We start from the raw sequence: 124,173 nt of genomic DNA on the forward strand, positions 1-124,173 counted from the left end.
TCCATATTTTCTTTGAATTATGTATTAGAAGTCCTCCAGGACAATGGTAAACACCTTCAGCAACTACCCATTTTCCTATTTTATGCCTTGCTTTATGTTGATAATCAGAAAACTATTGAATAAATTTACTTCTGTCTTCTGAATAATTTTAACACACACATGTAAGACCTTTTGTTTCCTTTAAGGTGACATTTTGCTGTACTGAGCCAAATGAGTTTCATAAGCTTTTCTAGATACTGGGGATATGAAGACAAAAATGAAAGCACCTATTGTAAAGGACCTTACATTATGTAGAAGATAACATAAACTAATGCAATTATATATAAAACAAATATTTACCATTTTAATACACATAATTTTAGAGGGGAGGCACTAATACTAAGAATGACCTCATGTAGGAGTTGTTGTTTGAGATGAATTTTGAAGAAAACCAAGGATTCTAAAAGACAGAGGAGAGGAAGGAGTGAATTCCAGGCATAGCAGATAGCCCATGCAAAGTCTTGGAGGTAGAAGATAGGATGTAATGTGTGAGAACAGCAAGGAGGCTAATTTGGTTGTACCAAAGAGTGTGAAAAGAGAGTATGCATAAAGGGAAGTAATGTATGGTCACAAATAAATAATATATAATGATATTGCCGATTTCATTTTTGTGATATTTAGTCTTCACCATATTCAGTGAATTCTTTCTCTTTTCATAAAGAAAACATGGGTGGTATATAGGGGAGGATCCTCTGTAGTCCACAAGCCTTTGCCTTCTTTTATTTCTTAATATTGAACTATGCATTCTAGTATTTCTTTTTTTTTCCTCTCTTACAATAGGTCTAACTGTGTTTTGAAGTCACTGGATATTAATGTATGTATTGATTTAGGTTTGTTCATTTTATAGAGTAATTCATAGAAATCCCTACCTCTGTATCTTCTGCAACAGATGTTGGAACACAATCTGCAATGATCTTTTCAGCAGTCTTTTTTTTTTTTGCTTAAGTTCAGTGTGATTGTTGCAAGTCAAGGTGATCGAGTTTCCATGAAACGACATTTCTTCTTGTCCTTTGGCACCCCTTAAAAATAATTTTGTCAATTCCTTTTGCAACCAGAGGCTCAAAGTCTATTTTCACAAGACTCTTCTCATTGGTGGAGATTGATTTCTCTATGCTCCATGTCTACATGAAGGGTGACATTGTCAAAAGCTTATCTGAGCTCAAGAGTCTTAGATCTCACACAAGAGAAATCCTTTGAAGTCTTTAATGTGGCAAGCTGGAGATAGGACATGATAAAAATGCCAGCTCTCATACATACTGGCTTCTTCCCAGAATATTTTTCTCCTTTTGGTGACCTCTCTTTGAATCTGGAACCATGTGCTTCTTTCTCAAACCTGGAAGCCAGATGACCATGATTTCTCTTCTCTCAAGCTCTCTCATCTTCACCAATGAGGAGAATCTTACGCAAGTAGGCTTTGAGCCCCTAGTTATATTCATTTGCCTCTCTAAGAAGAATCATTCTTCCATGTCTTTAACTGACACTAAAATGTCTTCAAGTTCTATTTATGAGAAGAATGTCAATACTGATATGATTGAGTTCCTCTAATAGTATGTTAACTCATTGATCATCAGATAAAAATTTTACATTTAGAGTGAAGACTTTTAAACAATTTTTAGATAGCCTCAAAACTTTGTGATTCTTGCCATTTCAACCTTATGCTACAATTACTGACATGGAAGGGAGTCACTTTCTATTTTTCTGTTGTTTTGTGGACAGCAAATAGTCTGTTGCTGAAACCATGATATGCTTTTCTAACTATCTAGAAACTTCCAGAGGTATATACACCCCTTTGCCATTGCCCCTGAAGGTCCAAGGTTAACTTCATCATGATGAGCAAACATGATGTAAATAAGTCAGACTTGTAGAGGGCATACAATTATATATTTAAGTAATCTTATAGTGAAATTGAAAGGGAGCCTGGCATAATGGATAGAGAGATTTAGCCTCAGAGTTAGGAGACTTGGGTGCAAGTCCTGCATTTTTCATATACTGGCTATGTGACCTTGGGCAAGTTCTTCAGCTTTTCTCTTTGCCAACTACGAGGCGGATAATGGTTTGCCAAAATGAATTGGCAGAGGGAGTCTTCATGCAGGGAGCTCATGAACTGATGAAATTAGGTCCAGGAAAATAATTTATGTAGCTAAAACACCCCACAGCTAAGCATGTTATAATGAAAGGAGTATTGGAAAGACTGCAAGAGGACATCAGGAAACTTTGGTTCTAATCTTAGCTTTGTCACTAACTAGATAGAGTTAGCTTCTCAGGATCTCAGCTCCTAGCTCTTCATCTGTGAAAACGGGCCAAAGGACTAGACCAGATAATTCTCTGTTTTCCCTCTAGTGCTTAATCAAATAATTCTAGGAACCTACAGATCACCTTACTTCCTTCATCTGGAAAAATGAAAATTATAATTTTTAGCTAGCCCATCTCACATGGTGGTTGTGAGCTGAAATGAGAAGTAGTTGATCTGAAAAGGTTTTGAAACAAGCATTTCAAATGCAAATTATGTTTGGATTTTAGAAGCTTCTGGTTGTGAAGTTGTGGAGCACACAATTTCTCTTATCTGTGGGGTTTAGATGCAGATGAGTTATGCCTGTGTTGATTTTTTAGAGTGTTCACTATTCTTTTGATCCATTAGGGACAAAATAGTGAAGTCAAACCCAAAGGCACAGAGCTATTTAGCAGGGAGCATATGGGAGAACACCTGTATACTTGAACTATTAGCAAGGTGGTTAATTACATGTTGAGGACTCAACTCATCATTAAAAGAAAATAATGATTTCTAAACCATGAAATATTGAGTAGTATTTAGGAACAGGGTTTACCAATAAATAGAGTCCTATTCAACAAATTTAATTCACTTAAATTCACCAAACATGTACTAATTAATTGATTGTAAGAAACTGTGCTAGTTCTAAGGGATACGAAGATGTGATAAACCACAAAGACCTAGCTATACGTATAAATTATTAAGGCACAGGGTAGAATGAGGTAAATGCAAAAGAAATACCCAGACTACTACCATGAAAGAAATATGATCCCCCCCCACCCCAGCCCTGAAAGGGGGATACAACACGTACCTATGACTAGAGCAATAAGTGGTATTGAGGGGAAGCTTATTCCTAAGGAAAAAGGGTGGGGCCCAAACTATGAGCATAAAGCAAAAAGCTGGGCCAGGGTAGGGAGTAGATTCATGTGGTAAGTTGGGAGCAAGACGCTAGAGACCGGAGTCTGGTTTTAAGACCAGGAAGGTCTGTGCAAAGTTGAGAGGGACACCGTCAGAATTGCTGATGAAAGTATTATTTGGCCACCTCCTATGAATTCTGTCTTTGAATCATAGCCGTGAGTGTTCCCAATCCCTCTTTTGTCTTGAAGTACAGTTTTAAGGAGCATGCTTCTTAGTGTTCTGGGACACCCCTTTGTCCCATTCAACTGATAAAACTATGAGCGTATAAAGTTTTCAGCAAGGAGAAGGAAACCTACAAGAGGAGATGCCTATGCTGGATCTTAAAAGAAGGAGAGATGAGGCGACTAGGTGGCACAATGGATAGAGCTCTGGCCTTGGAGTCAGGAGGACCTCAGAGATTTGACACTTACTAGCTGTGTGACCCTGGGAAAGTCACTTAACCTCAATTGCCTCAAAAAAAAAAGAATAAGGGAGAGATTCAGAAAAGGGGAAATTAGTTATGGATTGTAGATTAAGAAGGTTCTATCTGAGAATGGGATTTAGATTTCTGGAGAATGGTGTAAATGACATTCCTGACCAGGAGTGGAGTACATTTAACAGAGGCTGGTGAAATAAATTTGCCTGATGTCTTGCAAACCCAATAGAAAGGATTTTAAAAATAGAATCAATGGGGAATAATAAAAAAAAAACCTCTGTGTGTGTGTGTGTGTGTGTGTGTGTGTGTGTGTGTGTTGTGTGTGTGTGTGTATACTAAAAATAATTATAATATAGGAAGATTACACAGAAATATGTAGGATGCAAAATTCTTCCCCCTACCTAAAAAAGAGGGTAAAAAAAAGCCCAAAAGAAACAAGAATTATCTACAAAGGTCCAACTTTTAGGTATTAATCAAGATAAAGTTGAGATACTAACACAAAGATGCAAATTTGACTTCATAGCTATAACTAAGATTTGGTGGAATGAGATCATTAACTAGACTATATACTTTATATACTATGTATTTTATTCAAAAGAAACAGGATACATAAAAGAGGATGAGAATCTGTAACATAGTATATTAAAAACATGGTCATAAGAAAATCAAGGAAGCAGAAAAGAGGAAGAATGGTGGAGAGTGTTTTGATGAAGATCAAGAGAGAGAAATAGAAGTTATTTTGTCATGGAGTATATTATAGAACACCTTGGCAGAAAGAAGAAAATAGGTGAGTAGTTTAGGAAACATCTAAAGCCTGGCACAGAGTTATGATAGAGTAATGATGGGAGATTTCAGTTATCCAGACATCTTCTAGAATATTCTTTCTTATCAAAAGTAGAGCAACTTATGAGTTCTCGGCTTGCCCCAGTGATAATTTCATCCTTAAAAAATTGCAGGAATGAGCCAGGGAAAATTCTTTTCTGAATATAATTCTATTAAAGAGGAATTGTTTCTGGAGTAGAGATGATGGGAAGCTGCTGAGGAAGTGATTGTTTCTTCTTAGAGTTTGTGATACAGAAGGGTATAGCCAGGTATCATTTGACATGCACCCTAGATTTTAGGAAAGCAGATTTCAAAATGTTTATATAAAAGATCCCAGGATTAAAATTCCACAGTCAGTCCAGGAGAAATGAGATACTCTCAGATATGAAATTCTGATTATCCCAGAAACAACAGAGCTAACTGGGAGTTGGTTTCTTAAGATATGTAAGGAGATAGCAAGAGAGATGCTAGTAACCTCTGAGGAATTCAAGTCACCTAGTTGAGGTTGGCTACATGCTTAGGTTCTGAAAGAACTGCAAACATGATTGACAAACCAGTATCAGTGATAGCTGAAAAATCATGAGGAATGGAAGAGGCACAACAGAACTAGAAAAAAGGCAAGTGTTATCGTTGTTTCCAAGAAAAGGGAGGAGAATGCCATCTGTAAACCATGTCAGTAAACTTGAGTTTGATTTTTGGGGAGATTCTAGAATAGATCATGAAGGATATGGTTAGGCAATCTCTAAAAAGGGAAGCAGTAATTTCTTTTTTTTATTTCTTTTTTTTTTTGGCAAGTGACTTGCCCAGGGTCACACAGCTAGTGCTTGTCAAGTGTTTGGTCTGAGGCCAGATCTGAACTCAGGTACTCCTGACTTCAGGGCCAGTGCTCTATCCACTGCGCCACCTAGCTGCCCAAGGAAAGCACTAATTTCAAAGAACTACTTTGACTTCTTCAAGAATATATCATGCCAGACTAAGCTGATTTCCCTTTTTTGGGAATAGTGTTTTTAAACCAATAGATCAGGGGAGTTTGATAAAGACAGTTTGCCTAAGTTTTAGAAAACATTTGATAAAGTATTTTATATTATTCATATGGAAAATATGGAGAAGTATGGACTAGATGATAATGTGGTTAGATAAATGTGGAACTGGTTGAATAACCAGACCCAGAGAGTCATTGCTAATGGATCAGTGTCTACTTGGCAAAAGGTCTCTAGTGGAGTATTCCAGGGATTCAAGTTTGGGTCTCATGATTATATAATATGTGCATATTATATAACACATTAGCATATATGTATATAAATATACACATACGTTATCATTAACTTGGATAATGGTATAAATGATATGGTTATCTAATTTGTAGGTGACATAAAACTGTGAGGGATAGATAAAATACTGAAGGATAATTAGGCAAAATCTCATTAGAATGAATTCATTAGGGCAGCTCGGTGACACAATGGATAGAATGCTGAACCCGGAGTCAGGAAGACCTGAGTTCAGATGCAGCCATAGATACTTACCAACTATGTGACCCTGGGCAAATAAATTAACCTTAATTAGCTTTAGGTTTCTCATCTGTAAAATGGGCATGATAATAGAATTTACTTCCTAGAATTGTTGTGAGGATAAAATCAGATGATATTGGTAAACTTAAGGCAAAATCATAGTGATGATAATGGATAAATGTAAAGTCTTACACTTGGGTTAAAAAATTAACTTCACAAATTAAAAATGGGGAAGGCATGGTTATCTAGTAGTTTGTCTGAAAAAAAAAACCTTTGTGTTTCAGTATATTAAAGTGAATGAGGAAAAGAAAACATTTATGAAGTGCTTACTATGTGCAAAGCATAAAGCTAAGTTCTGGGAATACAAATAGAAAGCAAGACAGTCCCTCCTCTTAAGGAGTTGGCATTCCAATAGGGGAAGACAGCACAATTAGAAGTTTCAGCAGCAAGTCAAATGGAAAGGCATCATAGTCCTTAGAGTGCAGTGGTAAACAAGATCTTTAATGTTATCTCTATTGATAAAACTATATCCATTTTTGGTGTTGAACCAGTTGACAATGCCACGGACTTTTGTGGCAGAACTTTCTTTTCTTAGTATTTACTACTACTGATGAGGCAGGGACTGCAATACCTGCAGAAGCATTTGCCAGTTCATATATCCCCAAGGGTTGATGTCACGACAGCTGCTAGGGTTAGCATAGAAACAGACCTGGAGATTTGTGGCACTGCTGTCTCCATGGATAATGGGCTCAGGGTCTTGCACTGTCTCCATTGGAATCTTAGAGGAGGTGGTGGTTGAGATGTTCACGGGTGTTTGACTTGTCTCTTCTAATACATGGCACTTGTTTCCCTCTCGGTGTTCCTTGCTGTTTCAGCTAAGCTGGCTTGTCTATTTTGGTGGTAACAGTTGGTTAGCAGTTGATTGGAGATGGCTTGCCCCTTCTCCACAAGGGTGGCTTCCTTGGAATGCTGCCTGTGGGAGCTGTCCAGCAGCAGAGCCAGTGGTCTGGGGTACATTTCTTTTCCCGGAGTTCTTGGGCATACTGCAAACCCAAATATGAGTCAGCAGTATGATGAGGCATCTGAAGCAACTGTTGAGATCTTGGGTTGCATAGAGGCATAGTTTCAATGGAATAGGGAGGTCACAGTCCTGATGTATTCTGCTCCAGTCAGACCACATCTGGAGTATTATATTCAGTTCTGGGTGCCATAATTTAGGAAGGACATTGACAAATATGAGAGCATGCAAAAGAGGATCATTTGGATGATAAAGGGACTTCAGTCTATGTTATATAAGGATCAATTGAAAGAATTGGGCAAATTTTACTTGGAGAAGAGAAGGCTGAGGAGAAAGGATACAATGGATTCATTAAAAAATGTGAAGGCCTATTATAAAGGGAGTAGACTTGTTATGTTTGGCCCAATAGGGTCAAAATAGGAACACCAAGTGGGAGTTAGAAGAAAGCAAATTTAGGTTTGATATTAGAAAAAAAACATGTTTTAATTACTTATAGTTGCTAAAAATGAAATGGGCTGCTTTGGAAGGTAATGGACTCTCTATCATTTGAGATCTTCAAAAAGAAATTCTATTATCACTGGCAAGATAATTTATAGTGGGATTTCTTTTCAAGTATATGTTGGACTGCATGGCCATTGAGATCTCTTCTGATTCTAAAATTCCATGAAAAATAGTAAACTTAGGATTGGAATGCTAGTGAGGGTAGGAAGCATAAATATCTAGCAGTATCTGAGGAATTCTTTAGCTGTATCTGACCATTTCTGAGTTGTGGCAGAAGAAGATGGTAGGAGGTACCTATGTATCACCATGGTTAGTTTGGGAATGGCAGAATGAGAAAGCAGGGATTCAAGGGCGGAGGACATTTTATGGAAATGGCTGACTGTTGGGTCAAAAATGAGCAGGGTGAGTATTGAGGTCAGAAAAGGGTTTATAGTTTAGAAGAGTAGGGAATAATTCAGGAAACAAATATCACAGTAAGGGTGCAAAGTTAGTTTTGGAAAGAGGGTTGTGGTATTGGAAGTCTAAAAGGACTAAAGTTTTGGTTAGAAAGAAGCATTTCGTAATTGAAGATACTGAAAGAGGCATTTCAAGTAAAGGTCATGTCAGGAAGGTAGCTAAAATACAATGGAGATGGAATTCACAGGAGTCAAAAAATTCAGGGAATTGAAAGGGTTTTAGAGGGGTTATAATTGGAGATATCATTAATGTCTCTGAGAATGATGTCAGGGAAAAATATGGAGAAACCCAGTACTGACATCACTGAGTAATGTGGAGAGCAATTGGGAGGTCAGTAGATGAGGGAAGGAAGGATGGTGTTAACTTTAAAAAAATACTAAAGTGATGGAGGAAGTTTAAAGCTCTGGAAGAATCAGAGGGAAATAAAGGTCCAGACCCTGTGAACTGGAGCACTCAGGAAAAAGAGAGATTAAATGTTGCAGGGAATTTGGCATTCTGGTAGAAAGCCAAGTTTCAATTAATGTGAAGAGGTAGGATGAGTGTAAGAGGAAGAGAATGATGGGGAATTTTCTAGTAAAGAGATTGGGTTTCCAAAGGGCACAATGAAATGAGCAGGCAAAAGAGGAGGGACTTGTGGAAGAGTACAGACCTGAGGTGTATAGGAGTGGAGAGAAGACAGAAAATGCCCCATGTTTCAATTATAGAGATTAGGACATGGGGAAGTAAATTGGGAGGTTCCCAATTAGGGGAGTATGGAGTCAGCAGAAATGGATTAGATTATATTTAAGTGACCCCAATGTGCACTGAGAATCTCAAGTGTGGAAGCAGTGTATCTCTTCCCCCTGCCCCTGAAGTTTCATGCCTAAAAGGGACTATGGGATAGACAAAAGAGCCCATATCTTGGAAATGAGAGTTGAATGTGAATCTTGGCTTCTTTACTTATTAGCTAGTATGACCATGGGCATGTCACTTGACCTTTCTGTACCTCGATTTCGCATGAGAATACAGTTAAATTCATGAGCAGTTATTGACCAACAAAAGAGACACAGTTAGAGTAGGCTCAATAAATCAACTGGCAAATTTTCATCTAGCAGCCATCATGAGCTCAATTCTGTGCTGAACTGCTGTGGGGTGGCAGAGGGAAGTACAGAAGATCTACAAGACATAGGAGCATAGATCCAGAGTTGGAAGGGACCTTAGAGCCTTCTAGTCTAACTATTTCATTTTTAAGATGTGGAAATTGAGACCCTCAAAGTTTCTAACCTCAGGGAACTTTCAATCTAGTTGGATACACAATGAGGCCAACAAAACTTCATTCTAATGGATGGAACTTCTAATTTGTGTGAACCAGGCTCTAAATGCCCTAGAACTTCAAAGAAAGGGGAACTCATCGTGATCTAGAACAGTTGAAGAAGGCTTTATGGATGAGCTGAGCTTTGAAGGATATCTAGGGACTCTGCTTTTAAAATTGAACTTGCTTTGAAGATTTCTCTACGTTCATTACAAAAAGCACAGGATTACACAGAAAGTTAGGATGAGAATGATCAGAATTGTGCAGAAGAGCCAATGGACTTCAATGACCAGTAGATGGCAGAGTGACCTTAGATATTCCTCCCTCTGTGTAGTGGGGCCCCAACAGGTACCATTCTAAGTGCTCCTATTAAATGTCTTGAAGTCTTGTTGGCAGAAGGGTGTTTATTCCTGTACTGATCATCCTACACTGGAATTACCCCACACTGTCTCCTGAGCTGGTATCTCTGCCCTCTTCTTTACACTTAGTCCTTTTCCCCATTTATCTCAAAGTACTGCCCCCCGTCCCCCCGCCTCAGGATCAAAGGATTTAGAGCTGCAGGAGACCTTAGTGTTTATGTAGTTCAACCCCTCGATTTTCAGATATGAGAGTTGAGAAGATAAATGACTTGTCCAGGGTCATACAGGTAAATAAGTAGCAAAGGTGTGTTCGAATCTAGTGCTTCTGATTCCAGAACCTGTAGTCTTTTCATCAGACCATCCTCCTGTCCACTCAGCCTCTTGCTTGGGAGCTCCCCGCACTTTCCAGGCCAATTCCGGACCTAAAAGCTTCCGCTTTCTTCGTTTCCTAGCTGTCAAGAGGAGCGTGGCAGGTTTTGGGGTGCCAGAGGGTCGCGAGGAGAGGGGCGCCCTTCCACTTCTTCCGCTCCTCTACTTCAACGGGAAGTGGTAGGAGTGGGAGATTGAGCAGGTAGAGAGACTCCCTTTGGGACCAGCTGAGTATCTCCCAAAGAGGAGCCCTGCCCCAGCTCTTTCCTCTCTGGGCTTTTAACTCCAAGGCGGGACAAAAATTCTCCCGGGAGACAGGGCTGAAATTTCCTCCTAGTCTAAAATGCCCTGAGGAAGAAATGGTTCAGCTCCCGGAGGAGCAAAGAAAGACATCTCCCCTCCCCTGGATCCTGGCCCCCAATCTTTCCTTTCTCCCCCCCCACCCCCGCCTGGGAGTACTTTGGGGGCTTCAGCCCTGGGAGGAGACTAGGGGAGGAAACGCCTTCTCTGCCCCCCTCCCAAGCCCGGGCATCTCTCTCCCTCTCCCTCGTCCCCCCATTTCCTCTTCCTCTCTTTCCTTGCCTCCGCCTTCTATCCTCTTTCTCTCCCCCTCCCTCTTTCTCCCCCCTGCCTCTCCCCAGTCGACAGTCAGCTATGAAATATGTATCAAGTTAGTAAGTAGCAGCAGCAATTCCTGCCAGGGGCAGATGGATCGCTTTCATTTTGCGGAATGATTGCTGACACCCGACAGGATTTCCCTGGTTGCAGGAGCAGCAGCGGAGAGCCGAGCTCGACCTCTTTCTTGGGCGTGGAGAAGAGGCTGGAGGCTGCGGGCATGGACGGCAGAGGAGCGGGAGCTCCTGACTCCTTTTAAGACTCCCAACCCCCCACGCGGTTTCCAGGAACCCAGCCCTAAATAGACAAGGGCAGGTGGCCCGAGTGACCCGGCGGCACCCCGCCTCCGACCTCCCAACCTCTCCTTCTTGCTCTGCCTGCCGCCCCACTCTTCTTTTCCTTTTTATTATTTATTTTTGTTGTGCGTGAATTCTTTCCAGTGCGATGCTAGTGGCTCCCCGAACGAAGATTTTGACTGGGGATGTAGAAACAACAGTGGCATAATATGGGTGGGAATCACTCCCACAAAACTCCTGTGTTTGATGAAAATGAGGATGGTAAGTGAGGAACTGTCCGTGGTTCCATTGTCTCGCTGCCTTCTTTGCCTCTTGTCCACCGCTGAGGCGCTCTCTGCTCATTGCCAGGTGGGCTCTGATTGAGGGCTCAGAGGTTCACTTTCTACTCAAGAGGTCAGAATTTTGAGGCTGAAAGGGCTACTGTAGGCTTTAGCCGGGAAGGCCAGAGTGTGAGACTCCTGATAGGTTCAGGGTCTAATGAGTGTTTCTGTGCTGGGTGTGTGTCTCTGGATGCAGCTATGTTTTAAGCCTTCATTTGGCAATCTATACAGGAGTAGCTTAAATAGAAAAGAAAACCTTCTTCTGCTATGTTTCTTGAGAGGTGATTGAGGACAAAGCAAAACTCAGCCAACTGGACCTGTATTGGGGCCAGAAGCCAAACATCCTGCTGCAGTGTCAGGGGCACTAAACTGGGAAGTGGGTTCTAGCCCTAGCTTTCTTGCCAACTACCTGGGGTCTTTGGGCTGAGCCATTTCTTTTCTCAGGACCTCAGTTTCCCAACATGAAGCCAATTAAAATGATCAAACTGACTGACTAATGGCTAACATTACAGTGTGAAATTAAAAAAAAATGCATGGGCAGGCTTTTCCACATGTCAAAGGTGGGGATTGAAGTAAATGGAAACCATTTATTTCTTTACAATGGTCTAAAAACTCTAACTTTTTTTTATCCTAACCACTTTCTTTGGTGCTAGAAAGAACAGATATTTTGTTTTGGCAGCTTTAAATTTGTTTTCCTGTTTGTCTGCATTATAGCTTTTCCATAGATTGATGGGATATTTGAAGTTGTCTTCATCTTCCAAGCAAACTTTCCTTGGTTGAATATACTATTTTGAGCATGAAGGGACTTGCTGCCTAGATACAAGACACTTTGCGTGCTGGCAGGTCACAGGTGTGATAGCACATAGAGTAATGGAGCACAGAGAGGGTGACGGTTCCCTGGTTAAGGATGTTGTTTGCTTTTAAATCTTAAACTTCTACATGCACGTGGGGGGTGTGAAGCATATGGCTTAAGACAGCACACTTTAATGGCAAATCCTCCTCCTCTTATGCCTATTGTGTGCACAATTCCATACTGAAAGACGATATATTTTACATACAAGGAAACCATGTTTGACTAAGAAAACTTAAGTGAGCTTTTTTTGGGGGAGGGAAGTAGAGTAATTAGAAATAATTTAATGAAAATCACAGGCAAATTAAGAATTCTTATCAGCTGAACTTAAGCAGACTGGGATAATGAAATTTCAGAGGGAGAAAATAAGTTGTTTTGGTCATTGTGTTTTTTGCATTTATAACAAGATTCTTAGCCTTTCTGTGTCATGGACCCCTTTGGCAGTCTGATGAATCCTATGGATCCCTTCTCAGAATGACGTTTTTAAATGCATAAACTAAAACACATAGAATTATAAAGGAAGTCCAGTTACTTTGAAATACAATTATATAAAGAAGGTCACAGACCCTAGGTTAAGAGCCCATAATTCTTATTTTACTAAGATTGTTGTTCTTAAATTTTTTGGTAAAACCTGAATCTGATTCAGTTCAAATCAGTTTAATCAGTCTGTATTAAGTATCTACTCCATGTAAAACATTATGTTAGGACCTGGGATACAGAGTAGCCTCTTTCCTAAAAGTGTTTTCCTTTCTACAGAGATTTCCACCCCCAAACAGTGCTGATTAGCAACTCCTCAGTACTTTCTAGCCTTAAGGAGTTTCCTAGAGGCCCTGAGAGGTTCGGTAATATTTGGTTGGTCACCTAGTTAGTGTGTATCAAAGACAGGACTGGAACCTAAGTCTCTGTCTCCAAATTCAGTCCTCAATTCCCTTTTCCAGGCTGCACTTCGTGTAATATAAATTAAATCAGAAGATACTTAGCCTGGATTATGTAGCACAAATGATTGTATTCCTCAGTCTGGTCAAAGAAGGCTGCTTAGGGTTGAAAAACTCTAGCTAATTTCCTAAGAGTAAAAAAAAATTCTTTGTAATGGAACACTGTTATCCTTTAGATACAGGAATAAGAATTGTACCTGTGATTGCATTAATATAGGGAACTTGCTTATATTAACTCCTTCTACCAGCACAGGTCTTCACCTTCTTCAATTTAGAGTCTTAGAGGTTTATTTAGATTCCAGGCTATTGAGATGGTAAATGATTTGCTCAGGCACACTAATAGAGGCAGGTCTTGAATCCACGTCTTCCTGGTTTCAAGATCAGCATTTTATCCATTGCACCATGCTGTCTCTCATCTTTCAGGAAGGCAGTGCTAAATATATAATAGCCATTTGTTGCCAAACTATTTCTTTGTCAAACCAAGTGTTCTTTTAAAAAATTCTTTTGTGACTCATTCTAAAAGCTGTGTAAGTTACTTGTGGTGGTTGAGGTTGACTATCTATTCAGTGGCTTGTAAAATACAAAGCTAGAGCACTCTTCCTCCAGCAGAATTCCAGCTCCTTGTAATTCCTCACTGCTCAAATATTAGCTTCCTCCACCCTCCATTCTACCAGAAACATCAGGTTTTTCATTTACTTTCCTGTCAGTGGTAAGCACATAGGACACTAGAGTCTATTACTATCGCTTCCCTCATGCATTTTCACTATAAGTGGTATGAAATGCAGTTGAAAAGGAGTAAGAAGAAGTACATAGAGGCCAAGGATGGCTTCATTTATATGTAAGGGAGGGAAAGTAAAGTGAGCTTGTAAAATTGGTTTATGTTTTTCTGATCCATTCTGTAATGTATCAGAATTAGGACAAAAGCTGTCCATTATAGTAGGTTGGGCAGTACCTGATCTGTCAAAATCTTGTGTAAGTTTAAAACCTAGGGGTTGCACTTAATGTATGACTCTTATTATTTTGAATCTGATGTTATTGTAGGAAAATACTAAGACTTCTTAGCCATGGGTTGCTCTTTGCTTTAAGTCTTGAAGGCTGCAAGAATAAACAAATTTACTTATTAAAGAGATTGTCATCATTCTAGGGTGAATATTCAAATGCCAGGATGATTTTTATTCCTGGAGATATTTTGATATTTCAAAAGGGGTATTATTTCCATTAATGTGGAAACTGTCATTGTTGACAAAGGTTTATAGCCCTTTACAGCCTTAGAAGACAGCTTTGTGAATTGGCTAGGGACAAAAGCATTTATCACTTAGTGACCCTCCTGGTGAGGAGCCTCTCTGTGGTGAGTTAGGCTGTTCCTCAGATGACAGACTTATCGCCAATCACCAGGCCCATTCTAGAAATCTTTTCAGTTCTGTAGGGTCTTCCAGAGCTTGTGTTCCATTGACATAGCCACCAAAACCATGCAATGAGGAGGGATAGGAACAAGATGGTGGTGGAAGACACTTGTAGATATAGAATAGTAATTATCTGATGGAAGCAAATCAATCAACAAGCATTTATTAAATGCCTATTATGTGCTAAGCTTTGGGAATAGAAAGAATAAAACCAACTAAAACCTCATTACTGCTGTATTACATAATGCATAGTAGATGAATGAATTCTTGATGACAACACTTTAAAATGCCACTATAATTGTATAAAGAGGTAGAACTCATGCCTTGATATATGGACAATGATTTGCTACATAGGAAGTTGACTGAATCTCTCAGCTACTCATGGAAATCAGTCTCCTCATGATTTTCTAGCCTTACTTCTTCCATAAATCTGCTTTTAACTAAGAGATTGAATAAGGCAAGTGACATTGGTGAGCATAGAGAAAGGATGACCATTCGTCCTTGCTTCTAGGGACTGGAAATTTGAAAAGTTGAAAGTATTATTACTAAATACACTCAAAATAATTTCAGTTGTGCTGATCTAAAAAATATTTGCACTAATATGTCACTGTAGAAGTGAATTGATAAAGTAGTGTTTTAGGTAATAGTATAGACCTAGGTTTATATATGTGGATATTCATTGTTGAACTTGCAAAAATGTAGATATTTCTTATTAAGTAAACTTTTATGTACAGGGAATTATGCTAGATGTTTGGGGAGAGTAAAAGATAAGAAAATATGCTGCTTATCCTCATATAAATTATTATTTTGATTATTAGTTATGCTGATTATAGCTAACATTCATTTTGCATTTATGATTAATGAAGTATATACACTGTCTGTTTTGATCCTCAAAATAACCCTATATAAAAGTAGTACAGATGAGAAAACAGAGGCTTAGAGAGGATAAGTGACTTGTTTATTGTCATGAAGCTAGTCAGTATCAGAGTCAGTATTTGAACCTGGGTCTAATTAATTCAAATGGAGTTCCTTTTCTACTTTAACATACCTCCCTAATTATAGCAGGAGTATATAATATACATATAATTAACTACAATACAAAATAAGATACAAATATATTAAGGTGTAAAATAAGTGCTTTTTGATGTATGGGTAGTCTAGGAAGAGTATGATTACCTATTGGAAGGATTCAGGAAAACTTAATGGAGGAGGTCACATTTCACTTGGACGTTAATGAACCTTTGTTCTCGAAGAGGACCATGCCATCAGGGAGGTGATGCCATGACATGCAGTCGAATTTGATTTGAGGAAGGGAGGGCCATGTAATGTCACCAGCCTCACTTTCTCCTCCAGAGCCATCTGGGTCCAGTGGCAAGATACACATTGGGATGACTGGAGATGGCCCAGGATGCAGTGGAAGACCTTGGCCTTTTTAAGCTAAGCTCTCTCATTTTAAGCTAAGTTCTCACATTGAGGTATGGGACTTCAATAAGAAGAGGGAGATGGAAAGATGTGGTAGGAAAGGAAATGGGATTAGTGAAGCCAGAAGTAAGAAATCATAGGACCTCTAAGATTTGAGTTCAGATTGACTGGAGGCCACTGGGTGAGCACTGGCCTAGACTTTCTCATGAAATTTCTTAGGGAGAGATAGAAAAGACGTGGTGGTAGCTTGATGGAGCAGGCTGAGGCAAGACATTTTTAGGACTGAGAAGATCTGAGCATGTTTGTAGAAAGATGGAAAGTTGCCAGTGAAGGGGTACAGATGGAAGATGCAATATTTTCTTTTACTCACTATATGTTATGGTAATATATGGGCAGCTAGGTGGCACAGTGAATAGAGCACCATGCCTTGGGTCAGGATGACTTGTCTTTGTAAATTCAAATCCTGCCTTGGACACTTACTAGCTGTGTGATCCTAGGCAAGTCACTTGACCCTGTGTGCTTCAGTTCCTCATCTGTAAAATGATTCTGGACAAGAAAATGACAACCCACTCCAATATCTTTGCCAAGAAAACCCCAAATGGGGTCACAAAGAATCAGGCCTAACTGATAAACAACTGAACAACAACATGGTCATGTATGATACTGTGTTGTTCTTAAAGCTGCCATATCAGTGTCTTTCCCTTCTGGATAATAATATGTAGACTTGATCTTACTGGATGCTTGCTGTGGTTTTTAATTTTTACATTTTCAATAGATTTCCTTATTTGCCAGCTACACAATAATAACATCCTTAGAAATGTATCCTGTGCCCTGAACTCAAACTCCTCTCCCCTTGTCTATGGTAGATTCTTTGGAGTAATGACTCAACCGGATTTATTGCATAGACATTCATTGTGGGTTAATGGCATAATTACCAACCTGGACTTCACACATACACACACACACACACACACACACACACACACACACACACACATACACACACACACAATCAGTGAAGATGAGGATGTCTGGAGACTGAATATCTTCAGCATTGGTGGGTTTAGTTTCTTTCTTTTACTAATAAAATGGCCATTTCTCTGATGTGTGAAATGAAATGCCCATGGTAATTTATTAAGGAGGAGGAATGAACCTATGATTTCATGATTATAGAGAATTTTCGGTGAGAAAAGTCCCCTTACAATGCAAGTCACTACCTTCCCTGAAATGAAAAACATTCAAAAGTGATCTGAGACACTAAAGCTTCAGAGACTTGCCCAAGGTCACACAGCCAGAATATTTAAGATGTAGACCTCAAACCCTGTACTCTTGTCTTCGGGTCAGGTCTCTATTCACTGTGCCATGTGGCTGCCCTTTTAATATATGAAATAAACATGAGCCTTCTCTGTGTAAAGCACTGTGAGGAGATGGGGATGGGGGAAGAGAATCAGAGATCCTTCCCTCAAAGAGCTTGCAGTCTGGTAGAGGGAGGATAAGATGTATGCACAGGTAGAACTAATACAGATTTGAATATTATAAGTGTGCAAGAAGAACACCTAGTGCGTTGAGATTAAATGAAGTAGAGAACACTTCCAATTAGAAGATATCAAGGAAGGTTTCATGGAAGCTCTGACATTTCCACTTCCCAGAGAATGATGAAGAAGATGGCCAGAGAGTTTTCTATAGAAAAACTAGCATATTGTGGACAAAATAAAGCCTTTCAGTCATGCAAAAATAAATCATGATTTTTTTTGTAGGGTAGAAAATGTCTTGCTCTTTTGTTCTGAGCCTTGATAGAAGAGTAGAATGCAGCAGGCAGAAATGCAAATCTAAGCTTGCAACATTTGCACCGACCCTATAGTTGCACTTACAACTATAAGTTGTAATCTTCTCAAGCCACAGGATAGTAATGGAAAGAAGAAGGGATTTGGAGTCTAAAGACTATACTGTGCAAACAACATTGACCCTGGAGTCATGACACTTGGGTTAAATTCAACCTCTGATGTTTACTACTTCTGTGCCTTTGGGGAAACCACTTAATCTTCCTGGTCCTCAGTTTGCTTATCTGTAAAATGAAGGGCTTGGATTAGATGGCCTCTGAGGTCCCTTTTAGCTCTAGATGGAGGATTCCATGAACTCTGGCTCTAATAATTCCTACCTATATACTTTTGGTGATACATTTAGCTTCTCTCTGTCTCAGTTTCCTTGTGTATCAAATAAGGTGGTTGGATTGGATGAAGTATAAAGTACCTTCTCATTCCCAATGTTTTAATCATTCTAGATAACTTCTCCATTTTATATTCTCCTGATTGATAAGTACAAAACATAAAAGAATCTTATTTCATTATTCATGTGGTGGTTTTTTCAAAATATGATTTTTATGAAAACAGAAACCTAAGTGAAGTATGAATCTAGTCCTTTGGGGTCTGTTCCTTCTTTGTAGGCTCATTTTGATGAGTTTTATGCCTCTGGCATCTAAATTATTTTTTATTTTTAAAAGCCAGATGAAGACTAATCACAATTTTGAAATTTGTGTCTGGGATTATCTCATATTGTAAGTCCTCAGGAGATCAGCAGATGTGTAAAATTTGGTAAGCACTGACGGGATGCCTGTGGAAGCTATCAGAACTCATTAGAGAAACTCCACAACTCAATACAGAGAATGGGAAGTGAGAGGTAATGGCGGGCTGCTTACTTAGTGTTGGTCCCGTACTTGGCATTCAAGGATTTGGGGTCAAATCCTGCTTGTGCTACTTATTGGTTATATGACTTTGGGCAATTCACTCTACCCCCTCACCCCAAATTTTTATTTCCCCATCTATAAGATGGGGATACTAATTCTAAACACTCTTTACCTCATAGGGTTGCTATGAAGAATGAATTTTGTAAACTGAAAAGCACTATGCAAACGTGAAATTCACAAACATCCTGCCATCCTTGGCTCATGGAAGGAAATTTGGAACTTCATACACATGATCACTCATTTAATTTTATTAAGTAAATTAATCATCAATCAAATAAATATGTACTGAGTACCTTCTCCTTTCCCAGCTCAGTGTGGGATTCAGAAATGTTCAACATTGCCTTCAAGGACTTGAAATTCTCATTGATAATACAGAAGTACCAACTATAGCTGACATTTATATGGCACTTTACAATTTGCAAAATGCTTTACATATGGTATCGCCTTTAATTTTCACACTAGCTTTGTGACATAGGACTATTATCTTCATTTTACGGACGAGGAAACTAAGGCTGAGAGAAGTTAAATGACTTGTCCAGGGATATGTAGCTAGCAAATGTGTAAGGCAGGATTCAAACTGAGGTCTTTCTGACTCAATTTCTTGACACCACATAGTTGACAAGGCTAACCACCTGAAAAAAAAAAGACAACAAATTTTGTTTTGCTTTTGTAGACTCGTGATTTCAGCAATACAGAAAATTCTCAGTAGTTACCTAGAAAGTAGGCTTCCTATCTGAGGGAATTCACCAGGACCCTGAGAGGTGAAGTAGTCTGGCCAAGGTCATTTAGGAAGTTGATACTGTCTAAAGGACTTCAGCCTAGTTTTTTGTTTGTTTGTTTGTTTGTTTGACAGGCAATTGGGGTTAAGTGACTTGCCCAGGGTCACACAGCTAGTAAGTGTCAAGTGTCTGGTCTGAGACCAGATTTGAATTCAGGTCCACTGTGCCACCTAGCTGCCCATAGTTTTTGTGTTTTTTTTTTTAACTACAAAGTCCTTCATCCACTCGGCCAAATAAGGTATTACTTGTCTATTACTGACTCTGGGCCTAGAGAAGGAGCAGATCCTTAGGGGCTCGAGTAATTGGGGAAGATGATTTAGGTTGGGTGGGACTTGAGCTTTGCCTTAAAAGGTGAATAGAATTTGGATGGGTAGAGGAAGCAGTGAAGCTGATTCAGATGGCTGGAGTAACAGAAGCAGGCATTGAGATTTTTTTTTTTATCTTTCCAGGGGTGTGTGTGTGTGTGTGTGTGTGTGTGTGTGTGTGTGTGTGTGTGTGTGTGTGTAATTTGTAGAATTAGAGAATTAAAAAGCAGAATTTGAGGTCTGTAAGTCCCCACAAGCATATTGATTTAAAGATGATGAGTTATGAAAATTGACTGCTTCTCAAATAATTTGTTAGTAAAATATACCAGTCATTTCTTTATTGAGAGTCCAGAGAACAATCAGACTCAAAAGCTGGGTTTGGGTTCCTGCTGAGCATCCTGTTTTCATCTGCCAACATGATCAGAAGCGTGGGCCTCCCGATGTGCCTTTGATAGGCAGCTGTCTTCAATTACTCATGGGATTCCCTTAATGTCCCTTAATGATAAAAATCTCACCTGTAGTTGGATGAGGTTACATACTTAAAGAACAACCACTGAATAGCATCAGGGCCATGAGTGGTAGTGCCCCTATTTGGCACAGGAAAGAATGGAGGCTCCCAGTGACTTCAAGCCACACAACTAGAAAATGCCAAAAGCCAACCTTAAACACAATTCTCTTGACCCTAAACCAGGGGTTTAGGAACAAACCCAGGAGAGTCAATTGTTAAATTTTCAGTATGAGCACCTACACGTTGGAAATTGGCCAATACTACAAATCAGGACTTGGTTTACTATTTTGTTAGTTATCTAGAAAATGATGGGGGAAAATGTAACAATGTAAATTAAACTGAAAAGTATTTCATAGATACATCTCCTTCCTCCCTCAGAAAGCTGATTGTTAAACATTTACCAGAATACTCTCTTTCTTGATACTCTCTTCTCTCTAGGTTTTCAGGTTACCACTCTCTCATGATTCTCCTCCTAACTATATGAGCACTCCTTAGTCTTCTTTGCTGGGTCCTCAATCAGATCATACCCTCTAACCATAGGTGTACCCCAGAGTTCTGTCCTGTCCTCTTCTCCTCTATATTATTTCACTTGAAGATCTAATTAGCTCCATCTCTCAGCTCTAGGCATTTTATTTGGTTATCCTCCATTCCTAGAATGTGCTCCCTCCTCATCTCCACCTACTGTCTCTTCCCTGGCTTGCTTGAAGTCCTAACAAAAATTCCATCTTCTATTGGAAGCTTTTCCCAACACCCCCCCAATTAATTCTAGTGTCTTCCCTCTCTTAATTACTTCCTGTTTATCCTGTATATATTTTATATGCATATTATATGTTATAATTTGTATATATTTGTGTGTATGTATGTATATATATATATATACATACACATGTAGTCTCCTCCCCCCCCCACCTCCATGAGATTGTTAGCTCCTTGAGGTGAGGGACCACCTCCTGCCTCTTTTTCTATCTCTAGCACTTAGCACAGTGCCTGGCAAATAGTAGGCACTTAATAAGTGGTTACTGACCGACTGACTGATTGACACCTCTGCTCCAAACCCATGGCTCTTCCACTATAACTCATTGCTTATTATTGGATTTTGTTTCCCAGCATCTCTTTAGTTACCCAGAGTTAGTATGTAATCATCCTGTTAGCTCTAGGAAATTATGTTTGAGAGGCTGTCTGGACACTCCAGATCGTTGAAGAACTCTACCACAGATAAAAAGGAAAACAAAACAAAAGCAAATATTTTTAAAAGGCAGGAGACAATTTGTCTTAATTTTTAGAGTTTTCTGTTGGTTCCATTGTGTGGCTCCAAGGTCTCAAATATAATACTGTGGCCTTCCTACCAATCAGTAAACATTTATCAAGTATCTATTGTATACCAGACACTATGCAAGGTGCTAGGGATGCAAAGACAAAAAATGAAATGATCTCTACTTTCAAGGAGCTTCTATTCTATTTGTGGAAACAACACGTCACAAACAGCCCTTTTCTTATGAATATCAGCTCAGTGTAGTCATTTCAAATCTTGACCAGTAAAATAAACAAAGTACAAGCCTTGCATAATAGTATGTTTTAAGAGTAGTGTGAACATTGATGCTTTAAAAAATCAGTTTAGATTTTCTGAATTCATCCAAGTTACTTCTGCATATATACTGATTTTTTGATTCATTTATAGCGGACTATGGAGAAAGACATTATAGTACAATAGATAGAAAGATGGCCTGTGAATCAGGAAGACCTGGGAGCTAAACCTGCCAGGAATACTGAGTAGTATGATCTTAGGAAAATCCCCTAACTTTATAAGCATGTCAGACAACTAGGACTTGAATAAGTGATGAATGGTTTATTACCATATTTGGTGGAGGGAATTCCTACCAATCTGATGAAATAAATGATAGATTCTTACTGAACTTAGCAGTTTGCAAAGTCCTTTCATCTAAGTCATGATGTTATGAGTAAAATGTAATAATAATAATAGTAACAGCTAACATTCATATAGTATCTGCTATGTGCCAGGTATTATGTTAAGTGTTTTACAAATGTTATCTTATTTGATCTACACAACAACCTGGGGAGGGAGGAGCTATTACTTATCACCATTATGCAGGTGATGAAACTGAGGCAAACAGAAGAAGAGATTTGCCCAAAGTCACACAGCTTGTAAGTATTTGAGGGCAGATTTGAACTCAGGTCTTTAACTACAGGCCCAGGGTTCTGTCCACTACTTTATAAGACTTCAAAGTTTATAAAGCAATTTCCTCCTAACAATGCAGTGAGGTAGAAGCATAAATATGAGAGGCAGTGTGGCCTAGTGGATAGAGGGTCAGGAAGCCCTGGGTTCAAGGCTCGCTTCTGACACATATAAAATACACTGGTCCTCTTACCCTGGCCAAGTCATTCAGCATCTCAAAGTCTCTACATTGCATGGCTTGTCTTGTCTAGAGTTAATAGAAGTGGCTTCTTGCCACTTCTGCACCAGTGAAATTAGAGGTCTGGAAAAAAGGACAAGGTATATTACACACACACACACACACACACACACACACACACACACACATATGTATGTGTGTATACATACATACATATGTGTGTGTATATGTGTGTGTGTGTGTGTGTGTGTGTGTGTGTGTGTGTATTTTAAGCAATTGGGGTTAAGTGACTTGCCCAGGGTCACACAGCTAGTAAGTGTGAAGTGTTTCGTCTGAGGATGGATTTAAACTCAGGTCTTCCTGACTTCAGGGCCGGTGCTCTATCTACTGTGCCACCTAGCTGCCCCTGTGTGTGTGTGTGTGTGTGTGTGTGTGTGTGTGTGTGTGTGTGTGTGTGGCTGTGTGTACCTGACCTATGAGTGCATTAGTAGCAGCCCCTAGGTAGGAATTCTTCCACCAGTTCAGATCTGTCCCCGCTCTGTAAGTTATCAGTTTTAGAAACTGCCTGGGACAGTAAGAGGTTAAATTATTTGCCCAGAATTACACAAAAAGTAAACCCAAATTTTCAGTCCTGAGGCTTCTTATCCTACCCTACCATACCCTACCCTACCCCATCCTATCCTATCCTGTCGTGTCCCGTCCTGTCCCATCCCATCCCTCTCTGTCCTGTCCTATGTTATCCTATCTTATCCTATCCTAGGCAAGTAAGTGGTAGATCGAATAGAATTCTGAATTTGAGCTTAGGAAACCTGAGTTTGAATCCTGCCCTGGATATTAATAGTAGTGCATGCCAGGTCACTTAACTGTTTAACCTCAGTTTCCTCATTTGTAAAATGAACATAATACAGACTCTGTATCACAGGACTACTGGGAAGCTCAAATGAGATAAACAAGTGTAAACAGCTTTGCAAACCTTAAAAAATGAGCAATGATTATGATCTATCTAAATTTACATAAGTAGATGCCTAGCAGAATGCTGAGAATGTCATAGGACTCCCAGTTTTGCCTGGTAGTCAGGATAAGCACTTTCTACTCCTCATCTACCACTTACCAATCCCAAGTCATACAGGTAAGTCACGATTTCTGTCGGCCTCAATCTCCTCATCTGTTTAAAAGGGTGGGCCAGTGCTTAGTCTTGAAAGTTCCTTCTAATTCTGAGATTCTGTAAAATCCAGAGAGCACTCATTCAAACCTCAGAGAACACAGTCTCTTAGAGACGACTATCGGTGAAGGTGTCTTTTCTCCATGTCCTCAAATCTACATTCATCAGGAGAAGTCCTATGCCCTGTTTCCTGGGATGTCCTTTTGTGTGGGATCTAGGGATGACAGTCGCTGTTTGTGAGTCAGGACTAGACTCTGGCACCTGGGCTCTCGTAGCTTGCAGGGGCTCTTTGCCTCCCGGTCCTTTCTGATGCAAATTCTTCTTGAACACCCTTTTCAAGGAGGAAGTAGCTGGGCTGACTCATCTACTGCCATAACCCTGTATGTAAGGAATAGAATGGACATAATGCCTCACATTGCTGTATTAAACTCTAAAATTGCTTTCTCATAGTATTATAGAAAGATGAGTTTTATCTTACAGTATTCTTTTCCATCAAAATAATATTTTTGTTCCAGCTCAACTGTGGTGACCATATCAGTGAGGCAGAATTCCCATTGGATTTGGGAGTCAAAAGAACTGTTTTTTAATCCTTACTTTGTCATTGCTTGAGTGATTTAACCTTTCTGTGCCTCAGTTTCCTTATCTGTTAAAGCAGGGAATGATATTAGACAGAAGGTTTTAACCTAGTGTCAGTGAACTTAAAAAATATGTACATGTATATATTGTATATGTGTGTGTGTATGTATGTATATATATATATATATATATATACATGTATAACTTTATTTCAATATAATTGGTTTCCTTTGTGGTCTTCTATATTTTACTTATTGTATTTAAAAACATTATTCTGAAAAGGAGTCCATAGGCTTCACCAGTGGGCCAAAGGGGTCTATGACACAAAGAAGGTTAAGAAGCCTTTTGAATGGAAGAAACTTCACAGAGAGTTTGGATTCAGTCAAAGGGCCACACTTGAGGACCTAGAGAGCCACATGTGGCCTTGAGGTCACAGGTTCCCCACCCTTAAACTAGACAATGTCTAAGGCCCCCTCCAGCTCTGTTGCCTATGACCTTTTGTATGCTAGAAAAGTAGGAGCCTATTAGGTTTGGCTCTATACTGTTTCATCCCCAAAGTTAGTCCCTCACTGGTCCTCTGCTTATATTTAATTTAATATAAAACAAAGCAAAGACTTGTAAGCAAATCAGGTGAGGATCTGTAATTAACATGTAATATAGTCATGAACATTAATTCAAAGGATCACAAAATGGCAGAGTAGGAAGGGATCTTAAATATCATTTAGTTCAACCCAATCATTTATATTATATTTGTTTTATTATGTTGTGTTGCATGTTATATATTATATGTTATGTTATATTATGTATATGATATTATGTTATGTTCTATTATATCATTCCTAATTTTAGAGATGAGGAAACTGAAGTCCAAAGAGTAGCAGTGCTTTTTTTCTGAAATCTTTGAGCAAAGAGATTCTGTGACTCCCTCCTTCCCTTTGACCATAGGACTGATTCTGAACATGGAAGAGTGTATAGAGTGCTAGGTTTGGAGTTAAGACCACCTGAGTTCAAATCCTCTTTCAGATTTCGCTCTCAGATACTAGCTGTCTGATGCAGGACAAACCATTGTACCTCTCTGAGTCTCAGTTTCCTCATCTATAAAATGAGGATGATAATAGCTATGGTTTTAAGGAGAGATAGCTCCACCTAGTACATTGAACCTGTTGTTTGGGAGGATTCACACACGAATTGGCAGTACCCAAGATTCTATATTAGGAACATGACAGAAAAAGTTTGTATACTTAGTGGTATATAAACATTTCTATCTTTAAAGGCATGTTCTTACAGCTTTATATATATATATATATATATATATATATATATATATATATATATATATATATATATATATATACATACAGCTACATATATATACACATACAGCTATATATATACATATGTATCTATCATATATATCTATATCTACTATATATACAGTATATATATGCATATATGTGTGTGTGTGTGTATGTATATGTATACATGTATATACAGATGATAGAAACACACGACTAATATATTTATTTATTTGGGCTATACTATGCTCCTCAATACATATACCCCTACAAGATAGTAGGAATCTGATTTCCCAAACCATTTAGGAATAGAGATTCCATTTTTAATGAATTTTGCTTATATGATCTATTTATTCCTCTACTTATGCCCATCTTTAAAACCCATAATGTAAAACTTGCCTTTTTGTTGGCATGTATCTTATCTCCAAATGGCTTATCAGCTGCCTTGACCATGGAGAGTACTCAGTCGGACCACTGGACACTCATCTATAATCTTAATTTATTCTCAAGCTAGGTGTTGTAGTGGATAGAGTGCTAGATCTGGAGTCAGGAAAATCTGAGTTTAGAGACTTTTTAAGACACCCGCTAGATGTGTGACCTTGGGTAAATCACTTAATCTCTCTGTGCCTCAGTTTCCTAATTTGTAAAATGAAGATAATAATAGCATCCACTTCCCATGGTTGTTATGAGATTAAAGTGAGGTATTTGTAATGCTTTGCAAACCTTAAAGCACTATGCAAATGCCAACTTATTAATTGTACCAAGTAGTGAGTTTGTTCTTCACATACCCAGAGAGGCCTGCTTGGATTTAGTCAAGAGGTTAGCAAAGACCAAAAGAAGAAATGATGAACATCACCCTACAAATTTGTCTGCAATGGCCTATTCTTCCATTTTGCATGGTCACTCATTATTCATTTGAATCCTCGAAAGTATAATTTTGTTTTTTATTCTCTAGACTTTTTTTTGCAAATACTATTTTGATGCAATGATGCCTTGTAATGAATACTGAGAGTATTTAATCTTTGTTAAATAAAGAAACCATTAGTTTGGGTCCACACTATCTGAATCTATTAATTTAAGGAGGAAAGTCTATAACAAAAGGAATATAGACTCTTTGGATGATTGCTGACTCAGAGGATCATGAGAGTTTAGAGCCAGAGGAACAATTAGAGATCAGATGGTTTGATCTCCTCTCTTTAGAAATGAGGAATCTGAAGACCTTAGGAAGGATGTGAGTTGCTCGCAAAATCGAGTTGTATAAGCATTTATCATCTATTATTCATTTTTTCTACTTGTTCAGTGAGCATTTATTAAGTGCCAACTGCATGGAGAACACTAATAAGCTAGGAAAAAAGATCTAAAATGTAGATGTGACATGGTGACTGTCTTTGTGGAGTTCATATTATAGGGCAAAAAAGAAAGGAAGTTGCCAAAGAATGTGCCCTGGGAGACCTGAGGGAGATGGTAATTATTGAGCAGGAGGATTCAACAACATTTATTCAACAAATGTTTATTAAACATCTAGATGCAAGGCACCGGTTTGAGGTGGCTGGGGATGCAAAGACACAAATGAGAAATAATCCTTCCTCTCAAGGAGCTTATAAACTCTACTGGAGATACCATAAGAAGAAAGGTGAGGACAAGGGATTTCCAGGAGGGAGAGAGCACCACTGGAGATTAGGAAAGACTTCAGTCAAAGGTGAGCCTTAAAAGAAGCTAAGAATTCTAAGAGTCAGAGGGGAGAAGGGAGTGCATTCCAAGCATGAGGGACAGTCACCTGGGCTATGAATGTTAAGTTCAGAAAAAGCAAATAAGGCCATTTTGGCTGAAGCATACAGGGAGGCTTGAAAGGGAGTAATGCTAAATAAATATGGTAATGTAGGATGGAGCCAGATTGGGAAGGTCTTTAAATGACAGAGTGAGAGCTTTCTATTTTATCCTGGAGATACTGGGGAGCCACTGGAGATATTTGAGCAGGGGAAAGATATGGTCAGCCTTGTTAGCTTTAAGAATATCATTTTGGCAGCTTTATTTAGGGTGGATTGGTGAGAGGAAAGACTGAAAACTGGGACTTTTGAGTTCCGCACAGTGCATTATGACCTATAGTAGTCAACCATCTGACAGTGAACTTCCCTGTACTTAGACTGGTCATTGGATGAAAGAAATATTGTTACCCCCTGGTCATTTGTTCAAAGCTTCCCTATTTTGGTAGGGAGCCTGTTGTAAAGCCCAAAGAACAGATGTTGAAGACCTGAACAAGCATCATCATCTTGTGGATGAAGAAAAGAGAGACAGATGTAGATCAGGGAGGGTTTCACAGTGTGGACAATAATCCCACAGGTCAGGAAGAGGGAAGACATTCCAGCCATTCTGGAACAATAAAAACAAAGTCATGGAGATAGGAGAATTCATGGTATGCCAAGAGTGTCAAGAAGCATACATTCTAATTTCAGAGATGAGATATAAAATGGTGAGAGCCTGAGTACTTAATGACACAAATGATGTAAAGTTTTTAGAGAAAGGAAAGATTAATATAGGCTGAAGCAGGTGAGGGCATCACAGAAGAAGACTATCCATAAGAGTGCAGTGAGAAGAGGGGGTAACATTCACTGATAAGCCTCAAGCCATTCTACCCTGAAGTTTTGTTTATTCTCTAAATGACAGAGGCTATAGATCTACTCTGGTGGTACACCCCTCTGTCTTTGTTACAACAGTCTCTTCTTGCCTCTGGATACCTGGTATAGCTCAGATTTTCTGGGCTAAGCAATAATTAAAAAAAAACCCTTCCTTTGTTAATCCAATCTAGAATGGAAATATTAAAACCAAATCTTTACTAGGTAATTAAGGGGAATCATGACATCTAACAAAATAAAATATAGGAAGCCTATGGTGATCAAATTAAACTAAGGCCTAGTGGCATTATTCCAGTGGGCTCACTCTGATTCTATCTACTCAGGTTAACCTCTCCCCATCTTCCCCTTGCAACCCAGTTGACAAGAAAAGCCAACAAAGGCATAGATATCAGTCCTGTTTATATATATACTCTGGTTGGGGTAATAACAGGAATTTAAGTCATTCTCTGTGTTCTGCGATGTGGAGAACTCTATCTCCCCTCTCTCCACTTTCTTCTCTCCCTAAAGCTATGCTGTACATATAGTCTGGCAAAGGCTGTGCTGTTGACCTTTAGGGACCAGAGGTAAGAGGGCAGGGGGAAGAAAACAACCAATGAAACATCTTTTCTTTACAAGGCAGTAAGGGCTAGGTCCTGAAAAGCCAGCTCTTACAGACACATCTAATCTCTACCACCAGATGGAGACACACCCAGGATTTATAGACATAATCCCCACTTAGGGCTTTCATATCATAAATTCATACATCCAAAGCTGGAAATGAACTCAGAAACTATCAAGACCAATCCCCTCATTCTAAAGATGAGTAAACTGAGGACCAGGGACCAAAAGGACCAGGGAGTTTGGATGAGGACCAAAACTCACCAGTTAAGTGAGTTTTTCAACATCACACATAGTAAGTCTAAAACTACAGAGTTCTACTTGTGCTCATCTTCCCATACTCTATCAACTTAGGTAATTAATGCATTTTCCCCCTTTTTGCCCCCTTTGAATCAATTAAAATAAGAATTGTTGATTTGTATGAGGGCAAGGTGACTTAAGTTATAACAATGACAGCAGCTGCTTCTACTACTACTACTACTACTACTACTACTGGTGCTGCTGCTGCTACTACTACTTCTCTTTATCTTGAGCTTCAACACTTTTTCTACCTAGTAAGGAAGGCGTTATAAATATTATTATTCTCATTTTACAGAAAAGGAAAATGCAACTCAGTAAGGGGAGTGACTTGCCCATGGTCACACAGCTAGTCATTGTTAGCCCTAGTAGTATAACTCTGGACTTTTGATTTTAAAACAAGTGTTTGATCTAGTACACCATACCATAAATGGCAACCATCTAGAGGTAGATAGGACCTAGAATCTATTTTCCTACCTCCTGTTTTTACAGATGAAGAAACTGAGATTCAGGGGGGGTTGTGACTTGCCCAAGGACATAAAGGTAGTAAGTACAAAAGCCAGAATTTAAACCCAGATCCTCAGACTCCAAAGGCAACTAGCACCATTTCCACTGTACCATACCGAGTTTCCTGACCAATGGTGGCCACCTTTTTGGTGGTGAGCTTCTGTGTACTGAGCTGGGCTGGGCCTCAGATGAAAGTTACATAATACATCACCACTCTTGTGCTCCAGGCTTTCCCAGTTTGGGTGGGCCTTCCAGGTCATAGCCTCAGCCTGTGAGGATCCCATATGTAAAACTTTGCAGCTCATTAGGCTTCCTCAGAACTTACACTCTTTTGGCATAGCATTCACAGGCCCAGAGTTATTTCCTGAAATGATGAACCACTAAAGGAGGGTGTTAGTGGAGAGAATACCGCTAAATACAATGTAAAAGCAGCTAAGTAGAATTTTAAAAAATATATTCTAATACATTTTCTTTATTTTTCTCTTGAGTAAAATTACTATATAAATCTTCTATGGGAATCAAAGGCAGACCTAATAGAACATACCCTTTTATGCATTAGCCAGATTTTTGCATACTTTGGATTTGCATTTGAAAGTTATATTCACATCAAATGATTTATATTTAATAAGGGTGTTTTTCCCCTACTATGACATTAAAAAAAGTGTTTCCTACATTTCAGAAGTGGTGTGGATACTGATTGGACTATTGGGCTGAGTACCAGGAAAGTTAGGTTCTAGTCCTGGCTATGATTTTAGGATCCTAGGAGCTTCTATATCCAAATGAATGTTAATTTCTTTCAAGTTCTTGCCTAGGAAGGCTGTACATTTATTGTAAGGATGCTGCTATTGTTCAGAAAATCTCAAGAGTTCCTGTGAAGACTATCTGTAGAGACAACATGGCAGCTAGGCAGTATAGTACAGAGACTGCCAGGCATGGAGTCAAGAAGTCTCCTTTTCCTGAGTTCAAATTTGGCCTCAGACACTTACTAGCTGTGTGACCCTGAGCAAGTCACTTAACCCTGTTTGCCTCAGTTTCCTCATCTGTAAAATGAGCTGGAGAAGGTAATGGCAAACCACTCTAGTATCTTTGCCAAGAAAACCACAAAAAGAGTCACAAAGAATCACACATAAATGAAAAATGACTGAGCAACAACTGAATAATATTGAAAGCTTCCAATCAGATCTTATTTGAAAAGATCTATAACTTTATACTGCGCATGCTTTCTCCACTGGAGGGGACTCCTCCCCTCCCTTCCCCAACTTTCCCCTCTTTCTCTTCTCCTCCTTTCCCTGCCCCTCCCCTCCCTTCTTTTCTCCTCCTCTCCCTTCATCTCCCCTTTCCTCCCCTCCCCTCCCCTCCTGTTCCTCTCACCTTACTTGAGAGTGTTCTGCTGAAAGGAAGGTAAATTTTGATGGCCAAAAGCTTCCTTGTTCACTTGGAGTTTACTGGCTAAATCTCTCTCTCTCAAAGACCAAGCCTTAAACCCAATTCCCTCTGGAGCTCATTGTTTGGACAGCAAAAGGTCCCTGCCCAAGCACACTTAATGGTTGTTTTTTGGACCCTCCTGGCTCATACTGAATGTAAATAGTAACTGTTTCTCTTTTGGCCAGCAATCCTGAGGGGGTTCCCCTCCTGGTTTGGCTTTTTTTTTTTTTGTTAAAGGGACCATCTGTTGACTCACTTCTTAAACAGGTCTATTCACTGAATGAGTGCAGCCTCATTCAAAGTGAGAACTTGAAAAGATCTTAGCTTAGAAGCGCCAGGGTCTCCCATTGCATCCTGAGCCTTCTCCAGTCATCTTGATGAATATCTTGCCACTGGACCCAGATGTCTGTGGAGGAGAAAGTGAAATCAAAGTCAATTGCAAGTCATGTCATCATCTTCCTGATGTCATGGTCCTCTTCAAGAATGAAGGACAAACACACAGAAACAGCTCCCTCTGCCAGTACAGATGGCCAGCCCTCTAAGCCTTAGCATGTGGTCTCCATGGATTTCAGTTATTCCCAAACCCATTCCTGGGTGGCTTTCTGGTGATGAACTTCTCTGTACTTAACTAGGCCGGGCATTGGATGGCAGACATATTCTATTACTGGTCTTGTGCTCTAAGCTTCTCCAGTTTGGTAGGAATTACTAGGGTAAATGCTTAGCTTTTAGAGAATCTAATCACCTCCAAGATGAAAGGAGCCATCAGAGGCAGACTTCAGTGGAACGTCATTTTATGGCTTGTTCTTGGTTTTGACCCCAATTTGCACCAGCTTGAACCTTTCTAACAGATCTGGCTCCAGATGGTTTTTGGCTTTTTCAAAACAAAACCAAAAACAAATCCACCTTCAAAGGCAGAAGTTTCAGCACTGCTGAGAATATTTAGTATGAAACATTTGCTTCCCTCTAAGGATTTAACTTACTAGCATTAGAGACATTGCGTAGATTAGCTGTCTGGGGTGGGGAGGAGGAGGGAGAATATCTGGGCCAGCCACAAGGTGGTGCTGTAACCTTGATGTGTCCCAGCCAATTCAACTAGGCATGCTCCAGTGCCTGGACACATTATCCTCATCAGCTCACTATCACCTGAGCTTGCTCAACCACCTTCTCTAGAGCTCCCAGGCTCCCTGTTTTAAGTCTAGGAAAATCGAATAATTTTATAAATAATTAGAAATCTCTTATGGCTTATGATCCTACCTCAATGGATTTCATTTCCCAGCCTCCTTATTATGGCCCAGATAATTAGCTCAATCAGCATACAATATAAAACATATTTTACTACTTGAGAAACAAAAGTAAAGTGCAAAGCATTAATATTCAAACAGCAAGAGTAGCCCAAATCATTTAAGGTGAAGTCTAAATCTTCGATTCTGGCTATTCTTCTGCATTTTTGCCCTTTGGCTTTTGAGGAAAGGAGGAGACAGATGCAGCCAAACACTTTCAAATGTCCCCAACACATACGAACCATATTCAACTGCTAGTTGGTTGCCAGGTGGATCCTTAGATTGGCCCAGTGTCTTAGCAGGTTGTTCAATCTTCTAGAATCTTGCTCTTGGGGCTGCCCAGACACATCTATGCGGTCGCCATCCTTTTCTGCATCTCTGCCAGATGTGTAGCTGAAGCAGTTGAAAACTAGAGAGCACATCAGCTGGTTGGGACTTCTATGGGATTACCTTGGGATTTTCTGTATCCATGAGGCCAAAGGCCTGCCTCTTCTCCCAGTGTTTCAGCCATGAGTTAGAAGGACCAGTGAAAGTGGTAGAACAAATACCCAAAGAGCACATGCCTTTGGAAGTGAGAAGTAACAACATGCTATTTTTACTCTTTTTAAAAATCCTATCCAAGCTGGTGACCGAGTAGGACTTCAATGGCTGCATTTTCTGGCACTTTTGAGCTTATTATATTCCACATCTTTGTCTCCTTTTGATGCCTAAACATCTGGAAAATTACAGAGGGAAACTGTGATGTCTCTCCCCCGAAGACATATACACAGGTCACAGACACAGACACACACACACACACACGCGTGTATATGCACAAACACATATACAGAGTGCAGTAAGGGCTACAAAAATGTTAGAGGTTCCAAAGGCATTTCCAAAAGAGATGTTCCAAAAGTATTAACCTTTTGCCTTGTCCACCATCCTTTTGATGGAGGCAGTCTGTCTGGCCTCAAAAACTCCTTACACCACACAAAAAAAACCAAAACACTGAAACATTCTGGGAATGCCTTGCAGTTTCCTTTCACAAAGCTGTCTGACTGAGGTAATGTTCTTGGTTAAATTCTTTGTCTTTGCATTTTTTATGACTTTACCAGTTATAAGTAATTATCTCTTGAACCGATTTGGTACTACTGCTCCCATACCATTAACAACCAAGTTTCTTAGATGTACCTTCTAAAAACCAAACAAAAAACTTCCTACCTGTGCTCCTTTTCTTTCTCCTGAAACTCTTGGTTGGTATTGTTGTTTTTAAGATCGGGTCTACCTATCTTGTCCAAGCTGGACGTACAGCAGCCAATCACATATCTCACCCCACTATTGATGGGCAAGCTTTGCCCTTGGCTTGTTTACCCTTTGTTAAGCAGCCTGGTGGCCCTCTGCTCCTGGGGGCTCACCACCTTAGTACTAGACTTAGTGTGGATATCAGATCAGCTCTAGTCCTGCTGCAGCTCAGAACTCTTGAATTCAAATGATCTAACAGCCTCAGCCTCCCCAATAGCAGGGGATTATAGTAATGCTGCACCATGCCTGGCCTCCTGGAACAATTCCACATCTGGGTTTTGGTATCGAGGAAGCTGAGGCTCAGAGGGGTGAAATGTTTTGTTCATAGTCAGCATTCAGAACCCATGATAGTGATATAATTCAAATCTAAGATTTCTGTTTCTAAGTCCCAAGTCCTTTATTATTTGTCTGTTATTATACCTTATCTCCTATTTGTGGTAGGTGTGAGATGGGTTAGTAGTTTGCTTTCTGGCGTTAAGAACTAGTTTCTTCAGTGAGAACACAATCATGTTTTCTTTAAGAAGCAAGATGCGGCTTTTCAGAAAGAGAGATGGCAATACACTTCCTACTTTATCTATCTGTGAAATGAATCCATTGGCTGCTGAGGGCCTAGAGTTACCTTAGTGCAGGAGTGGAGAGCTTGTGGCCTCGAGGTCACATGTGGTGGATTTGTTCTGTGAAGTTTGGATTCAGTCAGAGGGCCACACTTGAGGACTTAGAAGCTTCGAGTCTGTGGGTTCCCCACCTCTGCCTTAACGCCTCTATAGGTGGAGTTAGCAGAAAGGTAGCCAGAGGAGGGAGAATATTGGTGACTTCTTAATAAGTTTCTTCTCCAATGGAGGCAGTCTGTCTGGCCTCAAAAACTCCTTATACCACACACACACAAAAAATAACACTGAAACATTCTGGGAATGCCTTGCAGTTTCCTTTCACAAAGCTGTCTGACTGAGGTAATGGCAGAAGTGGAGAGTACCTTCATCCATCATAATCAGGGTGCGTCATCTTAAACATGCTCTTGGGGGTGCCTGGCACCTGGGCTTTATTTCCCCCAAATCATCTTCATCTCTTCTCCAGTGACCTGTAAATACCCCTGACTTTGATTGCTCTCAATAGCGACTTTGCTGAACTATTATTTTATTCCCTTCCTGGGTTGATTTTAAAGTGGAGTGTATGCAGAGCTCAATCTATGGCATTCTACACTGGGGGAGATCTAGTATCTTCCCACACAGATTAAACAGCAAATTTTTCCCTTCCTTCTCACCCAACCTCCAACAAAGGGAGAAAAGAAAGCCTTTAATCTAGATTTCTTACTGGGGCTGCCTGGCTACCCCAAATACTCCAGCCTAGCCAGTGCAAGGCAATTCCCCCAACTTTTATTGAAGACTTATTTTATGAGAAGTACTGTGCTAGCCCCTAGGAGCAGACACAACTCCTGCTCTCAAGGAACTTAAATTCTACATTGGGGGTGGGAGTAGGAAATATAAACATGTATACAGATAAATAAAGGCCCAGTATGCCAAAAGTCATTTCAAGAGGAAGACAGGAAAGACTGCAGGTATGTGGTGGAAACTGAGCTCTCTTTTTAAGAAACCTGGAGATTCTACCAGGGGAGGAGAGGAGAGTATGCATTCCAAAGATGGGAAAAGCCTTTACAGTAGCCTAGAGGTAAGAGGTGAGATGTTTTGTATCTCCCCTCTCCTCTGTTTCTATCTCCCTGTCTTTCCTCTTCCACGTTTCTTCTCCTTCTTCTTCCTCCTTATCTAGTTGTATGACCTTAGGAAAGTCGCTTAGCTTCTATATGCCTCAGTTTCCTCAACAGTAAAATGCTTGGCACATAATATTATATAAATATATATGTATTATACGTATGATACAAATGTATTATATATAAACACATGTATACATAAATATTATCACTATATAAAAAATCCCTATTTCCTTTTCCTTCTCTCATCTCCTCCTCTCTCTTTTCCTTTTTCATACTCCTTCCCTTTTCTCTCCCTCCCTTTCTCTACCCTCTAGACTTCTAAAGAACCTTGTATATAGTCTATGCCATGATTCTCACATATGACTATGAAGTATTATGCATTATTCTGTGCAATGTATCATGTGTATTGGTCTTTCCTCTAAAATTAAATATGGTCCTGTTAAGACAGGAACTCTGTTATTAGTTATTACTTTTGCATAACTCACAGACGCCCAGCCCAGTGTTGGGTACTATTAAGTAAATAGGAGACACTTACTGATTGGTTACTTTCCAATCCCTTCCAAATATATTTCGTGGTATATTGGGTCTATGATCTCATCTGTGTGAATTCTCCCTTTAGAAATCAATGTTTTTGAGGGAGGGGCTATGATTTATCTGTGTGAGCATCTCTAGATGTAGAAGTGCCCTGAAGCCATTCAGATTAGCTATTCCTCCGTAATTCACAAGTTCCAGGAATTGTTGGTGGCACCAAGGACAGGTTAAGTTTCTTCCGCATGGTCATGTACTAGTTTACTTCAGAGACAAACTTCCTGACTCTGAGGCTAGTCTTCTATCTCCTATATTATGTTGCCACTCAGCAGTAAATTTAATGAAACCATAAATAGGCATCTTAGAAGCACAGAACTTGAGAGTTGAATGGGATCTCAGCACTCCCCTAGTCCACCCCTTACAAGAAAGAGTCTTTACCATAATATACCTGATGTGACTGATTAGCCTCAGGTTAAAAACCTCCAAGGAGAGAGAACCCACAGCCTCTTAAGGCATCCCATTATACTTCTGTTCAGAGCCAATGGTTAGGGAGCTCTTCCTGAGAGCAAACCGAAATTGACCTCTTGGCAATTTCCACCCCATTGTTCCTAGTTTGGCCTCTGGGGCCAAAAAAACCCCAAAAAACAAAACTCACTGGTTTCATTGTTATGGGTACTCCCTGCTTTGATACAGATTACAATCTCTTAGTGTTTTGGTATATGATATTAAAGGATTTTCTGTGGTCCAAAATCCAAAATCATTCCTGGGGTCCAATGCTCTTGTGAGGAACCTTTCCAAATTTAGCTAGAGTGGTCCTGGAATGACAGATATACAGTCTATTGTTAGGACTATATCTCAGATTCTTTCCATCTTAGTTGATCCTCAAGCTCCTCTACCGTAGTCTTTGAGAAATTAGTCACTTGAATGTCATAACAAAGCATCAGAGGAGAACTTTAGTAAGAGATGTGCCTCTGTGTGTATGTATTAGAGCACACACAAGTACATACATGTGTATTAGGTTGACAGATTTTCCACGTATTCCGTAGCATTCCTTTCAGCAGCGCCTTTAAGAATCATAGAAAGATAGAGTGAAGCATGCATGCAAGGTGAAATAAATGCCTAGGGGTGCATGGCATATACTGGTTGTGCTATCCCACAACAAAGAGTGTATTGGGAAGTAAGTGTTTTGTAAGCTCCACTGTTCAGAGGCCATTCCTTTCCCACATCTAAAATCAGACCCTGATTTTGATATCCTGAATTAAACTTAACTTTCTCCCCTCAAATTGTCACAGATTGCCTGTTTGCAACTAATCTATGTAAGATGCTGGCTAAGCATATACAGATATTGCAGAAAGAGTTTAAAGAAAAACATCTTCATGTCTCCTGTTAATTATGTTAGCCCACTTAATTGTTTTTTTTTAATTTATTTATTTATAGTTTTTAACATTTACTTCCACAAGATTTTGAGTTCCAAATTTTCACCCCATCTCACCCCTCCTCCCACCCCAAGATGGCATGCATTCTGAATACCCCTTCCCCTAGTCTGCCCTCCCTTCTTTCTCTCCCCACTTCTCTTAGCCCCTTCCCCTTCTGCTTTCCTGTAGAGCAGGATAGATTTCTGTACCCCATTTTCTGTATTCTTATTTCCCAGTTGCACGTGAAAACATTTTTTTTAAATGTGTTTTTAAAACTTTGGGTTCCAAATTTTCTCCCTTCCTCCTTCCCCACCCATCCTCATTGAAAAGGCAAGCAACTCAATATAGGTTATACATGTGCAGTTATGCAAAACATTTCCATAGTACTCATACTGTGAAAAACTATTTCCCTTAATCCTATCCCCCCCCATTTATTCTATTCTTTCTTTTCACCCTGTACCTCCTCAGAAGTGTTTGCTTCTGATTACCCCTTTTCCCAATCTGCTCCCCTCTCTATCATTCCCCTGCTCTCTTGTCCCCTTCTCCCCTTATTTTTCTGTAGGGTAAGACAGCTTTCCATACCCAATTGAGTGTGTATGTTATTCTCTCCTTAAGCTAAATCCTATGAGAATAAGATTCACTCATTCTCTCTCACCTTCCCCTGTTTTTCCTCCACTGTAACAGCCTTTTCTTTTCTGTTTTTTTTTGTGAGATAATTTACCCCATTCTACTTCTCCTTTTCTCCTTCTCCAAGTATAATCCTCTCTCACCCCTTATTTTTATTCTCCAGATATGACCCATTCATCTTCAACTCACCCTGTGCCATCTATCTATCTATTTATCTCTGTCTCTGTCTCTGTCTTCTCTGTCTCTGTCTCTGTCTCTCTCTCTCTCTCGATACATAATATAATTTTTCCCCTCCAACTATCCTAATACTAACAAAGGTCTCATGAGTTATAAATATCATCTTTCCATGCAGGAACGTAAACAGTTCAACCTTAATAAGTCTCTTATGATTTCTCTTTCCTATTTACCTCTTCATGTTCCACTTGAGTCTTGTATTTGAAAGTCAAATTTCCTATTCAGTTCTGGTCTTTTCATCAAGAATGCTTGAAAGTCCTCCATTTCACTGAATGACCATTTTTCCCCCTGAAGGATTATACTCAGTTTTGCTGGGTAGGTGATTCTTGGTTGTAATCCTATTCTCCTTTGCCCTCTGGAATATTATATTCCATGCCCTCTGGTCCCTTAATGTAGAAGCTGCTGAATCCTGTGTTATCCTGATTGTGTTTTCACAATACTTGAATTGTTTCTTCTTGGCTGTTTGTAATATTTTCTCCTTGACCTGAGAACTCTGGAATTTGGCTACAATATTCCTGGGAATTTTCCTTTGGGGATCTCTTTCAGGAGGTGATCAGTGGATTCTTTCAGTTTCTATTTTGCCCTCTGGTTCTACTATATCAGGGCAGTTTTCCTTGATAATTTCTTGAAAGATGATGTCTAGGCTCTTTTTTTGATCATGGCTTTCAGATAGTCCAATAATTTTTAAATTCTCTCTCCTGGATCTATTTTCCAGGTCAGTTGTTTTTCCAGTGAGATATTTCACATTGTTTTCTAATTTTTCATTCTTTTGGATTTGTTTTACAGTGTCTTGATTTCTCATAAAGTCACTAGCTTCCAATTGTTCTATTCTAATTTTTAAGGAAGTATTTTCTTCAGTATTTTTTGGATTTCCTTTTCCATTTGGCCAATTTTGCTTTTTAGGGCATTCTTCTCCTCATTGGCTTTTTGGACTTCTTTTGCCATTTGGGTTAGACTATTTTTTAAGGTGTTATTTTCTTCAGTATTTTTTTGGGTCTCCTTTAGCATCACTCTCGGTTTCTCCTCTACTTCTCTTACTTGCTTCTTAAAACCCTTTTTGAGCTCTTCTATGGCCTGGGACCAATTCATATTTTTTTTTTGTAGGCTTTGGATGTAGGTGCTTTGGCTTCTTTGTCTTCTTCCGGTTGTGTGTTTTAATTTTCTTTGCCACTGAAGTAAGATAATATAGTCTGACTCTTTTTGTGCTGCTTGCTCATGATTGTGGCCAATTACTAGAGTTATAAACTCTTTGTTAAGGTAGGAGTCTGTTTCTAGTGTGGAGAATGTACTGTCCCAAGCTTCGGGGGTTTTGTGCAGTTGTTTTCAGAGATGCTTCTTGGGACCTGTAAATTTTCAGTTCCTCCAAGGTGCTATGATCAAGGGCCAGGTGGTTACTCCTTTCCTGGCCCGTACTCTTGTCTATAAGTGACCACAAACACTCTTTTCTGCCTTGGAACTGTGAGGAAGATTTTCTCTCCACAGCCACTACAAGCTCCACCAAGCTAGCACTCCTGCTCGCCCCAGGACTGCCACCCAGAACTGTGACCCAGATCCAAGCACAGGCAAAGCAAGAGAATCCTGCACCAGCAGAGAGATCCCTGCAATCCTTCTCTGATCAGCCACTGGATTCCCCCTCAGTCTGTAGGCTGGAAGCTCAGGCAGCAGCCCCTTCCCCAGGCTGCCCTTGGGGAATGGAGCTGAGATCACCTTGCTAGCCCACCTAATTGTTAATGGTCTTTTATACTCTCATAATTGTGGCACACTTATTGTTAATATCGCTAGCAATATTAAGGAGAGCATTGATGTGGCACTTTATTCACAGCATCCTCGTGAGGAGTAGAGACAGCTTGTTGCAAGAAGGGCTAGGCTCTGAAAAGCAGAGATCTTTTTTTTAAAACCACAACAATTACTTAGCTTCTCTATGCCTCAATTTCCCCATCCAAAAATGTGAGTAATACAGGCTCCATCCTACTTGGAGTCTTGTTAAGAAATCAATGAAGTAAGATATGAAAGCATTGCATATATCCAAGATGGTACTAAAGGAACAGAAAAGAAATAGGCCAGCCTTGTTACCTTATTTCTCTAAAGTACTGATGATATCACTGCATTACACATGATTATCAATGCAGAATGCTGGGTGCACTGCTATTGAGTGGACCTTCAAATCGACCTGGAGTAGGTGGTAGATTATGTTTCCATTGCCTGACTGTTTCCTGTGGGGCATGCTGGTTGTCTTGATTTGGTTTCCCTCTTGGTTTCCTTTTCCTTTGTGGGTAATTACCTCACTGGCCAGCATGCTACATGGACAACTGGGTTCACTTATGGCTCATGGCCCTGTGTTGCTAATAAATCTCTTCTTATGTTGGGGTTTTCTATTCACTAGTAAATAATTTACGCTTTTGAACAAAGCTTGTCTATATTGTTTGCTGTCATTGCTGCTTCCCAAGAAGTGCTGGAAAGATGATGGCTTTATACTCTCTATGGCAGTGATATCACTAACGACAAGCTGTAAAATGATAACAATTAGTGAATTAGTTGGTTTTTTGCCAATAGTTACAATGGCAACAATAGGACAGATAATGCAGTTTTGTGGGGTCAGTTCTACAGTGCCAGTATTGAACCCTAGGTAAGCAAAGAGGGAGCATTGCAATTCCCTGTATGTTATTGAAAAATTATCCCCATGGTCACTAATTTCTGTTCCTGTTCTTCTATGAAGGGAGCAATGAGTGAGGTCAAGTGCTCCCTAGGCTATCCTTGAGTTGGTTAATTCCCACCTGATATAGTGCATTTGAGATTCTCTAGAAATTATATTTCCTTTTTTCTTTGAAACATACTGATTTTGATTGCCTCTAAAGTATTGGAAGATATTTTCAACAAATAATTATTAAGCACCTCAGAAGTGCCAGGCACTGTGCTCAATATAGTTAAGCCCCAGTCAGTCCAAATAATGAATACCCTGACATGGCCACATGTATTATAATTCACACTATCCAAAGTTATAATTATATAAAATATCATAATTGTTTCTAGCATAATAGATATATATGGTGCCAATCTAGATAATGTGACCACTCTAGGGGATTATTTATTCATGCTAACTGGAATGTAGCTGTAAAAATGAACAATTATGTTGCTCTTTCTTTTAAGGAAGAATCTAATGGAAGCAGGGAAGATTTGATGTGTACATGAGTAAGTATGGCACGAGGACAAAGTGGAGATAGAACAGTTTTTTAGGATAATTTGAAGTGGGAGAAATTTCATCCAATTGGGATGCCAGGGAGATTATGGAAGCCTTCATGGATGAAGTGGTCCCCAAGTTGGGTCTTACAGAAAAGAAGACATTCTAGGGGTATAGTGAGTGGGTAGTACATTCCAAGCATGAGGGACAGTGTGAATGACATGGAGGTAGGAGATCAAAGATTGGAGAGCAGTAAGCAGCACAGCATTCATATAGCTAGATCATGGTAGCAAAAGTTCCTTTGTTTTCCCACACAGTCTCACACCTCCAACTGCCTATTAGACATCTCAAACTGGTTGCCTTCTAGACATCTTAAACTCTATATGTCTCAAACTGAATTCATTATATTTCCCTCCAAGCCATTCTCTCTCACTAAGCTTCCTATTACTATAGAGGGCGCTACCACCCTCCAAGTGACCCAGACTTGCAACCTAGGTGTCATCCTCAATTCCTTACTCTTACTACCCTCCATATCCAATCTTCTGCCAAGTTCTGTCAGCCCTCCCTCTGCAATATCTCTTGTATATACCCCCTTTTCTCCTTTAACACTGCCACAACCTTTGATGCAGGCCCAAGTTACTTCATGGCCGGATTATACCAATAGCCTGTTGCTTGATCTTCCTGTCCAAAGCCTCTCTCTACTCCAATCCACCCACCACTCGGCTATCAAAATGATCTTCCTAAAGCACCAGTCTGACCATGTCTCACCCCCTCCCCCCTATTTAGTAAACCTCAGTAGCCCATTACCATGAAGAGCAAATATAAAATACTCTGGCTTTTAGAGCCCTTCATAACTTACCCTCTTCCTACCTTTTCAGTTTTCTTCCAACATACTCTCTACCACATACATTATAATCCTGTGATACTGGCTCCTTACTGTTCCTAGCACTAACTACTTCATCATTTGACTCAGTGTATTTTCACAGTCTGTCTTCTGTACCTCCTGACTCCAGGGCCTGATTCTCTATCCACTGAGTCACCTTGCTGCCCCTTATATTTCTAACCATTTTGAAATAACAAAGAGGGAACTGGGCTAATTTGAAACCTTTCAACTTGGCCATCTTGCTGGAAATCCCTATAAAGTTAACAAGGATATCCCACTGAAAAATCAGTCCCACAGATAATGAAGCTATAAACAAGAAAAGACAAGTTGCTAATATATTGGAGAAATACTAGGTGGCCCTTAACTGAAATTACTTCTTTTGTTTGAAGTTTATAGCACTCATCTATTTGTATTACTGCTTCCTAAATATTTGTTTTTCTTCATAAAGCCTTGACAATCTGGTTATATATTCTTCCAAACAAACAGCTACATCATGACTTAGGGAGGCTGCTTTTGAGATCATTGCTTTAGATTATTCTAAATGAAAAAGCTATAACAATCAGATGTCCTTTTTTTGATGGGAGGAGACAGATCTGTGAATTCATCAGTATGGGGAATTCCCAGTAGGGAAAATCTCTTTACTGCTACACGCTGGCAGCCATCCTTCAACTCACAGTCTCCTAGAATTTCCTGAGGCACTGAGATGTTGAGAGATTTGCATAGGCTCATATAACTAGCATATATGCTAGAGAGACTTAAACCCAAGTCTTCATAATGCCAGGATCAATTATCTACCCACTATTCCACACTGCCTTCTTCAAATTCCTTTTTAACAGTTTGACATTTTGCTTTTTAATAGGGTTACAGGATTTCAAGCTATTAAGGACCTTACACACTACCTCATCCAGACCCCTCATTTGAATGATGCCGGAACTGAGACTCATCGATGCTAACTCATTTGCTCACAGATAGTAAATAATAGAACCGGGACTCAAACACATATTTGCATCCATCCATCTGTATCATGCTGAATACTATGCAGAAAAAACTGCCCAATTGGTCTCCCCCTTTCCTGAGACCTCCAGAAACCTTTTCCTCTCTCAATTTCTTTTGTAGATATTAATCTATGTAAAAGGCATATTCCACCTTCCACTCCACCCCTTTCTTCAGCAGAATGTTAACACCTTGAAAATAAGGATTATTTGGTTTTGTCCTACTATTCTTAGTGCCAAGCCCAGTGCTTTGTCCAGGGCAGGTACTTAATAAATACTGAATAGAATTGTTGTTTCAGTCTGACTCTTTGTGACCTCTTGCCTTTTCCAACTCATTTTACAGATAAGGAAACTGAAGCAAACAAGGTTAGGTGACTTGCCCAAGGTCACACAGCTAAGACTTGACATTGACAGATTTGAACTCATGTCTTCCTGAATCCAGGCCCTGCACTCTATCCATTGCACCACCTACCTGCCTTCAACTGAATTAAGCCTATGGTAAAACTTATTGAGATCTTAACACACTTGGGTAAGTAGGTAGTTTTAGGGTTTTTTTTTCCCTCTTCAGAATTTTTCCTCAAAACAAACAATTTTTTTTTCATTTCTAAGTGTTGTTGGCCATTTATACTACTAAGGGTGCAGGTTTTGGGGTATTTCTGCATTCCCACTCTTGCAAGAAACCCAGTGTTCCAAGAAAATTGATATCTAGGTTTCTTTCACTCCAGATGGCATTTTGACAACAAAGATAAAACATTTCTCATTCACACCACATATACTGCTCAATTATGTTCCCTTTTCTCACCCTGGAGTAGAAGACTGTCTTATTTATAAACCTCAAGTTTGTATTGTCACTGACTGAGGAATGTTATTCATCACACTGTGAATCTTTAGTGTAGGAAGCGTGGGGTGTCAGCTTTATAGGATGAAAGGTATCTGGCAAGCTGACAAAGAGAGCTGTCTTCCTTGTGGTAACAAGGAGTTAAATTGTACAAGAGACTCAGACCATTTGATGAGAAGTATGTATGTCTTCATAGACAGGTAGATCTGTCCTACCCTATATTAAAGGTTGTGTGTAGGGAAAAACTTTCTATATATCTTGAAGTGTTATGGAGAAACTGCAAAAACTGATTGAATTTCTGTGGTTTCTGTCTGCTATGTTATCATGGCAGTAGGTTGGGACACTGACCATGGCAAGCCAACAGAAGAGCTATCATGGAAACCCACACTATCACCCTTGGGAGAGACATTAGATTTGAGCTCATTCTTGATCTGGAAACTTCTTGGCCACACACTCAACTAGTAGTCATTAAATATTTCTACAAAGACCTCTAGTGATGGGAAACTCACTGCCTACTAAAGCAGCCCATTCTTCTTTTGGAGACTTTTGCTGGGAAGTATTTCCTAAAAGTAGTAAGGTGGAGGGAGTGCTGGGCTTGGAACCGGGAAAAACTGAGTTTAAAGCCTGCCTCAGACATTTACTAGTTGTGTGACCCTGAACAAATCACTTAACGTCTGCCTTCCTCAGGTTCCTCATCTGTAAAATGGGGATAATAATATTACCTACTTCCCAGGGTTGTTGCAAGGATCAAATGAGACAATATTTGTAAATCACTTTGCATATCTCAAAGCACTATAGAAATGCTTTCATCAGTAATAATAATAATAATTATAAAACAGTTATTAATAACATAACCAATATAAATAACACAATATTAATACTAGTAATTAATAATGAGTCAAAGTTCTTCTTTCTGCACCTTCTGCTCATTGCTCCTGATTGAGCCCTGTGAGGTCAAGCAAAAATAAATAACACCCTCTTTCACATCTAGAGGCCTATAGATAAAACTGTTATCATGCACATCTAAAGCATAAGTTCTTCCCCAGTGGCACTCCAGGTTCTTTCAACTTGACATAACATTGCATCCCTTCACTCCCCTGGTTGTCCATTTCTGAATTTGCTTCAACTTTTCAGTGTCTGTCCTAAAATATGATTCCTAGGATGGAACATAATCTTTGTGAAATCATTTTGTAATAAATTTGTTTTAGAAGTCCAGTAAGTGAAGTCCTTTGGCTAGGTTGCTAACCTACCCAGGGAAAGAAGTGAATGGTGCAACGTGCAGCTCTCACGAATGCAGCATAACACTTCTAGGGTCCTGTGTCCTCCTTCCAATGGGAGAGCTATTTCTTCTGGCACTATCACATTTTAATTTAACAGAACACATGTGTCGAATACATGTCCTCATGCTGTCGAAGAACAACTCTCCCAGAGGTAATTACATTTTTCTGGGGAGGAAATTCCCTTGGACAACGTGTTCTAGAAGGCATCCTGCTGGAGTGGAATGAGCCCCACACAGAGAGTCAGGAATTTTGTTTTCAACTACCAGCTCTGTCAACTGCTAGACTTGGGCAAGATCTCTTTCTTCTCTGGGCATCACTGTCTTCCTCTGTAAAACAAAAGGGTTGGATTAGATGTTCTCTGAGGACACTTCTAGCTCCAAAAGTCCATCTGGTTTGCTGGACCCTTGATAGAATTCCTAGATCGTAAGCTCCAAGTTGACTTTGTCTTACTTAGCTTAGCATCTAGCATATGATTCTATACACAGCAGGTGTTGGGGGGATGTTTGTGGAATAGAATTTTTCCATTGGTTGAACTGACTCATTTAGCATAGAAGCATCTATGCTGGTCTGTGGTAACAGAGAAATGACAAGAACACATTATTCTGCCATCACTTATTTTCGTACTTTCTTATTGACCAAAGTTGTTTTTTTAACAAGAAAATTAAAATCATCCCTTGTAACAAGATCCCCCCAAAGAATGTCTAGATCACAAAAGAACTATAATTAAAATCATTATTGATATGAGCATCTATCAGAAATTTGCTATTGTGCCTACAATAATGTCATTTTTTTTAGCATATGTCTCTGTTAACAATGAGATCTTATCAAATCGCATACTTCAATTACATGCTGCAATGACCCAGCCATATGAAATCACTTTTCTGCAAAATAGATTTCTTAAATAACATATCCACTCCTCAGGCCTAGGGACTCTACAAAGTAAAGAGAACCATAATGATGGATGTGTGCTGCAGACATCTTAATTAATGCAACTGAGTGGTATGTGTGGAAATGTTTTGGTTACAAATGTACTGCATATAGCAATGGTCTTACATTCAAATTACACTTTGTTTGCAGGCTAGAACATAACCTATTTGTGCTACTATTCTTTAAATCTCTATTATTCTTTGAAGAGGCTATCTAAATATGATGAGATATTCATCTGAATCAAGGAGCAATGGATTGCCTGGCATTACTTGGCAGACTATTAAAATCCAGATGTGGGATGCAGGTTTGAAGTCCCAGTTGTACTTTGAAAGCCCTTCACCACATGGCCTCCTTCCACTTTCCAGTCTTCTTATGATCCAACCACACTGGCCTCCTTTATGCTACACACACACACACACACACACACACACACACACGGGTAAGTTTTTTCACTCTGTTTCTGTGCTCAGAATGCTTTCTCTCCTCACCTTCCTCTCCTGGCTTCCTTAAAGACAGCTCAAATCCTACCTTTTCAAAGGATCCTTTCCTGTTCTCCCTGCCAGTGACTTTCCTGAGATTACTTCCCACTTACCTTGTATATGTCTTTTACACATATTCTTGAGGGCAGGGTCCATGTTTTTGTTTTTTTCTTGTGCTTGCCATATGTTAAGCACTTAAAGCTTTCTTCCTCCCTCTCTGCCTTCCTGCCTGACTTTATAATTTGATGGATCTCTAATCTCATTGGTGTGTGTACTCTCCTTTATGTTTGCATTTCCATTCGCTCATCCTGTCCAATTATTAATAAGAATAATGATAATAACAATTAGCATTTATATAGTGCTTTAAGATTTGTGAAGTACTTTGCCAATCTCTCATTTTATCCTTACAATACTGGTATGTGAAGGCTGTTACTATACCTATTTTACAAATGAGGGAACTGAGGCAGACATTGGTTAAGTGACTTTTCCAGGATCACATAACTAATAAGTGTCTGAGGCCAGATTTGAACTCAGCTTTTCCTGACTCCAGGCCCAGCTTTCTATCCACTGAACCATGTGGCTGCCTTCTACAAGTCTCCATATCTTTCTGTAAGTCTTCCATAGAGTGTCTACCCAATGCAGCAGAGGCCTTCTTCTGATTCTTTAATATTTTCTGAATCTTAAAGCAAAACTAGGCTTCCACTTTCTTATCCCTTTTTCTCACTAGAACTCTGAGAGCTTCACCTTTTTTTGCGGGTAGGGTTGGACATACTTTTGATGATATCTTTTAAGACATTTCTTGTAAGCGGTGTTCAATCCTATTATACATCTATCCATTTTTTGGATCATTTACAATTTGAGTTTTATTGGGATTATTGTGTGCCATGATTTTCTGGGAAATGGCAACTCATTTTTGGGAGAATGTTGGCATTAAAATGGGTTTTGCTGGAGGGAACAGTTTGGGATCACTGAAGCTGTTACACAATTTTTCAAATGCACTCTCTTCTCTGCCTGCTTAGTTATAGGGCCAGATCATTACCCAGCTGAAGTGCCTGTCCGAAATAGACATTCTTAGAGTTGAAAAAAATTTTTCCTTGGAACGAAAAGACCTGGCTTCCAGGATTCTGACTCTGACACTACTTGTGAGACATTGGGCTAGTCATCACATCTCCCTATACCTCAGTTTCACAATTTGTAAAAATGAGGTTGGACTAGATCACTTCTGAAACCCCTTCCAGTTTTAGGCTTATGATCTGTATCAACAAAATGGGCTTCCTGTGCAACCATGTCAGAAGGTGGACACTCGGTGTTTTCCTATTCACAGCAGTTTTTCCATTGTGCATAACTAAGTCACTCTCTTGATGGACCAAGGATTTCATTGAGGGAGTTTTAATGTTCTGGCATATGACACTGTTAGTGCATCATCAGTCCAAGAGAATTTAAACACCTTAACACCAATGAGGGATTCCACTTCTACTTAGCCTGTAAGTGCCATGGCTGGAGTGCTGGGCTAAGATTCAGGAATTTCTGATTTCAAATATGGGCTCGGACGTTTGCTAACTTGTGACCCTGTGCAAGTCACTTAACCTGTTTGCCTCAGCTTCCTCCACTACAAAATGTGGATGGTAACAGCACCCATCTCCCCAGACTGTTGTGAGGATCAAATAAGAAAATATTTGTAAAGCCCTTAACACAGTGCCTGGGGCATAGTAGGCACTATTTAATGTTCATTCCCTCCCCCAGCCTCCAACAACAGTGGTCTCTTTATTGTTTTAGCCTTCACTTGATATTGATAATGGATTATTATATTGGCACGTTCATGTTTCACAGAACTGTTAATTTAACATATGCATGCAGGACACCTTCTTTGGAGAGACACAAAGCTGTGTTTTGCTCCTTTGTTTGAAAGGCTATTTTTGGCAGTCAACAAAAGATAGAGCCAGCAGGATCTTGCATTCTCTTCATCTCTGTCTTTTGTGTGACTGTAAAGATGTGTCTTTCTGTAGAGAATTTTCTGCTAAAACCTGCCTGTTCCTTTTTCATGTTTTCGTCAAAGATATACTTAATATGTTCCCAGATATTTTTATACATTTTTTTCTGAGATGAGTTAGCAGGCAAAATTTGAGAATCTCAGTTTCTTTTTGTTCACTATTTCTGTTGAAATTTCCTTTTAAATAGCTTGAAAAATGTGTCTAAGAATCTCTATAAAATTTTGTTGTCCATAGCACTTTTTTTTTTCCTGGATGAGTGTCATTAGCCTCCAACACTCTATATCAACTTAAGAGTTATTGTTACCTAGCTTTGTTCGTACTGAGGAGGTAGAGTTTAAATGTGATAGTTCCACTATTCTAACTGATAAGAATGGACAGCTAGATGGTACAGTAGATAGATCACCAGGCCTGGAATTGGGAAGACCTGAGTGCAAATCCAGCCTCCAGACACTTGCTAGTTATATGACCCTGAGCAAGTCACTTAACTCTATTTGCCTCAGTTTCTTTATCTGTAAAATTAGCTAAAGAAGGAAATGGCAAATAACCTTTGCCAAGAAAATCCCAGACAAGGTCATGAAGAGTTGGACACTACTGAAATGAGCCAGCAACAACTGAGAAGAACAGATTTCCATAGAGAAGGTGACAGTTTTGTTCCATTTCCACTTCTATTTGTTATCTTCTTTTCCATTTTCTTCAACAAGTGTTCTTGGGATGATCTAGCTTAGTTGGGCTTCATGCCAAGCTCTTTTCAGGCTCATTTTCTTCTTCAAAACTATTTGTTATTTCATGTAGTGATAGTGATCATAATCTTGTGTCATTTTCCTCTGTATCATAACAAAGTCTCTTCAAGCTCCCCACCATCTTTGACAATCTCACAGTTTATAGCTGATATATTCAAACAGTTTAAATTTAGAAGGAATGTCTCCCTCCCTCAACTGGTTCTACCCAATATGGATAAGATCCCCAAACTGGTCATAAGACTGAGGTAACATAACTAATGGGATATGATATGAGATAGATTAAAATAGATCAAAGGTAAAATAACAAAAGCACCAAGTTGAGGCTCAGATAGTATGCTGTGAAACAACTTTTCTTTCAAAGATAAAGGATGATGAGTGATGGCTTCGCTTCATTGAGAAGGTAGTATTTCATTAAGGCAATGAGGGGAACGACCTAACCATTGAGAGGAGGAGTCATTCTAGGTTTGCGACTTCTAACGGTTGGATGAAGGAGCCCTTTCCAGGTATGGGAAATTGTATGGCAAAAGACAAAGAGATAGGAGAGAACAGGAGGGGAAAGAGGAACAGAACTGCCAGTCTTATGGGAATAAAGAGCATAGGAGGGACAGTGGTATAAGACAAGGCTGGAAAAGTCATTTGGAGTAGATTGTGGAAGTTATTAAATGTTAAGATCAAGTGTTATCTATCCAGCTGCCTGGCTGTTCCTTGTATTTATATACTGGTTCACTCTAAATCCTATAAACTTTTCCTCCCTCAAAGCTCTTATGGCACCATTCTTGGATTTCTCATTTGCACTTACCTCATTCTATCTTTTGTTATAGCTCTGTGCCTATATTTCCTCTCCTTTCCCTCTCCCTACAATTAGACTTTATGTTCTTTAAGAGCAGGGCCTGTGTAGTATCTCTCTTTGGGTTCTTATCACTCAGAATGCTGCCTCACATATAATGGATTCTTAACATTTATTGAATGCATAAATGAAGGATTCCTAGGCCTAGGGAATGGTGCCAGCAAAGATGCAGAAAGAAGGTTGTGTGAGTTGTTTACAGGAACAGGAATTCATATAGTTAGGCTGGATCATAGGAAATATTTTGGGAAACCATGTGAGAGAAGGATGGAAAGCTAGATTGCAGCCAAGTTCTGGAGGAACTTGAAGTCTATAAAATGTACTTTAAACTTTAATCAGTAGGTACTAGGGAGTCACTGAAGGATTTTGAGCAGAAGAATGAACTATTATCATTTTGTGCACTTGTTATCCAGGAAATAAACAGTGAAAAATGAAAGAGGAAAAACAAGGGAGGCAAAGCATTATTAACCAGCTAACCAAATAGGAATGAGGGATACTCTCAAAAACCAAGGAGAAAAATTAAAACTGCTTTCTGAATTAAAACATTGTGGTTGAATCAGTCAATGGCTAAATAATAGTGGTAACTAACTTAAATTCCTTACTGTCTACAAAGCACATTCATCATATAACAAGACCATCCCGCATTTAATCATAGATCTCTGGTATAGCTTCAGGTACCCACAAAGATGAGTCAAGGGAGCTGCCATTCATTGGAGAAAGTTAGAGGATGTTGTATTCCCATGGTGCCTTGCATCTGAATACAGATTGTATTAAGTAATACAAATTAGGAAAACAAAAAAAAAAGATTTTGGGGTCATGTGAAAAAGTTGTAGGGTGTTTCTTGCCAGCTGTGAACAGAAAGAGAACTGAACTAGGAAAGAGTGACTGTCATGACCCAGTATAGTGGGTAGGAACAGAGAGGCTCTCTGTGGTCCTTGGCTAGAGCTAGGCCACAGAGGCAGAACATATAGAATTGTACTGCCATGGCTTCCTGAACCCAGGAGTCCAGGAAGAATCCCGGAAGCAATCTGAGAAGGTTCTATAAAGCTGATTTTCTTCCATACTCATCACTGAAAGAAGACAGAACTATGTATATATTTTTCTTCCTGTTCACATATTTGCTGAGGGACAGCTTCCACATCTTTCTATGTGTTTTTCCTAGGAAGATTATTCCTCATTCACTGCTGTGGGAGTATAAGGGGTTGTAATCACTGGTATATGAACAACAGAGAATGAGTACATTATCTGATTTCTTCTTAGATATTGGCAATGATTTTGTCTGATCAAATGCTTTTGCTTTAGATTGATAACTCTACAATGGACTGATAATAGAAAATGGACTGGATTGGGACTCTGGTTATTATGTGCAAAACTTATTACCTATAATACTCTTAATGAACGTAGGAGGAGTGGCGAAGGGCAGTAGAGCCAGAGTTCTGAAAGAATCATAACTACCCTATTAAGTAGATAGTAAGGTATTATTATCTTAATTTTTTAAAATGAGGATACTGAGGCTTTGAGATGTTAAGTGATTTTCCCAAGGTTCAGTTAGCAAGTTGGAGTCTAAAGGGATGTCCAGAGGCTGTCAGCTCTAATGTATATATGAATGAGTCCTCATTATAAAGTTCTCAACAAGTGGCCATCTAGCCTTTGCTAGAAGACTGAGTGAGACTCCACTACCTTTTAATGTAGCCAATTATACTTTTGGACAGCTCTAATTGTTTGAGTTTTTCATTCTATGTAATTGAAATATACCTCTTTCTAACTTCTTCCTGCTTCTGTTCACTTGGACCAAGTAAAAAGGTGCCGATTAGATCTATAGATAGGAGAGAAGTTCATGCCCAAACAATAAACAGAGAAGATAATGGAAGATAAAAAGATCAATTTTGATTAGATAAAATGAAAAAGGTTTGGCATAAACAGATCCAATAAAGCTAAGATTAAAAGGGGAAAATGACTGGGAAAAATCTTTGCCGCAAGCTTCTCTGATAAAGGATTAATATCTAAGATACACAAGGAATTGATTCAAGTTTATAAGAAAAAGAGCCATTCCTCAATTGATAAATGGTCAAAGATACAGACAGTTCTCAAGAAACCCAAATTATCAATAGCCATATGAAAAATGCTCCAATATGAATGCAATTACAAAATATTTTTTACACAAATAAAGTCATATCTAAACAATTGGAAAAATATTAGTTGCTCATGGGTAGGCTAGCCAATGTTATAAAAATGACAATTCAACATAAATTAATTTACTTAGTCGATGCCATGCTGATCAAACTACTAATATTTTATTTTATAGAGCTAGAAAAAAAGTGACAAAATTCATCTGGAAGAACAAAAAGTCAAGAGTATCAAGCAGATTAATGAGAATAATTTGAAGGCAGGTGGCCTAGCCATACCAGATCTCAAGCAGTATTACAAAATGACAGTCAACCAAACAATCTGGCTAAGAAATAGAGTGGTAGATCAGTGGAACAGATTAGATATACAACGCACAGTGGTAAATGACCATAGTAATCTAATGTTTGACAAATGCAACTATCCAAGTTTTTGGGACAAGACTCACTATTTAACAAAAACTTCTGGAAAAACTAGAAAGCAGTTTGGCAGAAACTAGGTATAGCCCAACATCTCATGCCATATACCAAGGTAAAGTCAAAATGGGTATATGTTAGACAGTAAAGGGTGATACCATAAGCAAATCAGAGGAGTACAGACTAGTTGATCTGTCAGATCTTTGGAGAAGGGAAGAATTTATGACCAAACAAGAGATAGAGAATATTACAGGATATAAAATGAATAATCTTGATTATATTATATTAAATTTTTTTTGTGCAAACAAAACCAATGCAGCCAAAATTAAAAGGAAAGCAGAAAACTGGGTGGAAATGTATAGCAAGTTTCTCTGATAAAGTCCTAAGTTTTCAATTATATGGAGAACTGGTTCAAATTCAAAAGAATATAAGTCATTCCCCAAAGGACAAATGGTTAAAGGATATCAAAGCTATCTATAGTTATATGAAATAACTCTGAGGTACCACTTCACACCTATCATATTGGCTAATATGACAGAAAAAGAAAATGGCAAATGTTGGAAGAAGTATAGGAAAATTGAGGCATAATGTACTGTTGGAGTTGTGAACTGATTCAACCATTCTGAAGAGCAATTTGGAACTATATCTAAAGAGCTATGAAACTTTGACCCAGAAATACCACTACTAGGTCTATATCCTAAAGAGATATAAAAAAGAAAACCAGACCTCTCTGTACAAAAATATTTATAGCAGCTGCTTTTGTGGTGGCAATGAATTGGAAATTGAGGGGGGTGCCCATCAATTGGGGAATGGCTGAACAAGTTGTGATATATAGTTGTGAGGGAATGCCATTGTGTTATAAGAAATGATGAGCAGGATGCTTTCAGAAAAAACCTGGAAAGACTTACATGAACTGATGTAAAGTGAAGTGAGCAAAACCAGGAGAACATTATACACAGTAACAACAATATTGTACAATAATCAACTGTGAATGACATCTATTCTGATCAATACAATGATCTAAGACAATTCTGAAGGACTTATGATAAAAAGTACTATGCATTTCCAGAGAAACTAACTGATAGAATCTGAATGAAGACTTTTAAAAAAAATTTTATTTTTAAAATTTTTTTCCCATATGCTTTTGAGTTGAAAATTTTTCTCCCTTTTTCTCCCCCCCCCCAAAGACGGCACACAATCTGACATAGGCTTTACATTTACATACCCATTAAACATATTTTTACATTAGTGAAGTTGTAAGTAAAAATTAAAACCAACAGGAGGAACCATCAGAAAGATGAAACAAAACTCAACAGAAGGTAAAAATAAGTGAGAGCGATTCGGCTTCCATAGTTCTTTCTTTGGATGTGGACAGCATTTTCCATCCTGAGGCCTCTGGAGATGTCTTAGATCCTTGTAATGCTGAGAAGGGTTCAGTTTAACATTCTTAGTCATTGCATAACTTGGCTGCTATTGTGTACAAAGTCCTCTTGGTTCTGCTCACTTCACTCAGCATCAGACTATATAAGTCTTCCCAGGTTCTGAATGAAGATTGAAGTATGCTTTTTTTTTTTACTTTATTTTTCTTGGGTTTTGTGTTTTGGTCATGTTTTCTTTCCCAACAAGATTAATATAAAAATATGTTTTGCATGTTTGCATATGTATAACGTGTATTAAATTGCTTGCCTTCTCAATGAAGGGGTAGGGAAGGGAAAGAGAGAATTTGGAACTTAAAATTTAAAAAAAATGTTAATAATTGTTTTTACGTGTAATTAGAAAAAATATTAAAACTCAAAAAATGCTTCAAATCACTGTTAATTAGAGAAATATAAACTAAAGCAATTCTGGGATTCTATTCCATACCTATCAGAGTGGCAAAAATGACAAAAATGATAAATGTTGGGGAGGCTGTGGGAAAATAAGAACATTGATAAACTATTGGTGGACTTGTGAATAGGTACATCCATTCTGGAAGGTAATATGTAATCATATAGAAAAGATTGTCAGTGGAGTGTGTGCTTTGATCTATCTATATCACTGCTAGGTCTATATTCAAAAGAGATCAAAGAAAGAGGAAACATCTTTTCTCTACAAAAATACCTATAGAAGCTCTTCTTGCAGTAGCAAAAACTGGAAACTAAGAGGATGACCAATGATTGAGGAATGACTGAGTAACTTGTGGCATATGAATGCACTGGAGTATTATTGTGCTGTAAGAAATGAGGACATAGGTGATTTTGAAAAGAGTTGTCTGAACTGATGGAGAGTGAAGTGAGACAACCTGAAGAGCAATTTATACTATAGCATCAATATTATAAAAATGAACAATTTTGAGAACTTTAATAGACAGATGAAGAATGAAATTAACAGAACCAGAACAATTAATACAACAGCAACAGTATAAAAACAAATAACTTTGAAAGCTTTGAGATGTGTGAGCTCTGAGAACAATGACTGTTCATGATAACAGAAAACCAATGATAAAGCATGCTATCTACTATAGACAGGTGCTGGATTTAGAGTGTGGAAATGGGAATTTACTTTGCTTGACTATGCATATTTGTCATAAGATTTTTTTTTCTTCAGTGGAATGGAGGGTGAGAAAATAGATTTCTGCTATTTTCAAAAAAAATAGATGGGGTAGTGACACAGATGTGAACTATTGCATATACTTTCAGATGAAGTTGCTGTATAATTAGTTTTACCTAAGTATTTTACTCTGTTACAAGAGATTTCTCAAGAAGTGGGGATAATTTATAAGTATAATTTAAAAACAAAACACATCTTTAAAACTGAAAGTGAAAAAAAATAAAAATGTGAGAAAGAAAGAATATTCTTTTAAGTATCACTATATTACAGTGACACTAGAATCTTTGCTGTTTCTTGCACTAGACATTCCTTCTCTTAACATTGTGTGTTTTCATTGGCTGTCTATGTCTGGAGTTCTCTCCTTCATTATCTCTGCTTCCTCACTTTCCTGATTTCCTTCAAGTTTTGGCCAAAATTCCACACCTTCTACAAAAATCATTTTCTGATCCCCTTTACTCTACCTACCCTCTGTTGATGATCTCCAATTTATTTTTGATATATATTGCTTATATGTAATTAATTGCACAGTCTCCTATATTAGATCTTGATCTCTTTTTGGTCTTTCTTTGTGTCCCTAGTATTCAGAAGAGTTCCTGGTACATAGTAGATGCTCAATACATTTTTGTTAATCAACTGACTCTACAACCTTTCAAAAATTTGAAAAGAGCTATCATAACTGCCCTAAATCTTCTCTTCTCTCAGCTAAACATCCCTGTTTTCTTCAAGTAAATCTTGTACATTTTTAAAGCTCTTCTCTGTACTGACAATCTTCATCTAAACACTGAAGACAATCAATATCTTTCCTAAAATGGGGCATCTGAAACTGAATGTTATAAATCCTCTAGAGGTGGTCTGATAAAGGCACAGTACCTCCTAGTCAAGGACAGTGCCTCTCTTAATGTGACCCACAACCCTACTAGTTTTTTTTTTTTTGGGTGGGGGCTATCAAATCACATCCTGATGACTTCATTCATATCACATTTGTAATCTACTGAAACCCTAGGTATTTTTCAGACAAACTGCCATCTAGTCACACGCTCTGACCCATCTTTTACTTGAAGAATAGATTGTTTAAAAATCCAAATATAAAATTTTAAATTGCTTATTAAATGCTACCTTATTAGAGTCAGACCAATATTTTACCTAGTGAGAACTTTGGGGATGCTGGTTCTGACATTGAATGTTTTAGTTCTCACACCAAACTTTGCATCACTTTCAATTTGTTCAATATGTGTGCCTTTATGTAAGACACTGCTAAAATGTTAAAGAGCCTAGAACCAAGTACAGATCCCCTCATAATTTCCAATTTTATAGTGATTAAGGACAAATCTTTTGTTTGGGCCCTTTGACCACAATGTCTTAAGCTTAGGTCTTCTGACTCTCTAGGCAGTTTTTTCCCAATGTATCTCATGGTAAGAAAACAGACTTTAAAGATAATAGCACCAAATTTTACAAGAATTAATCATTGCTAAGAATAAAGACTTGAGAGTGATTAGAAGGTATTTCACATGGTTCTTTTGAAATAAACAATTTAATACATAAGAGGTATTGTCGGGCAGAATACTTCAACTAGTCCAAGGAGTGCCATATCCTGGTTCAGACCTTCATTTCCTCTCACCTGGAATATTACAATAACTTCTTAAATGGTCCCTTGCTTCTAGTCTCTCCCCCTCTAACTTAGCCTGTATACTTTTACCATATCAATAGTTCTCTGTTGTAAGGGGCAGCTAAGTGTCCCAGTGGACAGAGTACCGGCCCTGAAGTCAGGAGGACCTGAGTTCAAATGTGGCCTCAGACAAACACTTGACGTTTACTAGCTGTGTGACCCGCGGCAAGTCACTTAACCCCAATTGCCAAAAAAAAAAAAAAAGGAAAAAAAAGAAAGAAAAAAAAGAAAAAAAAATAGTTCTCTGTGGCCTGTGAAATAGTCAAAACTGTTTATTCTAGTTGTATTCCTATTCCAGACCTAGTACTGTTTTCATAAAACCAGATAATTCTGCTTCTGAAAGCTAGAAATGAGTTCTCCTGAATTTTTTTATTAGAACTTTTTTTACATTTTTCTTGTTCATTTTTCCTTGTAATTATTTCACAGGGTTTATGGGAGTTTTAAAATAGAAAGATACTTCAGAGGTATTCTAGTTCAACCCCCTTATTTTACTAGTGAGGTTACTGAAGTTCATAAAGGTAGATTTAGATATATATCTTCCCACACACACACACCATATAACTATAATGTACTTGAAGGCAGTGACCTAATCTTATTTATTTTTGTACCTCTCACCACTCAACACAGAGCTCTACAAACAACAGACACTCAATTTTTGCTCAGCTGGAATACTTCTTTTGTACTTATATAAAAAAAGTATTTTCTCTAAAAGATAACCAAATATTCATGCAATAGGCCATCTTTTATGGAGGGTCAACCTGTCCTCAAACCTTCCTAATCTACTTCTAAACACTCTTGAGTAGAGATAATTAGGAAGAAAATGCAAGAATGACTGAAACAGTAATTGGAAAAGAGTAGTTATGTTCAAGAGTGAAGACTCATTAAGCTTGAAGAATGGAAATATCTGAAAGCCATGTACATGCAGAGACTCCAGATGCAAAGACTGAACAAGGCAATGCTCCCTTCATTAGGAGTGTAAAAGATCACCTTTGATACTGCTTTTCATATCTCCCTTCTTTATTCTTTCTAATTGTTGTGCCATCCCCATTCTCCTGACCATATTAGTGTAGAATGATGACATATTCCTGTCTTGAATGTTCTCAGACTATATAAAGAGATACTTGCTTATCCAAACACTATTTTCTAAAATGGCTATCACAACTTTGCCCAGTCACTTGCTGGCATATAATACAGTAAAATGAAAGTTTATTAAAAGCACTTACTGTATACAAAGCATTGTTCCAGGGACTTGGATAACAATTAGAATAGATTAACTTTGCTGTGTGGAAAATGACAAAACTCTAGTCTTGATGTGAGAAGATGCATGTGAATGTAAGGCTGAATTGATTTTTAAAGAAAAAAATGATGAAATAAGTATTTCATTGCTTTGACAAAGCATGTGATGTTTCTCTCTCTCTCTCTCTCTCTCTCTCTCTCTCTCTCTGTCTCTCTCTCTCTCTGTCTCTCTCTCTCTCTCTCTCTCTCTCTCTCTCTCTCTCTCTTAAAAATAATTCCCCAACCCTTTTTTGTCTATGCTAACCATTAATTTAGTATTTTAAAATGCTTCATTTTGTTAGTTATATTTTGGAATTGAATATGGCAATACTGCCATATACTTCAATATAGGTGGTCCCCGTCATGGTGCGATTCAGAACTCATTACTGTCTGTCCAACCCATAACATTTTTGTCCATGTGCTTCCAGAAGTTCTTAATAGCAGCAATAGCACCACTACTAGGTATATAGCGCTTTACATGTAATCCGCATTTGATCCTCACAACTTTGAGAGGTAGGTGCCATTTTTTTTATTTGTGAAATGAGGATAAGTGATGTGTCCAGAGTAACTGAGGCAGAATTCTAATTCAGATTTTCCTGAATCCCAAGCCCAGCATTTTTCTCTTTTCCATCATCTAGTACAATGAAATCACAGTTCAGCCCCTCCCCCCTCTTATACCTGGAACACTCCTTTATCTCTCTGAAGGTAATACTAGTTATTTGGAAGAGCTTTAATATAAATATTAATTAGTACGCATTGGTCCCAATAGAGTCATGCCCGGGATTGAATTTACGTATTGGGGTTGAATTTCTTCCTGATTTTTCTTCCTCTGCTCTATCTGAATTATAGCCACATCCAGTATCACACAATGCCTTAAAACCTATACAATTCCCACAGAAAACTTTCATTTCATGTGTTTTTCCTTTCTGTTTCTGGTGTGGAGGTCATGGGGTAGAAGGGACACATGGTGCAGAAGCCACAGATTTTTCTGCCACATGGTATTTTCACGGTCAGTGCCTAACAGAAGGGAATACATCTGTTGCAGCATGAGCAGGGCTATCAGTTCATCCCTGCACAGAGTGTGCTCCAGCAGTATCAATGGGAACTATAGCAGAGTTGGCAGCTGGATGTAGAATGGTTCCATCCCCCAAATGGAGCTTTGGCTGTTTGTGATGAAGATGAGTCAGTCATAGTCAAGTCAGGATGCACAGCCTTACACACTCGGTCCTGGAACAAACAGGTTGTGGAATATACCAATGCCCCTCCATTTCCTCTTGTATCTGGGCACCACCAGCTTACAGAACCCTTCTCAACATGGCTGCTGTTTCTTGTTTCTCTCCTTGTTTGAGCACTTAATCAAAAGCGTCTTGCGATGCTGACTGTCTTGTGTTTCTTCTCCTCCTACTCAGGTTTTAGCTCCTCAGAAGTCAGAGGCCACGTCTTATAGTTTTTGCATTCTCCTTTATCTCGATAGGTAGATGCCTTAGTAGCTTGGTAGGTATTCATCAAGTGCTTGTTGAATGAAGGGATGGTATGACCTTCTACCCTTATCTGCCACCATTCTCCAAACAGGACATTTCACTTCTACCAAATTGGTTCCCTCAGTCTCTCAAACATGCTTCCTGCTTTTCTTCCTTAGTGTTTTGTTTTTTTTGTTTTGTTTTGTTTTTAGGCAATGGGGTTAAGTGACTTGCCCAGAATCAGTTAGTAAGTTAGTTATGTGTCTGAGGCCGCATTTGAACTCAGGTCCTCCTGAATCCAGGGCCGGTGCTCTATCCACTGTGCCACCTAGCTACTCCCTTCCTTAGTGCTTCTGCTCAGGACATTGACTTACCTGGAATAGCCTTCTAGCCTCCTCTCTACCTCTCTAGTCTACCCATCTTTTGAGGTTCAGATCCCACCCACCTTGCTCTAGGAAGCTTTATGTGACCCCTTCAGTCCCTCCTTTGACCTTTCATAGCACTGTAGTCTTTATATGACTGCTAGCCTAGTGGGTGTAATAGGTAGAGATCTGGCCTTAGAGACAGGTAGCCTTGGCTTTATGTTTCACCTCTGAGTCATAAAGGCCACGTGATCTTGGATAAGTTACTTAACCTCTGTTTCAGGACAAGAGTGTCAAACATCCATAGAAATGGGAGCCATTAAACTGTACCTAAGGTTGCGCTTTCTAAGACAATATGCAGGCCACATATAGGCTTAGAAAACCATATATTTATATCATCTGTTTTAGTCTATTCTTATTTATTTTGTGAAGTATCTCCCAATTACATTTTAATCTTATTCAGGCTGCACCAGGGAGTAATGTGGGCCATAGGTAGGCTGAGTTTTACCTAGACAACTGTTCCACACTGCAAGCTGCATACAAAGTACCTTCATTGGTAAAGAAAGTTCCATATTCCAATGAAATCTCAGGTCTAGTACCCCTTTCCCTCCCATCTCGAACTGTTTGGTAATGTTAATTGCCTTGTCTTGGGTATGTGCTTTATCTCCTCAGCTGTCTTAGGTTCTGGAGGGCTGAGGCAGTCTTATGCACTCCTGGTCCAAATATAGTCCGTGCTTATCCACCAAAACTGAAATGTATAAAAACTATTTGTAGCCAATGATAAAAGTGATTCTGTTTTTAGTATAAACATAATTACATATTTGTTATTTCAAAGATTTAGGAGTGCGACTTTATGTATATCGATGAACAATTTTTGTATGAATATGGTACTTCTTTGCATTTGCACTCACCCCGAAGGCAAAGCACAGTACCTTTTACACAGTAAACTTAATTGGTTAATTAATTTGGAAAAATCCTTCACTGATGTCATCTGGTGATGCTTTCTCCTGATGTGGAGGTGACCTTGGGTTCTTCAAGGTCATTTCACCAGAGTGAAATCTGTTAGGTTTTATCAAACTAGAGAGGCATTGCATAGGGGTCTCCAGATAAGAAATATGCTGTCATGTCAGGGTTGGCCTATCCAAGTGCTGCTGAGAGGCTTCTCACCAGAACGTTGGCCACCAGGTGATTTTCTTCCACCAAAGAAGCTCAGAAAAAATTGAATCTAGTGCAGGGGTTCTTTACCTGGGTTCTTAAACAGATTTCAGGGGGGCTGGGTATTTGGATAGGAAAAAATTTCATCTTTATACTAATTTCTAATTGAAAATTAGTATTTCCTCCAACTATTTACCAACATAATTCTGAGAAGAGGTCTGTCCATAGGTTTTATCAGAATGGTCCATGACACAGAAAGTCAAGTCAACAATTGTTTATTAAGCACCTACACTGTATGTGTCAGGCACTTTTCTAAACACTCAATAAGTGCCACAGAGGAGCGATGACCTGTGTGGAGGGATCCCCCACTCTTTTGAAATTACGGGCTCCTGAAGTATTAGAGTATACCCTTAGATGGTGGTAGATCTGTGATTTTGTGAGTGCAGGGACTCTTCCCATGAGTATTGATTACAGTCCCTCTGGGCTTTCTCCGCATTCGGAGGAATTTTTGTCCATAGGTGTACAAGGATCTGCCCAACACGCAGAGGACTTTCTTTAGTTCTTTTGCTATTTCATGGATGTCATTAAAGAGCTACAGTTATCCATTTGCTATAAGCTAATCTTAGCACTTGACCATCACACCTCCTTTTTCAATTGCATATGTCCCTGTTATCTCTTATGCTACTTCTCATATGCAAGTCATCATTAGTAAATCTGCTGCAGCTTATTTGGGCCCAGTTAATCAAGCAACAAGCATTTATGAAGCACCTACGATGTTCCAGGCCCTGTTCTAGGATCTGGGTGAGCAAAGATGAAAGAGAAATAGTCACTGCTGTCAAAGAGCTTAGAACACCAGGCATATTTCAAAAAGATCTTGGACTTAGAACTGGGAAGGGCATCAGAGCCATATTGCCCAGCCCCATCATTTTACAGATAGGGAAAATTAAGCACAAGGGACTTGCCCTAGGTGACATAGATAGTATCAGAGGCAGCATTTGAAGCCAGCTTCTCTGACTCCAGAGACAATGTTCTTTCTCTTCTATCAGACTGCCGCCTTTCTATTACCCAACATATAGTGTTACTTACAGAATATTCACATTAAAAAGATGGACTCAGATTAAGTGCTAATCAGGCCCTTCCTGATCCAGCCCTTCTGCTACTGGTAGTGCCTCCCCAAAATTACTTTGTTTTTATTTGGATATATTTTTATTTACTTATCTGTGTATATGCTATGTTTCCAATATAATGTAAGCTCCCTGAGAGTAGGGATTATATTCTTTGTAGAGCTCAAAACCTGGCACTAAGACTTGTTGCATTGAATTGAATTTTGTGATAGGAAGCCACTTGTAATAATTGAAAGCATGATTGTTATGCAATCCACTCTCATATTCAGTTCTGAGCCCAGTGCATTGTCCATCTCTGGTATCTGCTGAAGACGTATACTGAGGGATTAACTCAAGGGGTTACTCATCCAAACTGTATGCAATCCTTTAGAAAACTGCCATTCTTCATTTACTTGCTTTTCCTTTTATCATATGGATTATAAGTGAGATCTCTTGCTTGACCTTGGATCTCATTTTGAAATCTCTGTCGTGTTCACTGGTTTGCAGATTTTGAGAGTCTGAAGCACGTCAATGACCATTTAATCTAAGCTGTACATGAAAAAAATCCCGTCCCAACATAACTGACAAATGTTCATTCAGCCTCTGCGTGAAGACCTCAAATGATCAGGAGCCCTTTGCTATCTCTCAAGGCAACCCACTCCACTTTGGAACAACTCTGATTGTTAGGAAATTTTTCTTGACCTTAAGATGCTGCTTTTTTGCAGCATCTACCCATTCCTCCTGGTTCTGTTCTCTGAGGTCAAAGAAAACAAGTCTCATCTTCTTCCACATGATGCAGTGCTTCAAATATTTGAAGATGTTGATCCTATAACCCTGAGTTTTCTCTGCTTCAGTTCCCTCAACAAATTCTTGTAAGATCTGGACTAAAGACCCCTTACTCTTCTCTTAATATTTTCCAGTTTATCAATAATCTTAAATTTCGCACTCAGAACTGAACACAGTGTTCCAGATGAGGTCCAATGGTGGTAGAATAACTGCAGGGAGCCGAACACTTCTTTATTTTTGTAGATAATGCCTCTATTAACACAGCCCAATATCACATTAACCTTTTTAGTAGTCCTATCACCCTGCCTGCTGATGCATATCGAGCTTGCAGTTCCTAAAACCCTTAGATCTTTCTCATACAAATGTTTGTGCAACAAAACCTCCCCCACATACTTCGTGTGATGTTGTAAACTTCTTGCAAGTAGGGATTATTTCATTCTTGTATCTCCAGTGCTTAGAACAATGCCTAAGTACCTAAACAAATATTTGGTTGATTATGCTTGATGCAGTCAACGCAATGCCACACAAAACTGAGAACATTTGGAGACAGCTTCTATAAAAAATTCTTACTTGGAGACTTTATGGAGGACAACCTCTATGACACTGATGAACAACTTTGGTCAGCATATGTCTCCATATTTTATGTCTCCCTTGATACTGATACACAAATGATTGTTGAACAAAGCTATCTTGGTTTCCCAGTATATACATGTGAAACACCTTATTGGAGGAGAGTCAAAATTTTGATCACTTTTATACTCCCTAGTAGTGAGCTTAGCTAGGCTGGTCTTCGATTGACATATCCATGGTCAAACAGCAGGCCTATACTAGAAGTCTTCCTATCTTGGAAGTACCAGCCAATCGGCTTACTCTCTTTTCTTATGCTGTGCTCTCATATTCACTTTGAGAATGTATGGTTTCCTTCAAGCCTCAATGAAACATCAGGGGGCACTCAGATAGATAACTGCCATGATTAACATGACATAATCAATTGAACTTTGCTTTTCACCTTCATTTTGAAGACCTATGGCTAGGGTCATGACCAACTGGAAGGAGCAACCTCGAGCTAAACACCCAGTTAATGGACTTGTACATATATCCTTGCTGAGGCATCACTAATAAATGCCTGGCTGGAGCAATATTTGTGCAAGATGACATGCAAAATATATTGTAGGAGCATTTAACATTACCAAGACAAAAGGTACAGACCAGCCAAGGGGATAGAGATAATTGCTTATGTTTGATGTGATAACAAACCAAGTGTGAAATGATCTACATCAATATAATGGCTTGTTTATATTTGTTTGGCTGGGCTTCCTTCACTACTCATAAATAAGGCACTTAGGCAGAACTTGGGTACAGAGTAGATTATTGTAGCCCGTCTTAAGGTAATAACATGATTGTCTGTGTAGAACATAAGTAATAGATATTTCTTGAAAATGATCTTGTTTCCTTTTTCTCCCCTGGAAATAGTACAGGTACAATTGAGCATAATGTGAAAATCATTTCTTCCCTAATCTTATTCTATTTTTTTTCTGAAAAAGAGGAAAGTGATCATTAATTTTCTACACAGATTGTCCAATGTATGACTTCTTTTTTGAATTTCCATAGTCACATCTCCTGAACACCAATATTCTTTTTTAGATACATTGTCAACCAATCAAGTCACATTTATTAAGCACCTACTATGTGGCAAGAACTGTGCTATAAACTTTGTGGCTACCACTCCTGAAATCCTATGATTTCAGAAGAATCACAATTGCAGGTGACTGAGAGGGCAAGGAGAAATTCATGGTGGGTACAACAAGGCTACAACATATTGCTGACAATGACTTATGTGCAAGATGTTGTGTGAGAGGCATTACCAAGAAAAGGTATGGCTAGAAAACATAAAGAGAGTAAAGTTTCATAGATGAATAGTCTGAGCATTACATTTGCGCATAAAACTATCAAAAGACCTGCATAAAACGTCAAGTGCATTAGACAAATGCACTATAAAGGAGTTTTTGTCAGAGCACCATGTCCTGGAGAGGGATCTAAGCTCATGTCTAAATCAAATGACAAGTAGGACCATTCACTTAGGTGTTGAGTGAAGGTCCTTACCCGGCTGCATAGAACAATCTCTGTTTTCTAGGTTTCTTATACTGGGGAGTTATGCTTTAGGGATGTCTAGTAGGGTGATTACAGTCAGAGATTCTTGACTTTGATCGGCAGACTGAGGGGACTTGATCATCAGTATGCCAACATTGGGGAGCTCATGATTAGTTGATACAACCTATTATTATGCCATTCTGTACCTTGCAAGAAGCCAGTAGTTGCTTTTGCCCAGAGACTTTTGAGGTGAAGGGGAGTCACTTAGCATTTGTGAGTCCAGTGGGACCTTTCTACCTATAAGCACAAATTATATGAAAGGACCATGATCTGGAGTGAGTTTCACATACCTCTCAAAGTATTCTTCGGAATTATAGAGTCTTAGAATCTGAAAGTGTTGTAGAGACCATCTAGTTAAGTCTTCCATTTTACTAATGAGGAAACAGGATAGGGAAGTGACTTCCTTTAAGTCAAATATCCAATCTGTGATGAACTTGGAACTAGGAACTGTAACCTGTGATTATCTATTTGTTTCCATATCTCATCTTAATTTTTCTATAATTCTGACATACAAATACACATACAGATGGATGCACACAAAAAAACCTGTTGATTCAAAGCAGACATCTTTTCAGATGCTTGTATTTTAGGTACTATCCAAAATATTCTCCTGTCCATTGATTGATGTTTGAAATTTCCTGTGTGAACCGCATACGTTTGAATGAATAATTCAAATTTGAAGTTTTTAGTGAGATGTATCAACCTTCTGAGCTTATAAAAGTTCATTTTTCAATACCAAACAAGACAATTTTTTATGCTTCTGGAGCCATTCTGCATAGTCTCAGATATTTTTAGTTACAGATGAGTTTGAGGTTGTATTTCCATTGATATTTATAAAGATGTTTAAGTTAATAAAAGTTTAAAATCTACATTGTTAAAGAATCTATGATGACATGTTTTTGAAGTAGTTAAGTTATTTCCTGGAAGAGAAAGTTTCTATTTTTCTAATGTACCAGCAGACTCTGAAATCATGAACTACTTGAAATTCTGGAAAGCATTCCTCTTTGGGGCAATGAGCCATGCTTGGAGTGTGTGCATGCCTTGTGTTTTGCTGATCTCATTAGTAAGAACACTCTACCTGCTTGTTAAAGGAAACATTCATATTAGAAGCTATTTTAATTTCTAAAACACATACCATTTTTATCTTTGTAACTCCAAACCTAGCAGAGTACCCTGCATGTGTCAGGTACTTAGTAAATATTTATTTTTAAAAAGTTTTTGTAGTCTCATTGGCTTTGTCTTTTTCTTTGTAGTTACCAAATTCAATTCAGTCAAGAGGTAGTCTGGAAGGCTTTATTATAAATGCAGTTCAACAAACTTTTATTTAGCATCTATCATATTCAAGGGCACATTTCACAATCAAGGTGATACTCCAATATGTATGTAAGAAATCCTTGAAATTGCAATGTTGAAGCAAATGATAATCTCAGAGGGGAAGGCAGTAGTAGCTAGGGAGACCCCAAAAGGCCTTCCACAGAAAGAGGGATTTTAACTGAGCCTTGAAGAAAGGTGGAAAAACCAACATCAGATGGGAAAACATTTCCTGTATGGGGGACAGCCAGTCAGTTAAAGAACATGAAGATAGGAGACAGAGTACCTAGTGTAAGGAACAAATGTTGCTGAATTCTATAATGCCTGGAGGGGAGTAGAGTAGGCAGGCCCCTGATGAAATTCCAGTAAAAGAAACTGTGAAAGAGGGATCACGCAGGTCAGAGAAGTAGTAGAAGAGAGCAGCGTCATGAAAACATCAAGAGGAGTGAGTACTCAGAAGAGAGGAAGAGACAGTGTCAAAGGCTGCAGAGACTTCAAGAAAGATAAGGACTGAGAAAATACCATTAGATTTAACAATTAAAAAATTATTGGTAACTTTGGGGAGAACCATTTTAATTGAATGATGAGGTCAGAAGCAATTTTGCAGAGATTTAAAGAGCATGAGAAGCAAGTAAGTGGAGGCTTTGAGTTTAGACAGTTTTATGGCTTCCTACTCCACAAAGGGTAAGAAAGATATAGAGTGGTATCTAGTGAGAATGTCATGAAGAATGAGGGAGACATGGGAATGTTTGTAAGCAGCAGAAGATCCATTTTATAGAGTGAGATTGAATATAAGTGAGATAGTAGTAGGAACAATCTCTTAGAGAAGATGTGAGTGGATGGGGCCAAGGTTATATGCAAGTGACTTTGGCAAGGAGAAGGGCCACATCTTCTTCTAAGATCAGAGTTGGAGAAAATGTCTGAATGATGATATGAGATGATAAGGAGGGGAAAAGTAGAAGCTCTATTGAATGCCTCAGTGGTCTCAGTTGAAAGAATGGATACAAGGATGTAGGGGGGCTTAAGACTAGACAAGAAAGTTTGAAACAGCCACTCTAGAGAGCAGAATAGGGAATCAATTAAGGAGGAATGAAATGTTCTCCTCGTTGTAATGAGTATCCAGTTGGAATTAAACACAAATTTATAGCAGGCTGAGGCAGCCTCACTACGTCATCTCCTCTAGTTCCAATCAGTAGCATTCAAATAGGTGTGAAGGAGGTGGATAGTGGGAGAGATCCAGGGTTGGGGCTTGGTAAGGTATGATTGGCAATAGAATAAGGGGCAAGGGGTTCGAAAGTAGAGCATCGTGTACAGGTGAGTTGGATAACAAAAGGTATCAGTATAGGGGAGAGTGGAGAGTGTGGACAGTTCAGAGGTGATGACTTGAGAAAGAACAGAGGAGTGAACTGAATGGAGGTCATAGTGAGGATGAATAAAGTGTGGGGGCAACAAGGCATAGGACAAGGTAAAATGATAAAAGCTTATGAACAGATAAAAGTATTTTGGAGTTTGTAAACAATGGAACACTTGTGGATGATAAAAAAGATCTGTAAATACCTCAACATGTAGCTGAGGTAGAGTGGAGGAGTAGGTCATGGAATGAAAAGACTGAGGAACTGGAGAGTTAGAATAGTTGAAGAAACATCATACTGCCTGTTGAAGTCCCCTAATATGAAGGAAGGAGCTGGGAAGGAAAACAAAAACAATGATCCAGGAACTGAAGCCACTGAAAAATGGAGGACATCCTAAGGGCTGATAGATAAGAGTCACCAGGATATAAATTGGTTGACAAATTTCAACAGTATGAATCTCAAAGAAGGAGAGGTTGCTGAATGATGGTGGTAAAGGCTGAATCTAGAAGTGATGATGAGAGCAAGGAGTATTTCAACTGCTCTGCCATGACTATTGAGTTGGAGGGAGAAGAAGAACTTATGAGAGAATGTATTGCCAGTACTGGAAAGAGTCATAAGGGAAGTGGAGTCATCAAGAGGGAGCCAGGTCTCGGTAAGAGACAAGAGAGAAGCATGAGAAAGGAAAAGGCTTAAGATGAAAGGAAATTGCTTAGTAGGAGAACAGGCATTCTAGAGGGCACAGTGGAAGGAATGGATAGGTATGGAATGAGACAATTTGAGGGGTAGGGTAGAGGTAGATAGCAGTAAGGGAACAGACATTTGATGATGCAGATTGGAAATTATATATTGATTCAAAATCATTGGGATGAAACAGGAATAGGAGGATGGGACCACTGAAGATTGAATCTAGGCAGATTATCGGTTTTTCAAGAGAAGTCTGTTGAAGAATGCACATGATTAGACTGTCTGAGGTCCCTCTAAAGTTTTCATCTCAACATGCAGGAATAAGTAGACCTGTGGGGGCCAAGTTAGGAGGTGGCTTTTTTTTCTTTTTTTAAGGCAGTTGGGGTTAAGTGACTTGCCCAGGGTCACACAGCTAGTAAGTGTCTAGTGTTTGGTCTGAGACCACATTTGAACTCAGGTACTCCTGACTAAGGGCTGGTGCTCTATTCACTGTGCCACCTAGCTGCCCCCAGGAGGTGGCTTTATACTCCCTATCCTGAAATAGACTCTGGAGGGTAAGAGGTAGAAGGCATCCAATCATAGGCTTCCAGGTACTAGAGCTGGGCCTGGACCTGGATCCTACTAAAGCTGGGGAGGTGGGAGGTAGGGTCCACTCCCCACCCTCTCCACCTAATAATGAAAGTTCTAGTTTACTCATGGGAATTGAGAGTTGGATGGCACTGGAAAGGATGTTGGCACTGACTAGGCCAAGCAAAACAACTTGGAAGGAGTAATGCAAAGTATCAGCAAAATCATTCTTTGTTTTACACCGTTTCTCAGCTGAAGAGAACATATGGTAATTCCATGCTAACCATGCCTTCTCATCTTTTTGCTGCATTGGCATTACTATGGATCTGGACAAGAATACTTCATTTTGTAATCTGCATAGAACAATACAAGAAAGAAGGCATTTAATATTATAGAAATTATACATCCCATCTACAACTGTCAACCTAATTACCTGATGCTCTTTTTTCTTGTATTTATATTTTTAGTGCTTAGCTTAGTGCCCGTCACATAGTAGGTGCTTAATAACATTTTTTTGACTATTGACTGACATCAAGAAAGGCTTGCAGCCTGGCTTGAGATACCCGAGGGCTCAAGGGTATGTACAAGGGTAGAGGGAGTGAGATATATTTATCTTATAAGCAGATATGAAAGAGATATTAGACCTTCAAAAGAGACAGAATCCAAGGTATCCAGACCTCAAATGAGATGATCTTAGGTGATGTCAGAAGGAGTGAGGGAATAAATTATCCAGTAAAAAGCACCCTCCTGACCTATCATCCAGTTTGTGCCAGGATTTTGTTTCTTTCTTCTGTTTAGTTTGGGAAGCCTTAGGTTATCCCACGCGACAGAGATGCACAGGGAAATGGGAGAGGGCACGAGAGGACAAGGGTCTCTAAGGGATACACTAATTAACAAAGCTGGAAGCTTCCAGGATGGAAGATTATAGATGTAGTATGTTCTAAGAAAGCAACTTGGGGGTAATAGGCAAAAGGAAGAATAGTCTGTAAAATAACAGCAGCAAGAAAGGTGAGACTCATAAAATCAAAGGAGGGGTTTTGGATTTTGGGAGAGATAGAAGGACAATCACATTTACAGAGATTACATTATAATCCAGTTGAGAAGGAGATAAAACTGGCACCTGAAATACTTAAACAACCTATCAGTGAAGGATATGATTACGTATCCCAATGGGTAGTACAATCTCAATGCTATAAAGTCAGAGAAAAATTAGTTCAATATAGGCTAGATTAGAGAGAGAAGTCATGGGAGGCTTCAAGGAGAAGGGAGGACTTGAGCTGGATTTTGGAGAATGGGTAGGATTTAGATAAGGGAAGAGGAAGTAAGGCCTTCATCTATGAGCAAGGCCTGGAGCAGAAATAATCATACTGTGAGTGACATTTAGGAGACTGGCATGGAGGCAATGGAGGGATGCATATTGGAGCATGGCAAGAGTAAAAGTTGAATATCTAGGGTGGAGATTTGAATGCCAGGCTGAGGAGTTTGGTCTTTTTCTACCAGGAGAATGTAAGCTCCTTGAGGGCAAGAAATGTTTTCATATTTGTCTTGATATTTTTAAGTACCTATTACAGTGCTTTGCACATAGCAGTCTCTCCTCTCCTTATGGGTGGCTACTTTCTCAGGACCTCCATTTTAGAATGGATTCCAGTCATGCTTCTTGCACAGACTGTGGAATTCTCCTCCTTCTTCCTTTCTGCTTTGCCAGCCTGGAGAAGCCTCCTCCCTTAACCCCTCCTCTCCTGATTGGTGACACCCTCCCTGGTATCACATTCTAGGAAGGCCCTCAGCCATGCTTTAATTCACTCCTGCACAGACACTCTCTAGATTCTGCCTCTCCATCTACCTCCTTTCCTTTACTCTCTTCCTCTCTTCCCAATTTCTAGCTCCCTTTGTGGGCTGTCTTCCTCCATAAGAATGTAACCTTCTTGAGGGGAGGTGCTGTCTCGCTTGCTTATATTTGTATATTTGGTGCTTAGCACAGTTCCTGATACATAGTAAGTGCTTAATAAACATTTTATCTATCTAATAAATGTCTCATCTATCTTTAATGCATGTGTATTGTATTGAATGGAAATCAATTTATATTGTGGATGATGGTGGGGTCATTAAAGGTTTTAAGTAATTGCAGTCCAGAGATAAAATCCACACAATTTTTGTTGCTAACAGCACTTAAGTATAACCTATAATTAAAAATAACCTATAATTAAGCCCTTGAACAGAAGTATAAAGAGTAAAGCTGCTCTCTTGCTTTTCCAGATGGCAGCTTCTCAAATGCCCATTTTGTATCTCACTGTGATGAATGGTTAAAAAGGAAAAAAAAAACCCAAGTACTGTATTCCTTTCCATGACAAGGACTTTAACAAGGGAGTGCAGGGGACAGGTTTTTCAAAGCAAATATTTTGTCATTCCCCAGTTGTAACTCCCCTGGAATATGGGGGGTGCCCTCTTTAGGGACACATGGGCTCCATCTAGGGTATTATTTGTCCTCACCTTTCTCAAGCTGCTTTCTCCTGAACACCACATATGCTGGTGTTGAAAATTCAAAATATGTTTGGCTTATAGGCCAAAATATAGACTCCTTGTTGAAAGCCTTTCACAGTCTCATTAAAACCCACCTTTCTAATCATATTTCCATCCGTTGCTTCTCTACATCATGCTCCAGCTCAGATCTGATCTGTCCTGCCTCTCTGTTTTCTCATAAGCATTAGATCTATAATTAGGCATTCTGGCATTTGAGACAAATTCTGTTGAGTGAGAGAGTGCAGTCCAACTATGGGTGCAGAAGAGGGAGATGTTCATCATTTTCCCTCCCTAGATCTCTACCGGCTTATGATATCACGCCTACAGTCTCTCGGGACTTCTTCCTTCCTCTCTTAACCTTTATAAAAGGTCACAGACAGTGGACTGGGAGGTACAGGATTGTGGGCTACAGGGAAAGCAAGGGAAACAAGCATACATTAAATGCTTTCTATGTGCCAGATTCTGCACTTTGCAAATTTTATTTCATTTGATATTCATATCTCTGTGAAATAAATACTATTATTATCCTCATTTCCCAGATTAGGAAACTGAGACAGATAGTGCTTAAGTGACTTGCCCAAGATCACACAGCTAGTAAATGTCTGAGGCTGGATTTGAACTCAGGTTTTCTTGACTTTAACCCCAGTGCCCTATCCACTGCACCACCTAGATGCCAACCTGGGTGTTAGCACCTGGAGCAAGGTGCCAGCTGTTTTCACCGTAGTTAGAGCTATACAGGCCAAACCCTTGCCTATAATATTCTTTCTCTTCTCCTTTCAGAAACCTTACCTTCCTTCAAGGCTACTGCTCAGGTCTTGAAGAGAATCCCTCCAGCTAATAGTGTTCTCTACTTTCTTGATTTTATAATAAACAGATTGATTCAAATAACCTTTAACAAATAGCATGTGCAGAGCTCATCATTGTGATGAATTGTTGACTGAAGAAGTGAATGTTGATGGAAAGTTTTTGCTCAAGGATTGGAAACTAAGGGAGCATCCACCAGTTGGAAAATGGCTGAGCAAATTAAGGGATTTGAAAATAATGGAATAGCCATGTGCTGCCAGAAAAGATGAAAGGGACAGCTTTAGAGAAACCTGCAGACTGGAAAGGCTTGTGTGAACTCAGGAAAAGTAAAGTGAGTAGAACCAGGAGGATGATTTATACGATGACCACAACACTGTAACCAGAAGCAACTTTAAGTGGCTTCTGTTGTTATTATTCAGTCATTTCCGACTCTTCATGACCTCCATTTGGGGTTTTCTTGGCAAAGATACTGGACTGGTTAGTCTTTTTTTTTTTCACTCCAATTCATTTCACAGAGAAGGAACTGAGATAAGTAAGGTTAAGTGATTTGCTCAGGGTCACACATCTAGTAAGTGTCTGAGGCCAGATTTGAAATGAGGAAGAAGAGTCTTCCTAATTCTCCACCCAGTGCTTTATTCACTGTGCCACCTAGCTGCTCACTGATAAATTCAGTTTGAAACAGTGACTCCAATGGACCAGTGATGATGTGTGCTTCTCACTTCCTGACATGGAGGTGATAAAGTGGAGGATGAGTTGTATATTTTTGGACATGGCCAATATGGGGATTTATTTCATTCAATCTTTATTGCTATGAGTATTATTTTTTTGTACATGAATAGGAGAATTTGAAGAGGGATGGGCAAAACGTTCTAATGATAACAATGTCAAAAATAGCATCAATGAAGCAATTAAGTTTATTACATATTAAAGCTAAATCGAAAGAATTTGTGCTTTCATATACTATCCTCTTTCTTCTCTTCTTTTTATATGTAAAGGCTCATGTTGGTGTTTGTCAAGTTTAGAATAATAAAAAATAAAAAAGATAAAAAATTTTTCATTATTTTTCTAGAAACTGAAAAGTTGGGATGAATATTTTTATTTAGAAATGGTTAGAAGCAATTGAATACTTGTACTTCTGGGGTTAAATTACCAAGTATATGAATTGAAGAGAAAGTGTAATAGACTGGTAAGTACCTTAGATTACTAAGTGCAAACCAGACGTTTTTTAGAATGAGCTTACTTTGCTGTTCAGTTTAATGCCAGTTATAAGGTGCTATTAAGAGTGAATGCTATTAAGCCCTGCAGATAAGGAAGTTGGATCTGTAATTCTGATGTGTAATTTCATTTTTCTATCTTCTCTTGCAGTTAATTTTGACCATTTTCAAATATTGCGGGCCATTGGCAAAGGAAGCTTTGGAAAGGTAAGAATAATGGATTTTTGTGGCAATTCAAGCAAATGGCCCATGGGGCTGTAGTCACAGGCATTTGTGGGTGTTGACTGATGTGATCTGTGAATTTTCCACTAGACAAGGGAAGGTGGTTTTGCTGGTTTGGATCAAGGAGGCAGGTCTGAATGGCTTCCTCTGGATGCTGGATAACTTTGTTCCCTCAATTAAATCACTGCAGAAGGACTGGCTAACAGTGGATTCTCTTTGTGATAACTTGAGACTGCTAATGGAATTTCTTCCATCAAGGACTAAAGAGGGAAAAGGGAAAAAAGCAAAAATAATTCAGAAGCAATCATCAGAAAAAAAGGCAGCATGTAAAACCTGACTTTGTTTGAATCATCTTATCTGGACAACTAAGACCTGGGATCTTTGTCTGTTCTCCAGTGAAATTCTACCAGAATTAGGGGGGGGAAGACGACAGTGGAGGTAGAGGGGAAGTATCATAATTAAAGATAGAAATGCTGGTACTTTGTCCCCAAGGGCTCCATCCAATAATTCAGCATCTTTAATGCATAGAGCATTGTGTTAGGCACTTGGGAAGGCTCAAACTCAATTCAATTTCAGCTCAGCAACCATTTATTGCATAAAGTTTACAACAAAAGCCCAGTTCCTGACCTTAGGGAGCCTTCAGGGAGCTTACAATTTAGTCAGCTCTGTTGTTACTTGTTCAGAATTTTTCCATATGGAATGAAAATGCAGGTCCTTATGGGATGAAATCAATGTGTGCAACCCAAGGAACTGAACAGAAGCAGCTTAATCAGCTTTGAAATGTGTGCATTTAAATTCGATATCTGATTTTTTTTTCTGATTTTGAAAACTCTCATGATGCGCACATATTTATTTAACTGCACGTAAAACTAAAACAGTAAAACAGATATGGTAAGATCCTCACCTTCAGTGTCAAAAAGTAACTTAAAAAACATGTGTCACTGGTGAATATTGAATGAACAACTTCAAATTTTGTCCTTGTGAACACCCAAACACAAGTAGAATAATGAATTGCCAAATGATTTGGTCAAGACATGAGGCAGTGTGTAATAGTCATTGGAGGAAGCTTCTGAACTTAGGAGTCCTGGGTTGATGTACTGGCTCTGACACTTACTACCACTATCATCTCAGACAACTCATGTAAGTTGTCTCAAAGTCTCAGTTTACTCATCTGTGAAGTTGGTATAATCATAATTGTATCACCTATCTCACCAGGTTGTTTTTTTTTTACTTTTTATTGGGTATCTTACTTTTTACCCAGTTACATATAAAATCCAATTTTTAACATTCATTTTAAAAATTTTGAGTTCCAAATTCTCTCCTTTCTTCCCTCCCCACCCCACCTTGTTGAGAAAGCAAGCAATTCAATATAGGTTATACATGTGTAGTCATGCAAAACACTTCCACAATGGCCATGTTGTAAAAGACTGACTATATTTTCCTCCATCATATCCACCCCCCCATTTATTCTATTCTCTCCTTTCACCCTGTCTCTCCTCAAAAATGTTTGCTTCTGATTACCCCCTCCCCCAATCTGCCCTCCCTTCTATTATCTCCCCTGCTCTCTTCCCCTTCCCCCCTACTTTCCTGTAGGGTAAGATAGATTTCTATACCTAATTGAATGTGTTTGTTATTCCCTCTTTAAGCCAATTCTGATGAGAGTAAGGTTCACTCATTCCCTCTCACCTCCCCCCTCTTCCCCTCCACTGTAAAAGCTTTTTCTTGCCTCTTTCATGTGAGATAATTTACTCCATTCTACCTCTCCCTTTCTCTTTCTCCAAGTACATGCTTCTCTCATCCCTTAATTTTATTTTTTAGATATCATTTCTTCATATTCAACTCACACCTGTGCCCCTCTGTCTATATATACTCATTCTAGCTACCCTAATAATAAGAAAGGTCTTATGGATTGCAGATATCATCTTTCCATGTAGGAATGTGAAGTTTAATAAATCTCTTATGATTTCTCTTTTCTTTTTACCTTTTTATACTTATCTTGAGTCTTTGAAAGTCAAATTTTCTATTCAGCTCTGGTCTTTTCTCAAGAATGCATGGAAGTCCTCTATTTCATTGAATATCAATGTTTTCCCCTCATGGATTATACTCAGTTTTGCTGGGTAGGTGATTCTTGGTTTTAATCCTAGCTCCTTTGACATCTGGAATATCATATTCCAAGCCCTCTGTTCCTTTAATGTAGAAGCTGCTAAATCTCGTGCTAGTCTGATTGTGGTTCCACAATACTTGAATTGTTTCTTTCTGGCTGCTTGCAATATTTTCTCCTTGACCTGGGAACTCTGGAATTTGGCTATAATACTCCTGGGATTTTTCCTTTTGGGATCTCTTTCAGGAGGTGATTGGTGGATTTTTTTCAATTTCTATTTTACTCTCTGGTTCTAGAACATTAGGGCAGTTTTGCTTGATACTTTCTTTTTTGTTATTAATTTATTTTTAGTTTTTAATATTCACTTCCACAAGCTTTTGAGTTTTAAATTTTCTCCCTCTCCCTCCCCACCTCCCTTCCCAAGATGGCATGCAATCTGATATAGGCTTTACATATACATTCCTATTAAACACATTTTCACATTGGTCATGTTGTAAAGAAGAATTAGAAACAATAGAAGGCAAAAGAAGAAGAAGAAACAAGAAAGCAGAAACAAAATAAAACAGAAGAAAAAAAAAGACCAAACAGTATGCTTTGATCTACATTCGAACTCCATAGTTCTTTCTCTGGGTGTGGATAGCATTTTCCAACATGACACTTTCGGAGATGTCTTAGATCCTCGCATTGCTGAGAAGAGCTAAGTCTATCCTTGATAATTTCTTGAAAGATGATGTCTAAGCTCTCTCTCTCTCTCTCTCTCTCTCTCTCTCTCTCTCTGTCTCTCTCTGTCTCTCTCTCTCTCTGTCTCTCTCTGTCTCTCTCTGTCTCTCTCTCTCTCTGTCTCTCTCTCTCTCTCTCTCTTTCTCTGTCTGATCATGGCTTTCAGGTAGTCCAATAATTTTAAAATTGTCTCTTCTGGATCTGTTTCCAGGTCAGTTCTTTTTCCAATGAGATATTTCACATTGTCTTGTACTTTTTCATTCTTTTGGTTTTGTTTTAAAATTTCTTGATTTCTTATAGAGTGATTAGCTTCCCTTTGCTCCATTCTAATTTTTAAGGTGTTGTTTCCTTCAGTGAGCTTTTAGACCTCTTTTTCCATTTGGCTAATTCTGCTTTTTAAGGCATTCTTCTCATTAGCTTTTTGGACCTCTTTTGCTATTTGGTCTAGTCTATTTTTTAAGGTGTTGTTTTCTTCAGTATTTTTTGGAGTCTCCTTTACCAAGCTGTTGACTCATTTTTCATGATTTTCTTGCATCACTCTCATTTCTCTTCTCAATTTTTCCTCTACTCTTCTTACTCGATTTTCAAATTTTTTTTTTTTGAGCTCTTCCATGGCTGGAGAGCACTTCATATTTTTTTCTTCGATGCTTCGGATGTAGGAGCTTTGACTTTGTTGTTTTCTTTTGAGTGTATGTTTTGATCTTCCTTGTCACCAAAGTAAATTTCTAAGGTTTGAGCTTTTCGCCATTGTTTGTTCATTTTACCAGTCTATTATTTGACTTTTTAACTCTTTGTCAAGAGTTAAGGGCTTTGCTTCCAGTGTGAAGGGTGAACTGTCCCAACTTTCAGGGGTTTTGTGTACCTGTTTTCAGAGATACTTCTAGGGACCTGTAAGTTTTCAGTTCTTCCACGGTGGTATGATAAGGGTGAGGTGCTGTTTACTCCTTTCCTGGCCTGTGCTCTGGTCTGTGAGTGACCACAAGCACTCTTTTCTGCCCTGGAACTGTGAGTAAGGTTTCCTCTGCACTGCTGCCATAAGCTCTGCTATGCTAGTGCTCCTCTTTGCCCCTGGACTGGCACCTAGGACTGCAATCCAGACCCAAGTATGGGCAAAGCAACAGAGGCCTGTCTTGGTGCTCTCAAGGAGACCCCTGTAATCTCCTTCTGACCAGTTGTTTGATCCTCTTACTATCTGTGAGCTGAGAGCTCCAGAAGCAGCCACTACCACTGCTGCTGTCAAATGACTCTGCTGACTCCATCGCTCCGAAGGCCTGTTCCTGGTTTGCTAGGGCTGGCATTGTGCTCGTGAGGCCTGCACTGGGCTATGCTTCTCCCTCACTCAGGTCCAACAGATCTTTCCTGCTGACCTTCTCAGTTGTTTTTGGCATGTGTGGACTAAGAAGTCTGGAAACTGCCACTGCTGCCAGTGATTCAGTTCCCTGAGGCCTGCTCTTGGTTTGCTGGGGCCTGGTCTGTGCTGGTGTGGCCTCCACTGGGCTGTGGTCCTCTCTCAGTCTGGTGCAACAGACCTTTCCTGTTGACCTTCTAGGTTGCTCTGGGCTGGAAATTTGTTTCATTCTGTCCTTTTGTGGGTTCTGTTTCTCTAAAATTTGTTTAGAGTCATTTTTAAAGGTATTTGGAGGAGTTTGGGGAAAAACTCAGGTGAGTTCCTGTCCTTACTCTTCCATCTTGGTTCCATACCCCCCTCCAAGTTGTTGTAGAGAAAATACCTGTAAACCTTCAAGATCCATAGTGATGGGAATTGTTATTGTAAATCAAGAGAAAAGTCCTTGAATACTATGTAAGTCATAGAATCTTAGATTTGAAGGTACTTTGAAAACCATCTAGTTCAACCCTTTATCCAGCATAGGAATCTTCTGTGTGGCTTCCCAGTCAGAATGTTTCCTGTGAGAACAGTATTTCACTATGTATTCCTGTCTACTTTCTTTAGAGGGTCCTGGATCAGTTGAACTTATTGCCTTGCATATCTGGGCACACACCAAGATAGGTGGCTTCTCAATAGACATAGGAAGAGTATGGATGGTATGGTAATAAAATACAGTGACTGAATACTAGGAAATCTTTGTAGCTGCCCCTTTCTGATCATAATCTACCTTTACTCCTTAAATCACATGAGCAAAACATAGCCTCTTGGGATTTCAATTTCCTTATCAATAACATAGGATAAAAATACATATACTACTTACCTTACAGGATCACAGATTTTTTTTTTTTTTAGTGAGGCAATTGGGGTTAAGTGACTTGGCCAGAATCACACAGCTAGGAAGTATTATGTGTCTGAGGCTGGATTTGAACTCAGGTCCTCCTGACTCCAGGGCCAGTGCTCTATCCACTGCGCCACCTGGCTGCCCCCACAGATTCATATTTAGAAGGAGCTTTAGTGGTCATCTAATCCAACTCCTTCATTTTATAAATGAGAAAACTGAGGTCCAAAGAACTTCAAGGATGTTTCCCAGTTGTCTTTTACAGAATTTAAGACTGTTATTGGTATGGGTCAGGACACTGAAAAGGCCTCACGATCAGTAAGTAGCAGAGTTGGAAATCAAATCCAGGTTGTCTGGCTCCAGACCCGTCCCTCTGTCCACTACGCTATACCAATTGTTGGGGGCCATGTGCTTTATAAGCCTTAAATTGCTGCAGAAATGTGGGTTGTGATTATTATTTGTTATCTGATGCAGGGAAGACTTTTGACCTTTGCTCACAGAGGAGAGCGATTTTTAAAAAAATTCTATTGAAGCATGCTGGAAAGACAACCTGACACAGTGGAGAGGAAGCCAGCTTTGGACTTGGGTTCAAGTCCTGTTTATTATCAAATGAGATAATATTTGTAAAGCACTTAGCACAGTATCTGGCACATAGTAGGACATTTTCTGAATGTATTGATGTTTGTTTCATTATCCCAGTGTTTCACTTAATTTGCCTTTACATACCAATATCTACCAAATATATTGGTCCATAGTTCACTCACTTTGCTTTATCTCTCCATGATTTGAATCTCATGTAAGCTAACATCCCTTTTAATCCAAATTTCCTAGCTATGGAATGGCAAAGATAGAGGTGAAAGGGACTTAGATGCCATCTTCTTTTATCCTTATTCTAAAAATAAGGAATTGAGACCTAGAAAGGTTAAATTAGTTTCCTAAGGTCCTATTGAAAGTAGCAGATTCAGGATTCAAGGTTCTCTGACTCTAAAACACTTTTTTTCCTATTGTACCACACTATTTCCCCATTAAATTCTTTTTTTCCTTCAAAACCAGAATTTCTCTTCATTTTGTTTTATTTTTTCCCACTTCATAGTATTTTTTCCAATTACATGTAAAGACAGTTTTCAACATTCACTTTTATAAGATTTTGAGTTCCATTTTTTGTTCTCCCTTCCTTCCCCCTCCCTAAGATGGCCAGTAATTTGATATAGGTCATACATGTATAATTATATTAAACATATTTTCACATTAGTCATGTTTTGAAAGAACAATCAGAACAAAACGGAAAAACCACAAGAAAGAAAAAAAAACAAGAAACAAAAAGAAAGTGAAAATAGTGTGCTTGGATATGCATTCAGATTCCTTGGTTCTTTCTCTGGATGAAAATAGCACTTTCTGACATGAGTCTTTTGAAATTATCGAAGATCACCTGAGAAGAGCTAACTCTATCAAAGTTAATCATAACTCAGTGTGGCTGTTACTGTGTACCATGTTCTCCTGGTTCTGCTCACTTCACTCAGCATCAGTTCATGTAAGTCTTACCAGGTTTTTCTGAAATCTGCCTGCTCATCATTTCTTATAGCACAGTGGTATTCCATTACATTCATATACCACAACTTGTTCAGCCATTTGATGACGTCCCCATAATTTCCAATTTTTGGCCACCATCAAAAGAGCTGCTATAAATATTTTTGTACATGTGGGTCCTTTTCCCATTTTTGTGATCTCTTTGGGATACAGATCCAATAGTGCTATTGCTGGATCAACGAGTATGCAGTTTTATAGCCCCTTAGGCATAGTTCCAAATATTTCTCCTGAATGGATTAGTTCACAACTCCACCAACAATGCATTAGTGTTCCAATTTTCCCACGTCTTCTCCAACATTCATCATTTTCCTTTCTGTCATATTAGCCGATCTGATAGATGTGAGATGTTACCTCAGAGTTGTTTTAATTTGCATTTCTCTAATCAATTCCCCACCAAATTTTAATTTTCCAAGGAAATCCCACTATATGTCTCTCTCAGTCTTCCCATTATCATTTTGAAAGAAATAATAAAAACTATTTTCACATATTTATATCCCATATTCTGTGAAAATTCATGTATAAACCTGATGACTTGTATTACAGAATTTGCCAAACCCGCTGTTTGTTTTTCGATCATTTCAGAAATGTACTCATTACCTACATTTTCTTTTTTTCTTTTTTGTCTGGCCTATGATTTTATCCATATAGGAAGCCTGTATTAAAAGAATTCTCCTTACCAGTCCAAAATTGTTTTGTGATAAAGAGATTTGTCTGGAGTCACTGAAAATTTAAATGACTTTTCCAGGATCATCCAGGCAGCATGTGGTGGTGGGGCGAGGGGCAGAGAGAGTAAGAGAGGAGGGAACAAGTATTTACATAATGCCTGCTATGTTCCAGATACTGTGCTACTGTGTTAATTCTGATTTATATAAAGGTTTTCTGTTTTTCTTCCTTAATACATTACTTTCCACAGGCCTGGTCTTAGAAAGCATTTTAAAAATGATATGTTTAAGATGAACTCTATCAACAAAATGGTATTGAGTATGTGTGAAGTACTGCAATTTTCATTTGGTTTTCTTTCCTACACCAGTGACCTTGTAATTAGGCTTACCCTGGCAGGATAAGCTGCCTTACTTCTCAGAATCTCACTCCTGAGGTTCTTTTTATTCAACTTACAGACTCTTGGACCACTTGTATCATCAAACAAATGAGACTGCCTGGGATGATCTCACAGAGTTCTTAGAAATTAACTTAAGGAATAGGGCTTTACTTATGAAATCAGTTTTATGGCCACATATGAGCAGTGTTTCCTAATACTTGACAATGTTCCCTACCTGTCATGTTCTATTGTGGGTAGCAGCAGGTTGAGGGTATCTAATTTTTTTCCTTGACAGCAAGGCAGCCACTTTAATTAGCCAAAAGGTGCTGCGGTCAGCATGCACTAGCTTGGTTGTCAGAAGGAAGCTGTAGGGAGGTGAACCCTATTATACAGTATCTGGTTTGCTCTTCTATTTCCCTTTTGAACTCACTGTGCCCTTGATCCTACTCTCTTAGAATCTTCAGCCTAGATCTGGCATCCTTGACATACTCTTCTGGCTTGTAGGGCAGAAAAGAAGAACGCTGTGTTGAAATCAGCAGGTCATGATTCAAATCCCAGTTTTACTAATCTCTACCAAAGTGACCTCAGGCAATTCAATTCAGCAAATGTTTACTAAGTGGTTTCTATGTGTTAGATACTGGGTGGAGGGAAGAGTGAAAAAGGCATGTGTCCTTCAAAAGTTTTTACCTAACCTTTCTGGACCTCAGTTTCCTCATCTGTAAATGAGCTACCTCTGTAGCTAGAGTTTATTTATGTTCTGAGATCCAATTTTAACGTTTTAACATTCACAAAGTGAACATTCTAATTTTAACATTCCAAGAATGTTCATGTTAGCAAAGAGTTCCTTAATTTACAAAGGAGTAAATTCAAGCCTTGAGAGGCCAAGTGACTAACCAGGGGTGGGGAACCTGTGGTCTCGAGGCCCATGCAGTCAAATGAGGACCTTGAGGGCCACATGGGGCCTTTAGGCCAAAAGTTCCCCACTCCTAGGTCCCTAAGCCAATATCACACATAGGAAATGGAAGAAGAAGAATTTGAATCCAGGTCTTCTCACTCATATCCAAAGGTAAATGTATTTTGTTAGTTTCATACTAAAGAGTGTGAATTTGTGAAACACAGTCTGACAGGATATAGCAATAGCACCAAGTCATATAGGGTTCTTGTATCCAATTAAATTCTCTGAACACATTGAAGTATTCTGACATCAACCACATTAGAAATATTGCTAGACAGGCTCCTGGCAAATTTCAGGGCTTTGTGTGACATATGTTCTTGTGGGGAAAAAATTATAGCTCCATTCAGAAATGGAGAATTTGCCACCTCATTTTTCCCGGTTTGAGCTTTTTTACTCTTAGCAGCAATTTGTTATAAGTTCAAAGGAATCAGTTCTCTGTACATCTTTCCATTTAGTAGAAAACACGTCAGAAAAATAAAGCTACAGAATGATAGTTCTGGAAAAGAACTTAAACATTATTTAGTCCAACTCTCATTTTCCAGCTGAGGAAACTGTAGCCCAAAGAGAGGAAGTCATTTGCCTCAGGTTACAGAGCTAGGAAATGGTAGAACTCATTCTTGAACATAGGTCTTCTGGCTTTACACATTCATTCATTTGTTCTATAAGAAGCCACTTAGTATTGACTGTGAGCAAAGCACTCTGCCAAAGATTTGGGAAGATCTAAAGCACAATGAAACATGATCCCTGTCCAAAAAGGGCTTATAATACAGGAAAAGTAAGTGTTCATGTTGGCATGGAGCTTTGTAATACACAAAACGTTCTGATCATAATAATGTTGTGAGGTAGATAGTGGAAGTATTCTAATCTCTATTGTTCAGATTAAAACCTTGAAGCTCAGATCAGTTAAATGCCTTGAGTATAATTACATAGTAACTCCAACTTTCTTCTTCCAAGTCCATTATGCCTTCTACTACAAAGATGTATTCAGACAACTGTGACTTAAAGCAGAACATAATACATTCAAAAGAAAGGTACAAAAAGCTGAGAGAATTCCTAAGATGGAGAATTTTTCCTTTATTAACTTAAAATATAGCCAATTTCATGTTATTGATTTCATTTGGGTTCTTGCCATAGCAACCACCTTCTTCTCTACTTGAAGAAAGTATTTGTGATGCACAAGTGTGAGACCCTTGAGTAAACCATAAAACTTTGCCTTCTTTCATTTCTTAATCCTGAACTAGTTGCAAAATGTTTACATCATCCTTCCCATCTTCCACCTTTGAAATGAAGTTGCCAAGTATCAAGGCATATTGACTTGATTTAGAGGATCTTATCAAGTTCTTTGCAGAATCTCTACATCGTCTTCTGCAACAAATATTGGCAGGTTTATGTTATCATGATCATTTATGAACACCATCATTACCAGCACAATGAAGTAAGAGTGACCAACTGTTCCACAAAATGAGGTTTCTTGCTACCTTCGGCTACACCATTATACAAATACTGGTAACTCTTTCATTTGTCTCACTAAAGAAAACCTGCAATCCCTCCTTCCACTTAGTAGTAACTTTTGTTTGTCTTCCGACTTAGTTTATAGATAGATGTCATTATATGTTACATAGGTCAGCATAGCCAAGAGAATCATCATCCAGTACCAGACTTACGATGATAAGACTTCCTGTATTTAGAGATGCATGTCCTTGGTTTATCACTTGGTCACTTAGCTCAAATGTAAAAAATGGTCAAGGACTCAAGAAACCTCAGTTCTACACTGGGATCTGCTAGTAACTGAAACCTTAGGCAACTAACTTTCATCTCTGGGCCTCAATTTCCTCATTTATAAATGGTGGAGGGCACTATGGTGTAGTAGACAAAAAGTTGCCCTGGAAGGCAAAGAGACATGGGTTCAAATCCTGACACATACTGACTCTGTGACCTCAGGGAAGTCACTTAACCTTTCAGTGTTCTAGGCCACTCTTCTAGACTCTAAATTGCAGAGAAGGTGCTTCCTGTTGTCCTCCATGTCTAGAACACTCTTTCTCCTCATCTCTGCCCCCTGGGTTTTCAAGTCCCAGCTAAAATCCTACCTTTTGCAGCAAGACTTTCTTAACTCCTAATTCTAGCACCTTTTCTCCATTGATTATTTCGCATTTCTTGTATATAGCTTGTTTTAACACATTTTGTTTGCAGGATGTCTCCCTCTCCCTCAGTAGATTGTGGCCTCCTGGAGAGCAGGGCCTACTTTTAGCGTTTCTTTGTATGTCTAGTGCCTACCTCAGTAACTGGAATACAGTAAATAATTAATGAATGCTTATTGACTGACTGACAACCCACATCAGCAGAAGAACTTTTCTCACCTGCAGGTTCCCTATATCAATGAAATCACTGGTTTAGTCACTGTCCTTTATAAATGGGATGGAGTATTAACTGGATCCTTTTTTTTTTAGGTTCCCTCTGACTCTAACATTTTCAGTGTATAAAGAAAGCCCAGCATATGTTTTGAGCTATGATAGGTCTGTGAGATACCTGGAGAGTTCATAGAATTCATATCTGAGCATTCCTGTGTCTGTATTGAAAATCAAGAGAATGAGATATTAATTTTTTTTGACTCAGGTAGTTCTATCATGGTCTCTTATTTTATCAACTGAGTCTGCTTTCTGTAAGTAGAAGTTCAATGAACATGTAGTCTCCTTTAGCATCCATTAGATTGTGATCTCCTTGAGGCGAGGGACTGTCTTTTGACTCCTTTTATATCCCCAGGACTTAGCACAGTGTCTAGCACATAGGCACGTAAATATTTATTGGTTGGTTGAGTGTGAAATATATTTTCTTTTTTTTGTAATAGTCCATTAAATTATATTGACTGACATTTAGTTAATGACAACAATAATAATAACAACTTGCGTACATGCAAGAATTTATAAAGCCCCTTAAAACATTATCTATTTGATTGTCCCAACAATCCTGTGAGGTCTGTAAGCCAGGTATTATTATTCCTATTTTAAGGATGAAGAAAGCTGATAAAAGTGGGAGCATCCTAGTTATTGGGGTTAAATTTCAAATTCTGGAGTTTGGCTTTTCCTGTGTTGCTTAATATAATAATGCTTCATAATTTGATTGTACTTTAAGGCTTAAGATGAATTTTTCTCATAACATTCCTGTGAGGAAGATAGAATGGCGCTCTTATTCCATTCTACAGATAAATAAACTGAGGCTCAAAGCAGCTAGATGGCTAAATGGGTAGAGCACTGAGCCTAGAGTCAGGAAGACATGAGTTCAAATCTGGCTTTAGACATTTACTAGCTGTGTGACCCTGGGCAAGTCATTTAAACTCTATTTGTCTCTGGAAAAGGAAATAGCATACCACTCCAGTATCCTTGCCAAGAACATCCCATGGACAGTATGGGTGTGCTGTGGTCCATGAGGTCATAACAGTCAGACATGACTGAATGACTGAAGAACACCACCAAACTGAGGCTCATCTATGCTAAGTGAATTTTCCAAGGTCACAGAGTGCATGAGTATCAGAGTTAAGCCTCTTGATTCCAAGGCTAAGGCTCTATAAGTTTACCTTTACAACTATATGGTATTAGAGGCATTTGTTGACTAAAATTAATTAGAAATGGAGAAAATTGAAGGATTTGTAACATAAGTACAAAGAAATCTGATTAGTAGCCCTATGTACTCATCTGACTTCGTCAGCCTCTAGAAGCAAATCCAACTATGGTTAGTCCCCATTTTACTCTTCCTCAGTTTAAAAATACTGAGAGGTAGTCTGGCTAGACACTGACTTTGATTTAGAAAATCTGCTTTTGAATCCTATTTCTACCACTGATTTCCTTTGGTAATTCTTTTAATATCCACAATCTCCAGTTTCTTTGCCAATAAAAACCAGACTAATAATACCTGCATTACCTATCTGAATTGCCATAAGGGAAGTGCCTTTATAGAAGGCATTGTAGAAATGTGAACTTTCATTATTACAAATGATTAACTTATCACTATACTTGCTACTACCCTTTCCCTCTGCCACCACAGTCTTTGACAGACTCTGCTAATGGTTTCCTTAATCAATTTCTGCAGAGACACAGGCTGCTGCCCAGGTTCTGAAAGCACTGCAGGCTATATGAAGGCAAATATAGTTACCACCTCTACAGCTAATTAATGGACCTGTTGTTCCAGCCAATGTGGAAAAGGTTGTATAGTCAACAAAGAACATGGAAATATGACTGCTTATTATGACTTTATTCTTCCTTCCAGCATTCTGATGAGGTTCCTCAGAGTACATTCTTGTTGCATAGCCTAAGCCAATTCCAATCAGAGTCGAATTTCCCAAACTTTCACCTTTCCCTTGTTTGTAGGTGTATGTAATTTTGTTATAAAATCTCTCTTTTATATTTGGGCAATGTATCCTTTTTGGCATAAATGGTGTGATGATATTGGTCTATGCCCATACTACTTTCTGCTATACTACTTTCCAGTTTTCCCAACAATTTTTACCAAATAGTGAATTCTTATCCCAAAATCTTAAGTCTTTACACCTGTCAAACACAAGGTTATTGGGTTTATTTTCATAAAAGAAAAACATGGAAAGACCCGAACAAAATAATGAAGAGCAAAATAAGCAAAACCAAGAGAACATTGTATACAATAACAACATTATTGTTTTCAGAACAACTTTAGGCAACTAAGTAATTTTGATTATTATAAATACCCACATTAACTACAAAGGACATATGAAGGAAGATGTTATCTACATCCAGAGAAAGAATTGATAAATAGAAGTATGTACAGAATAATTTTACACACACATACATACACAGACACTTATTTGTGTTTAATGGTAGCCATCTCTAGGGTTGGGGAGGAAGGAAAAAAAGAAATATACATGATAATTTTATTGTATATTTGAAAGGAATAGCAAGCTGTGCATAGTAGATTTGCAGTTTCATGTACCTTCATCTCTTTTTATTTTGCTAGGTTATGGAAATGCTTGTTTTAGCCAATAAAATAAATTTTTTTAAAAAAGAGGGTTCAATTTTAATGTAAGGGAAGAGGGAAAATTCTAGAAACATCTGATATAAAAAAGGAATAGGTAAACTTATTTTAGAAAGTAAACAGATGAACAAACAAATAAATGATGTGAGCCTTCACACTAACTTTTCTCACTCCCACATGAAACTCAAAGGCCTGTGGTCCCATCTGTTACATATTAGAGTGCACAACCTAGGAAGACACAGACCTTGTTATCTTCTGTGCCTTTAAATCATATGCTTCTGAAACCTCTGCCTCATGATTATCAAGCGCTTTACTCATATTAGTCTTCCTTTTTGCTGAAAGTGGGATCTTCTCTTCTTGAAATTTCTTATAGCGTTCTTCTTTGCGTTATCTTTGGCCTTATAACAAACCTAATAAATCCTAGTAGACTATGGATTGTTGACTAAATGAATCCCAAACCATTTCCAATAAGAAGGTAAAATTAAGCCTTGGTGTAGGGACTTTATTATTTTTCATTTTTTTTTATTACCAGCACTTACCATAGGGCCTTACATCTAATAGTTACTTAATAAATATGTAGAATCTTTACTCTCCTTCTTTGCATTGCTATTGAAGCCTCTTCCCAAATCCTACATTCCACCCTTGTCCCTTTGCCCCTCAGGGTTCAGAAGGCCTTGCAGCTTGTGATCAAAGAAGACTATAGGATCAGAATACCACTAACACTAATTCAGTTACATTGAAAGTTAAATAAATTATTGTTGACTGAGCTTGAAACCCAGCCCTCATTTTTTGCATTGTTGCTATGTGAAAGAGAAAAAACTACCTTCTGAGCCCTTAGAATGAGGAGTTCTGAATGAGGAGAGGCAAGGCTTCTGCCATCTCCTGGTGCTAAGGGAATCAGAGGAAAGAAATTCCTGCTGATCTTAAAATGAAGATTGTTACCCTAGTTGAAAGAGCTCTGTCGCACTCCAGCTGGAAAGAGCATAATAACACTCCAGATGAAGAGGCAGTGCAATACTACCTATTCAAGCCAATGGCTAAGGGTGGAAAAAGGTTGCAGCTGCCCATTGGGAAGCAAGAGGAGTGGAATGATCCTTTCAACAGATTCAGTACCTCCTTTAACATTTTTTAAAACAATTATTTATTTTATTCTGAACTAAAGAAATAAAACAAGCATTTCCACAACATAGTAGAATAGAAAAACAAAGATTGCACATGAAACTGCAAATCTATTATATACAACTTTCTATTCCTTGTAAATATATCAGAATATGTAGTGTAATTTTCTTTTCCTTCCTTCCTTCTTCTCTCTTCTCTCTTTCTTCTCTCCCTCCACCTTAGAGATGGCTACCATTAGATACGTGTGTGTGTATGTCTGTATGTGTACATAAAATTATTCTATTCTGGATGCAGATAGCATTTTATTTCATATGTCCTTTGTAGTTAATTTGGTTATTTACAAATTCAAAATGATTTAGTCACCTAAAGTTGTTCTTAAAATAACATTGTTTTTACTGCATACATTGTTCTCTTGGTTCTGCTAATTTCACTCTTCATTAACAAGAGATTCAGCATATCTTGAGAAGAGCCTGCATAGTGACCTGTCCTGCCCAGTCCAGAAATCAATGTTCAGCAGCTGCCTAGCCCATCCAGTAGCAGCAGAACCTAGTGAAGACAGGAACAAATTGTTCTGTTCAGCCAAAATATCATGTCTTGGGAGAAGCAAGCCCAGTCGAGCTACTTATTTATCAGAGACCCTATGCCCTGAGAAGATCTTCCTTAATTGTTAAAATTCTCCATAGAAAGAAAGGACATCAAGACCGTGTTGTTTCAGAGTTGTGGATGTCTCACTGCCATTGTACTTTAAGTTCATACCTACTCTTGGACTCAGTATATTTGTGGGAGAGTGTGCTATTGGTATTGGGAGAAATGCTTTGTAACTATTCTTCTTGCTATGACATTTGAATAAATATCATTGTTAAGGAATAAAATAAACATAAAAAGTTCTTGGGATATAATATCTTTAAAAAGAGAAAATAAACTAGTTGAGGCCTGGGATTCTTTACATTCTGAATTTTTATCTCCAGTACCTAGGACAGTACCCAGGACAGTACCCTTCAGTACAATGGTTTGGTTAGAGAGGCCAAATAGTTGAGCTGTACTGGATCTGAAAAACCAACCAAGTGTGGCATTTTTAGAAGCATCATATTTGGAGAGACATTTTGATGGTACCAACATATATCTAAAATGTACAAGGAGTGGTAATGTCCAGTATATTTACTGGAATATTCCAGTATCTCCTCTTGGTTTTGTTCTTGTCAAATGCAATGCAATTAGGTGCATTTCATTTGAAATTGGTCAGTAATTCTGGGCTAAAGCTATTATTTGAAAATGGATATTGGTTGGAACAGAATGAAGAAAACACTCTTCTCAATTTTGAATGATTTTTTTCTCTTTAACCTTATGCCTCAGACAAAATTTCGTATCCTGAACTTGTTAAGAATTCAAAAAAGAATTCTGACTTTTGAACAAAAGCAATGATCTTGGTTATCAGAAAGACCAAATGTGAATTCAGAAAGATCTAATTCTGCTTTCTCATTAGGAATGGTTGAGTAAATACCCAACAAGGATTTATTAAACACTTAACTATTTGAAAGACATTGTGCTGATTACTGGGTTTACAAAGATAAAGTGAAAAAATAGTTTCTGTCATTAAGTAACTAATTATCTAAAATTCTTTTGAGCTCCTTTGGGCTCTTTCTACAGTCATCCTATGCAGGTAATGAAAAGGATTATTTTCCCCATTATACAAATGATGAAACTGAGACTCATAGAGGTCAAGCATCTTGCTTTCATTTGTACAGCTAGAAAGTATCAGATGAGGATGAGAACTTAGGAATCTATACTGAATTCAGTGGCTTCTCATTCTGTTCCTTTCACTTTTATTTTGTTTTGGAGGCAGCATGGTATATGGATAGTGGAAAGAAAGGACTGAACTCAGGACAAGAAGCAGATTGGAGTCTTTCTCTTTGACTTATAGGACATTGAGAATACACCTCAACCTGTCTGAACCTTAGTTTGATGTCTGTAAAATGCTTCCATTACTTCCTGTTGTCATTGTAAGGAAAGCATTTTTCAAACTGCAAAATGTACATGTGAACTATGATCATTTCCCCCTATCTTATAGTTTTATTTTCTCTTCCTCTTTCCCTTTTTCATTTCCCTTTATTCCTGTATTTCTTACTCTCTTCTCTTTTGAACATCACAGTAATCAAGTATTTGCACCTTCCATTTTTTTAATCACATGGCATCAGTGGACTCAAAACTATTACTTCTAAAAATAAGCAGACTTGGACTTGCTTAGGGATAATTTTGCCCAACTCTTCTGTTTCAGAACTGAAGAAACGGGGGTAAAGATGGGTAAAATCACTTGTTCAAGGTCACATGGGTATCAAGCAGTAGAATAGGGCTTCAATTTTGAGTCTTCTGAATTTTTATTCCAGTGTGCTTTCCATTACCTTATAATGCCTTCACACTATATTTTGATGTGTTCCACAGTAACTAGTCCTGAGACTAGTTATCACAAATTAGTTCTAAAACAGGGGAAAAAAACATACAGCTTCTATTTCCTACTCTGTTGCTTAGGTCATTGAGCTGTCCAATCTGTTTGAAAAATATTAGTAGGAAGTTGTGTGACCACACACAATGTGCATGGCTCCCCCTTCTGGTTAAGTACTTAACTCAGTAGGTCCTTGTTAAATATTTGTTGAATTCTCCAGAAACACCAAGATCTTCCTTTGGTGACCCCAATTCCTCCCTTTGGCCTCTTTGTCAATGTGCTAGTGGAGTCTGAATTTCATTCCAGGGAAGTCAGCATGCAAATGGAGCAGTGGTTATGGTGAAACAATCATCACCATTCACATTGATGAAGCCTTTTAAGATTGCAGAGTGCTTTACATCTTATTTTATTTTGTTTTATTTGTTCCTAGAAATAAACATGAGGGCTAGAGAATACAAATATTGGGAAACAACAAATCATAGTGATAAAATGGAATTGGAGTTGGAGGCCCTAGATTTGAACCTTAGCTCTTCTGCTTACTTGTAATGAATGAATGAATTATTGAATGATTAAATGAATGAATGAAAAAGCATTTCTTTCAGTGCTTATGAACAACGCACTATACTAAGTGTTGAGGGTATAAATATAAAACTAATATACTTACCCATCTCAAGGAGTGAGTGGACATTCTATTGGGAGAAACAAACCATATAGGTTTCAGTTATAAGCTAACATTTACATAGCACTTTAGGGTTAGCAATGTATTTTGGAAATTTTATCTCATTTTATCCTCATAACAATCCTGGGATGTAGGTGCTATCATTATCCTCATTTTACAGATGAGGAAACTGAGGTAGAGGTTAAGTGACTTGCCCAAAGTCCAATGGCAATGTAGATGGTCATGCATGTTCTTTAATGTTATTTCTACTGAAAAGCATTCATTTTTGATGATGAGCCCTTTGATGATGCAAAGGATGTCAGTGGAAAGACTTTATTTTCTGAGTCTATTGAATGGAGGCAAGACACCTTCTCTGAGCCTCAGTTTCCTCATCTGTCAACAAGTGTCTGCTATGTGTCAGGCACTATTCTAAGTGCTGTAGATACAAAGAAAGGCAAAAAATAGCCCTTGCTTTCAAGATCACAATCTAATGAGGAAGATAAAATGCAAAAAAAAAAAATCCCCAGATATATTCAGGAAAAAATTAGGTGACATTCTTAAAGGGATGGTTCTAAAGTTAGGAAGATCTGGGAAAGGCTTTTTGCGCAAGGTCAGACTTTAGCTCGGATTGAAGGAAGCCAAGGGAAGCAGGAGGTAGAGATGAGGAGGAAGAACATATCAACTATCGGGTATGGAGGGGTAATCAGTCACAGCATTTGGATTTTGGTGATGGAGTGTCTTTTTTCAGAAACAGCAAGAAGGCCAGTGTTGCTAGATCAGTCACAGAGTTGAAGATGGGAGTAAGGGGTCAAAGGAAGAGTGTGGGATTAGATTATTTTTAAGATCCCTCTTAATGTAAAATTCTGATTTTTATTTTCTAGATGAAGAAACTGAAGTTCACTAAAATTAACTGATTTACCCGAGGTTATAGAAAAAGAGAGAACTCAAGACTTGATACACAGCAGATTTACTGCAGTTTACTGCAGTGAGGAACTGAACCTAGAATCTTCTGACTCCTTCCATGAGATATTGCTTCTGAGTGATTCTTGAGGTTCATTTCTACGTCAATGGAGCTTAGTTACTTTCAGTGTTGGGAGCAGAACCATTTGAAAAGTAATTTTAAAATGCATTTTGTAGGTTGTTAAGCATTTCATTTTCCTGAATAGCTCTAGGGCCAAAATAAAAGATGTATAGTGTTAATTAAAATGTATAAAACAACCAGAAACAGCTTAAGAATAAAATATCAGAAAATGACACCAAATTGCATGATGATGGCAATTTTATGAGTCTCAGAGGAAAGCTTTTATGTAATATCAAATAATAGTAGTAATGAAAATAATCCCAAATTTAACTATTATTATATCATAATGATCATTCGAAATCCTAGAATATGATTAACACTCTTAACCACTCTTTCTAAAGTTCAGATATTTATGTTATATTTCATAAAATTAAAATGAATAATTTTGATTAACAACTAGACAAAATGATGAATAGAAAAGAACAATTTTTCAATGTTTGGAATTTACTTTCCAAAAGCTTTTTAGATGTCCAATTTTGCTGATTTCTACTCCTTAGAAAATTGATCTTTTTTAAAATTTTCCTGTGTTTGTGGTCATACTTTGACACTTTGGATCTGTCATCTCAAAGCTGTCAGTTAACTGCTAACACTGCAGATAACAACCCATCCACAGGGCTTCCTCCTGTATGCCTTTGACCCGGATTGGTCCTTAGCCATGTTTGTAAATCTTTCACCCATCTATATGCAAGTTCTCCATTAGCTAGCTCTTTGCCCAAACCAGCTGGCATTTATCTAGCACTTCATGGTCACAGCTTCTTTACATGCATTGTATCATTTGATTTTCATATCATTGTTGAGTTGTTTCAGTTACGTCCAACTCTTCATGACCTCATTTGAGGTTTTCTTGGCAACGACAGTGGAGTGGTTTGCCATTTCCTTCTCCAGCTCATTTTATAGATGAGGAAATGGGCAAACAGGATTAAGTGACTTGCCCAGGGTCACACAGATAGTGAGTATCTGAAGCTAGATTTGAACCTAGGTCCTCCTGATGCCAGGGCCAGCACTATCTATATCCACCGAACCACCTAGCTTCCCTTCATCTTCATAAAACCATGTTTTCCCCCTTCCTCTTCTCTGTTTCCTTCTCTGACCTTCTACCCTTTTCTTTTCTTCTTTCTTGTCCTTCTGAGACCCTTAGTTGAAATGGGGCTTCTCTTCCTTAAAAATAAATAGCACTTTGTTTTACTCTCTCCTTTGTACCTCTCACCATCTGCTTTTTCTCATATTTATTTCTGTGCACATTTTAGTGTCCCTCCCCTTGTTAACTGGGGTTAAGTTCCTTGAGGTCAGAGATGGGATTGTGTATGTGTGTGTTATATCTTTATTTCCTTAATACTTAGCATAGGATCTTTCACATAGGAGGCACTGAAGTGAAATTGAATTTCTTATTCGTCCCTCATTCTTCTCTCTCTCAGAACTTTGCTTCTCTTCCCTTATCTTATCTCTTTTCTTCCTATTCCTCCACTGCTACCTTTAAAAGGTTAACTAAACCTTTTAAATATTACATCATCGATACTGGAAAATGGAGTATGCCATGACTAGAAGACTTTGGCCCTGACATGGATGTCATCTTTAACAAATGGTTGAATCAATGACAAATTAATGAAATATTTAAACTTTTTAGATAAATTAGCTTGTGGTTGAGTTGGGTCCTGGACTTGAAGACCCTTCTGGCTTCAGGGAACCACATTATGATATGCTTAAATCTCACAATAAAATATTTTCTCCCTATGTGTCAATGGCTTTTGAGCAAAACTGGAGAGAAATAATCTATTACTGTCCAGTTCTACGGGGCTCACTTCTTCACTGAGCTTCCCAGCACTGTTTTATTATCAAGTCATTTAATTCAAAGACCAATTCCACCAAGAGCAAAAAGCTCCTTGTCACTTGCTACTTCTAAAAGGACAACTCAATCCTTCCTTACAGTAAAGGGGTGGGGGGAGGAATGTTAACTCTGAGTATCTGAAGTGTGTGCTTCTGGGATATATTTAGTTAGCTCTTTCTATAGTCACTCACATTTTTCTCATCTGTGTAATATAATTATGGAGTCTGAACTTGGGTTAAGAAGGCCTAGGTTTGAGTTCTGGTCCCATTGCCTACTTACTAGTTGTGGGACCACTGGGAAAGTGACTTAACATCTCTTGGCCTCAGTTTCAGCATATTTAAACTAGGTATACGACTTATACCACATACCTTACAGTGTTGTTGTGAGGAAAATACTTTGAAGATCATAGAAACAGCAGATATTTTCACACAAAAATGAGACATGTAAAGTATTGGGGCTGATTTATTATTATTATTATTAGCAGCACAATATGTTTAAAGAGGCATTGTCTTTTGTCCATCATCTTGAGAAACGGAGACCTAATCTTTCTCTGTCAGATTGCTTCTGCCCTAGCTATACCTACTTCTCTGTACTGATGCCCTATCACTTTCCTAGAATCTATGAGGCTATGAACTTCCATTTCTCCTATAATCTCATTGATTGATGCCTCCCTGCCTGTGACCTCAGAGGTAGGGAACCAATCAGATATCTCAGCAAGATCTCATGCCTCCTTGTAATATACCAGGCCCTCTTTAGTATCCCGAAACTGCCTGGACATGTGGAGCAGCAATGAGAGTGGTAAGAGCTTAGAAAAGAATGTAACAATGTTACATGCCAAGTCGTGGGTAAAGCTTTTAACATGACTATCCCCTTTCCTTCACTGGTGCTTAAAGGTCCCTCTAGATCTTGGTTGTATCTTTGTCCTGATGGTTATGGGTACAGTGCACCCTGCCTCATAGAGATCTTGGTTCTACCTTGGACCATTGGTGACTATGGTGGACTATTTAATTTGTCCTTCGTGGATTCTGTTTATAACCTGTGACCATGTGCTGATTGATGGTGATTGTGTTCCAATCCTGTATCTCCTCTCTTCTTCAGAATCTCTGGATGCCTCTGTTCTGCTGAAGGCAGATTTTGGTGCTACCTTTTCCCCTATCAATGATTTTTGCCGGGCTCTGTGCATTCTGGGTGTATGCTGGTTTCCTCACCATGCCCTTCGGTGTCTTGAATTATACCAAATATCATTTTCTTTCAAGTTAAAACATTTTTTTTTGCAGAAAGAGACTATTGTTTTCTCTATTGACTGGTTTATCCAATTCATTTGTAAAATCCTTGTTAAGTCCCCCAAGACTTTCATTTCATTCAAGAATCTTTAATTTGGGCAAGAAACTTAAACTCTCTAAGACTATTTTTTCATCTGTAAAATTAAGATAATAATGCACTACATATCTCAAAGAGTTGTGAGGATCAAATGAGAATCAAATATAAAAAATATATTTTAAATGCTAAAGGATGTTGGGTTTTAAAAATAGTCATGTTTGTACTAGTACTACCACTATTATTGCTACTGCTACTAATGTTTCTGGTGCTGCTGTGCTGCTCCTACTACTACTCTTACTCCTATCACCACCACTACCACCAATGCCCTAATGAGATAAACACAGCATTACAAACATAACATAGTCAAGTTGCTTTTAGAAATTTCTCAGGGGATTTCTGGCAAGGTAGCAGAACAAAATGCCTTTAAGAGAAACTAGGTTCTCAACAATTAAAAAAAAAACAGATCTATAAATAACAAAAAAAAAAACCACCAAAAAACAATTTCAAAATATGATTGTCTTTCAGAAAAGGAAAATGAACCATCAAAGAAATAAGCAAGTAGAAAAAGTTTCCAATATAATTAAAAAAATCATGAATGATAACAAACCAAAAAGGAGACATCAAAAAAGGGAAATAAACGAATAAACACTGAACAGCATTAACACTGAACCCTGGAAACAAAATTGAAGCTATTGCCAGAACACTTAGGAAAATTAAGGAATGTTTGGCATTACTAAAGAAAGAAGAAACATTAACACAGAGGAAAGAGAGCTAATGTGGAACAACTTGGAATTATCCATGGATCACAGAAAGATGATCCACTGATTTTCCTGCTTGAAAACAGAATCATGGATATAGCAGAACAATTAGAAAAACCTAAAAAGTCCACTTAATTGAAGGCCAACTTGACAAACTTGTGATTTTCTAGAATTGTATAAGCAAGAAGCAGATTATAGGTTGACAAAATCCACCAGATGCCAACAGGGACTATCCCCACATTCAACTCACGCAAGCATATTATTGTCAAATTCTCGAAATGTAATTATGAATATGATTTAATAAGTTTACAAGAAGAAACACATCTGTACCAATTAGCATTAATCTGATTTACCAGGTTCTTCCTCCTAATTCAAGAAACAACAGAATGAACTGACATATGCTATAGCAGAAATCAAGGGAAATTGAAACTCACCCCCACCTCAATTAATTATACTTTTATAAAGCAAAAAGTAATCCAGTACTCCAAAATAATTCTGGATATTATTCACAGAGAAGGGGCCAAGACTAGGATGAGCCTTTGATATTCAAATAAACTATGAAGACCAATTTCAAGAAGGTAAACTCTACATGAACTTTAAAAATGAATAAGTTAACGTTGACTCACTGCAAGTGTATATAGTTATAACAAAAGTGAAATAGGATTATTTCTCTCTTCAACTTTCAGAAAGTCACCATTTAGTTCTTAAAGGTCAAAAGGTAACAGAAGTGCTGAAATGATTAAATTGCATTTCAATATCATCTCCACATAGGGATATCAAGACAACAATAGCTTTGAATTGGTTAACAAATCCTTCTATGCAAACCCTATAGGGAAGAGAAGAAAACACAGCAGAATTGGTTTGACTGGCAACTATTGTACAAGAACAAGCCGAGGTTACGGGAAGGGAAAAGTCATAAAGGAAAATGTAAAAATATTTTTACGAATATTTTCTTTTTTTGTAAATAATATTTTACTTTTTTCCAATTACATGAAAAGATAGTTTTCAACATTCATTTTCATAAGATTTTGAGATCCAAATTTTTCTCCTTTCTTCCCCCTTCCCCAGACACGACTGTATGGACTCAAGATCATGGACTTTACAAAGTGAGAGGACCTTAGAGATCATACAATCCAATATACTCATTTTATAGATGAAGAAACCAGTGAAGTGAGTGGGTCAAGGTCATGGTAGCAGTGTGGTAGCTGAAATGTGAACTGAGCTTATATGAATCCAAATTTTGTGCTCTTTTCACTGTACCAAACCCCCAAAAATATATTCCTATGGCAAAAGAAATTAAATTCAAAGGCGTTAATTAAATGTGTATTATTGGGTTAGGTACAAAGACAAAATAAAAGTCCTCAAGGAGCTGACATTAGACTATGGGAGAGGCAAGATGCAATATGTATACAGATAAGAAAATGACAGTTGCTTTGATTTGTGAGAGAGTACTACTAACTGGAAAATCAGGAAACATTTCCTGTAAGAAGTAGCATCTGAGCTAAACCTCCTGGTTCTCTTACCTCTCTGAGTGCTTCTCAGTCATCTTTGCTGGATTTTCATCTAGATCACACCTGCAAATGGGCTTTGTCCCCTCTTTCCCTGCCCCTGTGCCTCCAAGGCTCTGTCCTGGGCTCTCTTATCTTCTCAATCTCTACTATTCTTATTGGTGGTCTTATCAGTTCCAATGGATTCACATTTCATCTCTCTACAGATGATCACCAAATCTATTTACCCAGTCTTAACCTCCTTCCTAACTTCCAATCTCACTTCTCCAAATACCTATCAGACATCTTGAATAAGATAGACTGTAGGTATCTTAAACTTAACATGTTGAAAACTAAACTCAGTGATCTCCCCCACCCCCATCCCTTTCCCATTCCTAACTCTCCTATTACTATTCTGCCACTATTATTATTTTTAGGCAATTGGGGTTAAGTGATTTGCCCAGGGTTACACAGCTAGTAAGTGTTAAGTGTTTGGTCTGAGGCCAGATTTGAACTCAGGTCCTCCTGACTTCAGGGCTGGTGATCTATCCATTGTACTACCTAGCTACCCCATCCTACCATTCTTTATGCATCATCCTTGACAACTAGCTTTCTCTAACTCCTGCCCTCCCATATTCAATATGTTGCTGAGCCCTACCAATTATCTCTTTACAACTTCTCATAGACTCCCTCTTGTCTTTTCTGACACTGCCACTACCCTGTAGAAGCCCTCCTCACTGTAGGCCTGGACTAGTGAAACAGCCTATTTGTCTCCCTGCCACATTTCTTTCCATTTCAGTCCTTTCACCACTCAGCTGTCAAATTGATCTTCCTAAAGTCTGCAAGTCTGTCACCCTACTATTCAATAAACTCCAGCACTTCTTATTGCCCGTAGGATCAAATATGAAAGTCCTCTGTTTGGCTTTTAAAGCCCTTTATAATGGCCTGGAATTCTTTCTCTTTTCATCTGTTTTTCCTGGATTGTTTCATTGCCTTCAAATCCCAGCTAAGATTCTACCTTCTTCATAAAACCTTTCCTGATCTCCACTAGTGATATTACCTCTTCTGATTCTGTCTAACTTATGCTGTATACGTCTTGCTTATACATAGATACTTATGTATTGTCTCCTCCTTCAGGCTGAGCTTTTTGAGTAGGGACTGGTTGTTTTTTGTGTTCCAAGTCTTTAATACAAAAAAAAAACCTTGTTGATTTGACATCAAGGTGGAAACTCCTAACAATTGATTCAGAACTGTAATTTGGAGAAGAAATTAGCAATGGATATGTAGATTTGGGGGTCATCTACATGGAGATGATAGCCAAACTCTTGGAATCTTAAGAGTTTATCTAGAGAGGGAATATGAAAAGAAAAAGGCTTAGAACAATAGAGCCTTGGAGGACATACATAGTTAGGGGATGGAATTTGGATGATAATCCTGCAAACAAGACTGAGGAGTGGTCAGATGGGAAGAAGGAGGAAAGCCCAAAAGGAAATGCATCCTGAGAGCCAAGGAGGCAGACATGGTCTATATAACAGCAAAATCTACAGAGTTCAAGAAGGATGATGACTAAGAAAAGGTCTTCATATTATTGTTAACCTTGGAGAGAACATTTTCAGTCTGGTGGTGAAGTTAGAAACCGACTACTTATGGGAAATGAGTCAGATGTGAGGAAGTGTATACCTTGAAAGCAAGCAGATTTACTTCCTGCCCCTCCCCCACCCATCCTCCAGGAGTTGGGCTATGAAAGGAGAAGAGAAAGAACATTGTAGCTTGAGGGGGTGATGTGAAGATTTTTCTTAAAGAATGGGGGAGATCTCAGCTTGTTTCTAGGCATCATGGAATGAGGCAGTCGATAATGAGGGATTAAAGATAAAAAAGAAACAGCTCAAAGAGGAATTAAGCTCTGGGAGGGGAGGAGATAGAAAGGAAAAGTGGCCTTTTCAGGGAGCAAAGCCACTTGCTATAGACTGGAGCACTGATTCTCAAAGTTTTTGGTCTCAGGACTCCTTACGCTTTTAAAATGATTGAGGACCCCTGCCCAAGAACTTTTTTCATATAGGTAATATTTATTAATATTTTACTGTATTAGATAGTAAAACATCTTAGCATAATTATGAAAATAGTTTTGAATTTGTAGACCTCAGAAAGGATTTCAGGCACCCTTAAAGGTCCCCAGATTACACTTTGAGAAGCATTGGATTAGATCAAAGGAGGAGTGGGGGATAATGTAGAGGGGGTTTGAGTTGCAAGATAGGGAAGAAAGAGCTCATGCCTAAAGGCCTCATTTTTGCTCTTGTTATTTTTCAGAAAAGTGTCAGGTGAGATCCTTTGCAGAAAGTGAGGGCAAAAATACAGGAAGCTTGAGAATAAGTTTGGAACAGAAGTGCTATTTAGGCTGATGAGTAAAGGATATGACCTATGCTTGGGGGAAAGTATGTGGAGGATGGTCATTAGGGGAAGGATAAAGGGAATGTTGTCCAACATTTAAAGTCCACTGAAGATTAGATAACAAATTTGTAATGCATTTAGTAGGCACTGTTGTGTGGTTTCCTTAAACTGTGCGGCAGCATGCAAGTAAGAAGAAGAATGGATTTGGGGTGGGGACACAGTCAGTTGGCAAGACATGAGCCATTGCAGAATACATTCTGCAAAGAATGAGGTTGAAGTGCTTAACTATGGGGTCAAAACTACCAAGGGGAGAAAGTGAGGCTAGAGCAACAGGGATGGATCAAGGCAGCAGTGAGGGATGGATTGACTAGTGACCATAATGAGGACAAAGAACACATTTAAGAGGAGTGAGATAAAAGAAGAGATGGAAAGATAGGCCCTTGTAATTGGAGAAATTAATGGTTCTGGGTAATGCCATGAGAATACTTAGGAATGATGGTTAAAGCAATACCATTCCTCAGTAGGAGGTAGAATAAAGTTGTTTGTCATGGGAGTTGGGCATAATCATCTCAATAGTAAAACCACGTGATTATATAAATAGATGCAGAAAAGCCTTTGGTTGAAATTCCGCAACTATTTATGTCAAAACAATAAAGACCTTAAGAATAGAGTGATTTTTTTCCTTAAAATGATAAAAATCACTTATCTGAATATAAAACCTATCATTATATGTAATGCATAAATCTTAGCTATTTTTTTTTTTTTACTGAGAACATGGGTAAAGGAAGGCTGTCCATTCCCTGATTATATTTCCATTATTATTTGGCATACTTTCAGAAATGCTAGTTATGTCAATCAGACAAGAAAAAGGAGTTAATAGAATAAGCATTGCCAAAGAATAAGCTAAAACATGTCTATTTGCAGATGATTTTATGATGTATTTAGAAGACTCAAGAGACAACACAAAAATCAATTGGAAGAAGATGTAGCACTAACAGAGTTGCAAGACTTAAGATAAATCCCTTTAAAGCATCAATATCTCCATACAGCCCAGCCAAAATTATAGAAGGAGAAATACCATTTAAAAGAATGCTTTAGATATTTAAGAATAAATTTAGCAATACACTCAATGTACCTTTTGAATATAGCTCTCTCTTTCTCTCTTTTTCTGTCTCTATATGCAAATGAGAAGAAGTGAATAATTATAGAGAGATTAAGTTATTAGGCTGAGGTATTAGGATTGAGGATTTTAAGGCAATATTAATCAAAGTACCAATGGGATACTTCATATAATTAGATAAAATGGTAACAATTCATATGGTCAAATGAAAGATCAAGAATATCATTAGTAAATATAGGGGAAATAAGAGAAAAGGTGAATTGCAATGTTAGATACCAAATTCTACTTCATTGAGCATGTTCTAACTCATACTCTCAGGGCCAGGCAATTTACATCTTCCCCCCATCCCACCTCAGGGTTCTAGGTACTCGGAGGGTTTTAAGAGTTTTGGAGTGTTTCTTCTCTTTATCTACTTGAGCCCCCACCAACTATGTTCTTCCCATTTGTAGGTATCAATTATTAATACCCAGCTTCCATTTACCCACTTAACATCAGTTATCCTTTACAAAGGAATATTTACTTTGAAGACATAGCAAGAATAAGGTACAAACATTTCCTGCAATACCTCAGAGACATACTCTGCCCGACACCACCTCAATCTCTGGGTTTAAGCAGGCTCAACTAAACTCAGTTTTTACATGGCATTGGTTTTACCAAGTTCGTGTTCAGATGCAGCATGACTGCTAGATGAGTCCTAGTTTTATTTTCCTCTGGGCTAGGTCAATAGCATCACTCTTTTGAAGGTCATTTCTTGCTACTCTAATCGCATCAATGATACTTTAGCTACAAATCTGGACTCTGGAATGCCAACATACTGAGGTGCCCTATTGACCTTTCAAATTCATAAGGTTAGAGGCTCTATTCCTTTCACCTAAAAGAGAAAAGAACAAATGCAGAAGTCAAAGACCAAGGCCTATTTCTCATGTCCACATGGCTTTGATGGAGAGAAGGCACCAAAACCTCTCTCTCTTTGCAGCATGGCCTCTTGCCATGAGTGAAAGAGTTATCTAATGAAGTGAGAAGAAAATGTTGGAAACCCCTTTAGGCCCTTTGAATACTTCCACAACCAATCGATGAGTCCCAAATTCACCAACTTGTTAACAGACCTGAACCAGTTACAGAATGTCTGTACGTGTTTTACAGTCTCTCTAAGATATTTCCCTTATATTTCATGAAGACTATTTCAGAAGCAAGCTTCTCAGCTTTCCACGTAGAAAGACTGTCCAAGGCATTCTGCTCATATGCTAGACCACCTTTATAGTACTATAAGCCAGAAAAATTTTAAACTATCTGATTCTAAATAAAGTACAGAAAAATGCATGAAAGGAATAGACAAGAATATCAGCATCTCAAACCATGTACATACCAAAGACTTGTGTTTAGAAACTAAATATTGCAAAACACAAGGGGAAATATTCATTAGTCAACCTGAAGTTGTTGAGATAAATGTCAGATAGCATTTTGTCAAAAATGGGAAATACATCTTCATCTCATAACATATACCACAAAAAATTACAATGGAAGAATGATCTAAATATTTTTAAAATATTTTTAATCATAAAAAATTAAAAGCTAGTAGAAAGTGTTTCTTTTTAGATTTCATAATTGCAAAGGAGGAGATACTTATCAGTACTATAGATAGTACATATTTTTCAGATTTGCCTCTGACTTGCTTCAAACATTTCTAATCTGCTTAAAACTCAATTCTTTTTTCAAAAGTTTGATTAGTTTGCAATTGTTCTTAAAGTAGCAAAGTAGTGTAGCTACCAAAAAAAGGCTTGTAATCAAGAATCCTATGGTTCAATTCATTTGACAAATATAAAAAGCAACATGGCATAGTGGAGAGAGAGCTAGCCTTGGAGTCAGAAAAACCTTGATTCAAGTCTATTTTTCTGATGCATGCTGGCTCTGGGAAAGTCCCTTAGCTTTTCAGAGCCCCAAGCAGGCAGCTGCCTAAAAGCCTAAATTGCAAAGGACTTGCAGATCTGCATCAGTAGAGAGAGTTTTGTAGCAGGTTACTCTGCTCTGGGGAAACCACAGGTCTAGACTTAAAAAAAACAAACAAACCATGAAAGGCACTGTGCTGGGTATTGGGTATATGACAACAAAAATGAAATAGTTCTTGCTCTCAAGGATTTTACATTCTACTATGGGAGGAGGGATTAATATGTACACGAATATGCAAAAAAGAAAGACCATTAAGGCAGAAGAGAGCACAACAATTGTAGGGTTCAAAGAGGTTTCACAGAGGAAGCTGCAACTGAATAAAGCCTTGACAGAAGATAGGAATGCCAAGGGGGCAGAGAGGAGGAAGGCATTCAATCCAGGCATGAGGAAGGGAGACGGAGCACTGTGTTGGGGGTAGGGAGGGCTAAGAGTTCAGTTAGGCTGGTGCCTAGAGTTTTTGAAGGTGCCTCGTATGAAATAAGGCTAGGTGGAAATCATGACCCTCAACCTGTCTTATTCTGTTGTGCTTTTAAAGATTTTAACATTGCTACAAAAATTAATGGGTAGACTAGGTATCGCTAACCTGAAGAAATGATGGAGAAATATGTTCCCTGGGCGAGGAGGAAGGGCAGGGGAGGGGAGAGTGGAGGAGAAAAGAGTTCAGCAAGTTTGTCTAGAATGTAGAGGTATTCAACAAACATTTATTAGACACTGTGTGGGGCACTGTACTGAACATTGCACTTAAAACAATGCAAACCACAAAATTTGCCCTGGGGTGGAGCCAATATAGTGGAGTAAAAGCAATGACTTGCTTGAGCTCTCCCCCAACTTCCTCCAAATACCTATAAAAATGGCTCTACACAAATTTTAAAGCAGCAGATCCCACAAAAAGACAGAGTGAAATAAACTTACAGCCCAAGATAGGTTAGATGGTTGATTGGAAAGGTATATTGTGCTGGGTTAGGAGAGGAGTACAGTTTGGCAAGGGTGTGCAGGCAAGGCAGGCCTCAGAGAACCTAGAGCAGGCCTCAGAGGACTGAATTGCAGGCAGCTGTGGTGGTTTTTAGACTTCTCAACCTGTAAATGCCAAAGACAACTTAGAACGCCAGTGGGAAAAGTCTGTGTCTGTAATGAGAGAGAGAAGCTTTCAGTCCCAGCCTCAGTCCCTGAGCTCTGCCCGGGGCGGTGGCTACTTCCAGGGCTTTGCACCCATAGACTGAGGAGGAATCAAGTGGCTTATCAGAGGGGGATTGCAGGGATCTCTCTGCTGGTGCAGGATTCTCTTGCTTTGCCCGTGCTTGGATCTGGATCACAGTTCTGGGTGGTGGTCCTGGGGCAAGGAGGAGCACTGGCATGGTGGAGCTTGTAGTGGCTGTCAGAGAAAATCCTCCTCACATTTCCAAGGCAGAAAAGAGTGCTTGTGGTCACTCATAGACCAGAGCACAGGACAGGAAAGGAGTAAACACCTTGACCTTGATCACAGCATCTTGGAAGAAGTGAAAATTTACAGGTCCCTAGAAGTATCTCTGAAAACAGCTGCACAAAACCCCCAAAACTTGGGACAGTGCATTTTCCACACTGGAAGCAGACTCCTACCTTAACAAAGAGTTTATAACAAGTAATTGGCTGAGATCATGAGCAAGCAGCACAAAAAGAGTCAGACCATAAAACCTTACTTTGGTCACAAAGAAGATCAAAACATACAACCAGAAGAAGACAACAAAGTCAAAGCTCCTACATCCAAAGCCTCCAAGAAAAATAAGAATTGGTCTCAGGCCATGGAAGAACTCAAAAAGGATTTTGAGAAGCAAGTAAGAGAAGTAGAGGAAAAACTGAGAGTGATGAAAGAAAATCATGCAAAACAAGTCAACAGCTTGTTGGAGACCCCAAAGCAGACCCAAAAAATACTGAAGAAAATAACACCTTAAAAAAATAGCCTAACCCAAATGGCAAAAGAGGTCCAAAAACCCAATGAGGAGAAGAATGCCCTAAAAAGCAAAATTGGCCAAATGGAAAAGGAAACCCAAAAGTTTACTGAAAAAAATACATCCTTGTAAATAAGAATGGAGCAATTGGAAGCTAGTGACTTTATGAGAAATCAAGACATTGTAAAACAAATCCAAAAGAATGAAAAAATAGAAAATAATGTGAAATACCTCATTGGAAAAACAACTGACCTAGAAAATAGATCCAGGAGAGAGAATTTAAAAATTATTGGACTATCTGAAAGCCATGATCAAAAAAAAAAAAGGACCTAGACATCATCTTTCAAGAAATCATCAAGGAAAACTGCCCTGATATTTTAGAATCAGCAGGCAAAATAGAAATTTAAAGAATCCACCAACTACGTCCTGAAGGAGATTCCCAAAGGAAAACTCCTAGGAATATTGTAGCCAAATTTCAGAGTTCCCAGGTCAAGGAGAAAATATTGCAAGCTGCCAGAAAGAAACAATTCAAATATTTTGGAAACACAATCAGAATAACACAAGATTTAGCAGCTTCTATATTAAGGGACTGGAGGGCTTGGAATATAATATTCAGGAGGACAAAGGAGATAGGATTACAACCAAGAATCACCTACCCAGCAAAACTGAGTATAATCCTTCAGGGGAAAAAATGGTCATTCAGTAAAATAGGGGGCTTTCAAGCATTCTTGATGAAAAGACCAGAACTGAATAGAAAATTGGACTCTCAAATACAAGACTCAAGTGGAACATGAAGAGGTAAACAGGAAAGAGAAATGATAAGAGACTTATTAAGGTTGAACTGTTTACATTCCTGCATGGAAAGATGATACTTGTAACTCATGAGACCTTTGTCAGTATTAGGGTAGTTGGAGGGTAAACATTATATGTATGTATGTATGTATATAGGCAGATAGATAGATAGATAGATAGATAGATAGATAGATAGATGGATAGACAGATGGATAGTGGGCACAGGATGAGTTGAAGATGAAGAGAATAAAATTAATAAAATTAAAGGGTGAGAGAAGATTATCCTGGGAGAAGGAGAAAGGGAGAGGTAGAATGGGGTAAATTATCTCACATAAAACAGACAAGAAAAAGCTTTTTACAGTGGAGGAGAAATGGGGGAAGGTGAGAGAGGATGAGTGAATCTTATTCTCAGAGGATTTGGCTTAAGGAGGGAATAACATACACACTCAGTTGGGTATGGAAATCTATCTTACCCTGTAAGAAAATAGGGGGGGAAGGGGACAAGAGAGCAGGAGAATGACAGAGGGGATTAGGGGAGAGGATAGTCAGAAGCAAACACTTCTGAGGAGGGACAGGGTCAAAAGAGAGAATGGAATAAATAGGGGGCAGGATAGGATGAAGGCAAATATACTTAGTTTTTTAATCTGTATCGAGTTGCTTGCCTTTTCAATGAGGGTGGGTGGGAAGGGAAGAAGGAAGAAAATCTGGAACCCAAAGTTTTAAAAACACATGTTAAAAATTGTTTTCACATGCAACTGGGAAATGGGGTATAGAAATCTATCCTGCCCTACAGTAAAATAGAAGGGGAGGGAGGTAAAAGAAGGAGGGGGTGAGATAGAAGGGAGGGCAGATTAGGGGAAGGGGTATAAAGAATGCATGCCATCTTGGGGTGGGGAGAAAATTTGGAACTCAAAATCTTGTGGAACTGAATGTTGTAAACTAAAAATTAATTTTAAAAAATTAAAAAAAAATTTGTCCTCAATGAATTTACTCTCTACTATAGTGGGAAGAGTTAAGTGTGAGTCCATTTAAGTATGATTCAAGAGACAGAATGAGAAGGACAAAGGAGAACTCCAAAGTCCTCATGACTAGTAATAACTCAGTAACTCTAAAAGAAAGAAAAAGATCTACCTTACCACTGCTTGTTTCTATGCCAACATATTGCTTTATAATTTACATTTTGTCTCGTTATCTAGTTATACACATTTGGAATTTATTGCTGATTTCCCCTGGAAAATTAGGGGGAAAAATGTTATCTAGCATTCTTTATTAATCCCAACAAATACTCATTGATGAATGGACATAATAATCATCTCTGTTCTCATTTTAATACGATCTCATCAGACATTGCCCTACACAGCTGCTGGGCAAATGAATCCTTCCACCTTTCCTAGGTGATGAATCTGATCCTTGATTTTCAGTATTAGACACTAAATACTTTTCACATTTGCCACTGGCTTGCTTCAAACATTTCTAATCTCCTTCAAACACAATTCTCTTTTCAAAAGTTTGATTATTCTGCAATTATTCTTAAAGTAGCAAACTAGTGTAGTTACCAAAAATGCTTAGAATCAAGAGCTCATGATTCATTTCAATTTCACAAACATTTAAAAAGTACCTACTATATAAAAAGCAACATGGTATAGTTGAGACAGAACTAGCCTTGGAGTCAGAAAAAGTTCTTGTCTGCATCTATTTATATGATCACATCTTTGTCCTTAGTAAAATTAACCCTAATTATCTGGACCTTTAGGTCTAAGGACAGAAAAATAATTTCCAACTGGGAGCTCAGGAAGGAGGGTAGAATTTTATCTAAGCTTTGAAGGATGGATGATATTTTAATAGGTAAAGTGTTTTTTGTTTGTTTCTTTGTTTTGGAGGTGGGTCAGAGGGTGGTGCATTCCAGGGATAAGTAATATTATTCACAGGGCATGAAATGGGAAAGTAAGTGATGTGTGTAGGGGAAAAGAAATAGGTAAATTTTATGGGAGCATACAGTATGTGAAGGGATTAGTGTGAAATAAGACTGAAAAGTAAAGATTATAGCAGATTGCAGAGAGCCTTGAATGCCAGGATAAGTAAGTTTGGTTCTATGCAGCAGCAAGTATTGTTATTACTGAAATGAAGACCATATGTTATGAGTCAAATGAGTTTGGAGTCAACTTCTTGTGGATTCATCTATTCCAATGTCTCCAGGAGCAGCTCTTTAAAAAAAAAAAAAACTTGGAGAGAATGAGCTTTATTCCCCTATTAACTACTTCATTTTATGTTCACTCCTCAGCCCTGGCTCCGTCAGACTCTAAAGGAGCTGATGGGGATCTCACTGAAACCCACGGGGTAGCTACGAAGTCTTATTGCTATGTGTTTGTTATTACAGTTATAGAAGTATTAGATAGAACAATATATTTAAGCACATATATATATTTGTTATCATTTGAACATGATTGGGATCTAGAAGCACTGTTACATAACAATAATACTCAGTGGCAACTCCAAAGATTTTCATGAGATCTCCATCAGCTCCTGTAGAGTCCTAAGGAGTCAAGGGTGGGGTGAACACAAGAAGGGGTCACTACTGTGAAACCAAATCTCTCAGCAACTAAAATAAAAAAAAAGCAGCCCCTGAGGACACTGGAATAGAAGAGTCCACAAGCTAACTCCAAGTTCATTTATGTATGTATGTGTGTGTATTTACATATATCTGGGCAGCTAGGTGGTGCTGTGGATAGAGTGCTGAGCCTAGAGTCAGGAAGACCTGGGTTGAAATCTGGCCTCAGACACTTCCTAGCTGTGTGATCCTGGGCATATCCTCTGTCTGCCTCCCATACAGAGTTTCCTCATCTGTAGAATGAGTTAGAGAAGGAAATGGTAAACCCCTCTAGTATCTTTGCCAAGAAAACCCTAAACGGGGTCATGAAGAGTTAGACATGACTGAAAATGACTACATGACACTGTAAAATATACAGACATTCTATATAAAATACTATATATGTATATACACATATACACATATTTACATGTACATGTATGTGTGTGTATGTATCCATAAAAATACAGGGGGTTTAAGTGATTTTTCTGCAAGCTCCTAAATTAAGTTAATAATGGAAATAAAATCAGTCGCAACCTCACATTTTCAAGTCTTACGTCAAATCCCACCTTTGCTACTGTGTAACTGCAGGTCAGTTATTAAATATCTTTGGACTTTGGTTTCCTCTGTAAAATGATCAGGTTGGAGCATCTAATATCTAAATCCAATGAACCCAAGGACATGAATGTTCATGGGTTATGAAATTGGAGAGATGAAACTTCCTGTTTAGCACTTCTACTTTTCCATTAAATAAGACCTGTTGATAAATTACGTTTGTCCCTTTTGATTCTCTCTCTAGCCTTTGAGGGAGCTAAGGCATATATTATTATACCCATTTTATAGATGAGGAACCTCCAGTTCCAAAAGGGTAAGTGAGTCATCCCAAGCCATGGAGGTTATTAGCCATAGGAGAGTAACAGGAATGCTTTTCTCTGGCTTCCTGTCAGTTACTAATTTCATTGTGTTTTTAAAACTTATCTCACTTCTTTGTAAAAGTCAAATTCCCACCCTTAGGGTGGTTTTTTCTGGGGCGGTGAGGGTCAGAGAGAGGTTGCTTAAATAAATACCGACTGTAATTTGAGATGTAACATTCTTATTTAATATTGAGAATTCTCATCCCAGCCCCAAATTGTCATTGAGAGGAGGCAGGTGCTAATATTCCTTCCTATTCCCCAGGAGCACAAGGGGCAAGACTTCCAGAAAACCCTCCTCATCTCATCAGTGGAACACTTGGAAGCCACAGGCGATACTATAAGACACCATCCAATTAAAGTCTAATCTTTTCACAGCAGAAGGAATGTCTGCTAAATATCTTATTTTTAAACCCAAATAAGAAGAGATAGATGAGCAATTCTAATTATGAGCATTGTGAGCTGAATTCTCCCTCCACAGTGGCTACTCTGAGATTTGTGTCTGCGCAAATGCTGAGGACACAGTAACATTTTCCTGGCATTTCTGCAAAGTCACCAGCTTGTGCAAAGGATAGTGGTGCCAACATCGAAAAAATTTCCCCACAGATTTCTAAAAGGGGGAGTTTAGTAGCTCCTTTATCTTATATGACTAGTTTTCCCCCTGGAAAAAGAACAAATGTGAAGGCATTTCTTTCCAGGAAAGCAGCAAAAAGCTTTTTCTTCTTTCTTCAAAAAAAGCACTTCCAATAAGAGATTAGGCTTTGTCTATGTATTCTGACAAGCGTGTTTTTTTTTTTCCTCATAATACCTTCAAGGTACTATCAGCTCTAAAGCCTCAGGCAGCCATCAATATTAGATGCTTAAAATGAACTAGGGAGGCAAGTACATATTCCCCTTCACCCAGGAAGCTTGAAAAGGATCTTTTAGGATATTTATTAATAAAAGAACAAACACGTACTGTGAGATTAATAACCACTATGGGACAGTTGGCGTCTTTTAGAATTGCTCCCTCTAGTGGTGAACAATTTTTTTTCCTGCTTGCTTTGGCTTGTTAGTCTACGTAAGGCAAACAATTAATGCTCCCTTGCTGACTCCTGTAGATTTGGAACTGGAGGGTATAAGTGAAGGTAAACGGAGAATGATTATATGTATAAACAAATTTAGAGACAAATATTCCTTTTCTAAATCTCTATACAAAATATCTCAAGCTAGCTTATGTTCTACTGGAGGATACAGTGTTCAAATAGATAAGCATATGAGTTAATTTGATGAAGGAGAGAATGAATACTAACAACTGGAGTGAAAGGGAAGCCTTCCCATAGATGTCATTTGGGATGAGTTGTAATGGAAGTAAATGGTTCTAAGTGGGAGAGGTGAGAAAAGAATGTTGAGGTCAGAGAGCAGCAAATAGGTTGATTTATCTAGAACATAATTTATGAATGGGGGCAATATGTAATAAGCTGGGAAAGGTAGGCTAGAACCATACTGTGAAACCTGGAAACGTAGATTAGAACTAGAGCATGTGAATGAGAGTAATGTATAATGAGCCTAGAAAGGTAGACTAGAAGCAGACTGTGAAGCCAGAGCTTGAAATATCAAACAAAATACTTTGTATTTTATTGTAATAGCTATAGAAAACCACTGAATAGGGGAGTTATGTGCTTTAGGAGAATAATATTGTCAGCTAAATGGACGGAGAGAAGAGATGCTCAAAATCAGGAGTTCAGGTATTGTAATAATACAGACTAGAGGCAATACCACCTTTCTAGGGTGGCAGCTGTGTGAGTGGAGAGTAGATAAATTCAAGAAATACTGTGGAGGTAAAACTGACATGATTTGGCAATTTATTGACTGTGATTTGAGGCAGAGGGAAGAGTTATCTTGGCAACTGGAAAGATGGCATCTTCCCCACCACTAAAGAAATGAGGGAGTAGTGAGCTGCTGTCAGTGAGGAGTGAGTTTTAATTCAGCAGTGTGGTGCTTTGCTATCCATTTGAAGGTCAGTTTTGATTTCTCATTGAGTCCATTATATAGTAATTACTATGGATTTATAAATTGCTGCTTACCGTCTTCCTTCAGTGCAACCACCTGTATGGAATACTGGTGTCCCTCACAACAAAACGTGGAGGTTCAATGAAATCATGGATGCAAAGTGCTTTGTAGACCTGTCATACAAATATTAATGATCACTGTCTTGGAGTCAGGGAGATAGGTCCTGCCTCTGAGACATACAGGTTACACGGACCTGGGCAAATGATGTGATCCTTCACAGCTTCCAGGCAGCTCTTTAAGACTAGGCAATAGACAATTGGCATGAATTATGGAGGGAGCTGTTGTGCCCCACAGGCATGAAATGATAGGTCTGGGCCAGAAAGGAAATGTTTGCAAAATGCTTTCCTCATGGCAAACCCAAGGTTGGTGGGACAAATATTAGACAAAGGAATAGAGACTAGATTTTTTATTTCATTTATGTCGAGAGGACTTCCAAATAAGGAAGTTCCTTCAGTCAATTCAATTTGGCACCTTTGTAGCTTAGAGTTGTCCTTGTAAGTGCCTTGTCCATTTGTGACATATAAGCAGTTTGTGTCAAAGGTGGGACTTGAAGCTAGGTCTTCCCAGCTTTGGGGTGAGCTCTCTGGCCACTAGGCCAAGCTGTCTCTCCAGGCAAGCTTTATGATTCCCATTTTAATGATGTGGAAACTGACCCTTGCGTAGGGGAAGGGATAAACCAACATCATACAGGTAATATGCAAGTGGCCTAGAATTCAAACCCAAGCTTTCTGATTCTAAGTTCATTGGTCCTTGTCCTGTCAAGGGTTCTCATCCCCCGTATCACAAGACCCATTGTTATCTTGGCCAGAAACTCTGGTAGCTCTCATTGTATATTGGTTACGTTCTTCTCCATCACATGAGTGGCCCAAGCACATTCTCCCACACACCAAGTCCACTCTTGCTTCTCGGTTTATTTGCACTATTCCCCTTCCTCCCTTGGTTGACCTCATTCTGGTGGAGCAGATGGATCACCCCGTTAAATCTCAATGTCCTTTTTGTAAAACAAAGATGAGAAAGAACACTAAGACTACTGCCCTTCCAGGGATTTTGTGAGGCTCCAATGACAACAGATAAAGAAGTGTTTTGTAGTCGCAAAGTGCTACATAAATAAGAAAGCTAGTTTCCTGAGTCAGTCTGGGTCAATGAGAGAGTACTGGACTTGGAATCAGAAGAAACTCTGGCATTGGCTAGTGTGTGACCTTGGCAAGTCATCAATTCATTCAATAAACATTTTTTAAAGAATCTATTATGTATGTGATGGAAAATCCAGAGAAAGAACTGGTGGACTTTGAATGCAGATCAAAGCATACTGTTTTCACTGTTTTGTTGGTGTTTTCCCTCCCTGTGGCTTTTCCTTTTGTTCTGTTTCTTCTTTCATAACATGACTAATGTAGAAATATGTTTAACATGATTGCACATGTATAACCTATACCAGATTGTTTGATGTCTTAGGAAGGGGTAGAAGAGGGAGGGAGAAAAATTTGGATCTCAAAATCTTATAAAAAATGAATGTTGAAAACTATCTTTACATGTAATTTTTAAAAAAAATTAAATACCATTTACATTCAAAAAAGAACAAACAAAAAAGAATCTACTGTGTGCGAAGTACAGTGTGGGGGGCTGAGAGAGTCCCTGCTCTTGCCTTCAAGGAGCTTATAGATTAGTAAGGGTATATGACACAAGCATTGATAACTGGGATACACAACATTCTAGAATAAGAATGTGAGAAAATTTTAAAACAAAGTAAAAAAGGATTGAGGAGGGAAGCCACTCCCTGATGAAGGGGCTGGGCATAACCACTCCCCATCTGAGCCCATAATTGCCCCCTTATCTTTTTATGACTTCTAAGCTCTTTCTTCTCCACTATACTTTCTCCCCCTCCCCCATAATCTTCCCTCCTGCCACCCCCCACACACACCGTATGTCCTTACCAAAGTTGGGAGACTTTCAGTTGATATTCAGTCTCTTCTCATGTGTATGAATTTGTAAAAACACTGGGCCTGGAGTCAGGAAGAACTGAGTTCAGATTTGGCCTCAGACACTTATTGGCTGTGTGAACCTGGGCAAGCCACTTATCCCTTGTTTGCCTCAGTTTACTCATCTGTAAAATGGGGATAATAACAGCAACTACCTCCCAGGTTTGTTGTGGGGTTCAAATGAGGTAATAATTGTAAAGTCCTTAGCACAATGCCTGGCTCATAGTGGGCATTATATAAATATTAGCTGTAATTATTAACAAGGATTCCACGAGCATCCTTGTTCAGTTGATATCTTCATCAACTTCTCTGTGCATGAATGAATGAATGAGCCAGTGAATAAAGCATTTATTAAATGCTTACTATGCAGAAAATGCTCTTCTGAGTGCTGGGGATACATATACAGAAAAGTAAGACAGTCTGCTCTCAAGGAGCTCATGTGCTAATGGGGGAGACAACATATATGGGAGGTTTCAGCTCCAAGTCAGCTGGAAAGGTCCCATGGTCCTTAGGGTGCAATGACAAAAGAGATGGGAATGCTTTTTCTTTGATGTCATTTCTACTGGTTAAATAATATCAGTTTCTGATGGCGAGCTATTTGACAACGTAAAGGACTTTCTTTTCTGCATCTTTACTAGCCATGACTCTAACACTGGTAGGAGCAGTTGCCGGGCTGAAGCTCCACAGAGGTCACTTCCCAGGATGATATTTGAGGACCCTAAGCTGGAACCAATGGAGTCCCAAGACTCTTGAGTTCGTGTTCCTGGACAGTCTCCATCAGAATCTGAGGAGAAATAGAGGCACAGGTGGTGGTGGTGGTGGTCTGTGTTCTCTAGATGTTAGTTGCCTGGTTCCATAGAAGTTCCCATCCTAAGCTCTATGTCACAGTTTTATACAGAACATTTCACATAGAAAAGAATAACTTCCCACCACGTCCATAGCTTAAGTGAGGTGGCTGGGCCTTTACCTCAGGGTGCCAAATGAGAGGGTATTCTCAATCCTTGCAACAAAGTCCGGCATTGTAGCAGCACAGGAACCATAGAACTTAGTGCTTACTCAGTTAGGAACCTTATTTAAAACAGGAAGGTACCAGATGGCAGCTGGGCTGATTTGCCTGCCTTGCTCTGCTGCTTCCACTCCCACCCTAAGCATGGTGACCTCCTCAGCAGCAGCCTTTGCCAATGTCCTGCTGTCTCTATTTACTCCCCATTGGGTAAGAGTCTCTTACATACAAGATGACACTTGTTAGGTGCAAATAGTCCTAGTTATGAATTTAGTTTCCGTTGACACTAAGCAAAGAATTATTTCAAAGTTGCGTTAATGCCCAAATTAATAATTCCTAATGCTAAAAGCTCAAGTTTTCACAGTCTTTTCAAACAACTAACAAATGAGTAAGCATTTTTTAATTTTTTAAAAAATTTATTTATTTTTAGTTTTCAACATTCACTTCCACAAGATTATGAGTTCCAAATTTTCTCCCCATCTCATCCCTCCCCTCACCCTAAGATGGCATGCATTCTGTATACCCCTTCCCCTAATCTGCCCTCCCTTCTATGTCTCCCCAAAACCCCTTCTCTTATCTCCTTCCTCTTCTATTTTCCTTTAGGGCAGGATAGATTTCTATACCCCATTTCCTGTACTTCTTATTTCCCAGTTGCATGTGAAAACAATTTTTTAACATGTGTTTTTAAAACTTCGGTTCCAAATTTTCTCCCTTCCTCCCTCCCCACCCACCCTCGTTGAAAAGGCAAGCAACTCGATTCAGGTTATACATGTGTAGTCATGCAAAACACTTCAATAGTAGTCATGTTGTGAAAAACAAAATATATTTCTCTTTATCCTATCCCACCCTCATTTATTCTATTCTCTCTTTTGACCCTGTCCTTCCTCAGAAGTGTTTGCTTCTGATTACCCTCTCCCCCCATCTGCCTTCCCCTCTATCATCTCCTTGCTCTCTTGTCCCCTTCCTCCTCTATTTTCCTGTAGGGTAAGATAGATTTCCATACCCAATTAAGTGTGTATGTTATTCCCTCCTTAAGCCAAATCCTCTGAGAATAAGATTCACTCATTCCCTCTCACCTTCCCCCATTTCTCCTCCACTGTAAAAGCCTTTTCATGTCTGTTTTATGTGAGATAATTTACCCCATTCTACCTCTCCCTTTTTCCTTCTCCTAGTATAAACCTCTCTAACCCCTTAATTTTGTTCTCCAGATATCACTCCTTCATCTTCAACTCACCCTGTACTTTCTATCTATCTATCTATCTATCTATCTATCTATCTATCTATCTACATATAATTTTTTCCCTCCAACTACCGTAATACTGACAAAGGTCTCATGAGTTACAAATATCATCTTTCCATGCAGGAATGTAAACAGTTCAACCTTAATAAGTCCCTTATGATTTCTCTTTCCTGTTTTCTTCTTCACGTTTCATTTGAGTCTTGTATTTGAGAGTCAAATTTTCTATTCAGCTCTGGTCTTTTCATCAAGAATGCTTGAAAGTTCCCTATTTTATTGAATGACCATTTTTTCCCCTGAAGGATTATACTCAGTTTTGCTGGGTAGGTGATACTTGGTAGTAATTCTATCTCCTTTGCCCTCTGGAATATTATATTCCACGCCCTGTGGTCCCTTAATGTAGAAGCTGCTAAATCTTGTGTTATCTTGATTGTGTTTCCACAACACTTGAATTGTTTCTTTCTGGCAGCTTGCAATATTTTCTCCTTGACCTGGGAACTCTGGAATTTGGCTACAATATTCCTAGGAGTTTTCCTTTGGGGATCTCATTCAGGATGTGATTGATAGATTCTTTCCATTTCTATTTTACCCTCTTCTTTCCATTTCTATTTTACCCTCTGGTTCTAGAATATCAGGGCAGGTTTCCTTGATAATTTCTTGAAAGATAATGTCTAGGCTCTTTTTTTGATCATGGCTTTCAGATAGTCCAATAATTTTTAAATTCTCTCTCCTGGATCTATTTTCCAGGTCAATTGTTTTTCCAGTGAAATATTTCACATTGTTTTCTATTTTTTCATTCTTTTGGATTTGTTTTACAGTGTCTTGATTTCTCATAAAGACACTAGCTTCTAATTGCTCCATTCTAATTTTCAAGGAAGTATTTTCTTCAGTAAACTTTTGGGCTTCCTTTTCCATTTGGCCAGTTTTGCTTTTTAGGGCATTCTTCTCCTCATTGGGTTTTTGGACCTCTTTTGCCATTTGGGTTAGGCTATTTTTTAAGGTGTTATTTTCTTGAGTATTTTTCTGGGTCTCCTTTAGCAAGCTGTTGACTTGTTTTTCATGATTTTCTTGCATGACTCTCATTTCTCTTCCCAGTTTTTCCTCTACTTCTCTTACTTGTTACTCAAACTCCTTTTTGAGATCTTCCATGGCCTGGGACTGATTTGTATTTTTCTTGGAGGCTTTGGATGCAGGACCTTTGACTTTGTTGTCTTCTTCTGGTTGTATGTTTTGATCTTCTTTGTTACCAAAGAAAGATTCTATAGTCTGACTTTTTTTGGACCTTTGTTTATTCATGATCCCAGCCAATTACTTAAGTTTTAACTTCTTTGTTAAGGTAGGGGTCTGCTTCCAGTGTGGAGGTTGAACTGTCCCAAGCTGCAGGGGTTTTGTGCAGCTGTTTTCAGAGATATTTCTAGGGACCTGTAAATTTTCAGTTCTTCCAAGGTGGTATGATGTGTCTACTCCTTTCCTGTCCTGTGCCCTGGTCTATAAGTGACCACAAGCACTCTTCTCTGTCTTGGAACTGTGAGGAGGATTTCTTCTACATAGCCACTACAAGCTCCACCATGCCAGCACTCCTCCTCTCCCCATGACCACTGCCTAGAACTGTGACCCAGATCCAAGCAGGGGCAAAGAAAGAGAATCCTGTACTAGCAGGGAGATCTCTGCAATGCCCCTCTAATCAGCCACTTGATTCCCTCTCATTCTGTGGGCCCGAGGCTCTGGAAGTAGCTGCCACCCCAGGGCCGAGCTCAGCAATCATTCATTAAGCATCTGCTATGTGCCCAGGCACTGTGCTAGATGTTGGGAATATGTATACAAAGAATGAAACTATCTGTTCTTGAAAAATGTTTGTATGCTAATGGGGGAAAACAACAAATACATAAAATAAGTATATCCTGGATATCTATAGAGGGAATAATGACAAATTCATATATAGTAGTCAAACTCAAGGTAATTTGGAAGGGAAAGCAATAGCAGTTGGGTGAGCAGGAAAGGCTTCATGTAGAAAGTGATACTTACGTTAAATCTTGAAAGAAGAGAGGGTTCCTATGAAGGAGCAGGAAAGAGATAATAATCAGGCATGGGGGACAGCTAGAACAAAGGCATGGAGATTGGACGCAGAGTGCCTTGGGTAAAGAAGAGAAAGCCAGTTTGGTTGGATTGTGAAGAATGGGAGGGAGGGTAATATTCCATGAGATTGAAAGCCCCTCCTGAAAATAGCCCCATGAGATAGGAAATGAAGGTGTTATCCCTCTTTTACAAACAAGGAAACTGAGGCTTAGAAAAGTTTTGACTTACCATGATTACACAGTTACTAAATGGCAAAGCCGGTACTCAAGACCAGGTCTATAATAAATTCTTTATTAATCTCATCTATTCTCTTATTTCAATGGGCTAGACTATAGATCAAATGAAGAAATTTATGTGGACATGCTTTTAAAAAGTATGGAGTACTACAGAAATGCAGACTTACCGTTAATGTTAATAGTAGTGACAATAATAATTCCTATTTACAGAGTTTAAAAGTTATTTTTTAATGAACAAAAATCATCTTTTCTTACTCCAACTTCCACCTCCATTGAAAAAAAGGATAACAAAATCATTGTAACATATGTGCATAGTCAAACAAAATAAATCAATGTGTTGGCCATGTCTCTATATGTATGTACGCATGTATGTATGTATGTATGTATGTATGTATGATCTCTATCTCTTTCTATGTGTATGTCTCAATCTGTACTTGGAATCTATCACCAGTCTGTCACAAAATGGGTAGCATCGTTTATCATCAGTCCTCTGGAATCATGATTGGTTATTATGTTGAACAGCTTTTTTCAGTCCTTTGAAGTCATTTGTTTTTATAATGTTGTTATTGTATAAATTGCTCTGTTTCTGCTCATTTTATTCTTCATTAGTTTCTACAAGTCTCCTCAGGTTTCTCTGAAATCATCCCTTTCATCCATTTTATAACATAATTTTTCATTAAATTTATATACCATAATTTATTTAGGTATTCCCCAATTGATGGGCATACTCTCTAAGTTTCTCATCCTTTGCCACCACAAAAAGAAATGTTATTAATTTATTTTTCACATACTGGTCCTTTTCTTCTTTCTTTGGCTAAAAGACTATGCACAGCTTAGTGATTTGGGGGATATATTTCCTAATTGCTTTACAGTATGACTGGACCAATTAACAGCTTTTCCAACAGTGCCTGTTTTCCCATAACTCCTCCAGCATTTGTCATATTCCTTTATTGTCAACTTTGCCAATCTGATGGGGGTAAGGGCTACCTTAGAGTTCTCTTAGTTTGCATTTCTCTAAATATTAGTGATTTTGGAGCATATTTTCACAAGGCTATTGATAATTTGGATTTCATTCTTTGAGAGCTGCCTGTTCATATTTCTTGATCATTTGTCACTTGGTGGATGACATAGCCCATTAAGGTTTACAAAGTGCTTTCCTCACAACCATCCTGTCAGGTGGATAGGTGCAGACATTATTATCCCCATTTTACAGAAGAGAAAACTAAGACTCAGAGAGATGAGGCAATATGCCTGTTAGTTACACAGCTAGTAAGTTTCCAGGCTGATATATGATCCATCCCGGCCAGGTCTCTTGGCTTAAGATTTCACTAAACAATCATTATAATTCTGATTAGGCTAAGGCTGTCATAACAAGAAGGTCATGTGATATTCATTTTTGCAGTTTTACTCTTTTTACAGGATTGGTAATAGAACCATTGTGTCATAAAGGCTGACCAACGATAGGCTGGTAAAGCACATGTGAGTAAGTTTGAAGAGGATGTGAATTTGCGCACCTACATGAACTGTTTTCTGTGACTTGCTCCTCACTCAGGTATGCATCGTGCAGAAAAGAGACACAAAGAAAATGTATGCCATGAAATACATGAATAAACAGAAGTGTATTGAGAGGGATGAAGTGCGGAATGTCTTCAGAGAGCTCCAGATCATGCAGGGCCTGGAACACCCTTTCTTAGTCAATTTGTGGTGAGTAAATCTTGTTTTTTCAGCTTTATGATGGCTGCATTATGAATTTCTCATGGAATAAATTCAAATCGCAATCAGTTGAAAGGATTCTTGATGTTATAAGGAAACGCATATTTCCTTTCTGTGATTGGACTTATAAATTGATAATATTTAGAAGACACAGTTTGTACTCAAATATTTAAGCGCAACCAGCTGCCTTGTTTTTTCAGTTTTCACAAAAGTGCTACCAAGAAAAAAAATGAATAGAGGAGACATCTCTTATCCTTCATCCATCTTTGGGAAAGTATATATGTGCAACCTCTGATTTGAGGGCTTTTCTGGTCAACTTATCATTTTTATCTTTATATAGGTATGTGCCTTCCATTGACTCAGAATGTAAAATCTTTAAGAGCAGGAATTATCTTTGGTTCGTTCATTCATTCATTCATTCATTCATTTGTTTATTTATTTTTAGGTCCCTGGTGCCTTGGAAAGACTGTGCCATGCACATAATAGGTGTTTCATCAAAGTTTGTTGGATTGGATTAGATTTGCCAGTTTGACTGCCTTAGGGTAAATTTGGAAGAATAGTGTCCTCAGTGAATACATTAGTCATAAAATAGCCCTGGAAAAGACTTAATTTTTGTGAACTAATGCACTGTATGAAAAGCTCCAAGGGAATAAAAAGTGGAGACATCAAAGGGCAATTTAGCTAGGCAGCTAATCAGACTGATCAGAGGACTAGATCAGAAGTAATCCCTTCCCCCACAATGGCTGGCCTTTTACTAGGCAAGGTTTGTATAGGGAAAGATTACATAAGGAACACATTCTGCCACTTTTCAGTAGTGCCCTGCTTAACTGACTATTTGCCAGACCACTAAATAGGAAAATATGAAGAGAAACAACTTTGTCATATGTGAAAAATATGCCTTATTTCATCCATTCTCTTAATTTCTCCAATTCACCTTCAGACAGAACAGCTCCCCGGACACAGAATCATAGTTTATTGGAATTAGATAGGACCTTAGAGGTCATCTAGTCCAGCCTCTTCTGCTAATAAATGAGGAAAATTGAGACCCACAAAGGTTAGTGACTTGCCCAAGGTCACATAGTTGCTAAGTTGCAGGTTGGGAGGACTTGACACTATATTTGGATTTCAAGTTCAATACTCTTTCACTACATCACAAAGAAAATAATCAGCATGCATGGATGGAACAGTGCCAGTAGGAAGGTAGGAGAGTACCAGGAAACATATTAGAGATGTTATAATTTTGGAAGAAAATTGTGGTAAAAATGTATAAATTGCATATAAGTGGTTGAGTCGGAGTTACAATGCCTTCCATCTGTTTGGCACACAATCAAACACTGAGAATTGGGGGCTACTAAGAGTCGCCCATTCTAAGAAACCTTCAATGGGATTGTGACATTTGAAAGAGGAGATACACTTACCTTAGAAATACTATTTAATTTTCTACTTTTTAATCATCTTCCCATTGCCTTTGACACACAAAAACGTTGGTTGCAGGCTTTCTATTATTATTCTTGTCAGATAAAGAATGAAACATTTTACTTGGGGCAGTGGGTGATAAAGTGGACAGGGCACTGGGCCTGTATTCAGAAAGCCCTGAGTTCAAATCTGGCCTCAGACATTAATTAGCTGTGTGACCCTGGGCAAGTCACTTAACTGGTGTTTGCCTTAGTTTCTCTGTCTATAAAGTGGGGATAATAATAGCATCTACCTCCCAGGGTTACTGTGAAGCTCATATGAGATAATAATTGCAAAGCACTTAGCATAGAACCTGACACAAAGTAAGTGCTATAAAAATGTTTTCTATTTATTATTATTATTATTATTAATAACAATTCACATTTATCTAGGGCTTTAAAATTTACAAAGCATTCTTCTCACAACTTGTAAGAAAGGTCATTCATACAAGAATCATTACTCCTATTTTACTGATGAAGAAATTGAAACTGTGAGAGTTAAAATGACCAGCCCACAGTCACTCATCCAGGAAGTCTAAGGACAAGGGAAGCCCTCAGACTTTTGGTACCCCATCCAGGATTTTCCCCACTATGTCCTATTTCCTCCCTCTGACCCCAGTCATTTTTAAGCTTCTCCTCATGCTTTCTTTTCTCAGTTCACTTTTGCCCCCTGGTTGCTGGGGGGAAAGGGGTCATTTTTTGGGTTGTTTTCCAGTGCTCATAAGAACACTATCATACTATATTAGGTGGACAGCATCTTTTGATCTCATTATAGGGAGAATGAGTTATCATAGCCTTGGAATGCCTGATAATTCCCTTTCTCACTATTTTCTTTCTTGTGACATGTACTAGAACTAGAACAGGCAGCAATGCCCAATGTATTAGTTTGCTTGACAATTTTGACTAGGCATAATTAATGTAGCTTGATCATTTCAGCCAGTAATTGCTTAAGCTGAATAATAGAGCACCAGATTTTTTGCTTCATGTAAGGAGCAGTGGTCTAGTTTACCTGGGCTGGGAGTGACGGAAGAGAAAACTGGAACAAAAGAAGAAAAGCAGAAGAAGGAACATTGAAGATCTCTATGTGGTCACAGGAGCCCTTGGAAGATATAAGTAGTTTGGTTTCCCCAAGCTGATGACATTTAAATGACAGAGAAGTGAAGATCTATTTTGCCTTTAGATGATGGTTTCAAAACCATGAACATTTACCTGGTAGGCTCTTTATTCATCAAATCTATAGATTAGTAAGACTTCTTACCCAAAGCAGGAGTAACTCCTCTAATTTTTATCATTCAGTGCACATACATAGGGTGGCATAGCAGAAAGAATGATGGACTTGGCATGAGAAAACTTCAATTCAAATCCTAACTCTAGTACTTAGCACCTATATAATCTTAAACACAAGGGATCTTAGCCTGATGTTTATTAACTTAGGTTCCCCCTGCTGCCATATTTCAATATGACCAGTTTCCCTTGTTATTTTATATATTTTATGTTACACATCCAAAAACATTATTCTGAGAAAGGGTCCATAGGTTATACCTGACTGCCAAAGGAGTCTGTGACATAATAGACAGGACGATCTCTGTAAATCTCATGACTAGAGTATGGTTTTGGTTTCATGTTTGCCTGTGTGGCTATTTATTTGTCCATCTGCTTATTTATCTATTAGTTTCATCCATCTATTAATCTACTTATTTATTTATCTACTCATATTTGGGGGGGTTGTTTATTGTGTTTTGTTTATTTTTTACTATTTATTTACTTGGAGGAAGCTAGGTAGCATAGTGGTTAGAGTGCTGAGCCCAGCATTAGGAAGACCTCAGTTTTAATGTGGCCTAAAATACTCCCTAGATGTGTGACTCTGGACAATTTACTTAATCTCTTTTACCCTCAGTATTCCCAACTGTAAAATGGAGATAATAATTCCACATCTCCTCCAACATGTACCTCCCAGGGTTGTTGTGACAATCAAATGATATACTATTTATAAAGCACTGAGCACAATGCCTAGCATATAGTAGGTGTATAATAAAGTCTTGTTCCTTCCTCCCTTGTCTTTTTATCTACTATCTATTAATTAATTCTTTTACTTATCTTTCTGCCCATGTAGCCATTTATTTATATATTCATTCATTCATTCATTACTTATACACTGAAGTCATATGTATAATACAACAGGTCTTAACCTGTAGCTCATGAGCTTGTTTTTCAAAAATGTTTTGACAATTGCATTTCAACATAATTGATTTCCTTTGTAATCCTCTGTACTTAATTTTATACATGATTCTGAGAAGGAGTCCATGGGCTTCATTAGACAGCCAAAGGGGTCCATGTCTCACACAAGGTTAAGGCTTCTGGTGCAGTGGAATGAATGCTATAGTGTGAATCAAGAGACCAGCACTCTTTCATTTACTGGTTGTGGTCCTCAGTTTCCCCATTTTTAAGACAA

General features: G+C 38.6%; 1 protein-coding gene across 1 annotated transcript; it reads left to right on the plus strand.

Moving 5' to 3' along the window:
* The first annotated feature begins 10,511 nt into the window (after positions 1–10,511).
* On the plus strand, positions 10,512–120,785 carry LOC144455458 (serine/threonine-protein kinase 32B-like). The gene is made up of 4 exons (XM_078148861.1): positions 10,512–11,137; positions 73,921–73,976; positions 120,107–120,258; positions 120,713–120,785. Exons 1-4 carry the CDS (start codon positions 11,086–11,088, stop codon positions 120,783–120,785), a joined length of 333 nt encoding a protein of 110 aa, XP_078004987.1. The 5' UTR covers positions 10,512–11,085.
* The last annotated feature ends 3,388 nt before the right edge of the window (positions 120,786–124,173 follow it).

This window comes from Phascolarctos cinereus, unplaced genomic scaffold, assembly GCF_003287225.1.
Source record: "Phascolarctos cinereus isolate Bilbo 61053 unplaced genomic scaffold, phaCin_HiC Scaffold_9;HRSCAF=440, whole genome shotgun sequence".
Classification (NCBI taxonomy): domain Eukaryota; kingdom Metazoa; phylum Chordata; class Mammalia; order Diprotodontia; family Phascolarctidae; genus Phascolarctos; species Phascolarctos cinereus.

What these genes read in the sequence shown, in the direction of transcription:
- LOC144455458 (XM_078148861.1), top strand. Translation starts at nt 11,086, where the DNA reads ATGGGTGGGAATCACTCCCACAAAACTCCTGTGTTTGATGAAAATGAG. An exon ending in GCAAAGGAAGCTTTGGAAAG is followed by an intron (nt 73,977 to 120,106) that starts GTAAGAATAATG and finishes CTCCTCACTCAG; the next exon opens with GTATGCATCGTGCAGAAAAG. An exon ending in CCTTTCTTAGTCAATTTGTG is followed by an intron (nt 120,259 to 120,712) that starts GTGAGTAAATCT and finishes ATTTATTTTTAG; the next exon opens with GTCCCTGGTGCCTTGGAAAG.